Source organism: Anabrus simplex, chromosome 3, assembly GCF_040414725.1.
Source record: "Anabrus simplex isolate iqAnaSimp1 chromosome 3, ASM4041472v1, whole genome shotgun sequence".
NCBI lineage: Eukaryota > Metazoa > Arthropoda > Insecta > Orthoptera > Tettigoniidae > Anabrus > Anabrus simplex.
Window position 1 is genome coordinate 491,137,170 of NC_090267.1, and position 144,179 is coordinate 491,281,348.

The 144,179-nt window shown below is 38.5% G+C and overlaps 2 protein-coding genes across 2 annotated transcripts; one reads left to right on the plus strand and one right to left on the minus strand.

The window, feature by feature from the left end:
* Positions 1–1,632: 1,632 nt before the first annotated feature.
* Art3 (arginine methyltransferase 3) lies at positions 1,633–62,733 on the minus strand. Its single transcript, XM_067144672.2, has 8 exons — positions 62,714–62,733; positions 61,995–62,357; positions 59,913–60,058; positions 38,408–38,602; positions 30,053–30,240; positions 27,621–27,844; positions 18,191–18,550; positions 1,633–3,057 (listed from the first exon to the last, which is right to left on the minus strand). The coding sequence occupies exons 1-8, from the start codon at positions 62,727–62,729 to the stop codon at positions 2,948–2,950; spliced, it is 1,602 nt and encodes a 533-aa protein (XP_067000773.2). The 5' UTR covers positions 62,730–62,733; the 3' UTR covers positions 1,633–2,947.
* Positions 62,734–62,983: 250 nt separating this feature from the next.
* On the plus strand, positions 62,984–115,260 carry Vps2 (vacuolar protein sorting 2). Its single transcript, XM_067143631.2, has 5 exons — positions 62,984–63,129; positions 63,397–63,608; positions 72,629–72,804; positions 79,869–80,003; positions 111,375–115,260. Exons 2-5 carry the CDS (start codon positions 63,435–63,437, stop codon positions 111,598–111,600), a joined length of 711 nt encoding a protein of 236 aa, XP_066999732.2. The 5' UTR covers positions 62,984–63,129; positions 63,397–63,434; the 3' UTR covers positions 111,601–115,260.
* The last annotated feature ends 28,919 nt before the right edge of the window (positions 115,261–144,179 follow it).

Sequence of the window (144,179 nt, forward strand, 5' to 3'; positions counted from 1 at the left end):
TATGTTATAATTCTCAAATAACTGTCATGTTTTTAGACTCAAATATTAACACAAACATTGTTAAGCAAACAGTATACTACATGTCATATTGTAATAGTTATTTAACGAACTTTAATCCATTTTACAAGACGTAGTTACTTTTCAACAGTATTCATAAGTCATTTCCAATCAGGTACCTGATCTATTCCTAAGGTAAAAATATGGTTGATGATGCCTACTATTGATAGGTGAAACACGTACCACGCAATGTATTAATTTTATGCGAACAATTCTGATAAGGACAAAGTCCTTATTTTTAAGATTGTATTGTACTGAATAGGTGGGTAAACAATAAAAACATACTAGTGTTATTTAATACATACCACTTAGTCGAGCAGCTCGTCTTCTTTCTCCCAGTTCTTCCCAGCCCAAACTTTGCAGCATTTTTGTAAGGCTACTCTTTTGTCAGAAATCACCCAGAACAAATCGAGCTGCTTTTCATTGGATTTTTTCCAGTTCTTGAATTAAGCAATCCTGGTGAGGGTCCCATACACTGGAACCATACTCTAGTTGGGGGTCTTACCAGAAACTTATATGCCCTCTCCTTTACATCCTTACTACAACCCCTAAACACCCTCACAACCATGTACAGAGATCTGTACCATATATTTGCAATCCCATTTATGTGATTACCCCAATGAAGATCTTTCCTTATATTAAGACCTAGATACTTACAATGCTCCCCAAAAGGAACTTTCACACCATCAACGCAGTAATTAAAACTGAGAGGACTTTTCCTACTGTATTTGTGAAACTTACAACCTGACTTTTAACCCCGTTTATCATCATACCATTGCCTGCTGTCCATCTCACAACATTATCGAGGTCATGTTGCAGTTGCTCACAATCTTGTAACTTATTTATTACTCTATACAGAATAACATCATCCGCAAAAAGCCTTACCTCTGATTCCACTTCTTTATATCATTTATAAGAAAACATAAAGGTCCAACAAGTAAAGTTAAATTAAATTTAAATCCGTAAAATCATGTATTGAAATTTTCAGTAAGTGACCACGTTTTTGTTTTTTCAGCCAATAAAGTGTTGTCTATGAAAAAAATAAAGAAAATCATCTATTTATTACCTGAAACATGTTTCCATGGGTCTTTTCGTTTTCCTGAAAAATGGCTTGGAAATTGGCCACTTAAAATGTTGCTAGCTGAGGTCGTTAGGGTCACGCACGTCAGTGAAGGACACATTATCTACTTTCGGATTAAACATTAATCTGTATCAGTTTTACTAAAATATTTATATTTGTTTAAAGTCGACAATATGTCTTTAAATATTTTAACACTACACATTGGACTGCGCAATATAGAAAAGAATATGTGGACTTGGAGTGGACTTGCTTCCACTAGACAACACGGCACGGTCAGCGTTGCCAATCCGTGCTCAGAGGTAAGCAACTCTCGACCATCTGTCGCTTCACTGTTCCCATATCTGACAACAGTGCAGTTTTCCACACCCGCCTAATCCACTGGCCGCAACTTTAGATGTTAAAACAACAATCATCATCATCCTGTACACAAACAGGCAATTCAGTATGCATTTTATTAGATCTCTGAGTGGATAAGGAGAAAAGGACTTCAACTATTATGCTAAAAATTAATTTTAATACAAATCTCTTACAAAGCACTGACTTCCATTGTACACATTACGATTTTTCACATCAGTCGCAAGCAGGTGTATGCATAAGTCTTTACCGGTTTCACTAAGAGATGGTGCCTGCAAACATTACGCAGCGTATTAATTTGACACATACGCCAGTTTGTTCGTCTGATATTAACCTACCAACACACACAAGTTTAGTCCGCCAAACACAAGCGTCTGTGTTCTATCATTCAGTGATCATGTCTACGTTTGTGCCTGAAAAAGAACATTCGTGCCACAGATTGCTTTTCTTATTTAATCAAAAGAAAAAGCCTGTGAAAAGTCATTGCTGGTAGAAACATATGACGAACACGCTCTATTGATTAGAACATGTGAGACATGGTTTCGACAATTTAAACACGGTTCTTTGTGTCTGGTGGGACCAGAGTGGTATTGTGTATTATGAACTCCTGAAGCCTGCCGAAACCGTTAATGTACAACGCTATCACAACAAATGATTAATTTAAATCGCGCATGGATCGAAAGACGACTGGAATGGACCAGAAAACATGGCAAAGTGATTTTGTTACACGACAATGCGCCATCTCATACAGCAAACCCAGTGAAAGACACCTTGAAATCGCCTGGATGGGACAACCTTCTGCACCTGCTGTACTGCTCCAACCTGGCGCCATCTGATCTCTTTGCATCAACAGGGTACACACTCGCAGAGCAGAACTTCAGCAATTTCAAGGAAGTTAGAAAATGGCTCAATGAATGGTTTGCCGCAAAAGACAAGCAGTTTATCTGGCATGGTATTCATAGGTTACCTGAAAGATGGGCGAAGTGTGTAGAAGCCGATGGCCAATATTTTGAATAAACAAAAATGAATTTCCCTTGAAAATTGCGCGTTTTCTTTACCACAAAAACCGGCAAAAACTTATGCATACACCTGGTTGGTATGCATGTTCTTAGATCTATGAGTGTGTAAGGAGAAAAGAGCTTCAACTACTATGGTAAAAATTAATTTTAATACTCATCTCTTACAAAGGAAGTCACCTTTATACACCGCAAGCATTGACTTTCATTGTACACATCACATGATTTCTCACATCAGTCGCAAGCCAACACAACAAGTAATATTTACAGTCCTTCAACATTTCATTTACAGTTCTTGAGGAACTGTCCAAAAAGTGGATTAAAAAATTCATAAAAGCAACAATATTCATTCTGTGTTTTCATAGTAACAGCCATATATTTAAAATTACTTATCACCACATTTTATCACAACTTCTCCAAAAAAGGAACATATCGATTATCATGATAAAATATACTTGTACCGTTTGCCTGATAGTATAATAGTAACTGTCAGAGATCGTACATCTTTTATTTGGCGTTGGCAGATCAGTTTTCCACTGATGCTCTCCCCTGAAACAATACAAATGCATCAATTACATTATCAATTGTAAAGTCATTTAAAAGAAATACACTATGTACAAGCAATTCCCAGAAGCATGAGAACTGTGTTCAAATGTATTCTCCAACCTTCATTTTGTGTGTAGTCAGAAGTGGTGTTAGGGGGAGGGGGGCAGGCGGGGAGGCAGCAGAAGAAAAAATACATTTTTATTCCATTTTAGCCACCTGACATTTTTTAAGTTTTGGCACAATGATAAAGAAAGCAATTTGTACAATCCATATTCTTTTTTTCAGCTAATTCCTTTCTTTAATTTCTTCAAATATTAAGAAAAATGCTTAGTGGAAATACGCACAAAATGTCGTTCGCTGCGGCTAACCGATTCACACAGCGCCACAATAAGCAGTGGAGATTCGCGCAGTAGCGTGAAGTATGTGATGTGGGGAAGAGTAGCGGGGGTATATTTTTTGTCAAGGTCATGAACACTGAGGTATGATTCACCCTCTTGCCGTGCGCATTCGTCAGTCTGGTAGTCTCGCTCAGTAAATGTGTGTGTTCAGTTCTATCTAGTGTCCATTAGTTTTCTTAGTGTGTGTTCAAATACTAAATGACTTTTAAAATGTATAATCATGTTGAACTTCTATTTAATTGTAATTGTTCAGTTCTATCTAGTGTCCATTAGTTTTCTTAGTGTGTGTTCAAATACTAAATGACTTTTAAAATGTATAATCATGTTGAACTTATGCGTAATTATTGTCTAGTACTATTATTACCTCACTTAAGTTGGTAGACTCTCAACCTTTACGTCTCTATTGAGAGCATTAAAAAATTTACCCTTCTGTAGCTTTTTTTTTTTTTTTTTTTTTTTTCCTTTTCAATTTTAATGTCTTCCAAACCCCCATGTTATAGCCTTCAGACAAGAGCACTTTTTGCTGTCTATACTTTTGTGGCCCCCCCCCACTTCTAACTCCCAATCACCGCTACTGTGTATAGCTGTATTTGTGTTTCTTTCAGGATGATTTAACACATTGCAGGCCGGAGACAAGTTAACTCGTTTTCATGAGACTTGTACGTTCGGTGACATCTGTCAAAACTTCTGAAACTATCTGGCGGTCAAGGTTACTAGAATCTTAGTGTTGAAGCTTTGGTTTATTCCATGCTAACTTTGCTTTACGTTCTTCTTCTGTTTTATGATTCATCTGCTAAGTTTTCTGACCTCATGTTTACATCGCTCAAGGAACCATGTGGTGCTTCCCAGACTGAACACGAGCTTAGACGCACGCAAGATTTTTAATGAATTACATGCGGATACATATTCAGATGTTGACAATCACGAGTTCAATGTTGAAAGCTATTCTGACGAAAGTGTCTCGGGTGATAATAATGATGTAATGCCCTCCAAAACAACGTGAAGTAGTGGTGGGGTGGTCGAGAACAAGGCTGAAAGTGATGTTCTGAGTGTAAATGGAAGTGATGTCTATTTCTTCTGATGAATGGGTAGAAAATAACAGTTCGTCAACTTTAAAGGATTTCCCAGGTGTTCCTCGCATAACGGTAAGACTTAATGAACCTCAAAATATTGACGAGTAGTAGGGCTTATTTTTTTGTGATGATCTCTTTGAATTTCTGGCCGAGCAGACGAACTTGTATCACCAGCAAACTACTTCATCACACAAAATATCCCCTAAGGGCTTGAAGTGGACTGATGAAACTAGTAGTGAGATGCAAAAAATTTTTGCTTTCTTTATATTGATGGGACAGGTAGAAAAGGTCATGTTGGAAAGACTACTGGTCAACTGATCCCCTCAAAAGTTGCTGTGTGCCACTTCACAACCTCCCACACCAGGAAACATTATTAGAACTCTTACCAAAAGGTCTCCAATAAATTTCATCATAATCAGTGCAAGGTTTATGTGCATGCACTGTAGCAGTAAGTTACACAGAAAATGGCCATGCAGAGGCGTTGAGCACTGTGATGAGCACCCGGTCCGCAATGTTTAACTACATATACAAGTAATGTTGGAGAATACATTTGAAATTCAATGTATAACGTGATACTGAGATTATGAAGTATTTTTCTCCAGTTCTCAACAAACAATGCACTTGAGTTTTAACACACAGCTGTATTTGCGTACAATTTTGCCAAACAACAACAGATAACTCATCCATATCAAAAATGTTTTGAAATCATAATCATAATAATAATAATACTGTCTATTACAAAATCTTGGCTATCTGGAGTCAGTGTACTGACTTTGTAGTAAATTCCACCTCCATACTCAAAACCTTACTGAAAGTATACATTATGCATCTATTAGCTAAAAATCTTTCTCTAGCTCAAGAATCTGACCATAATTATACATCAAATAATCCCCTTTTCAACCAAATTATCCGTGAGTCAACAAAATTATTTGCCTTCATTTGAGACAGCCAAGCTGCCGGTTTTCTCTTCTGTCTTATCAAGACGATAATATTTATACTTTCAACACAAAAGTATTTCTTGAGAAAAACTTTTTTTAGCATTATTTTAGAGAGATACTGTTTTAACACGTGGATGGGTCTAGAGAAAACTTGTGTTTGCCTGACCGAGCGTTGTGTGCAGGTCCTGAGTTTCCTCATATTAGTGTTTGCTGAGAAATATTTCAAGCTTCAAAATTTAATGTGCGTTTAGTGTCTTAGATTTACCAATAATTCTTAACTGGAGCTAATACCTTAACACTCTATGTGATGTGATTTACTGTAATTGAATATATAAATGATTTTTAATGAATACTATTCTAAGCTTTTAAAATTCAAACATTGATCATTATTGCCTACCTGGCCATGGGAACGTATTGAAAAGCACAAGTATACTTGCTGGACTGTAGGTCTGTAATGGCTGTCCATCCAGTATTTTACCAGGTGAGTTGGCCGTGTGGTTAGGGGTGCACAACTGTGAGGTTGCATCCGGAAGATAGTGGGTTCAAGCCCTACTGTCGGCAGCCCTGAAGATGGTTTTGCGTGGTTTCCATTTTCACACCAGGAAAATGCTGGGGCTGTACCTTAATTAAGGCCACGGCCGCTTCCTTCCCACTCCTAGCCCTTTCCTATCCTATCGTCGCAATAAGACCTATCTGTGTTGGTGCGACGTAAAGCAAATTAACCCAAGAGCACTCGCGCTGCCGCACTGAGTGTGCCACGTTTAAACAAGCGGATGTCCACTGTCGCACCAACAATCTGCTGACCTGTGTTGTTAGGTATTCCTACAGTACAGTTTTAGCTATCTGTGTGAAAAGTCAAATAAATATTTCTCCAACAGAAGCTAATTAAAATGTGTTTTAAGTTCACCGTGTCACAACTGGCGTACTCAGTGTGCCACACGCACCATCATGTAAGTATATTTTTATTTACAAATTACTTCTGTATTCACTAGAATTGTCTTGCATTAGTTTTCTGTGGACTCTTTGTTGATTTCTACGTGAGTCTCCAATGATCGTTCCGTTTATTTAGGGCTGCAAGATATCTGTCAAGTCCACAGCTGAACTGGTTATTGAATGATGATCCTGATTTCGACAAAGCAGATGACTGTGAAAATGAGGAAGACAATTCTGAAATTGAAAATGAGAAAATAATTTTCAATGAGCATAACTCAGAAAGTGAACAGGATTATGACTCGGGGACAAGTGATGAAAGTTCTGGTGAAGTTGTGTTAGCCAAAAGTGATTGATTCATAGGAAGAGACAAAGTTTGTGTATGGAAGAAACAATGTTCTAGTGGATCCTCTAAGACTAAAGAAAAGAAGAATGTCAAAATATTTCCAGGACCAAAGGGTGAAGCTCGGGGTTTAACAAGTGAACTGTCTCCTTTTCACAAAATTATTGACGTAAATATGATAGACAATATTGTAAACTTCACGAATTTGTACATAGCTACCAGGTTGGGATAACAATATTATATTGTAATGTAATTAGGGAGGTAAAATAAAGACTAATATTATGAAAAATATTTCAAGAATTAATGAATGAACGATAAAACATAGAATATAGGCTCTGAATTTACTTAACTTCGATGAAAACATTAACATACTTAATGGAGCACTCAGTGCGCCACGCGAGTGCTCATGTGATGAAAAAGAACGCGAGCGCTCGAGGGTTAAAAAAAATCCAGTACTTTATGGGACAGTTTCATATTTTAGATTCGTCCCCTTTGTTTTTACATGTCCAAGCATTATTTTGCTAATGACATGGCGAAAATCAATTACCAAGTGAGTTGGCCATGCAGTTAGGGTCGCGCAGTTGAGCTTGCATTCAGAAGACAGTGGGTTCGAACCTCACTGTTGCACCGTTGGCAACCCTGAAGAGGGTTTTCCGTGGTTTTCCATTTTAACACTAGACAAAGGCTGGGGTTGTGCCTTAATTAAGGCCATGGCTGCTACCTTCCGAATCCTAGCCCTTTCCCATCCTTCCGTCGGCAAAAACCTTATATGTGTTTGTGCAACATTAAACAAGTAGCAAAAAAATTTGAAAATCAATTTTGGTATTGTATTTTAAAATATTCCTCTGTCCGAGTTTATCTCAAATGTTAAAATATACAAAGAGTGATACTATTTTTTCAGTTATTCAGTTTATTCAGTTTTTCAGCCCTGAGATTTGAATGTAAATGCCAAGCTTTAACAATACCTGAATTGAATCTCACTGGTGGCTGCGTGGACAGATTATGCATTCTACTAACAAAACGCGTAATGGTTGGCCAGTCTGACAAAAGATTTCAAATTGTTAACAACGCATGTGGTCATTGTGCAGAGTATTGTACTGAAGTGTTGTTGATACTGGTTGTTGTCAGAGGACACTGGTAGTTTGACTGTACGTTTCTGTGATAAAAATGCTGAAGAGGAACTGTGTGTTTAATAACGATTAATAATGGATAATGGAATAAAACTTATGGAGAAAATCTATATATATAAAATAAGAGTTTTGTCTGTACATTGCTCAGAATGTCCGACTCGTTGGCTGAATGGTCAACGTACTGGCCTTCGGTTCAGGGGGTCCCGGGTTCGATTCCCGGCCGGGTCGGGGATTTTAACCTTAATTGGTTAATTCCAGTGGCCCGGGGGCTGGGTGTTTGTGCTGTCCCCAACATCCCTGCAACTCACACACCACACATAACACTATCCTCCACCACAATAACACGCAGTTACCTACAAATGGCAGATGCCGCCCACCCTCATCGGAGGGTCTGCCTTACAAGGGCTGCGCTCGGCTAGAAATAGCCACACGAAATTAAATTATTGCTCAGAATTTGAAAAGAATGATATTTCGATATCGGTCATGTCCACAGTAACAAGGAAATGCACTTTTTACTTTTCCGTAATTTCTGTCTGTCTGTATGTATGTATGTACACGCATCACTAGAAAACGGCAAAAGAGAATTTAATGAAAATCGGTATGCACAGTCGGGGAATAAGTCGCTACAATCTAGGCCATAATTTTATTTAAGCTCATAGAAATGGTAGTTTAGGGGAAGGCCTATCATAATTAAAATTGGTATACAAAATCGAAGAATAACTCGCCACAATCTAGGTTATAAATAATTTTATTCACGCAGAGTGAAATGGTAGTTTAGGGGAAGGTCAAAAATTTAATTCTTAAATATTTACCTTATGAGTGAGTTTATCCCAATGAAAATTAGTATGCATAGTCGGAAAATAAGCCACTATAATCTAGGCTATGAATCATTTTATTCATGCTGAGTGAAATGGTAGTTTAGGGGAAGGCCTAAAATTTAATTCTCAAATATTTATACAATTAGTGGTCCTTTCGATAAATACTACATAACTAAAGTTATATAAAATTAAATTTCCGATCGTTTATGTCTTATACATTTTTACCGTACCGGCTATAACACGGATATTCATGAATTTGTAATTTTGTTGCTAAGTCCATATCAACGCCAAGCCACGAGAAAATGGCTTAACAGAATTTAATGAAAATCAGTATGTAGAGTCGGGGAATAAGAAACAACAGTCTAAGCTATAAACAAATTTATTCACCCTGGATGAAATTGTAGTTTAGGGGAAGGAGCGTAAACTGTAATTTCTAAATACCTATGTTATTGGTCTTATCGAAAAGTATTACATAACAAAAGTTATAGAGAATACAATTTCCGATCATTTATGTTTTATTCAGTATTACTGTACCGACTATGGTAAGAGTGGTATTTCAGAGTCTGAAGAAAACTAAATGTGAAGGCCTACAATATCGAAAGCGCATGACATTGATCAACAATAACATTACTTTGACCAGTGTTTGTTGTGATGTTCTTTGCCTCTTATGCTGCCTCTCAACTCCGATAGACGTGATTACTGCTGCATACCGATCTAACTGAACTGGCGGAAAATTGCTGGGAAGTTAGAAAACTATTCTTTACCGAGCTCGATAGCTGTAGTCGCTTAAGTGCGGCCAGTATCCAGTATTCAGGAGATAGTAGGTTCGAACCCCACTGTCGGCAGCCCTGAAGATGGTTTTCCGTGGTTTCCCATTTTCACACCAGGCAAATACTGGGGCTGTACCTTAATTAAGGCCACGGCCGCTTCCTCCCCACTCCTAGCCCTTCCCTGTCCCATCGTCGCCATAAGACCTATCTGTGTCGGTGCAACATAAAGCAATTAGTAGAAAACTATTCTTTAGCATTCCTCTGGTTCATACATTTTCTGATACCATACTGCTGGTACGCAACACATTGGTTCATCATAGTATTCCAGCTATTTGATCCCTACTCTGACTCGCTGTTTTGAATGAGCAGTGTGCATACTTAAGGCAGAGGGTGACTTAGTAGTAGTAGTAGGTAGTAGTAGTAGTAGTAGTAGTAGTAGTAGGTAGTGGTGGTGGTAGTAGTAGTAGTAGGTAGTGGTAGTGGTAGTAGTAGTAGTAGTAGTAGTAGTAGTAGTAGTAGTAGTAGTAGTAGTAGCAGTAGCAGCAGCAGCAGCAGCAGCAGTAATAGTACCCGGTCTAGAATAACAAAATAGGCCTATTCCAAATTATAGCACACGATTCACTAAACAACTCAAAATTCAACCCTGAAAAGAGCCGTTTCTCAAGAAAAGCTTCTTCTTCACTTTTGTTAAATTCTATATGCATTTTATTCCACATTAGCAGTGAAGAGGGGGTTTCTCCTCTGGCTTGGAGGAAAAATTTGCCTCCAATTCAGATAGATTTTTCCGCCGGCAGTGTAGTGAATTAAGATTTTCCGACTCATCGGGTACTCCCAGGAAACAGATTAGTAAAAGTTCATAGTTTTTACCCTGGGAGCCTCCACTATTCGACACCCCCACCCGGCCAAAATAAGACGAACTGTGTTCACCGATCACGGCTGTCTGCGGCTTGGTCATTCCACCTCTGGAACTTTGGACTCTTAGATCAGCAGCGTAGTACTGTTTGTTAAAAGTGAGAATGTGTGGATTTCCTTTGATCGAGTATTTCATACTAAAGCATTGCTTTTAATTGCGCCATTCCTACTGACGTCATTGTAATGACCTATGTTCATTTCAGTTGGGAAAACTACTAAGTCAGTCTTTCTGAGGATGTAAAATGGCAGGTGGAGAGTGTCTACCATTATAATGAATACTCCCCAACCTGATTGTGACTGATGGTAGGCAAGTGAGGCTACCATTACAATGAAAATTCCCTAACCCAGTATTCATATGAGAAAGTACGTTTGGTGACTCCCCCGTCGCGTTTCTAGGGTAATGTTAAGTGCTATGCAATTTAATACAATCTTGCTCACAATGTGTACACTACCAAACCTAGAATTCTGTATACAATGTAGAATTCCGTTGTGAAGCACGGGTACATCAGCTAGTTATTGATAAATGGCTCAGGAACATCATTGAATCTCAGCTAGCAGAAGAACAATGTGGATTTAGGGGTGATAGAATAACCACTGACCTCATCTTTGCTGTTAGGATGATTATAGAGAAATACTGAGAGAATTCTTGGATCTCGAAAAGGTGTGCCTAAGGACAAGATCTGGGATTGTCTATCAAGAAGACATGTTCCAGGCTCTCTTATCAGAAAAGTGAAAATGCTGTACACCCATTTTCAGAGCTGTGTTAAAATAGGGAGCATATATTCAGATTGGTTTGTTACTTCTAAGGGAGTGCAACAAGGCAGTGCATTGTCGCTACTGCTATTCATCTCTGTAATGGACGAAATCATAAAGAGGGTGAAACAACAGTGTGTCGTCACTGATTACAAGGGAGACGATGTGGTGATTGGGGTTGCACAGAGGATAAAGTACAGCAGAAACTAGATGTCTGGAACAACCAATTTACGGAGTTTGGCCTAAAAATTTACCCTATAAAGACGGTAGCCATGAAGGTTAGCAGGCAAAGAAGAAGTATGAATATTATGGTGGATGGAAAGAAGGTAGCAGAAATTGATCAGCATTTAAACTCGAGATGGTCGTTGCTCAGATGAAATCACCAATAGGATTCAGAAAGGAGCTGATTTGTACGATCAAGTCAGGAACAACCTAATTCCTTTAATATCTAAGAAAAGTTTGTATCAGGCCTAGTTTGTACCAATAACAACATACGGTCTGGAAACTTGCACCATCAACAGAAGGGATAACAACAGACTTCAGGCTGCGGAAATGAAATTCCTGAGGTCAATGCTACAGAAAACTAAACGACAAGATCTGGAATGAAAAGGTCCGCGAAGAGATCCAAGTGAAACCACTCAGCGAAATTCTAGTAACATCATGATTGTAATGGTTTGGTCATTTGAAGAGGATGGATCTGAAGAGGTTAGCATGAAAATGGTTTGACAAAGATCTGGAGGGAAAGTGACCTAGGGGCAGATCAAGGACACGATGGATCTCCCAAATAAACGATGATCTGCAAGGAAGAGGAGTGCAATTGTGTAAAGTTGAAGAAGAAGAAGATGAAGTGTACTTGTAGAGACATAAGTGGAGAGCGCTCTTGCACTGTACCCGGGAAACTGGAGACGGTTAACTAAAAATGATGATGATGGTGAATGGATGAAATAGTCTACATTTAACAAAATACAGTAGCACCGTGTACAAGAAAACAGTCACCTTACCTATGTCAGCATGTGTTTGTGCTTTGTAATACCTGTAGGAGTGTTCCCGTCTCTTTTCACCTCAGCTGCCTAACCAGCTCTTTAACTTGCAAGTCAAATCATGAGCTGCTATGAATTGGGCTCACTGGCTCAGACTGTAGAGCGCTGGCTCAGTCTGGTTGCATATAAACGTGCTCAAATATGATAGCCTTGTGTTAGTAGATTTACCAGCAAGTAAACGAACTCCTACAAGACAAAAGTGCGGTACCATGGCATCACCAAACATCATAAAGGTAGTTACTGGAATGCTAAACCAATAACACTGAGTAAGTATTTTTGATATTTGTGTACTTATGTACCGTGTCTAGTAAATGGTCGGCAAATACACATTACGCCTTATGTTTAAGCGTTTTGCTATGTTCTGAAATTAATAACACATTTTCAATTTTGATCAGTTAATCATCATCATCATTTACAGTTCCAGTTTCCCGGGTACTGCTGGTGAGCCTCTTCCATTCTGTCTTATTGAGATACGTTCTTTAGTTAATGACGTCCTCCAGCGTCCTTCCCCAATCTGCAATGTCCATCTTTACGATGTCCATCCAGTGGGTTCTTGGTCTTTCCACCATCCGTTTCCCTGCCACATGTCTCTCCAAGTTAACATACGCTATCCTTGTTGGCTCCATCCTCATTACATGCCCAAACCACCTCAGTCTGGACATGCTTATCCGATCCACCAATGATGTAACAATCCCAGCTTCCTTCCTAACCACATCATTCCTCAACTAGTCCAGTTTGGTTCTTTGAATTGTAGACCTAAGGAATTCCATCTCGGATGCCTGCAACCTTGATGAGTCTTTCTTAGTGAGTGTGCAAGTTTCAATACCATAGGTTAAGATTGGTATGAAGTACTGATTGAACATCACCAGCTTTGATTTTGATGGTATTTTGGAATCCCAGAGGAGTGTTTGTACTTGCTGGTAAAAGTGAGAGCTCTTCTGCACTCTACTTGCCACCTCCTTTGTGGCTAGTGTATCTTGAGATATTACACTGCCAAGGTATGTAAAGCTCTCCACACTTTCTAGTGGATGGTTTCCTAGCATGATGTTCGTGGTCGCCCCTCTCTGTTTATTGCCATCACTACTGTTTTGAGTTCGCTTATCTTGAGATTGAACTCCTGGAACTTAACCTTCCATTCATTGAGTCTCGGCTGTATTTGTTCCTCAGTTTCTCCCCAGATCATAACATCATCAGCAAAGGCCATTGCATTTAGTTCACCAGAGGTTTTCTTACTGTTCTTCATTATGTCATCCATGATGGTGATAAACATTAATGGGGATAGAGCACTGGACTCCACTTTCGGTCTTGAACCAGGATGAATGTCTATCACCCAATCACACACAGCTGGTACAGTTCTCATACAGCATCTGAACTTTCCTCACCAGTCCCTCTGGCACATTCCTTTTTCTTAGGGATTCCCATATCTCTCTTGCAATGTTGTCATATGCCTTCTCAATGTCAAGGAAAACCATAAACAGATTTTTGCCTTTTTCCCAATATTTTTTCCATTAACATATGGACACTGAAGATTAGGTCTGTTGTGGACCTGTTAGGCCTGAAGCCATACTGTTCCTCTTCAAACTGTGGCTCTAAGATGACTCACAATCTGCTCTCTAAGATGTTCTCATGAATCTTAAGCCCATGAGAAAAGTATTATTCCCCAATAGTTGGAGGATTTTCGGCGATTTTGTTTCTTAAACAGGGGAATAACGACACCCTTGCTCCAATCAGTAGGTATCTTGCCATATTCCCAAACTGCATTGAGCACTCTGTGTAGCCACTGTAAACTTTGGACTCCTGCTGCTTTAATCATGTCCGTGCTGACTTCATTGATTCCTGGGGATTTCCCTTGCAGCATCTTCTTAAGGGCTGCTTCTGTTTCTGCCCATGTAATGGGAGGTACCTCTGTGCAGGTTTCAACAGCTGGTTCTTTTGTTCTCTGATCTGCTTCTGTCCTGTTCAATAGGTGATCAAAATGATTCCTCAGAACCTCTCTGAAGTCCTCTTCTTTCGTGGCCAGGTTTCCGTTAGGATCCTCAATTGTTTTGATGGTTTCAACTGAATTCCTTTTGTTTTTGATCACTCTGAACAATAGTTTCATATTGCCTCTGCTGTTTCCTTCAGTTTTTGAGTAAATTTCTCCTAGCACTTTATCTTCTCCTCTTAATTTCTTGTCCCAGTAAACTTGCTCGTCTCTGATCTTCCCCTTGTACCTTACCTGTTCTGGCTTATGTAGAATCTTATGTAGAATTTGGGGGTGGGAGCAGTAGTATTCCATACCTGTCGTAAGAGGTGACTAGTAGGGGGAGAGAGGGTTCTTAATTTGGAAGCGTAGGTTAGCAACCACAGTTCCCCCATCCCTACCGATACCTATATCCTTCAAAGTGTCAGAAAAAAAAAAAAAAAAAAAAAAAAAAAAAAAACCATGGCGCAACAGCCCCGAAGGGCCAGGACCTACAAAGCGACTGCTGCTCAGCCTGAATGCCTGCAGATTATGAGAGCACGTGTGGTCAGCATGACAAATCCTCTCCGCAGTTATTCTTGACTTTCTAGACTGGGGCCGCTATCTAACGATCAGATAGCTTCTCAGTTGTAATCACGTAGGCTGAGTAGACCTCAAACCAGCCCTCAGATCCAGGTAAAAATCCCTGATGTGACCAGGAATCGAACCAGGGCCTCCGGATACGAGGCAGGCATGCTAACCCTACAACGCGGTGTAGACATTTAAAAAAAAAAAAAAAAAATCAAAAAATCGTCTGAGATATTGAACCAAGGAACACATTATAGAAAGAATTATGTAAAATACTTTTCTTCTATTCTTCAGCTCTGTTCTATTCTTTCTTCGTGTATTTTGTTTCATTTTATTATTTTCTATTTATCTCTTCTACCACATTCGTCTGATGTGTGCACTGATGATAATCAGTTATTTAAACTTGCAATCCAATATCCTAGAAAGAGAAAGAAACGGAAAGGGCAACAAGAACTCCCCTCTTATGCTGCAGACCCCTCCCACTCCACCCCTCCAGTCATTCAACTCACCAGCTAGTCAGTCTGCCAATTGAGCTCATAGTGCCCATACACCTGTAAGACCTCTGCATCTAAAGTAAGTTACTTTCAATTCCAACGATGGATTCTCAGCCTGTCATGCTGCCTTTAGAACCATTACATTTTAGTTCTTTTCTTTTTTCTTACACACAAATGGAAAAAGTCCAGTTTAACCTGGCAGGCTTGATCTTCAAATAATAGAATTACTTTCCATTAAGATGTTGTAATGGATAAGCAGACAGTCTCAATATCAAGCGGTGGGACTATGAAAGACCATTAATAATGCCACATTTAAATACAATGTATCAATAGTCAACCAACTGTACACATCACATGTACATACATTTTATAGAATTGGGACATAACATAAAAGATTTTCATGTTTGAATTTTTAATATTGTTGTATTGTCATTTTATCCGCAATCTGTTAGCACATAATTCATTTTAAATAAGGTCTTTGATGTATATGATTTTATCCACAAGATGAAGAAGAGAATTTAATTTTCTCAAAACATGTACGAGTGTGTGTGTGTGTGCGCGCGCGCGCGTGCGTGCATATAGAAGTAAATGATAGTTAAGATATATAATACATTCTGAATTATATTGACAAGGTGGAACCTGCACACAATTAACTGTAATAATAAAGTCAATATGGACCATTTGTGGCCATCACGGTCAAGTTAATAGATATGCAACAAATATTGGCAACCTTTCACTGTATCACTCAACAAGGAATAAATTTCAAACTTCTGACTGGAACGTGAAATACAAGCACAAACAGGCTCACTGAGTTACTCAGCAATCTCACAGCTAACTGGCGAGCAAAACTGAACTTTCCTGAGAATAAGAGCTTGCTCCCAGAAGGTACAACTTACCCTAATTAGCTCAGGAATTCAAGCCCTTTTCCCGTTATCCTGCAACTTTCCCTGACCTGTCTCCTGTGACAAAGGACTCTTATCTGTGTTGGAAATTACATTCCTTTCACAAGAGGTGACGAAGAATATTTCCAGAGCTACAAAAAATATGATTGTACAAAGCAGCAATAACAAAAATTTGTGAAGCGATAAGTGAGGTATTTTTATATAGATTTAATAGATGGACTCTGAACTGATGACATGTTAAGCGAGAAAATGTATTAATGTGGATCGCACTAATGAGATTACACTATATTGATTGCTGGTTTTCGTGCTGCTGTACCTATTTTATGATGATATTGTGTAACAAAAAAGAGGAACGTATTGAATGATAAGTCTGTGGAGTAAAATAAGACAGTTCATCTCCCATCAGTTTGTCTCTTCCATCGTCTCTTTGCTTCCCTTTCCTCCAACAAATTTTAATGATTCAGCATTAAAACCATATCCCGTGCCACACAACGTTAGTACCATGGGTCAACACTTTATCGCACACATCTGTGTGCAGAATGACTGTCGTTTGTTTCCTTCTCACAGACAATGTGATAATGGGCAGTGCACAAGGCTGCCAAACTGTCTACTTCGGAACTTGCCGTGCCTCTCAAAGGGAGTGTGACCCCTAAGGGACTATAGGTGAAAAGCTGAATTTACAAAGCCATTCCTGTGGATTGGTTACGTGCTCTGGGTAGGGAGCGCCTCGAGAGTGCAGTACATTCAATATTTCACGTCCCCACCAATAACATTTCATTGTTGATTGTTTGCTTTACACATTCCATTCACTTGTGCTTTTATTCTGCAGGGCTTGGTAACAGAATGTAATTCTCACTGTTCCTGGAAATGATGTGCCAATGCATTTGACGTTCGCCAACAGCAATGCGAATAGAAAATGGCGTGTGCTACTCTTCATTAGTTTATAAAATAGAAGCTGGTGGGTTTCTGGACATTGCAATGAACACACCTCTCCTCTGAAATGAATTACAGGTAAAATTTGCATTATTTCTACTTCTTTATAATGTTATAAAGCTTGCATGGCATGGGATATATTTTTACCGATGCAGCTCATTTTTGGACAAATACAGTCCTATAGCTCACCATTTGAGTGCCGTTATATACAGTCGAAACAGATTAAGACGTCACTCTTTAGTACGTTTGTAACTCCCACCATAAGGTATTTAAATTAGCATCCTTGGCCACGTTGCACGCACAAAGGGGCAGCAATAACTGGCCTGGATAAGGATTTGGCAGGGAAGAAGGAGAGCTTAATTTCATGGTTTCGGAGTGCAGTTGCGTGTCTGTCGGCCTACAACTGCAGAGAGCAACAATCCCAAGCCAGTCTTTGGTATGGTTGTTTGGATCGTGCAACAGTAGCTCATCTGACGTGTTGGTGCTGAATTTTACGTTTTTAAGTGAATTGTGGAACAAGGTACATAAATTAGACCAACTGTACTTACGCATAGTGGTTTGCAGGACATTCTGCTATGGAGAAGAAGAATGCTAGACAGTTTACAAATGACGAAAAATTAATGTTTATTGAGAAAGTGGATGCTAATCCACACATGAAATGTGTTCAAATTGCCCAAATGTTGGACATTCCTATGACAACTTAAAATATAATAGTAAGCAACGTGTATGGTTCACGTCTCTAAGAACATTTCTCCTTGATGTTTTACTATGTTGGTGTTCTTAAAATGTGTTCTTTATTTATATCACTAATTATAATTGTAAACTCTTGTTTCTTTATTTTCATCATAATTATTTTTATGTTCACACCTAACATTGAATTTAACAGCAAAATTATTTTTCATTTGTTAGCATGTTCCCTTCTTATGACTTTTTTCTTTTTCGGTGCCCACACAAACGTCCTAATCAGTTTTGACTGTACTAATCTCTGTTCGTAGAATCTGTGAGGTAGCAGTCAGAAATCAAGCCTTCTGTGCAGTGGGAGAAGGAGCACCATGCTGATGCTGACTGGTTGGGAGAGAGCAAAAGAAGCATGCGCAGCCAGGTTCCGTCCTCTCCTGAACGGCATCGTGTGTGACCTTACTTTACAGATCCTGTGAACAGAGTTTACTTACCCTTTTTAACAGGAACAGGTTGTGGAAGGAAGAAGACAGTCTGCTTCCAATGTGTAGGAGTCGCCTGAGGACCAGTAGAAAAGCTGACAGCATGTGGGAGATCAAAATGAACATCGAAGTAGCCAACAAGAGCAGTCAGAGTATCGTCTTCATTGATGTGGAGCGTGAATTCTGACGAGAAGTCTAGGCTTTCTGTGGTGCAGGTGTATAAGTCCAGTTCAAGAAGAGTGGATGTGCTAGTTATCACTTTATCTGACGGCACTACCTCCACAGTAGGTTCGTACACTACCTTCTGCCGCATGCAGTTCATGTTAAACCCATACACGTTCGACCAGAATCCAATCAGCTCCTGATACCTCTCTGCAAAGAAAACCAAAGATACATCTTCATTATACACTGTCATACGTGCCAACTTTCAAAAAGAGAAATCCGGAAGATCCTACAGCAGAAAATTATGAACAACACGCACATGCATCGCAAAGTCTTGAGACATAATGAAAAAGGACGACAAGGGGGTAGATTATAAAAAATACTAATACAAGTCAAATATATGTTATGATCACCTCTGAAATTAAATACACTAAGTTACATCTTGATGAGTGCTCATCTGTTTCCACTGAACACTGGGAACACTTTCCATGATGGTATAAAACAAGGAAATTAAGCAGAATATACCTCCCTACAAGACTGATAATATCGTTTCTTACTTGAATTTATTACGAACACCACTAAAAATACTGAATCCCAATAAATTCATCACACAATTCCACAAGTTTCAGAACTACCACCAATGTTACTCACACCCACACACAAACAAAGCCTTTCACAGCTGCTACGAAGCATGACGCAGTTACTAAAGTAGTTGTATTTAAATTCACAACCTGCTACTTTTCACGGATTTCTATTCTTCAAAATCACAGCCTGCTACTTGTTTGGGAACATCTCAGTCAATGAAGTAGCAGTTGAGCTTGAACAGGTGACAAAAGGACAGTGATAATCGATAATGTGATTAACGATACATTTACTGGTCGAATTTCAAACACTGCATCTCTTATTACCAGCTATTATCGAAAGTCAAACAAATCCAATTTGACCGCAGAAAGCGAAACCAAGCGCGGATATTCAAAATCCATACAATAACGTTGTTCATCCGCACAACCGTAAAACACATTCAAAATCCGTACATTTTACGGAAAAACAGGAGTTCTTGGCAGGTATGCAATGTTATACCTTTAAAAAAATATATAACTGTTAGGTTCTTCAGCTTGCCAAAACTAATTTTGAGTAATAAATGTACAATTACAGTTGAACCTGACTTGTGCGTATATCAAGGGGAAAAGAAAAAACTACTTGTAACTCAGAATTACTTAGAAGTCAGACTTACGCATACATCACAAATTTACTGAAAAACCAATGGAATAGACCTACATGTGTAAATCCTTGCAAATAATAAATACGTTAAGAAAGAAAATATTATTTTGAACTTGGCCCAGCCTTAAAGAAATTAGATGGTTCGGCTTGTTTCACTTTCTTGCATTAAGAGTATAAACCTCCTTTAGCAAACTTTGTAATGAATTCAGAGCATTTTCACTACAACTTTTCGCACTGATGTAACGCCTACGCACTTCAATTGCACTTAACACTTCACTCAGTTCAGGTGTCAAGATTCAAGTCGTTATCTCCATCTCCATTGTCACTATCGCTTGTAGCCGGTCCGGTGGCGTGCCAGATGCGACCGTGCCGCATGCGACCCGTGCCACTAGCGACCGCATAATCTGTAACCGTGCCGGATGCGACCGGCGTTGACAAGCAAATTGTCATTTGATAAGTTGTGTCATCACCCAAGATAAGGTAAGCTAAACGAAGTGCAATGTCATTTCAATAAGTCCTATAAGCAGCTACTGCCCCTACTTTACATAACACTTCTGGGCGAAACTCGTTTTACAATACGAAACATGGTGATGCGTTCACGTTCTTACCGGGCGAGTTGGCCATGCGGTTAGAGGCTTGCATCCGGGAGATAGTGGGTTCGAATCCCACTGTCGGCAGCCCTGAAGATGGTTTTCTGTGGTTTCCCATTTTCACACCAGGCAAATGCTGGGGCTGTACTTTAATTAAGACCAGGGCCACTTCCTTCCCATTCCTAGCCCTTTCCTATCCCATCGTCACCTTAAGACCTGTCTGTGTCGGTGTGACGTAATGCCACTAGCAATAAAAAAGATCCTAATTCTCTGAAATTATTTACGACTTAGGCCTACTTATTTATCGTGTCCTATTAATACCAGGAGTGTCCGAGGACGTGTTCGGCTTGCCTGGTGCAGGTCATTCTACCTGACACCCTTGGGCGGCCTGCGCGTCTGGATGTGGGATTATGATAATGAAGTAAGGAGAGATGAAACCAGGTTTCGGCACGTAGCCTACTCCTCTCGAATAATACCACGGGGTCTGCTCAATGCTTTACGTCTCCATCTGATGGCCGAATCACCCTCAACAGCATCATATCCTCTCACTCCATTTGAACACTGCGAAAAGGTTTGGATTTGAATTCCGGCTTTTGGCATGCAATCTAGTGATTAGAAACTGTCTACCACCAACTTTCCTACCCTGCCGGCCAACATTCTGATGGTGATTTTTTTTTTTCATCCAGGCTAAGTGGCTCAGACGGTTGAAATGCAGGTCTTCCGACTCCAACTTGGCAGGTTCGATCCTGGCTCAGTCCGGCGGTATTTTAACGTGCTCAAATACGTCAACTTTGTGTCGGTGGATTTACTGGCACGTAAAACAAGTCCTGCGGGACTAAATTCCGGCACCTCGGCGTCTCCTTAAACCATAAAAGTACTTACTGGGGCGTAAAGCCAGCAACATTATTATATTTTTCTTTCGACCAATAGCACTCGAACCTGCTAACAACGGTGTCAGACCTTTATTTTAGAAAAGACCAAGTTAGCTACTTATAAGCAATCTGCCACTTGGTGACAGCCCTTAATGCAGATCAATTGTAAGTGATTGATGGGTCGCATGCGGCACGGTGCTTATCCGCTTGGTCGCTATTGGCACGATAATGGCCAGGTCGCATCCGGCACGTAACCGCTGGTCCATCCGCGTTGTTGGCATACATCAGCATTAATCTCTTCATCCGGTAGTTCTCCACATACAGCCAGATTGTCATAGAAATGCACAAAAGTATCGAATTCTACACCCTCCGGTAGCGTTAGCTCATTGCCAGGCAAAACTTCGTCCCCATAATCATCACTAGAGGCAGCCTCTTCTAGTAAGACACCAGCTTTGCGGAAACAGTTGCTGATTGTGGAGGATGACACCTGCTTCCAGGCAGCCGAAATAAAGTCCATGGCTTGTAGCAAATTAATGGAGAGAGGTTCATTTCCTGCATCACTCAGAGTTATTAAATGTTGAACGAGCATTTTTTTATAATGCACTTTGAAATTTGCAATGATGCCCAAATCAAGCGGTTGTAGAACACTGGTACAGTTAGGAGAGAAAAATTCCATTCCACCTTTTTCAGCTAATGTTTTATTAGGAAGGAGATTGTAGAATAGGCCGGTCTCATCACAGTTGTAGATGTTTGGAGGCTGATAATCGCTTACGATATCCGGCAGAACCTCTTCTTTCCATCTCTTCTTTAAATCCTTGCAACCATCCTGATGAAGCTTTCAAAGCAGCAGTGATACTCATCATTTTAGCTAAATCTATCTCCTTTGCCTTCAGCATATCTCCACTAATTGGGAGCTGCGGCCCGCTTTTGCTGGAACAATGTGAAAAGTACTTTCTCCAAATCCACGTACCATCCTTCTTGTTGACGGCTGTGCTTTGCTGATTTTGAACCCAGTTTTAAGAACTCATCCAAAATAGCGTTTCTTTTACTGATGACTGTACATAGCGTGGTATAAGCAATCCCTAAGTCTGAAGCGATTTCAGTTTTTGTTTTGTGTGGATTAGCGTCCACTTCTCGTATAACGTTTCCTTTTTCATTTCTCTGTGGCTAATCAAAAGCAACTGAATGCCAAAACTACTTTTCAACAGTAAACACCAGATACCGGCACCATGGACATTTTACTTCTCCGTTGTTCCAACGAAAGACATTCTCATATTCAAACAAATTAACTGCATTTTCTTTTGTTTCCACACCGAAACCGCTCGCTTTGCTTGTAATGTAGAGGAGGAGCGAAGGGGACTCGCCTTAGTTAAGTCGTTAGTAAATAAGGGTCAACAATGTCACTCGGCGAAACTCTGTGTTCTGTTTCAGCACCGAAACCTGATCGCTCTACTTCCGCCTTCACCGACAAAGAGGAAACTTCGTAAATAAAGTAGTTTCTTTTTAAAAAGCACATTCTCATTACAATGACGCAAAACTCAGTTTTATTTCACTGACACTTAATACGTATAACAGCGAATTACATATAAACAGATTATGTATATAAATAAGGTTTAATTAACACGCTTTTAAATTATATTTTGCCGGGACCTGAAGGAAATTACGTACAAATACGAATTATGTAGAACAGAGTTACGTATAAAGCAGGTTCAACTGTATAAGCTATAAATTTCATTTCTGTTCTGTACTGAAGTGCAATTATAAGAAATAAATTGACAGTATGTCAAGTAAATAATATTACATCAGTCTTGGGACTAGTTTCAACCACTTAGTGGCCATCTTCAGCCAAATAAAAATTAAGCAGTTATTGTGATGACTGAAAGACAATGACAATGTTGCAGGAATAAATATTTTAACATTAAAATACATACAATAACAGAAATTATGGTTGTGATGATCTCGTCATAATATGATGTCTTTTAAGTTGAGTTAGGACCTCAAGCAATATAATACTTATAATAAATGTACAGTCAAACATGCCCTAATGGACACCTCCCTATATGGACATTTTTCCAAGGAACCAATTTTATTTTGCATAAGACATGCGTTACATAAGCCTCATTTAAGCGGACACCTCGAATTCCACACAGCGGACATCGCCATTAGTCTCGTCCACTTGTCTTAAGCGGACACTTCCTTTACACAAGGCTATGTTGTTCTTTCTCCTAATGTCATTCTGCAGACATTCGGGAATTCCTTTTGAATACTTGCACTATTTCGAGCCCCAAGGTAAAGAGAGATGAAACGTACATAGTGTAGGAATCCTGAAGTAGCCGTGAAGTTAACTGTTCTGTACAGGGATCTGTCCACACCTTTTGTTTGGGTTGTCTTGTGTTCTAATTAGTGTACATTCTGAGAATTCTAGTTGGCCAGGAATGTGACTGTTTATGTTTACTCACAAGTTACCAAGAAATTTTCCACCATATGTTGCATCAATTCATTCATAACTCAAGATTGTTGCTGATAGGGTCGAGGTCAGGTAGTTCAGTTAAACTAGACAAGGAAAAGATTTCCATATGCTGATTGTTGAGACAGAAATACCATAGCATTTCAATTGCCCAGTAAACATGAGTAGGAGGGACAAGCATTTTTAGATATCGATACAAGAAAAGATGAAATCAAAAGGACTTTGAGTGAGAAAACTTCCTTAAAAATTAAACTGCGGGACAACACAATTGTGAAGAATAAAAATTACATTTTAAGTGAGTGGGAGGAAAATAGGAATCGAAGAATGAAAAGAAACTGGGGTCAATTTTTGCAGAAGTGAAAATTGCAGTATATGAGTGGTTCAAATGTTTTCGAGCGAAGAAACAGAGAGTGAGTGGGCCAATGTTACACGAAAAAGCATGAGAAATCACAAATAACCTGAAAGTGGAGTTTATTGAATAAAAAGTGGATGTGTCACGCTGGGTCGTTATTCCCTACTGCAGTAAAGAAAAAATTTAGTAAATTTCACACCTAGCTGAATGATTACTTGCCGAAGCTGTAATGAATGTAAAGGCTGTAAAAATCACTTCTAATATCTCCCAGGCAAATATTTAGTTCGAAACTATTTAGAATAATCAAAATAAAGACATATGCTTATATTTAAGGTGGGTGTTCTTTGCCGTTCAAAATGTTCGATTACTTTTTACAACCTTGTTTTAACGGACATTTTTCCACGGAACTGACGGTGTCCACAGAAGAGAGGTTCAGCTGTATAAACTACTTTGAAAATGAAACATAAGGCAACAGAATTATACTTGAGAAAGAAACAACTTAATTATTTATTATTTTCTTTTTTTTTGCTAGGGGCTTTACGTCGCACTGACACCGTTAGGTCTTATGGCAACGATAGTATTGGAAAGGCCTAGGAGTTAGAAGGAAGTGGCCATGGCCTTAATTAAGGTACAGCCCCAGCATTTGCCTGGTAAGAAAATGGGAAACCACGGAAAACCATCTTCAAGGCTGCCGACAGTGGGATTCGAACTCACTATCTCCCGGATGCAAGCTCACAGCCGTGCGCCTCTACGTGCACGACCAACTCGCCCAGTTTAATTAAAATAGAATGATATTTTTTCTATCAAATCACACTCAAACATTTAGAAAAGTATACACATTTCTATTTAAATACTTATGAACTTAAATCTGGAACTGGAGTGGAGATGAAACAGGACTTCATTAAGATGAAATACTGCTTATATAAGGTTAATTTCATTTTCTTGGGAACTTTGTAATCCCATAAAAGCTCTCTGACTTGATGAAATGTTGCACCTTTACGTAGTCTGTTACTAATTTCAGGGTTGATTTCATTACTTCCATTAATAATACTACCCACATATGTAAAGTGTTCTACATTCTCTAACAGTTCTCTGTTATGTTCACTTGGCTTTTCTTTTTCTCTTTTCCACAGTGCATGACTACAGTTTTCTTTTTACTAATTACCATTCCAAACATTGATGATGATGATGATTTTGCAAAAAAAGGTCTCAAGCAAGGAAGTGCACTGTCGCTATTATTGTTTGTTATATTGATGGATGAAATCATAAAACGTGTGAAACAGAGTATCAGTAGTGATGAAGTGAAGCTTTGGTATTTACAGATGATGTGGTGATTTGGGGAAAGGGAGAAAAGGAAGTACAAAGGAGACTGGACGTTTGCATAAAATGTTTCAGAGTCACCACTCCCCACTTGTACACAGCTTTTACTCTCAGGATACAACATTTTTATCTTGTTAATTAATGAAATGAAATGGCGTATGGCTTTTAGTGCCGGGAGTGTCCGAAGACATGTTCGGCTCGTCAGGTGCAGGTCTTTCCTTCCCAATCTTTGTTAAAATATTTATTGTTCCAAACCGGGTTTTGTTCTCTGATCTAACACTTGCACGAACATCAGGATTACCATCATACTGTGCAACTGTAGTCAGAGACTTGTCAATTCCATTTCCATTTTTAAACTTCCATCTGAGGCTATAAGGTAAAATAAACATATATGATAATGTACAAAATGTACTATGTACCCATCATGGCTTATGCAGCTGAGACTTGGACTTGGTTGCCCAGTTGTACTTCCACTTAACAATAGTCACCACCACCTCTGATAGCGAGTGCTCTTTGGAGATTTATCAAGGAGAGAATCTGAAAGAAGCTATACCGTACAACTCAAGAGTTGTGAACAAGTGTGGAAGATGCCTTCACGGACGTGACCCCAGATTATCTCTGCGAAGTATCAGCCAGGACATGGTGGAGAATTCAGCTGTGCTATGAAAATGATGTTCATACTGATATTCTGAACTATTAAACTGTCAGGTAACCATAACCATTGTAGTATCAAAAAGTGTGCAGGCGGTGGTGGGGAGAAAGCAGGCCCATTCTGTCACAACCTTGTATAGTGGTGGTGGCAATTATTGTTTTAAGAGGAAGTACAACTGGGCAACCATACTCTATTAACACTAATCACAGAGGAAATTGAAGTAGTCTGACACTTCAAAGAAAGGGAAAGGTGTCAAAATGAAAGAAATTGCAAACCTAATGCCATTTCTTCCTGTGGGCAGGGGAGTAGAATAACACCCACGGTATCCCCGGCCTGTTGTAAGAGGCGAATAACGGGGTCCCAGGGGCTCTTAACTTCGGAGCGTGGGTTGGCGACCATGGGGCCTTTAGCTGAGTCCTGGCATTGCTTCCACTTACTTGTGTCAGGCTCCTCACTTTCATCTATCCTATCCGACCTTCCTTGGCCAAATCTTGTTCTTTTCTGACCCCGACAGTATTAGAGCATTCGAAGCCTAGGGAGTCTTTCATATCCAAGCCCTTCATGGCCCTTGCATTTGTTTGGCCAATACCTTGAATTTTTGAAGTGTCAGATCCCTTCCATTTTTTCTCTGAATAGTGTTAATTGAGGATGGTTGCCTAGTTGTACTTCCTCTTAAAACAATAATCACCACCACCACCTAATGTTATTGGGGTTGGAAGGGAACAAGAGCTGACCGAGGAAGGTCAGACATGAAAGATTATTAAAGTGAGCAGATGGCAAAAGTAAGCGGAAACAATGCCAGGCTCAGCCAAGGCCCTTAAGTCACCTCACACGATAGACGGAGGATCTACCGCTCCCACCCACGGGGGTGGAGGTGGATTGTATTCCTCTATATCACGTTCAACTGGCAAGAGGTTGTAAAATGTCTACACAAAATATACCAGGTGAATGCATAAGTCTTTTCCGGTTTCACTAAGAGACGGCACCAGCAAACAGTGTGCAGCGTATTAATTTGACACATACGTCAGTTTGTTCGTCTGACATTAACCTACCAACACGCACAATTTGATTCCGCCAAACACTAGCACCTGTGTTGTATCGTTCGGTGATTATGTCGATGTTTGTGCCTGAAAAAAGAACATTTGTGGCGTGCATTGCTTTTCTTATTTAATCAAAAGAAAAAGGCCGTGGAAAGTCATCGTTTGCTGGTAGAAACATATGGCGAACAAGCTCGGTGTTGTGTATTATGAACTCTTGAAGCCCGGCGAAACCGTTCATGCACAATGCTATTGCCAACAAATGATTAATTTAAATCACACATTGAACGAAAAACGACCGGAATGGGCCAGAAGACGTGGCAAAGTAATTTTGTTACATGACAATGAGCCGTCTCACACAGCAAAACCAGTGAAAAACAACTTGAAATTGCTTGGATGGGACATCCTTCCGCACCCGCCGTACCGCCCCGACCTGGCGCCATCTGACTATCACCTCTTTGTACCAACGGGGCACGCAGTCGCAGAGCAGCACTTCAGCAATTTTGACGAAGTTGGAAAATGGCTCGACGAATGTTTGCCGCAAAAGACAAGCAGTTTTCATGGCATTCATAACTTACCTGAGAGATGGGCAAAGTGTGTAGAAGCTGATGGCCAATATTTTGATTAAACAAAAAACTAATATCCCTTGAAAATTACGTGTTTTCTTTACCACAAAAACTTATGCATACACCTGGTAGATGGGAAAGCATAATAAAATATGTGAGTACATGAAATTCTCACGGCAAAAAGTAAATTAATTACACCTTACCTTTGTCTGCTAGACCCACAAGGCTTATGGAACATCGGTTGGGCAGCAACTTTCCATCCTTGACTAAATGCTTATCTCGGGCATAGATCACACTGTCCAGCATACCTTCAAATAAAAGAAAGTACCCCATCCACTCTGATACAATTACATCCACTTTGCTTTCTAATTCTGTGTCTTCTATCATTCCTCTCTTCAGGGTAATCTTATTGTGATAATTGTTCTCCCTGAAAACAAAACCAAAACCTTTGAAACATGATAATAAGCCTCAGGAGACTTGACTACTTTCTCTATTATAATTTCAAGCACATCATAAGATGGATAAAAATTCTGATTTCTACAAATTTGTTATTACAGAACAAGATTAGTAACTAAAGGTAGCATGTATTGCTGATGGTGGAAGCAACTGAAGAATACATTTATAGTAGAAGGGTTTTGGGACTTTTTATTGGACCAAGAGGAACAATTTCAAAATTTTTAGTGTTTTTTTTGTGTGTGTGGGCATTTCAAAGAATATATTTAGCTATTTTGCCCATCAAACCATCCATACAAATGATCAGAAATCACCCGTACTATCTTCAGTAATATTGTTAATATCACTTATAGATTCATCTTTGATGTAGTCCCTTCTTTTGTCATCAGCTAGTCAGAGATTGTATGTAAGGGGAGGAGATCAGGCATATTTTAGGCCACACACTTCATGAATGATGCTGGAAACCCTCCTGCCATGTGTTAAGAACTCTGGGAAACATTTCCACATAGATTACAATACCGGAGAAAATACTGTGTGATCGCAGCTAAACAAGATTTTCTTGGGGGGTCAATTATGGGCAAGCACTCGCCGCTTGTAAATTTATCACGTATGCCACCACAGAGGATTTTTTTCGTAGTGGTATAATGACATACTAACACTATAATGAAGGGTTCTGCCAATGCAAGGATAGGAAAGGGATAGGATTTGGAAGGAAACGGCCGTGTCCTTACTTAAGGTACAGCGACAGCACTTGCCATTTAAACCTAGGAATTTCATTTTTGTCCGTATTGAACTGAGAAAGGATGATAGGAAAAACTTAAAACGGTCCACCTTTTCAATACAAAAATGTTATATTTATTTATAACATGTATTTGCACTTGGAACTAGTTTCGACGCTGTGTTTGCGTCATCATCAGCCAAAATGTGGGAAATAGGCAAGATGTAGGCATTTATATTACACAAGGCGTTACATTAAACAATACACATCTTACAAGGAGATAAAAACAGGGACGAATATAGAAACAAATGAATCGTTGAGAAAACAAAAGTTATACATATTAAAAATAACCTTAACCACATATCTTGCAGTGCGAAAGTGTTCTTCTTGAATGATTCCTGAATATAAAAACACACGCGCACACATTTCTGAAGAGCCAGCAGGCAGGACAAAGTAAAGTGAAACCTTAAGAGTTCTTCTGAGAAGAGTTCCTCATTTTTTCTATGTTCCGACTAACTAATGAAGTCTCCCTTGAGTTCCTGATAAACATACACAACAGGAAATTCTACTTCACTCTCAACAATAGCTCTAAAGACCAACGGTAAAATTTTTATTTTAAATATTGTGCAGAGACGTGAAAGCATGATTTTGAAAATGATATAACTCCTTCATATAACCCAGTTTTTTAATACAAGGTGTTGCATTAAATAATACACATCTTACGAGGAGATAAAAACAGGGACGAATGTAGAAACACATGCATCGTTGAGAAAGCAAGTTATACATATTAAAAATAAGCTTAACCACATAACTTGCAGTGCGAAAATATTTGCCTTGAATGATTCCTGAATACAAAACGCGCGCGCACACACTTCCAAAGAGCCAGCAGGCAGGAAAAAGTAAGGTGAAACCTTAAGAGTTCTTCTGAGAAGAGTTCATCATTCTTTCTATGTTCCGACTAATTAATGAAGTCTCCCTTGAGTTCCTGATAAACATATACAACAGGAAATTCTCCTTAACTCTCAACAATAGCTATAAAAGACCAACGGTAAATTGTATTTTAAATACTGTGCAGAGATGTGGAAGCATGATCTTGAACATGATAGAACTTCTTCATTTAACCACCTTTGAAAGTTTCTCTCTATATTACATAGCTTCATTAACACACCATTCTGTAGATGCACAAAATAATCTTGTAATCTTCACAGGTCCGGTATTCAGCTCATGCAGTCATGCCAGGTATGAAAATTGGAAACCATGGAAAATTATCCTCAGGGCTGCCTACAGTGGAATTCAAGCATGATCTCCTGAATGCAAGCTGAAGAGATTAGGAGAGGATAGTTGCCTAGTTGCATTTCTCTTTAGAACCACCAGCACTTCCAAAGAACCAAAAAGGTTACAAACTTGTGCTAGCCCATTAAAGTGCACTGTAAACACTACAATACAGTAGAATATCGACTATACCTGACAATTTCCATTGCACTGTAGATGATATTTGACTTGTCGATACCGATGACATGACCGGCACCAACTGAGGCAGCAAAGAGCGAGAGTATGCCGGTTCCACAACCTAGATCGAGGACGGTCCGACCACTCAAACTCGCAGCGTTCTTTACTAAAGCCTCGTGATAACTTGAAGTGCGCACTTTATCCTGTACAAAGAAACATTCAAATGATAAATAGGAACTGAGCTAAGTTATAATCACGTTGGAAAAGGTATATAACAAATAACTGTGACAGTATCGACATGTGAAAATTATGGCTGCACATGAAAAGCAAACAAACCCCCAAAAAATCTGACAATAACATACAGTGTTGTCCCTTTACATAAACAAATGAGAAAGGTAAATAAACAAAGCCATATTTAAAGCTAAGGTTCACAAAAGATATGATTTATTATTAGAGCTCAATGTTAGGGCCTAAAAATCACCCACGTATGCACGCATATATGAGGCGGTCCGTTCCAAAACTAGTCTTAACCATTTTTTTAAAAAAAAATGAGTTAGAGGTAGCATTGCCTTCTTGGTGATGTTTGTGATAGTTCTAACACAAAATTAAGCACCAAAACTCGCCTTTTCCCATAAAAATCTGTCACCAAACTTAGGCTATTGTTCCATAACTCGCCTTATCCACGGCGCCTGTCGTTCCAAAACTCGCCATATACAATCAACCAATAGGAATGGATAATTTCAGCACGTGACTCACGCTACAATTTACCCGCGTTTTATGCCAGTCTTTCCACTCTTTGAGTTGTTCTTGAACTGTGTTAGTCTTTCATGCAGTTTTGTGCTGTGAATAGAGTGTATTAAGATGACCGAAAATATTGCTCTTGTTGTGGAAGGTACATAAAACTTGCTAATACAGAACAGTTTCACATTCAGGTCTGCCAAAAGACATTCTTGAATGTATTGCATGTCAGCAAAGATCGGGTTCAGAGAACTGCCAGAAATCACTTCACGACAGGGAAACTTCCAACAGAAAAGAGGGGAGAAGCTAGGATCAAACCAGAGTACACTGAAAAGAGGCACTCCGTGAAACGTTTCATTGAAAGTTTGCAGTGTTGTGAAAGTCACTATTGCCGCGGAAATTCACCGGTCAGACAGTATCTACCCGGAAATTTAAGCATCGCTAAGCTTTACAGAATGTATAACAAGAAATCACCTGAAGAAGTGAGGGTGAAGCGGTGGTTCTTCCATGAAATTTTTACGCGTTGCTACAACATAGGATTCGGAACACCAATTACTGACGCTTGCTCAAAGTGCATAGAGTTCAAGGAGAAAATTAAACTTGAAAGTTCGAACGTATCACTGAAGAATGATTTAATCTGGGAACTTAGAGTACACAAACTAAGGGCTGCAGCTTTTTTCAAAAAGCTCCAAGAAGAAAGGGACAGCATGGCAATATTTTCATTTGACTGCCAAAAGAATCTTGTGAATCCAGAAGTTCCAGATCAAATTGCCTATTACAGTCGCCAATTGTACACCTATAATTTTACCATTGTGAGGGGTACCTCACATGCCAAGTTGACAAAGGAGAATGTTTTTACATACACATGGATGGAGCATGAATTCAACAAGGGGTCTAATGACACGTCATCTGCAGTTTACCTTCGATTATCACAGACTGATTTGTCAAACTTCACTACTATATGAATTCATGCAGATGGCTGCGGAGGACAGAACCGCAAATCTACAATGATTGCAATGTGCTCATATTTCTTGACACACACAGCTCCGCCTAATATAGAAAGTGTTGAATTGGTCTTTCCTATGACAGGCCACTCATTTCTGCCCTATGACAGGGTATTTGCTCAAGTCGAGAGAGAGAGATACGGAAATGCCCTATAATCTGTAATCCAGCAGAATATGAAGACATCTTCAGCAAACATGCTGAAGTCTTCAAGTTTGGCAGAGACTGCTCGGTGAACAATTGGAAAATGGTTTCTGAAAATGTGATGAAAATGTCTGCATCTTGGCACTTTGAATTTTCTTCGGTGAAACGATTTGTTATTAGCAAAGACTCACTGGGAAATGTCACCCTTATGGGGAGAACCTCATTACAACTCAGGCATCGGTTTAGGAAAATCCGTAATGAAAAAGGGAAAACGCCTGCGAGATATGCTAATGCCACCTGAATTATTGCCAGGAGTAAACTTGAATCCCGCCAAAGTAAAGGACGTAAAAAGTTTGCTTGAAAAGCATTTTGGAATGGTTTGGGATAGGAATGAGTTGCTTTCTTTTTATAAGAATCTGTTCACCTCAATTTTTGTAGACGAAAACAATCTTGTTGAAGAAACAGAAGTTCTTTGTGATGGATCTCAAGAGGAGGGAACAGATTTGAGAGTTTGTTTAACAACAAAGTGATGTTTTACTGTTCAAGTTACTTCTATTGTGAGTGCAGTGTAGCCAATAAAGGAAGAATTCTCTCCAAATACTATGGATAGGATGTAAATATGATAAATCACACTGCTGTGTTTAATTTATTTGTGAATATCATTATACTGATAGCAAAAAGGTGCATGAGTGTACTGGTGGGTTTTATTACAACATTATATTCTCAATCCTTTCATTTTTCTTGTTTAAAAATAAGTTGTGTGGGGTAATATATTTTGAATTTTTTTGGGTGCTCCAAAACTCATCTTATCCAAAATACAAATGTAATTTATTGACGTTCTACTAATTATATTTATAATTCTTCAGTAAGACGACCCTATGACATTGGACTTGAACGCGTCGTAATACATTTAAACAAGTGAGACTTACATTACAAAAATTACAGGTTTTTTGCTTTTCCTGAAAAATCACTTATGATGGATAAGACGAGTTTTGGAACGGACCGCCTCATATGCTCTTAAAAATAGCTAAATATGACCCAGAAATGGAAAATATGACCACGCATATGTACTTCCAAATAACAATTTTTTCCACTAGTTCTTTTGTATTAACCATAGAACTGGCAATGTTAAATCTTGCGGTGGAAGCCATATTTGACAGCTTTTACTTGTCTATACAAAATATCTGCAAGATATGAAATAAATCTACAAAGTTTTATACATCTAAGTAAAACTAATACACTGAGGATTGTCGTGGTGACATGAAATAATTGTGTAAATGTTTTGACTAGAAAAATGTGCAGGCTACCCAAGAAGTGCAATTCCTAAATTCAAAATTTAATACAATTTTTGATCATATGTACACAAAACTGGAACATGTCACAAACAAACTGAGATATACAGATTGTCAATAATGTATCTGTAATGCTCTAGCAAACGTTACATCACTTTGAGAGGTATATTCTTGAAAATATTAGGGAAAATGAACTGGCATGCAATCTTTGGAGGTGTGACCTTAGACCATATTGTTATTATAGGTTGCTTTAGGGGAGGTTCGTCATCACTTTCACTTTCCAATATTTAATGTGAAGAAGTAGCTGATAAACACTCCAAATCTGACTCTGAACTTCTCGGTTCATTCTCAGTAACCACAAAGTCAGATGCGTCACTTTCATCTTCCAACAAATTTCGCACTGCTTCATTACTAATTTCCCGAAATGAAGTAAAGATACCATATTAGGCACACATTGTACTAAAAACATATTTAATCATTGAAATAAGAACATATATACAGAAGTAAATATCTTGCACTGAACAGAAAACTACAAAATAAAATAAAATAGAATAGCAAAGCAGAGCCTGTGAAGGTTTGTTTACAAATACTACAGAAATGGCGTTCAAACAGATCGCCAGAGAACTATACTCATTTATTTCTGTGACGTTGTAAATATGAATGAATGTGAAACTCACAGCTGTTGTCAACATCGAGAATGACATGAAGTAGACTGTCATGACATCTGTTGAAGAAATGAGCAAAATTATGAGAAGAAATACGAACATGCTGAATATCAACAGTTGCCAGTTCTAGGGTTAAGGGAGGATGAACGTTGCTCACATCCGCAGGATTTACCTTCTCACTGCCCTGCACGTATCCCCCGGGTGGTGTAAGCGAGCAACAGCAATAGGCAGCCAGTCTATCCTAGGATCTCCTGGATATCAAATTATGTCATAGACACCATATCGAAACAGTTCTTCTCAGAGCTCTTTAACAAGAAACATTGGCCCCACTATTTGTTTTTTCCAACTCAATATAGAAAGTATCAGCAGAGCAAAGTGTGATTATCTCTCAAAAGTACTCAGAGAGAACAACATAGATGTTGTTGTCTTTCAAAAGACGCATGTTGCTAATGAGGAACAACTCAGTACTAGAGGTCGTATTGCTGGGTACATGGCACTAGGAGCAACTTACCGTGAAGCATATGGAGTGGCCACATATGTCCGTAATAACATCAAAGAACCTGAGCTACTATCTCAAAGCACAGAAGAAAACGTTCATCAGGTTGTCATCTGACTGAATAATGTCTCAATCATTAATATCTACAAACCACCATGCATTTTATGGCCTCAGTATGTTGTACCAACTGCAGAACATCCTGCGATCTATGTGGGGGATTTCAATAGTCATCATGAACTCAGAAAGTATTCTAAAACAGATGTTTGTGGACTTAAATTAATGGACTGGTACGAAAGTAACAACCTCCATCTAGTATTTGACGCTAAAGATCAAGGAACTTTTCGATCAGCTGTTTGGAGTAGAGATTCAAATCCATATTTATGCTTTGTCAGCTCCAATATAAATGGAAATCCCTTGCACACTACAGGCAAAGTGATGGGAGAATTCCCTCATAGCCAGCATAGACCAGTAATACTCAAATTTGGTGTCACAATTCCCATTATATGTTCAACGCCACGTCCCCGATGGAATTTCCAGAAAGCCGATTGGTGTGCCTTCTCTGTAGAACTAGATAAATGCATTTGTTGGATTCCCCCAAATCATCAAAGTTATCAACGTCTTATTGGCGCAGTTATATCTACTGCTAAGAAATGTATGCCCAGGGGCTATCGGAAAGAATATGTTCCTGGCTGGAATGCCGAGAATGAGGAATTATTTACGAATTTCCAACAAAACAGGGATGCAGAAAGTGCTACAATAACAAACTTCTGGCTAGCTTGGATGATTGCTGAAGAGAAAAATGGGTTGAAACAGTCGAAAGCTTAGATTTTACTCATTCTAGCAGAAAGGCCTGGGGCCTTCTTAGAAGGCTAGGAGAAGGTGCACCAGTAGCGAAGGGTCAATCTCAGGTGACACCTGACCAAATAGCTTCCCATATTGCAACAATTTCCCGAGCTCCAGCTGATAAGAAGCATACAAAGTATGTTAAGTGCCAGCTTCGTGCTCTGAAATCATCAACACCTCGCATATCTAGCTATTCATGTCCCTTTACAGCCCTTGATGTTCAAGAGGCCCTCAAAGAACTAAAACCCAGTAAGGCACCTGGATTCGATGGAATTCATCCAGAATTCCTCATACATATGGTAGACAATGCAAAGAGATGGATGGCACAGTTCTACATGAACATTCTCCAGACTGGACAAATTCCACCTGACTTCAAGAAAGCTAAAATTATTTCCTTATTGAAGCCTGGAAAACCTGAAAATAGACCTGAAAGTTACAGACCAATAGTCCTCCTTAGTTGTTGCTACAAACTCTTTGAAAGGCTTATCTACAACAGAATTGGATCAACCATTTTAGAACTCATTCCTGTGGAACAGGCAGGCTTCAGACCTAACCGAAACTGCTACGGTCAAGTACTTTCATTAACATCTTACATAGTGGCCGGATACCAGCAAAAGCTTAAAACATCTGCTTTCTTTGTGGATCTCAGTGCTGCCTTTGATACCAAATGGAAGGAAAGATTGATTTTAATTTACTCAGATCTACCCTGCAGAACGATTGCACAGCTTATCAACAACATGATCAGCGACAGGAAATTCCAGGTCTGTTTAGATGAAAAGAAAAGCTCAGTGAGAAAACTGCATAATGGTTTGCCCCAAGGATCAGTTTTATCGCCACTACTGTTTAATCTGTACATCTCTGATCTTCCAGAAACAATATCCAGAAAGTTCTGCTATGCTGATGACTTGACCCTGGCCACACAACACAAGATCTTTGAGAAAACTGAAGACATTTTGTCTCAGGACTTATCCACATTGACAGAATATTTCAGGAAATGGAGACTCAGACCCAGTACAGCCAAAATGGAGGTTTCTTGCTTCCATTTGAGCAGCCGGCTTGCTAACTTAAAACTAAATATTACCTTCTCCAATTGAGTACTTAATCACAATAGGTATCCAAAATATCTTGGTGTTACCTTGGACCGGACTTTATCATTCAAGCAACATCTTTTTAACTTGTCGAAGAAACTGAAAACCCGAAACAATATTATTCAGAAGCTAACTGGTACTACTTGGGGATCTACTGCAAACACCCTGCACTCTTCAGCCTTAGCACTCGTTTTCTCTGCTGCTGACTATTGTGCTCTGGTGTAGATTAATAACCCTTAAACAAGGTATATTGACCCACAATTGAATACCAGCATGTGTCTTATATCTGGCATCATCAGATCAACTCCAGTTCACTGGCTCCCACTGTTGTCTGGAATAATGCCACCTAACTAATGAAGATTCAGTGCTCTTGTTCGAGAGTACAACAAGATCTGCAAGAATCCTCTGCTACCTGTTCTAAATGATATACCAGCACTTAGTCTCCAAAGACTGAAATCACGACATCCACCCTTTTGGGATGCTGCTCTGAAGACATCCACTAACTTCAATGCTTTGGAGGAGTGGAAAGGCTGCTGGAATAACTCTCCTGACTTGCCTCTGCATAACATCTTCAGAGAGGAAAAAATTGCAAATGGATCCCAACTGCCACGTGCAACATGGTCCAGAATGAACAGAATCAGAACAGGTCATAGAAGTAGGGATTCTCTCTACAAGTGGAATTTTATACCATCTCCAGAGTGTGACTGTGGAGCCCCTCGCCATACGATTCCCCACATTGCAAACGAGTGTCAAATTCGGGCTTATCCAGGTAGTTTGGAAGACTTCCTATCACCAACAGTGGAAGCACTACAGTGGATTGAAAAGTTGGACATTCAGATATAACAGATAACACTAATGCCTGAAGTGAATCAATGTTTTTGTTATTGTGTATATATTCTATATTATGTATAATTTCCTTGCCATATGCTAATAATAATAATAATAATAATAATAATAATAATAATCATCATCATCATCATCATCTAGGGATAAAGATACAATTCATCATATAACTTTACTGCACTACTGCAATTAATTTCGTTACAAGTTCTTTTAATTTCATTCTCTTTCATAAATTTGATATCAATCATTAACTTGTGATCAGTACTGAAGAATTTTTTAAAAATATTGCTGTCTTACACAATGGTGACACAGACCACACAGCAATGAAAAACGTATTAGTTATCAGAAATAAGAATCATCCGACTGTCGCAGTGATCACAAAATATTTAATTTAAAAAATAATATAAATTGTTTGAAATCAGCAGAATAACTTTGTGACAAGAAAAAAGAAACTCAATCCTTTCAATTTGAGTCATTAAAAAAAAATTATTTCATCAAAATGATCAAAAAATCGATTTTTATCTCCGGAGTGTCACCTTAAGTCGCGAAAATTGAAAATTGTTACCTCTACTTGGTCTGAAAATCTCAGCACTTTATCTTACATTGAACATTCTAATAGCACAGAAATTTTTAGGTAACAGGACACATGAGGGGCGTTCAATATACTGTACAATGCAACACATTTTATCTCTCGGCTAATTTCGGTTTAAAAAATTTTGTTTGGGACATCTTTGAATATTCCCACTTCATCTTGTAGATTTTCATTAATTTCTGATAGGTGGCAGCGTTATAACTAGCCTTCAAAATGGCATCTGTAACAGAGGTGCATACCAAACAAAGAGTAAATCTGCGCACCCGACAGGAGCTCACATAACTTTGGTGGACTGTTCTTCCTCATCTAACCTACTGCCCGGATCTCGCGTTTTCTGACTTCCATCTGTTTGGCCCAATGAAGGATGCACTCCGCGGGAAGCACTACGTGGATGATGAGGAAGTTATCGATGCAGCACCACGTTGGCTCCGACATCGACCAGTCGAGTGGTACCATGCAGGCCCCCAGATTACGGTGGCATAAGGCTGTAGCACTGAACGGAGATTATGTTGAAAAATAGGGTATTGTAACAAAAGTATTGGGGAATAACATGGCGTATTTGAATCCTCAATAAAACCACCCTGCTTTTAGAAAAGAAAAAAAAGTATTGCATTATAAATTGAACACCCTTCGTAAATGAATTTATATTGAATCACCATCAACTTACCGAGAGCATTTCATGATGAATACCAAAATGATCATAGGTGTTGAAATAACCCTCATCATCCTTGAGATAAATATTCTTAGCACTTTTCTCCACATCAGGCTCTCCTTGACCATCGTTAACCAAGTTCTGAGTAACTTGTCGCATCCGCTCCATATCTACCAACATGTTTTGTATTATACTGTCCTTCTCTTGTACCTGTCACAAATAAAAATATAACTTAACAGAACTAAATTAAATGTGCAAAATATTATGAGGATATAATGTTACCACAACTATTAAGGTAGGAAACATGTTCCTGGATTCAAACTACGAAAGAGGAAATAAGAAACTTACAATATGTAATCAACACATCTGTTTTCACTTATTCATTAGTAATAACTAGGGCTCGGAAGTTGAGGAAAAGTCAGGGTTTTTTTTCGAGTGTCCAACGAAGATGAGGCCCAACATAATATACGTTCATTCTGGGTCAATGTAGGCCAGAAAATGGTGGGTATTATTTGTCCTATTTTGCCCTTTTTGGCATTTATTGGCTTCATTTAGCCTTTAATTTTTGGATCTTAACGGCTTTATCGGCAACTTCATTGTCTTTAGACTACATTTGTACTGCCCATTCTCAATTCGAATCACCATTAGTTTAACCATCACCTGTTAAACACCTTTTCTGTAGTAAGAAAGAAAATGAAAATCAAATGAATAAATGAAACTAATGCTTGAAAAAAAACAGGGGTATCAAATTATGATGATAAGTGAAATATTGAAAGGAGAAAATTTTGATGTGAGTGTTTTTGACGAGGAAGATACCCTTAACATCTGTTGATGTGGAGAGAAATTTCTCGATGTTTCACAACGCACTGTATGAAAACCGACAATCCTTTACACCTAGGAACCTGGAGATGACTATTGTGATATACTGCAAAGCCAACTGAGGTAATGTTTCCAAATTCCTATTTCTGTAATCCTAGTCGGTAACATAGCCAGGATTTCAGTTTGGGGAGGGGGGAGGGCATTACGGTAGGTCTTCATCCAGAATTTTCTTTTGGTGGGTGTCCAAACTTCCGGAGAGTTTAGGCGGTAAGGAATACCTTATAAGGAAATGAATGTCCTTGGTTCCTAGTAAGAGTGGTGGATTTGCGCAGATTGCAGAAACTAATAACAGACATTCTTCTTCTTCTTCTTCTTGCGTTACGGCCTCTGTAGGACCACGGACAGCTCCTTCATGGATTGCATTTTCTTCTTCTCCTCCCAGAACCTCTTCATCATTTCTCTTCTTCTCTCCCGCTCTTCTTCCGAGATATTCAGTATCCTCTTCTCTTGTCTACTCCACTGGTGACTCTCAATCCTTTTCCTGTATCCATCCCTATCATTGATCTCTGGCATATTAGTCGGTATGTACTTGCTTTTCCAATTTTCCTTTTCTTCCACCTTGATCCCCAATTCTGACCAATCTTTCCGGAGTTCAACTACCCACTTGGTTCCTGTCTTTCCTCGTGTCCTCGCTGTTGTTTCCCATACTCTTTTCGTCATTCTATCCATATTCATCCTGATTACATGTCCCGCAAACCGTGCTCTTTTCAGTCTGATTTCTTCTGAGATTGTCCTCATGTTCCGGTATAGTTCTTCCCTGGGTCTCCTCATCCATCTCTCACCTCCTCTCTTAGGGGCTAGTATTTTCCTCAATATTTTTCTCTCTTCTTTCTCTAGTTGTTCCGCACCATTTCTTCCTAGTGCTATTGTCTCAGCAGCATATAATACAGCATTTCTCACCGTTGCCTTGTAATGTCTGATCTTTGCGTCTGTAGATATATTCTTTTTTATTGTATATATCTCTGGTCATACAGAAGGCTGATCGCATCTTCTTTATCCTCTCTGTTATTACCTCATTGCTCCTATTCCTTCCTGTTATAAATTCTCCTAGGTACTTGAATTTGTCCACCTTTTGCACGGTGCCTTCCGGTGTTGTCCAATCCTCAATGGTATTCAATGTCTTTGTCTTGTTGTAGGCGATCCTCAGTCCTACCCTTCCGGCTATATTGCTTAAGTTGTTGAGTTGTGTCTTTGCATCTTCTTCTGTCTCACTTACTATAGCTATGTCGTCCGCAAAGGCTAGACAATCTACTTGGGCCCTATTGTCCTTTTTATCCCCAACATGCGTCTTTGGTATTCCCATTGTCTCATTCATTGTTCTCCACTGTCTGATGACTTCATCCAGAGCTATGTTGAACAACATTGGTGATAATCTAATAACAGACATGCTTAGTAAAAGTACATTTGTTACAACTCCTGGGGTGTCTGGACTCTTTGGACACTCCCCTCCCCACCTGTGGATATGCCCTTGTCTTCATCAATTATTTCCTTCCCAACACAACTGCAGCATTTCATATACTCTGAATACAAGTGAAATGAATGCAAGAATAAACTGTCTGAGTAAAGATGCAATATTCTGGTCTAGAATAAATACGATAATTTTATTGTAATAATGGTCATGTGGTAAGCTATAAAGACGTAACATTTTATATAAAGAATGTGGCGAAGAAACACACACACACTATATATAAGTGTAGAATGTAAGGGGTATGAGTATAGATATTTTGTTAGCTGGTAAAGAAAAATCTATGTCACAACATATGCTAGGTAGGGTTTACCTCGTCCTATTACAGTACTTTCTCTCACAAGCCTGGGATATAGAATATAGTAGTATAAAGTTACAGTTTTGTGATGCTAAGATACATATGTGCAATTTTTATGCTTTGTCTTCTATAAATTATTTAGGCATGATCAATGGCTAACAGTGTCGATACTGCAGCTTCCGGGTACTCATTTATCAGGTATATAATTTCAAGTTATGAATATTATTATTATTATTTATTTTCCTTAAATTGTACATGTACAATTTAGGGGAGGTGGATGCAGAAAGGGCAAGCCCCACATACACGGAAGTGCCTCCTTCTCTACATGTGTACATAAACTCTACTGAATATTTACATATAAACTTATGTAGACAATTTTAAATTTACATATTTACACTCCAAACACTGTACCCTTAGAATAATAAGTATCATCTTTATTTATCCTGAAAATATTACAGTAAGAAGACATAGCCATTTATACTCTCACTCATACTCCTGTACACACACTCATTCACAACCACTCCCACACATGCACGCATACACATTCGCCCACATACACCTGTACTTGCACTAATCCTTCTTGCAATTCTACTTTATACAAGTTATATACATCGCATATGGGTTTAAATTTACATATACATTTTCTTTACTTCGCGGAGGAAGTGAGGAAGAGGAAGCACCTTTACCTCAGATGGTATAAGGTTCCAGGTACGAGCAGTCCTTGAGTAAAACCCATTTAAATATGATGTTGTTCTAGCGAAGGGAGGGACAAGAGTAACTCCTTGGCCTCTTTTAAGAGAGCAGTAATTGAGATGCAGGCGGTGGAAAGGGGAAAGGTGTGTGTTGTCTGTCAGGGATTTCCTAAGGAAGGCTACCATTTGTGCGCATAACGAGTTCACTGGTGGCAATGTCCTGGCTGTGTTTAAGGGGATGTGTTTGTTAATTAAAAGTTCTGCTCGTCGCTGGATACCCTACCCCCCACCTGATGACTTTCTCACTTTCTCCACCTTTTTTTTTTTTGAAGTTACGTGTTACAAAACAGAAGGGGAGCCCAGGTAGTGAGGGCACCGCGGTTAAGTCTGGCTTGGTTGGCCATATGTTAATGGATAACATTAGCAAACAAGAGCTATTGCCTACTCCCAAAATTGTATTCCTTTGCTCCCGAAAATAAGTTTTGCAGGTTACAAAAATATGATTGTATATTGGTTTGTAACATCGTTCTTGACTTCAACAAGAAATATTTATACTCATAGCCTTACACCCAGTATATCAGTACAGAACAAGCAGTTTTCCTCTAAGAAGTCTTTGAGCACTACGTCACAACCTCGCCAATATCCACATAGCAGAGATGAGTTATTTATAAGATTCAACCTATTCAGTACTAATTACGTGTTGTATAGATGTTATTTACAACATTTATTTAACATGGGACCAGTTTCAATATTTAAATATCATCATCAGCCATGAACAAATCACAAACAAATGAGCAAGAACATAATAATTAAAACTGGTGTAGAGACACATTTAAATATGTACATTCGAAGATTAAGAGAAGGCTTTGAAATGTTATCAAATCACAAAAGTCTCCATACACCCATTTATACATTCATAGCTTATGCAAGCTGTTTACACAATTTTTTTACAATCTGCTGTTATGTCACACCGACACAGATAGGTCTTGCGGTGACGGTGGGATAGGAAAGGCCAAGGAGCGGGAAGGAAGCAGTCATGGCCTAAATTAAGGTACAGCCTGGTGTGAAAATGGGAAACCACGGAAAACCATCTTCATGGCTGTCGACTATGGAGTTCGAATCCACTATCTCCTGGAGTTATTACTTAATCTCCCACTACGGCCAAGCGCCCCTAACAGCGCGGCCAACTCGCCCGATAAGCTGTTTACAGTATGGGGTGACATGTTAAGTTAGGAGTTCCTGACCTACCCAAGCACTGTTCAGAACAGTAACTTCAATACCACAGAGAAGAAACCTGTCCTGAAAACTGGTTTGAAAAATAGCAACTTTTAATACAATATCTTGTAATACTAAAATTGTAGATGGAGAAAGAAAATAATAGTATTGGTGATAAAAGTGAGGGACAGCCGATTTTTGTTTGTGGGTCTGAAGTAGTACACACTTTTTCTATACTCGAAAATTTGAATAACTCAAAAGTATGTTCAGTTCCTGCAAGCACTTCAAGACCGAGCTCGATAGCTGCAGTCGCTTAAGTGCGGCCAGTATCCAGTATTCAGGAGGTAGTGGGTTCGAACCCTAAAGATGGTTTTCCGTGGTTTCCCATTTTCACACCAGGCAAATGCTGGGGCTGTACCTTAATTAAGGCCACGGCCGCTTCCCTTCCCACTCCCAGCCCTTCCCTGTCCCATCGTCGCCATAAGACCTATCTGTGTCGGTGAGACGTAAAGCAACTAGCAAAAAAAAAAAAAGCACTTCAAGACATCAGAGTTCAACTGTGTATGCAGATATGTATACTGACTGGCAAAATTCATGGATCACTTGAATATTCAAAGGAAATACTGTAATAATGTTATTTACTTTAATGTCCCTCTTAACTACTTTTTTACATTTTTTGGAGGCGCCGAGGTGCCGGAATTTAGTCCCGCAGAAGTTCTTTTGCGTGTCAGTAAATCTACCCACACGAGGCTGACATATTTGAGCACTTTCAAATATCACCGGACTGAACCAGGATCAAACCTGCCAAGTTGGGGATCAGAAGGCCAGCACCTCAACCATCTGAGCCACTCAGCCCAGCTGAGTTGAAAGCATGTTAAATTGTGAAACATTTGTTTGATTATTTACATTGATTATTTCCATGAAAAAAATTATCTTAAGAAACTAAGGGTAGCAATAAGAGACAGAAAACATCACTTAGATTATTTTTTCATGAAAATAATCAATTTAACATGCTTTTTCCTTTGAAAATTCAACTGATCCATTAATTCGGTGGTCAGTATATACATGAAGGTTAAGAAGCCTTGAATGATTATCAGATTGAACTAAAACTTGTAAACAAACAGTTTGGAAAATCAAAAAATAAAAACATTTTGTGTGAAAATTACAACAGAGTTATTACTTTAATCATTATTACTTTAACAATTATACTGTACTGTACTATACAGCAAACACGTTTTTCTGGGCCTGTTCATGGTGACTAGATGGGTCACACCGCGTGGTGTAAATATCAAATATGTTTCAAATACGCTTTGTGCAAAATAAAAGAAATTTTCTGTATGTATGCGTTTTGTCTTTTCTTGATTTTCCCCAGTCAACCTGGATTTTCAATACCCCAGATCCACTCCAGTTCCAAATGATCCGACTTAATAATGTAAATGCCATGTTATTAGCTTTACGTTCCACTAACTACTTTTACAGTTTTCAGAGACGCCAAGGTGCTGGACGAGGCTGATGTATTTGAGCACCTTCAAATACCACCGGACTGAGCCAGGATCTAACCTGAATAGTTGGGGTCAGAAGGCCAGCACCTCAACTGTCTGAGCCACTCAGCCTGGCTACATAATAACGTTTTCAGCTCCCTGGTGATGCAAGGGTCTAAGGGACCAGTAGTGAACATTTTTTTTTTTTAAGGGTGATAAGTAGATATGTAGAACTTTAATTATTGAAGAATCGTGAAAGAATTCTAGAAAGGAGAATGAGAAGAAAGGTGAGTGGACAATTTTAAGAAATACAATATGTAATATGGGTTTAGAAATGGAAGAACAACACTAGATCCCATCTTCGTTATAAGAGAGATGAGGAAAAGCAATGGGAATGTGGAAGAGAAACAAGTGATGGTATTTTCAATTTAGAAAAGGCATACAATAGCATAGAGGCCGCCTGGCTGAGGCGGTAAAGGAGTGCTCAGGTCACCCGGAAGCACATGGGTTTGATTCCTCATCAGCAAGTCGACAAATTTAAGAAACGAGATTTCCACTTCCGGAAGTGCATATAGCCCTGGAGTACACTCAGCCTACACCAAAAAATAGCACCAGGTTAATTCCTGGGAACAAAAGTGGCCAAGCGTACAGCTAATCACTCTACACCACCAAGTGCGAGGTTCCAACCCTCCCAGGGCCTTCATAGCCTGTACGGAAGCGACTTCTTTTTTTATTATACAACTAGCAAGATACCCGTGCTTCGCTACGGTATTTTACTGAAATTTATAATTGAATGCTTATTGTTTTAGATATATAATCCGCCAAAATTCGCGATCTGACTCGTTTTCAGCGAGAATCCACCAAAATTCTTTATCTGACTCGTTTTCTATTAGAATACGGCACGTTTCCTCCCATTTTTCAATCTTTCTTCCCAGCAATCGATTTCGTACTACCCGGGCTACGCTCAGGTATTCCTCCCGGTCAGCTGGGTCCGTAAATCTTTGCCATCTTTTCCTATAATCATTTTTAATATGGATAAAATCCTTCAGGAGATCCGGCGTGGTGTCATATTGGGTGCCTTGGCGGCACTGAACCCGCGGCCGGACTGCATTCTTAGTCATTACCCGTCCAGGAGACGTTTCCAGCGCGGTCCGCACATTTGACGGCGGTCCGGAACATTATTATTATTATTATTATTATTATTATTATTATTACTATTATATGTTGCTGGGATGAATGATGACAGGGAAAACCGGAGTATCCGGAGAAAAACCTGTCCCGCTTCCGTTTTGTCCAGCACGAATGTCACATGGAGTGACCGGGATTTGAACCACGGAACCCAGCTGTGAGAGGCCGGCGCGCTGCCGCCTGAGCAACGGAGGATCCTTATAAGTACATTAAGTACAGTAAACTCAATTGGTCTCACCTCCTTCTACACCCCACCGCCGTTAAGTTTATATACCGCCACCCCCCCCCCCCCAAAAAATAATTAAAAGAAGGCGTATTTCTTTATGTTTAAAGGAGATTCCAAACACCAATGTTCACGTCTATTACCTTCAGTTTTGAGATATAAGTATCCCTATAAAAATAATTTACTTTTTTCACTTCATTTCACACTACTCCCCCCCCCCCCCCCAAGTGAATTTTCCCACACAAAAATACTTGTTTCTTTAATAGTAAAGGATCTTCTAAATACCAATTATCACGACTCTAACTTCTTCAATTTTCGATTTATGTGTCCTCATGAAAGGATTTCAACTCCTTTACACTCCCGCCCCCCAAGATGCCCCCCCCCCCCCAACAAAACGCGTTTTTCTTCGTTTTTAAAGGAGATCCAAATACGAATTTTCACATCTGTAACAACTTTAGTTTTTATTAGATGTATGTATTCTCATACAATTAAGTCAATTAATTTTTCAATTCTTTCACCCCCCCCCCCCTCATGGATTTTCCAAGAATATGTGTTTCTTTCCTTTTAAAGCAAATTGCAAATATCAAATTTCACGTCTGTAACACCTTCATTTTTGAGATATCAGTAGCCTAATTAAAATAATTCCACACCACTTTTAGAAACCTTTACACCCCCCCTCCACCCAAGTGGTATTTCCGAAAACTAAAAATACACGTTTCTTTATGTTTAATAGAGATAAAAAATCCATTTTTCACTCCTGTAACATGTTACGTTTTTTTAGACATACTGTAAAAATTCTCATTTTAAAATTTCACCCCTTTTGAGTTCCCCTTAAATGGAGTTTCCAAAAACAAATCACCTATGTTTCTTTACATTTACATGAGATTCCAACCACCCACTTTTTACATCTGTAACATTTTACGTTTCCAAGATATTCTGGAGATATAGTCTTTCAAAAAATTCACCCCAATTTGTCACTTCTGTTTAACCGCCAGTAATTGGATTTTCCAAAAACTAAAAAATACGTGTTTCTTTGTTTTTAAAGAAGACCCCATATACAAATTTTCAGTTCTGTAATATCTTCCGTTTCTGAGATATATGTATCCTCATTAAAGCCATTCAGCCCATTTTTCACCCTTTTACACCCCTCCTATTGGGATTTACAGGAAACAAAAAAATGCGTGTTCCTTTATTTTTAGAGGAGATTCTAACTACCAATTATTACATCTGTAAATTTTAAAGTTTTAAGATGTAGACACACTCATTTTAAAAAATTCACGCCTTCTTTTCACCCCCCAATAGTGGATTTTCCAAAAACAAAAAAATACGTGTTTCTTTACTTTTAAAGTAGATCCCAAATACCAATTTTCAGGTCTGTAATGTCTTCAGGTTCTGAAATATAAGTAGCCTCATTAAAGGCATTCAACCAATTATTCACCCTTTTACACCCTTCCTATTGGGATTTTCCGAAAACAAAAGAATACGTGTTCCTTTATTTTTAAAGGAGATTCTAAATACCAATTTTTACATCTATAAACTTTAACAGTTTTTAGATATAGATACACTCATTTTAAAAAATCACCCCCTTTTCACCCCCCCCCCATTAATTGGAGTTTCCAAAAACAAAAAAATACGTCTTTCTTTATTTTTAAAGGAGATCCTAAATACCAATTTTCAGGTCTGTAATATCTTCAGGCATTAAAGGCATTCGACCCATTCTTCAACCTTTTCCACCCTTCCTTCCTATTGGGATTTTCCAAAAACAAAATATACGTGTTTCTTTGTTTTTAAAGGAGATTCTAAATACCAATTTTCACATCTATAACCTTTAAAAGTTTTGAGATATAGATACACTCATTTTAAAATATTACCCCCTTTTCACCCCCCAGTTGATTGGATTTTCCAGAAACAAAAAAATACGTGTTTCTTTATTTTTAAAGGAGATCCCAAACACCAATTTTCAGGTCTGTAATATCTTCAGTTTCTGAAATATAAGTAGCCTCATTAAAGGCATTCAACCCTTTCTTCACCCCTTTTCACCCCTCCTATTGCGATTTTCCGAAAACAAAAAAATACATGTTTCTTTATTTTTAATGAAGATTCTAAATACCATTTTTTACACCTGCAAACTTTAAAATTTTGGTGATATAGATTCACTCATTTTAAAAATTCACCCCCTTTTCACCCTCGTATTAATTGGATTTTCCAAAAACAAAAAAATACGTGTTTCTTTATTTTTAAAGGAGATCCCAAACACCAATTTTCAGGTCTGTAATATCTTCAGTTTCTGAAATATAAGTAGCCTCATTAAAGGCATTCAAACCTTTCTTCACCCCTTTTCACCCCTCCTATTGCGATTTTCCGAAAACAAAAAAAATACGTGTTTCTTTATTTTTAATGAAGATTCTAAATACCATTTTTTACATCTGCAAACTTTAAAATTTTGGTGATATAGATTCACTCATTTTAAAAATTCACCCCCTTTTCACCCTCGTATTAATTGGATTTTCCAAAAACAAAAAAATACGTGTTTCTTTATTTTTAAAAGAGATCAAAAGTACCAATTTTCAGGTCTGTAATATCTTCAGTTTCTGAGATATAAGTACTGGTATCCTGATTAAAGGCATTCAACCCATTTTCCCACATTTTCACCCTTTTTCACCCCTCCTATTGGGATTTTCTGAAAACAAAAAAATACGTGTTTCCTTATTTTTAAAGAAGATTCTAAATACCAATTTTTACATCTGTAAACTTTTAAAGTTTTGAGATATAGATACACTCATTTTAAAATTTCACCCCTCTTTTCACCCCCTTAGCGAAGGAATATCCAAAAATCCTCTCTTAGCGAGCACCTACATCTTAATATGAATATATCCCCAAAATTTCATTTCTTTACGTCCAGTCTGACTGACTGACTGACTGACTGACTGACTGACTGATTCATCATCGCAGAGCCAAAACTACTGGACGTAAAGAAATGAAATTTTGGGGATATATTCATATTAAGATGTAGGTGCTCGCTAAGAGAGGATTTTTGGATATTCCTTCGCTAAGGGGGTGAAAAGAGGGGTGAAATTTTAAAATGAGTGTGTCTATATCTCAAAAGTTTAAAAGTTTACAGATGTAAAAATTGGTATTTAGAATCTTCTTTAAAAATAAGGAAACACATATTTTTTTGTTTTCAGAAAATCCCAATAGGAGGGGTGAAAAGGGGTGAAAATGGGGAAAATGGGTTGAATGCCCTTAATCAGGATACCAGTACTTATATCTCAGAAACTGAAGATATTACAGACCTGAACATTGGTACTTTTGATCTCTTTTAAAAATAAGGAAACACGTATTTTTTTGTTTTTGCAAAAACCAATTAATGGGAGGGTGAAAAGGGGGTGAATTTTTAAAAAGAGTGAATCTATATCTCCAAACTTTTAAAGTTTGCAGATGTAAAAATTGGTATTTAGAATCTCCATTAAACATAAAGAAACAAGTATTTTTTTTGTTTTCGGAAAATCGCAATAGGAGGGGTGAAAAGGGGTGAAGAAGGGGTTGTATGCCTTTGATGAGGCTACTTATATTTCAGAAACTGAAGATATTACAAACCTGAAAATTGGTGTTTAGGATCTCCTTTAAAAATAAAGAAACACGTATTTTTTTGTTTTTGGAAAATCCAGTTAATGGGGGGTGAAAAGGGGGAGACTTTAAAATGAGTGTATCTATATCTCAAAACTGTTACAATTTATAGATGTAAAAATTGGTATTTAGAATCTCCTTTAAAAATAAAGAAACACGTATTCTTTTGTTTTCGGAAAATCCCAATAGGAAGGGTGTAAAAGGGTGAATAATGGGTTGAATGCCTTTAATGAGGCTACTTATATTTCAGAACCTGAAGATATTACAGACCTAAAAATTGGTATTTGGGATCTACTTTAAATATAAAGAAACACGTATTTTTTCGTTTTTGGAAAATCCAAATATTGAGGGGTGAAAAGGGGGGTGAATTTTTTAAAATGAATGTGTCTACATCTTAAAACTTTAAAATTTACAGATGTAAAAATTGGTAGTTAGAATCTCCTCTAAAAATAAAGGAACACGTATTTTTTTGTTTCCTGTAAATCCCAATAGGATTCCCAAAAGGGTGAAAAATGGGTTGAATGCCTTTAATGAGGATACATATATCTCAGAAACGGAAGATATTACAGAACTGAAAATTTGTATATGGGATCTCCTTTAAAAATAAAGAAACACGTATTTTTTTAGTTTTTGGAAAATCCTATTAATGGCGGTTAAACATAAGTGACAAATTGGGGTGAATTTTTTGAAAGATTATCATGGAAACGTAAAATGTTACAGACGTAAAAAGTGGGTGTTTGGAATCTCCTGTAAATGTAAAGAAACATAGGTGATTTGTTTTTGGAAACTCCATTTAAGGGGAACCCAAAAAGGGTGAAATTTTAAAATGAGAATTTTTACAGTATATCTAAAAAAACTTAACATGTTACAGAAGTGAAAAATGGTATTTTTATCTCTATTAAACCTAAAGAAACGTGTATTTTTAATTTTCGGAAATACCACTTGGGTGGAGGGGGGGTGAAAGTGACTGAACATGGTGTTGAATTCTTTTAATTAGGCTACTGATATCTTAAAAATGAAGATGTTACAGACGTGAAATTTGATATTTGCAATCTGCTTTAAAAGTAAAGAAACACGTATTCTCGGAAAATCCAATGAAGCGGGGGGAGGGGGGTGAAAGAATTGAAAAATTAATTGACTTTAATTGTATGAGAATATATACATCTAATAAAAACTAAAGTTGTTACAGACGTGAAAATTCGTATTTTGATCTCCTTTAAAAACGAAGAAAAACGCGTTTTGGGGGGGGAAACCATCTTGGGGGGCGGGAGTGTAATGGAGTTGAATTCCTTTCATGAGGACACATAAATCAAAAAGTGAAGAAGTTAGAGTCGTGATAATTGGTATTTAGAAGATCCTTCACTATTAAAGAAACAAGTATTTTTTGCGGGAAAGTTCACTTAGGAGGGGGGGGGGGGAGTAGTTTGAAATGAAGTGACAAAAGTAAATTATGTTTATGGGGATACTTATATCTCAAAACTGAATGTAATAGACGTGAACATTGGTGTTTGGAATCTCCCTTAAACATAAAGAAACACGCGTTCTTTTAATTTGGGGGGGGGGGGGGGTTTGGCAGTAAAAACTAACGGCGGTGGGGTGTAAAAGGAGGTGAGACCAATTGATTTTACTGTTCTTAATGTACTTATAAGGATCCTCCGTTGCTCAGGCGGCAGCGCGCCGGCCTCTCACAGCTGGGTTCCGTGGTTCAAATCCCGGTCACTCCATGTGACATTCGTGCTGGACAAAACGGAGGCGGGACAGGTTTTTCTCCGGATACTCCGGTTTTCCCTGTCATCATTCATCCCAGCAACACATAATAGTAGTAATAATAATAATAAGAAGAAGAAGAACATTAATAATAATAATAATAATAATAATAATATTGTTCCGGACCGTCGTCAAATGTGCGGACCGCGCTGGAAACAGCTCCTGGACGGGTAATGACTAAGAATGCAGTCCGACCGCGGGTTCAGTGCCGCCAAGGCACCCAATATGACACCACGCCGGATCTCCTGAAGGATTTTATCCAGATTAAAAATGATTATAGGAAAATACGGTCTGGCAAAGATTTACGGACCCAACTGACCGGGATGAATACCTGAGCCTAGCCCGGGAAGTACGAAATCGATTGCTGGAAAGGAAGATTGAAAAATGGGAGGAAACGTGGCGTAATCTAATAGAAAACGAGTCAGATCGGGAATATTGGTGGATTCTCGCTGAAAACGTGTCAGATCGCGAATTTCGGCGGATTATATATCTAAAACAATAAGCATTCAATTACAAATTTCAGTATAATACCGTAGCGAAGCACGGGTACCTTGCTAGTTTTATATATATAGATAGATAGCGTCCCCAAAGAAAAGGTATGGAAAGTCATGAAGCAGAAACAATTTTGGAAAACGAATGAGCAAATACGTGCAAGAAATGTACAACAGTAGTTGCAGCAGTGTCTAAACCCTCCAGGTAAGACAGAACGGTTTTGAAATATTCCTGGAGTACGATAGGGAAGTGTGCTGTCACTATTATTGATTATAATGGTGAAAATCCACAGCTTGTTTCCAGTCCTTCGACCAGGTCACGACTGGAAAGAACGAAGCCCCCATCTAGTGGCACGGATAGGAATTGTCCCGGCTGCCGAAGCCTGTCGCATTCCCCTGAGGCAATGAATAAAGACTGACAGATGAAATGAAATGATACTGGAGAGTATTGCTGGAATGAAAGATGACAGGGAAAACCGGAACACCTGGAGAAAAACCTGTCCCGCCTTCGCTTTGTCCAGCGCAAATCTCATATGGAGAGACCGAGATTTGAACCACGGAACCCAGCAGTGAGAGAGCAACAAGCTGCCGCCTGTTCATAACAGCAGTGGATGAAACTGAAATTGAGACAAAACAAAAGTAGTATGGGGACAAGGAACTGAAGATGATGATGTTTGCAGATGGTACTGGCGTGTGGACTTCAAATGGACATGCTGAGAGAATATACTGGTAATTATGAAATGAAAATAAGTGTGAGAAAACGAAGACAATGAGAATGAGAATGGAAAGGCACAGAAACAAATGGGAACAAAACTTTAAAATTGAGGAAAGATTAAAGTATTTGTGAAGTGAACTGATACAAAGTGCAGAAAAAGATATGGAAATCAGAAGGATACAATGGAAATGAATTTTATCAGAGTGTGAGGAACTTGATCTGAAAGAAGAGAATACAAAGAAAGTGTAAAGAGGTGAGGTATAAAATGAATTATTGTGCCATACTGACATAAGCACCAGGGAACTGGACACTGGCAAAAGGACAGGGGAGTGACACTAAATTTTTAAGAAGTGTGAGAGGAAAGAGAAGGAAAGCCAGGGTAAGAAACAAGGATGTCAGGAAGTAGGAAAGCTTCCAGACACAATAGAGTGAAAAAGAAATGGTTTGGACATGTCAAAATGATGAAGGAGAGAAGGATACAGAAGAGGATGATGAAGGCTGAAAATGAAGAAAGGAAAACAAGAGAAAGGCCCACTCTAAAGGGGTTGAATTAAATCAAGACCAGCATTAAGTAACCTACAAAAATATACAGAAGTTGAAAGCTAAAAAATAGCTGGGATTGATAAGATATCTGGGGATATACTAAAGGCATTGGGTTAGGATATAGCAGGCTGTTCCATCTTGAGTGCTCGCCAATGAGCAGCGGAGTATTCACGCCTCGGAAGAGTCTGCCTACAGCAAGCAATGCATCTCGGCACTGGAGCAAGCTGTAGTCATGGCTCGGTGGATAATGAAAGAAGAAAGTGTAAAGAGGTGAGGAATGCCGGTGAAAGGGGGTGCTATGACTGAGGAGTTTGAAGTATAGCAGATATTGAACTCACAAGATGCAAAATACAGTATGTGTACTGGGTATCAGAAAGTACACGGTTTACTTTGGAAACAAGTGCTGATATATTAGGAGTCAATGCATTTGTTGACATGATACGCAGAGCACTCTTCTTTACTGGATCTCCAATCACTGATCTGTCTTTGCTTTTTATTTTGTTCATGGCCAGGGAAAGTTACTCCCAACATTATGCAGACCCAAATATACACATGATCTGTGCTGCATTCTTGTGCAGCCTGGGGAAGGTTTCTTGGTGTAATAAGTGATACCATCATGACAGGTCCAGAGTGCTGTAATATCTGTCTTTTGATAAGGTAGAATTCTGAAAGTCTATTATTTCCAACTGCATTGACGGCAGAAGTCATCAGGGGTAATTGTGAAAGGAGCGCTGAACAAATACATTTCTTTTTCCAAAAACATCGAGCTCTTGGATCCTTGCTTCAAAAGACTGGAGAAGATGAATGATCATCTTTAGGTAAATGTTCGAAGAGGTCTTAGGATTACAAGATATTAGAATCATTCTGTATTGACAGTTTTCACTTTACAAAGGTGAAAAAATGAGTGTATCCTCCTTATTCAATACATCATATAATCCATCATTAGACGGAGTAATCAAATCACCTTTTTTTTTTTCACCTTTGTAAAGTGAGGTCTTAGGAGGAAAATTTTGAAGAGGCAAGTTGATTAAAAAACATGAAATATCCATTTTGAATTTGCTGCTCAAACAAATTAAGCTTTACTGTGAACACTCTGAGTTTATCATACATATCTGCAAATATTTTATCTTTCCCTTGCAGTGACTTATTGAGGTGGTTTAGATGCATTGTTATATCCGTCGCATGAGTGAAACCAGGCTTCCTCGTCCACTCCTGTATGGTGAACTCTGCTCTAGCATAGGACTTCATGGAGCCCCTTTGAGGCATTTCAAGGACCAGCTAAAGCATACTATGAAAAGAGCTGCAATTAATACTCAATCCTGGGATACGCTTGCTGAGAATCGTACACTTCGGTGCCACACTGTTGCTACATCAATTACGGTGTGTGAAGAGGAATGACGACGAAGTGAAGAGGATAAACGACAAGCACAGAAGTTCCGTCGAGCTCAGCCCCGCCCTCTCCCAGCCATATGATCTGTGTGGACGTATGTTTCATGCCAAGATTGGGCTTGTAAGTCATATGAAACATATTCACAAAGCACTGTGAATGTGAAAATGTAAACTGATAAAGAATACGTTACCGGGCGAGTTGGCCGTGCGCGTAGAGGCGCACGGCTGTGAGCTTGCATCCGGGAGATAGTAGGTTCGAATCCCACTATCGGCAGCCCTGAAGATGGTTTTCCGTGGTTTCCCATTTTCACACCAGGCAAATGCTGGGGCTGTACCTTAATTAAGGCCACGGCCGCTTCCTTCCAACTCCTAGGCCTTTCCTATCCCATCGTCGCCATAAGACCTATCTGTGTCGGTGCGACGTAAAGCCCCTAGCGAAAAAAAAAAAAAAAAAGAATACGTTTATTCGGATATGAGTTGCGGCCGACAACGACTATATCTGCAAAAAATACCAACCCATTTTGGATCAGACACACATTGCTCTGCCTCTCCTTTCACTTCCAGAAAGAGGGTAATTTCTCTGCGAATGGCAGAAAACATATTGAGAACTTTTCCCCGACTTAGCCAGCGAACAGTGCTGTGGTAAGGTATATCACTGTAAGCCGTTTCAAAATCTTGTAAACACTCACTGAACTGACGACGATTAACACCATGATACCGGACAAAATTTACACATGTGACTACAACTTCCATAACAGATTCCAATTCCACTCTTATGATAAAATAGTGTCTCTTGGTGAACAACACAGTGAATACTCACCATGTACTTTCTGACTTCACATTTAACTTTATTTTTTAACCAAGAGACAAAGCCCTGACGTCACCCGACCATTTGCAGCATGCCGTCTGAAACCACAGATTCCCCAGGGCAAGTTCATGTTGTGCACGGATTCGCACACCACCTCAAGTATGTCTTCACCTGTAGCAGTGTAATCCAGCAGTACCACATCTTAGAGTTCCTCCATAACTTACAATTCCACGTCGATACCTCACACAAATATAACTAGCTGACCATAATCTACTACAATCACACTTGCAACAAGTGCAAGCGAAAAAGCCACAAAATTTTTAATTTTACACTTGAGCCATCTTTCTAAATCCCCTCCCATGCTGCAAATGCAATGAAACACTGTAAATTTGGAAAAAAAGACCATTTCAAATTCCTGCATTACACAATTTCACAATAGGGCCCACTGAGAACAGTTTCACATTCATCGCAATGATGTGAGCAACTCTGGAACTTGCTCAAATTGCTGCCTCGCTGGTATTTTCTTTGATATAATTCACCAGGAAAGGCTGGATAAGGACATCAGCACAAGGGTACAAGTGGGAAATATGTTCTACCAGAATGTAAGGAACTTTGAAATGTAAAGAGATAATGTACAAGATGTACTATATCCCTATATTAATGTACGCATCAGAGACTTGGACACTGACAACAAGAGATGAGAGTAAAACTCAGGCCAGTGAGATGAAGTTCCTGAGGAGTATGGCAGGGAAGACAAGGAGAGACAGAATAAGAAATGTAGAGGTCAGAAAAGAAATAGGGGTAGAAAAACAGAGTGATAGGATGGAGAAGAATAAATTGAGATGGTTTGGACATGTTACAAGGATGGACGAGGGAAGGATACCAAAACAAGTGTTGGGAGGCTAAGAAAGAGGGCAAGATCAACTAGGATAGACTCTTTCAAGGACAGTATAAGAAAAAGAAGACTGGACTGGAATACAGTTACTGAAGAGGAGTGGTGGAAGGAGAGGCAACGGTGGAGAAGTGCCATCAACACCCCGACCTAGCAGGAGCTGCACAAGGGGAAATGAAAACAATGATGAATAGGGTTCGGAAGTATATGACCTAAAGCAGTAGAAAAATGCAAGAAAATATGCCCTAAAAACTATCTAAATATAACCTAAAAAGAGGTAAATTATGAAAAGCATTTTAGAGTAATTCTAACACTTAAAACGTCTAAAGAGTCAAAAAGTAATCAGCGATAATACAGTAGAATCCTTTATGCATGCAAACTAACAGAGCTACAGTATGTTAAAACTTCATACGGTACTTTAATTATCAGTTTGAGGTGCAGTTCTCACTCAGTTTTCCTAAAACAATAATTTTTTAAATGAGATAGTAACATACTTTTAGTTATGCCGGCATATGTCTGCACAGCATCTCTTTCTCGGAATCTTGTCTTCTAAACCTGTTACCTATCTGTATAAGGAAATGAAGGAAAAATAGATCTACCCCTGTGTTCGAAACTCAACACAGATAACATGTACCTCATTAAAAACGACATCTCAAGATAAGTGAAAATGCTCATGTATGACCTTACATCACTAAAATGGGCAAAATATGACTAAACAGGTCAGGGACCTGTCATTCACTCTTATTTTTCAGATTTTGGGTGAAATGAGTTTCCTTAACAACCGAACCACAATGATGATCATTCACCTGGAAAAGAAAGTATGAATAAGTTTTGCCGGTAATCTGTAACAGTTTATGTCAAATGAATCTACAGTGATACTTTTCTTTAAAAATTAACATTCTGATGTATGTCACCTTTCAGTATAATTATGTGCTCTTATCGTGATTCATCTTCCCTCCATCCGTTTATTCAGAGCTGAACGAAGTGTTGCATAATGACACTGTATGTTTCATTTTCCATTTCGTTGTCGAATTCAGCACCTTTTGACATACAAGACACTGAGGGAGTCAGTCCTTTTCAGTTTATAGAAACTGTTCTTCCCATAGGATAGTTCAACGGTCTTCCCCAGCTTGACATAGAGACCTATGTTATGAGAAATGACACAGCCTCAAGACTGGCAGGAAGTACAAGGACTCTCCAGTAACATACTGGCCATCACGCTCCTCGCCGTGCTGGGCTCCGAGCACTGTTGCTGAGTACGTGTGTAAGTACTCGCTCTCAGTCAAGCAGTGTAACAGGCTGGTATATAGTGCCATAACTGAAATATTTGATTACTCTTTGCATGAAAGAGCCACACCAAATGAATGGAGAGTTGCTATAATAGCCCCAGTGTACAAGGGAAAGGGTGATGAAGCAGATAGTTACAGGCCAGTCGGCTTGACGTGTTGCAAGTAAGGTATGGAAAAGCAGTCTTTCTGATTATATCAGACATGTTTGTAAAATTACTAACAGGTTTGATAGAAGGCAGTTCATGTTTCAGGAAGGTTTTCCAGCGAGGCTCAACTTGTAGGATTCCAGCAAGATATAGCAGATATTTTAGATTCAGGATGTCAAATGGACTGTATCCCTGTTAACCTATCCAAGGCTTTTGATAGGGTAGATCAAGGGAGACTGCTGAAAAAAATGAGGGCTATTGGACTAGACAAAAGAGTGGCTGAATGGGTGGCTAAATTTCTACAAAACAGAACTCGAAGAATGATTATTTACCGAGGTCCTGATGACTTTGCAATTTTTCATGATGTCTTCCCTGGTGTTCAATTAATTCAGGTCACCTCTTGTTTCCTCCAGCCAATGTATTTTCCTGTTTTGGGAATTTAATACACTGAATAATCTCTTTATGAGTCTATTATTATCCATCCTAAAAAGTGTCCAAAAGATTTCAAACGTCTCCTCCATACAGTATAGATGAAACTATCTGTATAACTACAGAGGTCAGCAGTTCGCCTTTTGATCCAAATTACATTTTCTTGTATGGGGACAAAACTTTTCCTAAGAATGTTACATTCTTGTTTTTCAAAATCTGCAATTTTAGAATAATAATCTGAAGTTAAGATTTCTGATGAATATAGAACTTCCGGTAGAATAACTGTTTTGCAATGTTTCATTTTAGCATTACATGACATTGCTCATTTATTGTAGTGATCCCATGTTAATCTAAATGCTGTCCGACTCGTTGGCTGAAGAGTCAGCGTACTGGCCTTCACTTCAGAAGGTCCCGGGTTCGATTTCCAGCCGGGCCGGGGATTTTAACCTTAATTGGTTAATTCCAATGGCACAGGGGCTGGGTGTATGTGTTGTCTTCATCATCATTTCATCCTCATCACGATGCGCACGTCGCCTACGGGCGTCAAATAGAAAGACCTGCACCTGGCGAGCCGAACCCGTCCTGGGATATCCCGGCACTAAAAGCCATACGACATTTCATTTCAATCTAAATGCCCTCTGAAGGTCTGAGGCCCTTTATGTATTGGCTGAACTGTCTAATCCCAAAGGAAGAATTATTTCTCCAAGGTATTTAAAAAAAAATATACCTGTGAAATTGTCCCGTATGCTGTTTCAATTTTCCTTTGTTGCACTTTTGCAGGGAACAATTTATGTTTTCTTATGAGTAAAGAACTGGAATCGCAGATAAGACTTTTTGCAGACGATGTTATATCATATAGAGTAGTAAATAAGTTACAGGACTGTGAGCAACTGCAAAAAGACCTCCACAATGTTGTGAGATGGACAACAGGCAATGGTATGATGGTAAACGGGATGAAAAATCAGGTTGTAAATTCCACCAAAAGTGAAAGTCCTCTCAGTTTTACTTACTGTGTTGATACGGTGAATCACTGTAAGTACTCAGATGTTAATTTTTTTTTTTTGTTTTTTTTTTTGCTAGGGGCTTTATGTTGCACCGACACAGATAGGTCTTATGGCGACGATGGGATATGAAAGGCCTAGGAGTTAGAAGGAAGCGGCCGTGGCCTTAATTAAGGTACAGCCCCAGCATTTGCCTGGTGTGAAAATGGGAAACCACGGAAAACCATTTTCAGGGCTGCCGATAGTGGGATTCGAACCTACTATCTCCCGGATGCAAGCTCACAGCCGCACGCCTCTACACACACGGCCAACTCGCCCGGTGCACAGATGTTAATATAAGGAAAGATCTTCATTGAGATAATCACATTAAGGAGGCTTAAAATAAAGGTTACAGATCTCTACAGTTCTTTGAAATCACGTAAGAAAAGACTAGGTAAACAACTGATACGGAAGCTGCCACCTGGGCGACTGTCCTAAGTGAAGATCAATGACGATTGATTGAACGGTAATAAGAAGGAGCAGTAACGGTAGTTCGGTAGAGGAAAATTAACATAGGGGCTGCCTGGCCGAGACAGCAAAGCATGTTCGGTTCACCTGGAAGAACATAGATTCAATTTCCCATCAGGAATTCAAAAATTTAAGAAATGAGATTTCCACTTCCGGAGGTGCACACAGCCCAGAAGTTCACTCAGCCTACACTAAAAATGTGTACCAGGTTAATTCCCAGCGGTAAAGATGGCCGGGAATAGAGCTAATCACTCTAACCCACCAAGTACTGAGATTATGGAGAGTGGAAGCCTTGACCTTCCATCCCCCCAAGGATCATCATGGCCTGTACAGGATGACTTTTGCCTTGACTAAATAACATCCCGACCCAGCTAGAGCTGGAGAAGGTTGTGTGTTTCAGTTGTTGAGTAGTAACTTCAATATATTCATCATTAAAATCATTTACTCTCCAGACCTGATTATGGCTTGTACTTACTTGAGCAGATAAATCTTGGATAGTCCTCTGAAGTTCAGCAAAATGCCTTTCAGAAAGCGTCACACAACCATTTTCTGCATTTGCCACATGAAATCTTCCATCATCACTGGATCGAGCAGATGAAGGTAATTCCAACCCTTCAAAATCTACAACATAGAAAACAGCTGGCTTACTTGTACATCACATACTCAATATATTCACATTCAATTCCAAATTATGACAGACTCTAGCCTGCATATTATGCATGATTCTAATGCAGGAACACAATTAGCATGCACCGGGAGAGTTGGCCGTGTGGTTAGGGATGTGCAGCTGTGAGCTTGCACCCGGGAGATAGTGGGTTCGAATCCAACTGTCGGCAGCCCTGAAGATGGTTTTCCATGGTTTCCCATTTTCACACCAGGCAAATGCTGGGGCTTTAAATAAGGCCACGGCTGCATCCTTCCAACTCGAAGTCCTTTCCTATCCCATTGTCGCCATGAGACCTGTCTGTGTTGGTGCAAAGTAAGCCAATAGCAAAAAAAAAAAAAGAAAAAGAAAATGATTAGCATGTATTTGGTAGTGTAAAGTACTGAAGCCCTCTACTTCATCCTATCTTTTCTACCATTCGTCTTCAATCACTCTGCTGCTAACTACGCCTCTTGCTTCGATGCTTTCCACTGGAGTCCCTACATTTCATTTGAGGTCACCGTCTAGATCTCTTTCCACAGATTATCTTTTAGAAGGATTTCTTCAAAATCCTCCCATTTTGCAATCACATTATGGGTCCAAACCACCTCAGCTTCGTTCCGTTGGAGTTTGCCCTGATAATGGGCTCATTAACAAACCAATAAGTCAACCAACAAAGGTTTCCCAGGTTTTAAGCACTTTTAAATGCCAACTTACTACACCAAAATATGATCCCACAACCTTCACTAGGCCTACAGCCAGGGACTGCTATGCAGCTAGTCACAAATAATCTGTTATAAACTGGTTAAGGAGCTTAGTGTCCAGTATTGGACTTACTCAGGTATAATTCTTATAATCATTAGTCCAGCCCGGGGGCCACTCACGCGTAGCGACTGTCGTTTGTTTCCTCGCTCGCGGCCTACTCGGAAAGGATGTTCTCTATTATTTTTATTATTATGCTAGGGGCTTTACGTCGCACCGACACAGATAGGTCTTATGGCGACAATGGGATAGGAAAGGCCTAGGAGTTGGAAGGAAGCGGCCGTGGCCTTAATTAAGGTACAGCCCCAGCATTTGCCTGGTGTGAAAATGGGAAACCACGGAAAACCATCTTCAGGGCTGCCGATAGGATGTTCTCTAGCAGTGCTCGTGCTGCCAACCTCTGTACTTAAGAACTATGCTTGCTTCGCTAGCTGGTGGTGGTGATTATTAGATTCTTGCCTCTGGACAGAAGACGATTGGTCTGGACGGTTAGGATTCTTGCCGTGGACAAGACCATTCGTCTGGATAGTTAGGATTCTTGCCGTGGACAAGACCATTGGTCTGGATGATTAGAAGCCGAAAAGCAGCGTTAGACCCCTAGTTTTGTGAGGAAAGACGGTTGGTCTGGACAGTTAGGATTCTTGCCGCGGACAAGACCATTGGTCTGGATAGTTAGGATTCTTGCTGTGGACAAGACCATTGGTCTGGATAGTTAGGATTCTTGCCGTGGACAAGACCATTGGTCTGGACGGTTAGAAGCCGCGAAGCGGCCCTAGGCTTCTAGTTTCGTAAGCGCGGCCACTTGCGCTTTTATTGTACTGCGGTTGGTAACGCATTATGATTAACTTCCTTCACAGGAAGGAGATCACGTGCCACTTTACAATGGCCAATAGGAATACAAGAAGCTACTTGAGAAATGAATATGACCTGTAATAATCTTAATTAGCCTAGGTTATAAAAATAAATATACTTCTTAGGGTGGGTGGGTTCCTGGACATCACAATGAACACATCTCTCCTCTCAGACGCTCTCCAAGTAAGATTGCATTAATTTGCACTCACTTATAACATTACAAATGTAGTGGCCCCCCCGGGCTGGATTAATACCGGACAGGTACTAAGTTAATCATTCAACAAGGCATTCAAGACTTACCATACATTAACCACGGATCATCCACCACAACAGGTTTCATGTATTCATCTTTCTCCCACACTGGTTCATTAGAGTTCATCACAACAGAAGCATCAACATTGTGTGTTCGAATATAGTTCACTAATTTTATGAAATTATAGCAATCCATTTCAAAACGAGCTTTCAATACAGATAAATCAAAATTATGATCCACTTTGCAATGCTGTATTGCATCACCGATTCTCACAAAAGTTGTCGAGCAAAATAAACACAGTGCATGTTCGTCATCCTCTTCTACTTCATTCCAGTCAACTGAGTCATCATCGTCATCGTCGTCATCATCATTCAAATCACAGTTATCATTGGCACATAATGCAGGCATATCTGAAACAAAACAAGAAACAGAAGCAATACCACACTAACCTAACTTCAGATGCATAAACAGGAAACTAAACTGCTCTTATACAGTAAACTGTTATTTTTTAACCAACAAAATTCAGCATATCAAATATCAAAAGGTCTGAGGAGTACTCGGGGCAAATAATGATTAAAACAAGAAGATACAGACGAAAGTTAGGTTATGATACGTTCATCGGGATTTAATCGTGATATATAATACGCATTCCCACATATATAAGCACAACTTATTTGATTAACTGTTGAAACTTATACAATGATATTCCCTTGCTTCTAACAGACAGGTCTAAACCAAATTTTAAAAAATTTAAGCACGCCTTTACCTCCAATTTCCGCCATTTTTAAAAACAAACAACAACATAACAAACTTACAGGCAGAACAACTATATAAACTCATGTGCGAATATTTCATAACTTGTTTTTACAAAGGAATAACCACAGAGTAAGTTTTGAACAGAAATATCATGTACGTTTTAAGATTGTGTAAAATTTTTCAACACTGTTTCCTCATTCTGACTATTTTTTACAGGTTTAGTTGTACTGCAATATTTTTGTGCTGTTGGTACTTCTGAAGACAATTGGGGGACTGAAATGACATATCTCTTGCGTCATATTTCCTTAAAAACAGTCGTGTGATTCATTTTCGTTTGACAGGAATTGATGCAGTAAATATTTCATCGTGTTTGAGTTTTACTAATAAAATTCGATTTAAAAAAAAAAGGTATAATTGTCTTTCAGTGTAAGTGCGAAATTTCTAACGACTTGTACTACTATAAAATATTTCAGGTTCTCGAGCATCTGAGCTAGGTTAATGTAGGCAAAATTAGCTGTCACTGTCCACTGGATTATGTGCATGAAAAATTAGCAGAATTAAATTTAGTTGTATTAAGGGCAGTTGTGTTTTGTAATTAAATTATCTAGATATCATTGTTTTTATTAGGAAACTTGAGCAGGTTATTATTACTGTACCATAACTGTTCCACTGAAGGATCTGGTCCATTTTCAGTTTGATCGTCTCTCGTGTACTTACTTTCGTAAAAAAAAATGCCTCTAGAATGGCTGTTTGGAAAGAGAATGACTCCAGAGGAAATGCTTCGCAAAAATCAGCGGGCACTCAACAAGGCCATGAGAGATTTAGACCGTGAAAAAATGCGGATGGAGCAGCAAGAAAAGAAGATTATTCAGGATATAAAAAAGCTAGCCAAAGAAGGTCAAATGGTAAGTCGTCATTCTGAATTCATATTTGTTGTCAGATTTTATATCATAAAGTAGGCCTACATTTTTTAAACTATTCTAGTCGTGTTCATATAGAACTATAAATGTTTTATCATATCCTAATTGATTTAGCTGGAAATATTTTTTGTCTTGTTTTGCATTCTTCCTACAACAAATGTACGCAACATGAAGACAGAGAGTACCTTGTCAAGAGGTAATTATAACACATATATAGTATAGGCATTTCTTTTGGAATTCAGACAGTAAAGTGGTGTTGTAGCACACAGAAATGGTGCCTCAATATTCCAGTGGGGAGTCGCTCAGTACAGTGGTTGCAGTGTCCTTCGTGAAGGTCTTTGGTAACCCAAACAGTTTTCAGAAAGTCTCAGAGAGACGTGGAATGGTCCTTCTGGCACCATTCATTAATGGAAAATTCTAAATTCCCATAGAGGGAATTAGATATTTTTCACCAATAGAGCATGTCAAAAACATATCAGATGTAAGGCTTTTCAGGCGTTTGCTCTATTAACCAGCGTTTTGTCTTAGGTCTGACACTAGACTCGTCAGAATCCCACTCTGAATCAGAATCCACTCAGAATCCCACCATTCATTAAACCGTATATTGTGATGGTTTTCAGGTGGTATTTCTCTTTAAAATATTTGATTGTTGGCTCATATTTCTCTAGCCTACTTCTACTTCTTTAGGTTGACTCCCATGGGTTTCAAACCTGATGATAAGTTCTATAATGTATCCCTGAGATGAGTTGGTTTAAAGGCAATGATATCAATTCACCTATTAGAATCCTCATTGAAAGAGACCATATACCTCCTCATAGTTAGTGTGTCCCTTTTTATTCAAGACATTAGCAGTTGTTGACTTGGCTCTATGATGATGAGAGTTGCATAGAAGTTCACCCTGAGGACAAGGCTTCCAGGATGTGAGCAAGAGTTTCGAACTGCAGTGCTAGCAGAGGTTGTCGCCTTGGGATCTGACCGGCACATACATGTTCATGGTCATCTTAATGCCTTCTCTCCATTCCCTGCAAGTTAAACCCATGTGTTCCCAGACCCTCCTATTTGTTGGAGTGTACTGTTTGTAGATATTCACTCTCCCTCCTTTTTGTTCTTCCTTACCCCATGTATGAAAAGCTCCGAGTCTTGGTTGTTATCGTGCCTTGCGTATGTCAATGCAACCTCCTGTCAAAAATTGACTTGTTTTCTGTTAACTTCAGTTCTCGAATACTGGTAGAAATGTCCTCTGAGAATTGTCGCTTAGAACATAGAAAGGGATTTCCTGATTTCTGGAAGATCTTAACATCAGTTGATGTGCTGGAGACGCACCTCACATTCAATACAAAATAGACCCAAATTCTTTAATTTTATGCCTTATACACCATGTCATGTGTAATATCATTAGGAAGTTGCAGTAATCCTTTTATTAAATGGTGGTGGTGATTATTTTATTGTTTTAAGAGGAAGTACAACTGGGCAACCATCTTCTATTAACACTAATCTGAGGGGAAATTGGAAGGGGTCCCACACTTCGAAAAATGAAAAATATTGGCATAAGAAAGACAAGAGCCATGAAGAGCGTGATAATGAGACTCCCTGGGCTTCAAATGCTCTAATACTATTGTGGTTGGAAAAGAACAAAAGTTGACCAAGGAAGTTCCAATAGGATAGATGAAAGTAAGGAGCCTGGCACCCTCTAGTCATGATATCTGCATCAGTGACAAACTTATCCAATAACTGTCATGTCATACGAAACCTGGGAAGAAGAGGCTTGTTGAAGCTGTATTGCAGCCCTGTAAAGAATATACTGTATCTTGCAAGCAACTGATTGTATGATAATTGACACAATATCTCAATGAGACTAAACAGAAACACATCTTCTGTGCTTTTAATTACTATTTATGTTACGGGGATACCCGTGGAGCAACAAGAGGTTAAAGAAGGTGCCGGGGTGAATGGGTCCAACTCCAATATCAAAATTAATTTAAAACTTAAACTGAAGGTTATATTTTCAGAACTTGAAACTTAACAATTTTTTTGGACAATATTACAGGTACAAGTAACAATCATTAAACAAGATTGGGAAAAATCCAAGATTCAGAACATTAACAATTTTGGGCTTCAAGCCCCTATTTTACAATATCAGTGATACCTGATTCAGTTTACCAAAACTTTAATTCACACTAATGAATCATTTATCTAACGGCAGAAATCCCCTTGAATCAAGAGCACATGCTCCCTCAATTACAATATCTAGCCTTCCAGAGGCACTCTTTGATCTTACAAAAACTTTGAAAAAGAGCAACCAGGCTCTCAGTATCTTCCAGCCTATTCAAGGCAATATCAGAAAATTACAATCACTCGCCCATCAAGGCGCAACTTACAAATTGAAAGATAATGTTATACAGGGGTATCTAGTACCCAACCTACAGGGCCTTGACGAAAAAGAACAGGTTATATAATAATGAAACATTAAAACCTATGGGGCTCTCGGCCAATGAAGCAGGGGCTATTCCCAAACTACTTGAGGTGGCACGGATGGATATAACTTTAACACATTACGGAAGGAAAAAACAGTTGTAACGTAGTCACCTCAAACCAAGATGATGGGGAGCTTGAGAGGGAACATCCCCGATTTAAAGTCCAAGCTTTATGGAATTTTTACATTAGCCGAAGAAAATTTACATTTTAGAAAGGTTTGTTACATAACAAAAGAGACGGACGTTTCCCTCGGGGAAATAAAATACCTCTCCCAAACCAAACACACAACCCCCTGTGGGTGGGGGACGCCAACGAAGAATACACCCACGGTATCCCCTGCCTGTCGTAAGATGTGACTAAAAGGGGGCGACCAAGGGATGATTGTCTTGGAACCATGAAACTACTTGTGATTAGTACCACCACGCGGAGAGCATCATGGGTCGCTTTTACATGCGCGTAGTACCACTACATTAGGTACCAAATAGGTTTGTGATTAGTAGCACACAGGAGCACCGTGCGGTCGGCCTTTGCAGTACCTGTGATTAGTACCACCATATGAGCAGGACCATGAGATGATAGCAACCATGGTTCTGCCTTGCCTGTGATAAATAAAAATGTAATCACTACATTTCTTTCCTATGTATTGAATAGGTTGAACCTCTTTCAATTATTTAATTTTTAACGTTAATACTTTCAATACGGAACAATGAAATTTTTATCTTTAAATGTACAGGCAACGCAAACCTATGCTGTTCATCACATAAGAGTACTAACCACAGGGACCTTCCCCTATCCCGTGGTGTTCCTCATATAGACGAATAGATTTGTAGAAGCGACTTCAAGTTATTTATGATCTTCATATATTATTTGATAGTGTTGTGACTTTGTGCCTGACAGAGTGTGGAAACTGACCCTTTTGACTGTTCTCCAATATTCATAAACATTGTGAGACTTCGCCTATCATTGCGTGTGCCATACTACCATTCTTAATATTACGTACTGTTCATCTTATACCGATCCAGAGTTTAATTAATCTTTTTCTTTTTCTTTTTCATATGCATTGTTTTACATGTTTTTACGGCTGACGATGACCTGGACTAGGGTCGAAACCGGTCCCATTTATATTTACTATTAAATAAAAATGTAATCACTACATTTCTTTCCTATGTATTGAATAGGTTGAACCTCTTTCAATTATTTAATTTTTAACATTGCCTGTACATGGCGCTGCAAAGTGAGAAAAACATAGGTCTCTATTATGTCAAATTTCATAACCTCTGAGTAGCACAATAATATGTGGAATACCGCAAGTCTCTGCTACTTTTGATTAGTACCGCAACAGGACAAATACCATGGTTCTACTTTCCTAGCGATCAGTACCGTTATGAGGGGCCAATAACTTGGATTTTGGACCCCTTTTAGACTGCAAGCATCATCGTTTCAGTGTTATGCTATAGCAGCAGTCCCTTGGTCAGTAATCCTATTCTTTTACGTCAGTTTGTGTGAATGTAAAGCATTGCAGGTCGCATCCACTGATTGTTTTAAATTCATGTCCGTCCATTCATTCTTCATTCTCACGCTTTGAATTCTGGTCAGTGGAGGATTTTAGACTTTTAATTTGTCATTCCATTTCGTCTCATTTCGTACCATTAAAGGCCGATGACCTCAATGTTAGGCCCTTTAAACAACAATCATCATCATTACCTTTCCCTAGGCTTAAACTGCGGAGGTAGGAAGAAAGAAGTTATGTGGCCATTACCTTGTAGATTCTGTTGACCGATGACACACGCACTCAGTGAGATGACGATCAATTGGCCAAGAAACGAGAAAATCCGCAGTTTATAAACCCCCAGGGAAGGTTCGAGATCGTTCAAGACTAAACTAGCCACACCCTCTCAATATTATTGGATAAATTTCAAAGTTACACTTAGAATCGAACAAGAAGCCTGTGATAGGTTGAAGATTAAATACAGAAATTAGGGATTGGCTACATTCAAAACTGGAGGAAAGAAAAGGGGAATATTGCCAACCCAAAAATAAATGAACATCAATCAGTTACAAAAACCTAGAAATACAAAACTTTAAATTATAACTTCTTACACCTCACACCAGGGTGCATGATCATAGTTTTTGTAGAGTCATCTATGGGAGAATGTCCAAACTTCTTGATGAATGGCAAACAAAACAAGCATAAATTCACTCAGTTTAGGCAACTGCACAATAACAAAATTATAACACATTTCTGTGGTGACATCTGAGTAAAGTTATAAGTTGGTGTAGTTTCAGTTTCACTGTTTTACCAATACAGGAGTTCATTTAGGTGCTGAATTTGAATGCACGGCGTTGGGGTGTACCTCCCGGTACAATTTGATTATGTCATTTGACACTATAATCCAACACAGTTAGCTTCTACAGTGTGTTGAAAACTAATTTAGGTTAAAATATATTCAGAAATTAACTGAAAAAGAAAACATCAAGTAACAAATTATACCTGAAAAAATGCCATTAATTAGAAACAGAATAATATAACCTTTCTCATGTTCTTGTTATTGACTGTTTTAAAATAATGAGAATTTATTCTAGAAAGTCTGTATTTTATTGAAGATTTAGGAATTATACGATCTTCATATTATGTTGTTAATGGTCAAATGAATTATTTATAACCCTTTATGAGTCATGTTTGTCCTAGAATATGTAATGCTGCATTCGTCGGCTGTAACTCGATCCGATTATATCTAACTTCTTCCTGCATAAGGTAAGCAGTTTAACTCAGTTTATGGATGTGTTTGCAATGACTAAACAGACCAATCTTGGCATAAAACATACGCCCACACAAATCACACTGAATGGATGCAGGAGGGCGGGGTTGTTATTGACGGAGCTTTCTTGCTTGTCGCTTGGCCTCTTGATGTCTGCGGCGTTCTCTTTCGAATAAGTTGATACGTTCTCTTTCGAACAAGTTGACACGTTCTCTTTCGAACAAGTTGACAGCGATGGATGTAGTGTTCCGCCACAGTGAACGGTCCACAGCACTGTCTGTATATTTATACTAGTTGTCTTCATGATGTGTTTCAGCTGGTCCTTAAAACGCTTAAGAGGGGCTCCACGAGGTTTACTGCCAGAGCAAAGTTCACCATAAAGAATTTAGCAGGGAAGCCTGGTATCACTCATGCGGTGAACATGGCCTAACCATCTCAGATGATGAGCGATGATTGTTGCCTCAATGCTATTTAGCTGCGCTTTGTCGAGAACTGCAGTGTTGGTCACATAATCCTCCCACTTAATATTCAAGATGTATCTCATTTTCTTGTTGGTGGAAGCGCTCAATTTTTTTGATATCACAGCAGTAGAATCTCGAAGTTTCATAGCCGTACAGTAGCGTGGGAATAACAACAGCTTTGTACACCATGAGTTTGGTATGCATTTTTAGGTCATTATTCATGAAAACTGTGAATTAACCGTCCGGATGATGCATGAGCAGCCCCAATTCTTTTATCAACATCTTGTTCACAGGTGCACCGTTTAGACAAGATGCTTCCAAGATATGAAAAGTGATCAACCTGCTCCAGTGTTGTGTCTAAGATGGAGATACTGAGCTCAGGAAGAATTAATCCTGGGGCAGGTTTTGCAAGTACCTTCATTTTTCTCGTATTAATGGCAAGACCAAAGCAATCACATGCCATTTTAAAGCAGTTGACTGACTGTTATAGTTCTGCTGGTGTTTGAGCAGGAGATGCAGTGTCATTGGCATACTGCATTTCTGTCACCCGGGTAACCAGAGTACGTCTTTGTGAGCAAAGTCTTACCAGATTGAAAAGGCCTCCATCAAAACGAAATTTAATCTCCATGCCTAAGTTGTTTGCAGATGATTCATGCAGCATGGCAGCCATCTACAGCGCAAAGAGTGTAGGAACAAGCAGACAGCCTTGTTTCAATCCACGAGTGATCGGGAACAAATCTGATACTGAGTTACTATGAAGAACCTGTCCAGACATGTCATCATGAAGAGCTTGAACCAAATCCACATAACGTTCAGGACATCCAAAATGCCTCAATACTTTCCACATAGCAGATCTTGGTACTGAATCAAAGGCTTTTTCCAGATTATAGAAAACTAAATATAGAGGCTGCTGTTGCTCTCTGCATTTTTCCTGGAGTTGTCTAGCACAGAAGATCATATCTGTTGTGCCTCTGGAGGTTTTGAAACCACATTGAGACTCAGGCAAAATCCTCTCTGAGATAACTCGGAGCTGGCTTAATAGAATTCTTGCGAGAATTTTATGTGCACTGACACAAGCGATATACCACGGTAGTTCCCTCATACACTACAATCGCCTGTTTTTTGACAGTAGCGATGATGGTAGCATTCTTCAAGTCATCAGGTACTTCTTGAGTTTTCCAGATCAAGAGGATGAGTGTGAAAAGTCTACACTTCCATTTTGTATCAGTTCCAGAGGGATGTTATCAGGACCAGGAGCCTTTCTTGGTTTTAGTTGATTGAGTGCTTTGGTGAAATCTCTATGTAGGTGGAACTGCCATCCATGGTTGTTGGGGATGCTGAGGGACATTACGAAAAAAGTCCTCAGCGACATTGGAGGCACGATTTAGAAGCACAGAGAAATGTTCCTTCCAACGCTCTAAAATTTCTCCATTATCAGTTAAAATGATGGAGTTGTCAGGAGTCGTCAATGACCCTGATGAAGATCGAATTGGACGATATATCTCCTTTAAGCCAGCATAGAAGTTATGCAGGTCACAGGCATCAGTTGGTCTTTCCAATTCTTCAGCTTTTTATTTGCCACCAGATATTCTTGATTTCCCTAATTTGTGTCTGACACTTTCCTTTAAGTTCCAAGAAATGTGATTTCTTCACATTGGAAGACAGATCTTGAAGATAGGATAGTTGGGCTTCCCATTTGGTATTGATCAGACACTTAATTTCTTCATTTTTTTCTTGAAACCAGTCTTGTCTTTCTTTTCTCTCAAAACCAATTAATTGTTTTCCGAGCTGACTCAGTGATGACCTTCTGAAGTGTGGCCCACTCCTGATTTGTAACATCACTGCTGACTTGATGACTAGCCAGTTTGTTTGAGATTGCATTTCTGTAATCAACACTACATTACATCTAGGACAGAAATTAAAAAATGGGGGTAATATGGGGAATGGCTATAACTACTGGTAGGATTAAATATAATATTGCTGGGCTGAGTAGATCCAACTCGTTGGCTGAATGGTTCAGAGGAACTCTGGTTCGATTCCCAGCCGGGTCGGGGATTTTTATCACTTCTGATTAATTTTTCTGGCTCGGGGACTGGATGTTTGTGTATGTCCCAACACTCTCCTCGTTATATTCACACAACACAGCACAGTACCAACCATCACAGGATCACGCAATAGTGATTACATCACTCCATATAGGGTTGGCGTCGGGAAGGGCATCCGGCCGTAAAACAGGGCCAAGTCCACATGCTCGACGCAGTTCGCACCCGCAAGCCCACAGACGTGAGAAAAGCGGAAGAAGAATAAGAATGCCAGGCTGAGTGGCTCAGACGGTTGAGGCGCTGGCCATCTGACCCCAGTTTGGCAGGTTTGATTCTGGCTCAGTCCGGTGGTATCTGAAGGTGCTCAAATACGTCAGCCTCATGTCGGTAGATTTACTGGCACGTAAAAGAACTCCTGCAGGACTAAATTCTGGCACCTCAGCATCTCCGAAAACCGTAAAAGTAGTTAGTGGGACATAAAGCCAATGACATTATTAAATATAATATTAAATGTAGTAATAGATTATTATTAATTATTAAATTGCATGTGAATTGAATGGGAACATTCATTTATGAAATGCTCTTCCCATGACTGGGAGAGAGGATTTCTTTTTTCGTGCAGGAATTCAGTCTGTTCATTCATTTACTCAACCATTCATGCATTCATTCATTCAGAATGGAATGTTCTCTCCTTAGCTGCTGGGTTCCACAGCGGTAGGCTAGAGAGCATTCATTCAATTCAATCACTCGTTCATCATTGAATGCTCTCTCTCCAGTTGGTGGCTATCCGTAACTGGTTGAGAAGTGTGTTTATTTTTCATTCACTCATTCATGCATGAACACAATTCAGTGATGAAATCATTCATTCTCCAATTTATGCAGTTATTCATTTCATTCATAATGATTTTTTTTCATTGTATGATAACTCTATAAAGACTTATAACTCAAAAGTAAGCACTAGTTCAACTGTTAAAATCTAGTCCAAAAATAAATAAATAAATAAATAAATAAATAAATAAATAAATAAATTTTTTAAAACTTCAATTTAGAAATTGGGTGGAATTACTTAATAATTGTATTTGCAATGTTTAATGCAGTAATAGATAAACAAATAGTAATAAGGAAAAGAATGCATGTATGAAAACACATTTTGGATCACAATAAATGATTATTCCCTCCCCAATTTTACGTGATCTGAAACGGGGGGATGGGAGTATTCTGTTCTGTTCGATAATTCTCTTTGAGCCTTGTTATTTCTGCTGTTCCAGGATGCTGTAAAAATAATGGCAATGGACCTTGTGAGAACGCGTCGTTATGTAAAGAAATTCATGCTTATGAAGGCTAACATTCAGGCCGTGTCCTTGAAAATACAAACACTTAGGTCACAAAATGCTATGGCAGAAGCCATGAAGGGAGTCACTAAAGCAATGCAGAACATGAACAGGTAAGTTGTAGTGGAATAATGGAATACCGGAGGTAAATAAATAAGTACAAAAAATACTTTCGACATGAATATGTCTTCAGGCTGGGGATCATCCAAAAATGTGCCCGTTGTGACGCGACAAAATGTTTTACCTAGCGACACTGACCTTACACGGGTTGTAGATGTGTATAAATAGTGTGTGTTGCAATAGAAGGCACTGGTTTAAAATACGTAGCATAGTACCACGCCCAACTAGATCTACGCTGCCGCAAGTTGGCTCTGCTAGTACCGACATTCAGATCAATGGCCTCCCTCTTCTGTAGAACTAATATGTAACTCCGCAGCCTCCTGTTTAGGCTATATCTTAAGGCTGGCAGCCGTCTGAAATTAGCTGCCGTTGATGTTTTACTTAGTAACAGTGAACTCGAGAGGTTCACAGGCTGTAGATTTGTATAAATAGAGTGTGTTGAAGTAGAAGGCACTATATTTGGTCCCACGAGAGTCGAAGTCTGACGTTTGAGCGGCGAAAGCAGTAACTACAAAGTATGCTGCGTTGTCATAGTTACCTCAGTCTGCGGCATATCACCCTTTCCTACAGGCTGAACATTTAATCAGCTGTGTTGGCCTAATGCAATTCAGTAAACTTTGACCCGTTCCTAAGCTTGTGCTAATATTTCTGGCGTTTAAGACAGAACATGCCGTTGCCGATAAAGTGAAATTTCATATTCACTAAACTGACAATAACCCCAACAAATGCACATGCTAAATAAAGAATAGAACTGTACAACTAGCCACTGATTAACTTACAAAAAAATAGACTGACAACAAAAATAATGTTGCCATTGATGCTTTCATGGCCCGTACTTACAGACATGATACTATATAGGGTTTTGGTCTTATGCCGTGTCAAGAAAATAAGGCGAAATTCTTTACATTTTGCAAAGAACTGTGCTCTGCGTCATCAGAAGAAAATCTCGACTGTCCACGAGAAAGGCTTCTTAAACAGTGACATTTTGAAATGTAGATGTTATGATAGAAGTGGAAATGGTACGTTCATTCGCCACCAGATGGCTCTCCGAATGTGGCACAGCGCTAGCGTTCGAAGCAGAAGCTGACTGAACCATCAGAATCAGTCTAAGAGGGTCACATAACATGTGTACGTAACATATGACATTGACAGGTGTATGACATTGACACAAGCCTGGAATGGAACATCTGGCAATGAGGAACGTACAAATTTGGAAAACACAGAGATGAAATAACAGTAGTGAAGGGACAGGGAAGAGAACTACCTACATAAATCTTTAATGGCTGCAACCAGGTATTACTTAATTGATAGCCAGTGTCCCTGTTGGAATTGTTAGTATTTCTACGTATTTCCACAGCTTCCCGTAAAATCCTGGACCTGTAGTGTCTAGTGTGAGTAAGAGCTTGAGCATCTTGGAACATGACATCATGACCCAATAATACAGCGTGCTCAGCTGTTGCCGATTTGTCTGGCTGGTTGAGACTAATATTAGATTCATGTTCTTTGATACAGGTACCAGTGGACCAGCATGTTTGGCCGATGTGTACCTTACCGCAAGTACAGGGAATTTCGTATACCCCAGGGTGTAAAAGTGGGGACAATTTGTCCTTGGTGAGCAATTTTAGTGACGGTGCCAAACACGGTTTTTACATTGTGTTTGCGGAGGACCTTGGCAATTCGATCTGTGGTGTTGTGAATATAAGGCAAGTAGGCAGTTCCCTTCACTTCTATTTTTTGTGAGCTTCGCTTGGTTGTTTCTCTGGGATGCCGGGCTCTATGAATCTGCAAATCGCTGTAACCATTACCCTTGAACGTGACTTTGAGCATGTCCATCTCCACCTGGATATTTGATGGCTCGCAAATTCGTCTCGCCCTCTTGGCAAGTGTCGTGAGAATGCCGTGTTTTTGTGCTGGATGGTGGTGAGAATCTGCATGAAGATAGCGATTTGTGTGGGTAGGCTTACGATATACGGTATGTCCTAAGGAGCCGTCCGGTTTCTTTCTTACTAGAACATCCAAGAAAGGAAGGCATCCATCCGACTCCATCTCCATGGTGAATTTAATTGAAGGATGTTGCAGATTTAGGTGGTTTAGAAATAGATTAAGTTTCTCAGGACCTTCTGTCCAGATCACAAATGCATCATCAACATACCTCCACCATATCATAGGTTTGACGGGTGCCGAAGCAATAGCCTCCTCCTCAAAATGCTCCATAAAGAAATTAGCCACTACAGGCAAAAGAGGACTTTCAAGGGAAAAAGTTTGTAAAAATTCCCATCCCACAAGAAATAGCTGGAAGTCATGCAGTGGTAAAATAGCTTAGTAATGTCCTCAGGGAACAGGTGTTCAATAAGGGGCATGACAGAGTTAATCGGTACTTTAGTGAACAAGGACTCCACATCGAAACTCACCAAAAGTGCATTCGGTTGAAGGGTTATGGTTGACAGCTTGTTTATGAAATACGGAGAGTCCCTGACGTATGATTCAGTACGTCCTATGTGTGGCTGAAGCAATTTGCTTAGGTATTTCGCCAGAGCATACGTAGGAGAACCTATCGCACTAGCAATAAGTCTGAAGGGAACATCTATTTTGTGGACGAGTGACTGTTCTATGAATTTCCACTCCTGGTACACCCTCAGACCCCCAAAGGTGGTTTGCAAAATGCTGTTCTTCCTTGGTGCAAACAGAGAGTGGCGCAGCCATCTTTACGTTGCAACAGCGCAGGCTGTACTGATCTGATAACGCTGAAACTTACCACAGACGTAGACAACTGTACCTTCTAGCGGCTGGTGAGCACACAGCGCCATAGTGCCAACCTAAAGACAATTAGAGCAAAATTTACTTGCCCTCATACTCAATTACAGAGGGAGAAAACATTTATTGTAAAATGCTTGTGCTTGTTTTGCTACAAGATGCCAGGGACAGCTTACCAAATTCATCATAAAGAATGACATTTGTTTGTCAAATAATCACTACCAAGTCAGCGACAATATTTTCATCTAAGGAGCAAAGTTTTTCTTATTTTCCCTAAACTAACCAGTACATTTGCTCATCATTGTCTCCTTTCCCCTTATCCAGTTCCTGCCTGGTTGCGGCAATTATGGCACTTCTCCACCTTCCTCTCTCCTCCCACCATTCCTCTTCCAGTCCAGGCTTTTTCTTCTTGCACTCCTCTTTATCATATCGATCCATCTTGTTTTACATCTCCCTCTCACTCTCTTTCCATTCAACCTCATTTCCATCATCTGTTTGGTATTCCTTCTTCATCCTCTTTACATGTCCAGACCATCTTAATTGATTCCTATCAATTGTCTCATTTACATTTTCCATTCTGACCTCCTTTCTGACATCTTTATTTCTCAATCTGTCGCTGGCTTGAATTCTACTCTCAACTTGTCACTGTCCAGGTCTCAGCCACAAAAGTCAGTATGGGTGTGTAATACATTTTGTACATCTCTTTAGCCTTCCTTGGTACTTCCTTATTCCAGGTTTCTTACACTCTGGTAGAAATGCATTGTCATGTTGCACCCTTTTGCTAATCTCTCTGTCCACCCTTGTATTCAATTTGTTACCAATCAATAAATTGTTCTCCTCACACCGAACAGAAGGCCATGGATGACAAAGTCTCTGTTGTTGTAATTACCACAATATTTCTCCTTTTCTCATTTTGCCCTCATGAACATTTTCAGCTTGATCGATTGTGTTTATTTCATATTGTAATCATATTGATTAGTACAATAAAATGTGCTCTTTAAAAATGTTCAATTTAGACTTATGAGGTATCTGTAAACAAGTATCTCGATTCTTAAACATGCGTATACATTTTTTGAGACATTTCCTGTTGAGTATGTAAAGGAAATATTTCTTGTCCCTTAAATTCTACATAATTTAAAATTACTTCTTCATACATAGTTTCTGCCATCCAATCATTGTCATAGCAGCCCACCTGATTTAATATTCCCCACTTTTACCAACAATATCATCTTCGATGAAAACTTTGCTCACAGCTTGTTTGACATCATCTTGGAAATCTTATTAGCTGTAGAAAATGTGAAAATTATCTGATACTATGAAATAAAATAAGTAACTCATTGAAAGATAAGAATAGAATGAACACAGTGATAGGTAAGCAGTGAAGGAGGAAACAATAGAAAGGAGACAAGGACAGTCTTCATGTCTTCAAACACTACTCTCTCAAATAAACAGGCCCTCTCCTCATCAATCCCAGGTCTTTTACATCCATTTATTGTCAGCCTCTGACAAGCTAATTTCTGACCAGCTTCGACATTTTTTATTTAATAGTAGGCCGTCGTGAGATTTTATAATATGCCAACATGACAACCACACTTCAGTAGCTCTTGCCAAGATTGGCTGGAGGGTGCCTGTAGTTTAGGTGACAGTGCCGTCATTGACTTCGTTTTCTCCCAGGACCTGTGCAGTGTGACTCTGAAAGCTCCTTCTTCCCTCATCTAGCAGTTGTTACCAATCTGCAGGCACTCATCCTTCATGTAGTAGCCAGAACCGTAGTTTCCTCAAATTTCGTTTCTTGGTCAAGGAAAAAGGGAGCATGCTCTGCCACTGCAGATTTTTCTGGTTACAAGAGACAACCATGATCCTTTTTTTTCAGTTTATGTTACACGTTTGGTGGTCCCGATATAAACCTTCCTGTATCAACAAATTTAACCATATGCCATACCCTTGACTTAAGAGAATTTTGTTTCTGAAATCTTTTCCTGTGAAGTGGTCCGAGCAATCTACATAGCCTTTATTTAAAAGTTTTGGTCCTTTGGTCCTCAGAATTTCATCTAAATCTGCCCTTCTGCTCTTCACATAAATAGAAAGAGATAGACAGGCACGTAAACATTAACAGGTATACTCACAGCACTTTGTTTTTAGAATATCTGTAAAATGGCTAGCGATCACTTTTTCTTTTGTAAATAAAACATTGTAATTAGCATAAATATCTCCTTTCCCTGTCTTTTCCATAACATAACAAGCACAAAACTATCTGAATTACAAATGTGACACGCCTAACATACACAGCTGACTGCAGTAGCAAGTGTAGTTATCTCCTCGAAGCGCTAGATGGCATGTAGAAGCTGTGTCTCCAGTTTCTCGCAGGAATTTCCACTATTATCATATTACACTATTTGGTTCTACTCAACTTAGTATGAGGGGCTGCATAATCCAATGCGTCATGAGACTCAGTTAATTGTAAACGACGAAATGAAGGATAACCATATCAGGACTGCATTTTAATCTGAATAACTGGGAAGATTTTGAGGTTTCATCGATTGACGGTTTGTTTTATGATAATGACGATGTTTTACCATGAACTTTCAGTGTATAGCTAAGGATACAACAATTTAAGTGCTAACTATTACTTTACAACAGAACTTTTTAATATTATATGTGTAATGATTTCCTGTTTTTATATTATGTAATTAAGTTTAAGTGTTTCCTAGAATATGAGAAATTTGACTTGTGATGATTATTCACTGATGAAGAGAATGGCAGTTCTCGAAACATTTACGAAAATTACATATTGAATTAATGAAAGGTATTAAAGTATTAAATATTGACAGGGCGGACCTAACAACAACCCCTTGTGTTATTCTATAAAACTTCCTGAACATATTTCCTGCTATCGCCCATTTAGGCATTCGTAACTGCCAACCACCTGAGTTATGGAACTGAGAAGAAGAAGAAGAAGAAGAAGAAGAAGAAGAAGAAGAAAAAAAAAGAGTCTGGATGATGAGCATACTCAAGATGCTAAGAATTTAGAGCCTAATTTATTTTCAAATTTACTCATAATTTCATTCCAGTTTTTAATGTCAATTGTATATTTGTTCATTTGCTTTATGTCAATTGTGTGTTTGTACATTTGTTTAGTTATTAGATGTTTTACATTAAGGCTGAAGATGGCCAGCCCAGGTCAAAACTAGTCCCTAGTTAATGTAATTCAAAATATTGCATATTGTAGTATTGAAAGGGGACCATTACGACATTAATTTAATAATTATTATTGTAATCGATGCAGTTATGCTGACAATAATGAAGATTTATCATTTAAATGAACAGTTTTACAGTATTTATATTTTAATTTGGAGCACCCAATGACTCAAATATGTATTAGTATTATGTAACTAAAACTCGTATGTTAGCTGGGCGGTGTGTAAAAACAGCCCATTAGAAAGGTCCTGGAGAGAACACTGCTCTATGAGCAATATTTTCAAATCATTTATAAACAGGAACTGGATGCTTTAGGAATGGCATTACTAGTAAGTGGTTCTCATTATGTTTTGATAAGTGTCATCATCATCAATGTCCCACTCCAGTTGCCCGGGTGTGATTAACAAGCCTCCTCCACTCCTTTCTGTCCTTCCACTTTTCCTGCTCCATTATTTCCGTCACATCCAATCCAGCTTCTCTAATGTCCTTCCAAATCTGGTCCATCCACCTTCTCGGTCTTCCAACTGGTCTCTTTCCCTTAAATTCTCTTTCCGATTCTCTTCTTGCTACCCGTTCCTTTCCCATTCTGTCTGAACCATCTCAGTCTTGCTTTCTGTATATTCTGTACTAACGGTTCTATATTAGCTCTTCTCTGATTTTAATATTTTAAATTCTACCTCTTCTTGTCTTTTTAACCAATGTTCTTAAAAATTTCATTTCCTGTGCTTAGATCTTACTATCTTGTCTCCTATTAGTTACCAGCATTTCTAGTTTGTATGTTACAATTGGTATGAAATACTGTTTATATAATGTTAATTTCGTTCTCAAAATGGTTATTAACCATTTTTTAACTACTTTTTAACACAATAGTTATTATGCAAGTGTCTTTTCTGCCTGATTTTCATGTTGTTAAATTTTTCTAAAATAGTGCTTTTTCAGACTAATTTTTGGTAGTCCTGTGCCCACCCAACACACCTGCTGAAACTGCCACTGCATCTTCTCCTGTATATGCATTTAGGGCTCCTCTGTCTAATTTTACTGATATGTTAATACCTGTAATATTTTGACATTACATGACAAGTATTATTGTTCTTTTCTCTTAAAGGCAACTCAATTTACCACAGATCCAGAGGATATTACAGGAATTTGAGAAGCAGTCTGAAATTATGGATATGAAGGAAGAAATGATGAATGACGCTATTGACGATGCAATGGAGGATGATGCTGATGAAGAAGAAAGGTATGTTAACTTGTCATTTTCTTACTTTGTTGAGGTGACTGTAACGCGCTTTTCATCAAAGAGTCAGAAACACCGTATCATAAGGCTATTGGTATCAAAAAGTGCAACTTCCTGTCACCCAAAATTTTCATTGGGGGTATATTTTTGTTTTCTGTATTTTCTAAACGTTCAGCTAATACTTCGTATGAGAATAGCCAGTTATTTTACATTTACAAAGGTGGATCACATATAAACAGGAATTTAAATGTGCTGCTGCTGTTAGTAATAATTCTGAGGCGGGGCTTTGCCAGGATGTTGGTGGGGGTGTCTGAAGAAGGGGTTTGTGCGCGTGCAAACAACGTTGGAGAGCTAGGCTGCTTCAGTACGCCATGAGTGAGCAAGAGATGCATACGTCTGTTGCCCAACCCATCATTATCAAATTTCTCACAAAAGAGGGCATCAAACCTTCCTAAATTTTGAGACTGCTCCCCGCACAGTTTGGGGAAGAGGAACTTTTGCAGACCTCAGTGTATGAATGGGCTAAAAAAATTCGTGGCAGGAAGAGAAGCAGTGGAGAATGAACCTCATGAAAGGAGACCACGAACAAGCATCACTGCAGACAGCATTGTCGCCATTCGTGACATTATTGGTGAAGATTGGTGAATAAAAATTTTGCAGATTGTTTTAGCCATAGAAATAAGTTACGAAAGTGTTCAAACCATCACCCGAGATGAACTCCATTTCAGAAAATTGTCTGCCAGATGGGTTCCTCGTCTCCTCAACCAGGAACAAAAAACTTAACGTCAGGAAGTTTGTCAGACTCCTGCATCGCTACGGGGAGGAAGGAGAGGATTTCTTGCATTGTATTGTGACTTGTGATGAAACTTGGGTTCATCATTACACCCCAGAGCCAAACCAAGCAAGCATGGAGTGGCGGCGAAGAGACAAAGCAGTCTGGTCAAGTCCAAAACACGCCCTTCTGCTGGAAAGGTGTTTGCAACCGTTTTTTGGGACTCCACGAGCGTTTTGCTGGTGTATTTTCTTCACGAACAAAGGACAATTAATGCAGCCTATTACTGTCATTTTTTGGATGAAGAAAAAGCTGCGTATTCACTACAAGCGACACCAGCAACTGATTACATGTTATAAACCTCATTTTAGGTCCTTATTGAAAATTTAACAGTTCAACAATGATAAAGGTGTTTTAATTTATTCCACCTATTCAATACTTATATTATCACGTATAGTTGTTACATAATTAAATTCTTAGTTACATGGGACATGTTTCGCCCTCAATTAAGGGCATCTTCAGCCTAAATACAATAATCAAAAATACAACTAAATTAAAAGTGGACGTTAAATACAATCATCAAAAATACAACTAAAATAAAAAGTGGAAGTTAAAAGTTTAGTTTGTTCTTAAAATTCAGAACAATAAAATTGTGAAAAATGATAAAATAAAAAGATGCTAATGGAAAACTGTCTTATGATTAAACTATAATCTTGTCAGAGACTAAAACTTCTATTAAAATTCGAATTAAAACAGTTCATATAAAATATTGGAAAATCAAAGTGGTAGTAATAAAAAGCCAACGACATGAGGGCATGTACACAAGCATAAACTTGATTGTCATGAATACAATCTTTTCAAGGCCGTTGATGAAATTCGTAGTAAGTAAGGCAGAAGCATCTATTGAAAAATTGTAAGAGGCCGTTAGCACCGGTAGGTAATAAAATGGCTGAATCATTGCCAGAAAATGTCAACAGATGCAGAAATAAGTTTTCTGTAAGAAAAGGAAAAGAAGAAATAAGAAATTGAACGTAAGGAGAAAATTCAGTCTTACATAATTTTGAAACAGGTGAGGACTTACATGTAAGTGGAAGTTGTTATTTCTTAACTACTGTTGAGTTGGTTGCTGCCCGTCTGTTGGCTCTAAGTCTGGTGTTATAACTGTGCTGCAGAGGCGGTAGCGAACTCGGAGGGGAAGGAATAGGGGAGTGCGGAAGGGAGGAGAGGATGGGTGGAGTCAAATGTGACGAGGCTGACAAAGGGGCGGAGTCAACTGCATTGCTGGAAGTAGGCCTAATATCTGTAGGTATGGGAGGAGTATTAGGGTTTGAAGAATTAAATATATTAGGTATCCTAAATTTATTCGAACTAACTGACTTTAATAATTTCGGCATTAATTCATGTAACATACTTTTATTGTCCGTGGTTTCATTGAGATTCTTTTGCTTATTGTACGTCTGATCTAAATAGATGTATAAACTTTCTAATTCATTCAGCATTCTTCCTTTTTGTATGTTTCTAATTATCGTTAAGTCTTTCTCTATGGATTCAAATCTGTGGCCAGTCTCCCTCATATGCAAACTCATCGCTGAGTATTTCCTATGTTTTTCCGCGTTAACATGTTCCATGTATCTTGTCATAAAATTTCTCCCAGTCTGTCCAACATATGAAAAATTACACTGAGTACATTTAAGTCTGTATACTCCCGATCCTAAATAACGATTCTTATCATAATTAACTTTTTTATGATTAAAGAATATGGACTGGTTAGTATTAGTAGTTTTAAAAGCTATATTAAAGTTATGTTTCTTGAATACGCTAGTAATCTGGTGTATAGCTGGATTATTAAAAGTGAATGTAGCATACTCAGTTTTATTGGTCTTTTCTGGTATCAGATTCGTAGATAATTTGTTCTTAATTTTATTGATTAATTTGTTGATCATTTCTATTTTGAAACCATTTTGTTTAGCGAGGTATCTAATATAATTCAATTCTTTCTTCAAATTCATGGGAGATAGAGGGATTCTAAATGCTCTATAAATTAGACTGTGAAAAGATGCTTGTTTATGTGAACTCGGGTGTAAAGAGGAATTGTTTATAGTTGTAGATGATTGTGTCGGTTTTCTAAATATTTGGAAATCAAAAGTGTTAACCTTACGCGTAACTGTTATATCTAGAAAATTCAATGAGTTATCGACTTCGTCCTCTTTCGTGAAGATTTCTTGACTATTAGTGACATCTTTGTTTATGATTACAAATGTATCATCTACATATCTCAACCATAAATCTATTCCTTTAATTTTTGCTATTATTTCATTGTGTTCGATTGAATCCATAAATATGTCGGCAAGGATGCCCGATATTGGGTCACCCATTGCTAATCCATTCTGTTTATAAATATTATTGTTAAATGTGAAGTAGTTATTGTCTAATACGAACTTTAACAATCTAGTGAATTCTTCTACTTCCATTTTACTAAGATTACTGTGTTTACAAATATTATCATGAATGATATTAACAGTTTTATCTGTCGGAATATTCGGGAACATATTCACTACGTCATACGAACACATCATCTGGTTTGGAAGTACGCCAAATCCAAGCAAAATGTCACACAAGTCAATGGAATTTCTTAATGGTTGTTTATTATTAAAAGTGTAATGTCTTTTCAAAAAATTGTGAATGTATTTGGAGACTTTATACGTGGGAGAATTACGGCAATTGATAATCGGACGAATCGGAATATCTTTTTTATGTATTTTGGGCATAGCTCTAGTTTCCGGGAGCCTAGGATTCATATTGACAAGTTTTAATTGTTCTTGTTCAGTAAAGAGAGATGTGGATCTTTTAAGTAAGGCTTTTAAGTTGCGTTGAATTTTAGTTAGCGGATTTTTTGTTACTAATGTGTATTTATTATTATCAAAAAAATCTTCAGTTCTTTTGATGTATGTATCTTTATCCATCAAAACGATCGCACCCCCCTTGTCAGCCTTGGTTACTATAATATTGTTATCTTCAATTTTCGATTTCATGTTTTTTATTGTTTTCTGTTGTTTGGGATCAAAATTGGAATAAATTTCTTTAGCCAGTCTGGGTAATTTCTTCTTTAACTCCAATCTTACTTCATCTTGTACATCGCGTGGGAGTTTTGATATGTTCGCCTCCGCTTCTGCAACTGTGTTAATGATATCTATTTCTCTATCTTTATTAGGCCAATTGTATTTTGGACCCCTTTTAAGTAGGTCATTCTCTCCTTCCGTAAATTTTACCTTGGTCAAGTTAACTACCGTGGGAGTGACATTGTCCGATGGGCCCTTAATTTGTTCTTGTTTCGTTTGTTTACTACGACGTATTTGTGTGTTTATTAAATGATTCAATTTCTTATTCAATGTATCCTGTTTCTTACTAAGTGCGTATGTTAATTTGTGTTCCATGTGTTGATAAAAAGACTGCCATTCTAATGGGGCTAAATCCTGTGTCACCGCTAAGTGAACGTTATATAATTGCAAATTCAATTTGGACTTCTTCCTGTAATATGCCTTGATTTCATTTTTAAGCCATAATTCATTTACCTTATTTTGGGTTACATTATGGCTTGGATTGCTTATGTTCTTACGTTGTGTTGATTTTAGAAAAGTAGGTACAAGTTTTAGTCTCAGACATTAAGAAAAGCTAAATCTTTTCCTAACTTACAAATCTTCATTTTCAGATTGAGAAACTTATTTAATCTACATTTTGCCTGGTTGGCTGTCACATTACATGTTATAAACCTCATTTTAGGTCCGTATTGAAAATTTAACAGTTCAACAATGATAAAGGTGTTTTAATTTATTCCACCTATTCAATACTTATATTATCACGTATAGTTGTTACATAATTAAATTCTTAGTTACATGGGACATGTTTCGCCCTCAATTAAGGGCATCTTCAGCCTAAATACAATAATCAAAAATACAACTAAATTAAAAGTGGACGTTAAATACAATCATCAAAAATACAACTAAAATAAAAAGTGGAAGTTAAAAGTTTAGTTTGTTCTTAAAATTCAGAACAATAAAATTGTGAAAAATGATAAAATAAAAAGATGCTAATGGAAAACTGTCTTATGATTAAACTATAATCTTGTCAGAGACTAAAACTTCTATTAAAATTCGAATTAAAACAGTTCATATAAAATATTGGAAAATCAAAGTGGTAGTAATAAAAAGCCAACGACATGAGGGCATGTACACAAGCATAAACTTGATTGTCATGAATACAATCTTTTCAAGGCCGTTGATGAAATTCGTAGTAAGTAAGGCAGAAGCATCTATTGAAAAATTGTAAGAGGCCGTTAGCACCGGTAGGTAATAAAATGGCTGAATCATTGCCAGAAAATGTCAACAGATGCAGAAATAAGTTTTCTGTAAGAAAAGGAAAAGAAGAAATAAGAAATTGAACGTAAGGAGAGAATTCAGTCTTACATAATTTTGAAACAGGTGAGGACTTACATGTAAGTGGAAGTTGTTATTTCTTAACTACTGTTGAGTTGGTTGCTGCCCGTCTGTTGGCTCTAAGTCTGGTGTTATAACTGTGCTGCAGAGGCGGTAGCGAACTCGGAGGGGAAGGAATAGGGGAGTGCGGAAGGGAGGAGAGGATGGGTGGAGTCAAATGTGACGAGGCTGACAAAGGGGCGGAGTCAACTGCATTGCTGGAAGTAGGCCTAATATCTGTAGGTATGGGAGGAGTATTAGGGTTTGAAGAATTAAATATATTAGGTATCCTAAATTTATTCGAACTAACTGACTTTAATAATTTCGGCATTAATTCATGTAACATACTTTTATTGTCCGTGGTTTCATTGAGATTCTTTTGCTTATTGTACGTCTGATCTAAATAGATGTATAAACTTTCTAATTCATTCAGCATTCTTCCTTTTTGTATGTTTCTAATTATCGTTAAGTCTTTCTCTATGGATTCAAATCTGTGGCCAGTCTCCCTCATATGCAAACTCATCGCTGAGTATTTCCTATGTTTTTCCGCGTTAACATGTTCCATGTATCTTGTCATAAAATTTCTCCCAGTCTGTCCAACATATGAAAAATTACACTGAGTACATTTAAGTCTGTATACTCCCGATCCTAAATAACGATTCTTATCATAATTAACTTTTTTATGATTAAAGAATATGGACTGGTTAGTATTAGTAGTTTTAAAAGCTATATTAAAGTTATGTTTCTTGAATACGCTAGTAATCTGGTGTATAGCTGGATTATTAAAAGTGAATGTAGCATACTCAGTTTTATTGGTCTTTTCTGGTATCAGATTCGTAGATAATTTGTTCTTAATTTTATTGATTAATTTGTTGATCATTTCTATTTTGAAACCATTTTGTTTAGCGAGGTATCTAATATAATTCAATTCTTTCTTCAAATTCATGGGAGATAGAGGGATTCTAAATGCTCTATAAATTAGACTGTGAAAAGATGCTTGTTTATGTGAACTCGGGTGTAAAGAGGAATTGTTTATAGTTGTAGATGATTGTGTCGGTTTTCTAAATATTTGGAAATCAAAAGTGTTAACCTTACGCGTAACTGTTATATCTAGAAAATTCAATGAGTTATCGACTTCGTCCTCTTTCGTGAAGATTTCTTGACTATTAGTGACATCTTTGTTTATGATTACAAATGTATCATCTACATATCTCAACCATAAATCTATTCCTTTAATTTTTGCTATTATTTCATTGTGTTCGATTGAATCCATAAATATGTCGGCAAGGATGCCCGATATTGGGTCACCCATTGCTAATCCATTCTGTTTATAAATATTATTGTTAAATGTGAAGTAGTTATTGTCTAATACGAACTTTAACAATCTAGTGAATTCTTCTACTTCCATTTTACTAAGATTACTGTGTTTACAAATATTATCATGAATGATATTAACAGTTTTATCTGTCGGAATATTCGGGAACATATTCACTACGTCATACGAACACATCATCTGGTTTGGAAGTACGCCAAATCCAAGCAAAATGTCACACAAGTCAATGGAATTTCTTAATGGTTGTTTATTATTAAAAGTGTAATGTCTTTTCAAAAAATTGTGAATGTATTTGGAGACTTTATACGTGGGAGAATTACGGCAATTGATAATCGGACGAATCGGAATATCTTTTTTATGTATTTTGGGCATAGCTCTAGTTTCCGGGAGCCTAGGATTCATATTGACAAGTTTTAATTGTTCTTGTTCAGTAAAGAGAGATGTGGATCTTTTAAGTAAGGCTTTTAAGTTGCGTTGAATTTTAGTTAGCGGATTTTTTGTTACTAATGTGTATTTATTATTATCAAAAAAATCTTCAGTTCTTTTGATGTATGTATCTTTATCCATCAAAACGATCGCACCCCCCTTGTCAGCCTTGGTTACTATAATATTGTTATCTTCAATTTTCGATTTCATGTTTTTTATTGTTTTCTGTTGTTTGGGATCAAAATTGGAATAAATTTCTTTAGCCAGTCTGGGTAATTTCTTCTTTAACTCCAATCTTACTTCATCTTGTACATCGCGTGGGAGTTTTGATATGTTCGCCTCCGCTTCTGCAACTGTGTTAATGATATCTATTTCTCTATCTTTATTAGGCCAATTGTATTTTGGACCCCTTTTAAGTAGGTCATTCTCTCCTTCCGTAAATTTTACCTTGATCAAGTTAACTACCGTGGGAGTGACATTGTCCGATGGGCCCTTAATTTGTTCTTGTTTCGTTTGTTTACTACGACGTATTTGTGTGTTTATTAAATGATTCAATTTCTTATTCAATGTATCCTGTTTCTTACTAAGTGCGTATGTTAATTTGTGTTCCATGTGTTGATAAAAAGACTGCCATTCTAATGGGGCTAAATCCTGTGTCACCGCTAAGTGAACGTTATATAATTGCAAATTCAATTTGGACTTCTTCCTGTAATATGCCTTGATTTCATTTTTAAGCCATAATTCATTTACCTTATTTTGGGTTACATTATGGCTTGGATTGCTTATGTTCTTACGTTGTGTTGATTTTAGAAAAGTAGGTACAAGTTTTAGTCTCAGACATTAAGAAAAGCTAAATCTTTTCCTAACTTACAAATCTTCATTTTCAGATTGAGAAACTTATTTAATCTACATTTTGCCTGGTTGGCTGTCACATTACATGTTATAAACCTCATTTTAGGTCCGTATTGAAAATTTAACAGTTCAACAATGATAAAGGTGTTTTAATTTATTCCACCTATTCAATACTTATATTATCACGTATAGTTGTTACATAATTAAATTCTTAGTTACATGGGACATGTTTCGCCCTCAATTAAGGGCATCTTCAGCCTAAATACAATAATCAAAAATACAACTAAATTAAAAGTGGACGTTAAATACAATCATCAAAAATACAACTAAAATAAAAAGTGGAAGTTAAAAGTTTAGTTTGTTCTTAAAATTCAGAACAATAAAATTGTGAAAAATGATAAAATAAAAAGATGCTAATGGAAAACTGTCTTATGATTAAACTATAATCTTGTCAGAGACTAAAACTTCTATTAAAATTCGAATTAAAACAGTTCATATAAAATATTGGAAAATCAAAGTGGTAGTAATAAAAAGCCAACGACATGAGGGCATGTACACAAGCATAAACTTGATTGTCATGAATACAATCTTTTCAAGGCCGTTGATGAAATTCGTAGTAAGTAAGGCAGAAGCATCTATTGAAAAATTGTAAGAGGCCGTTAGCACCGGTAGGTAATAAAATGGCTGAATCCTTGCCAGAAAATGTCAACAGATGCAGAAATAAGTTTTCTGTAAGAAAAGGAAAAGAAGAAATAAGAAATTGAACGTAAGGAGAGAATTCAGTCTTACATAATTTTGAAACAGGTGAGGACTTACATGTAAGTGGAAGTTGTTATTTCTTAACTACTGTTGAGTTGGTTGCTGCCCGTCTGTTGGCTCTAAGTCTGGTGTTATAACTGTGCTGCAGAGGCGGTAGCGAACTCGGAAGGGAAGGAATAGGGGAGTGCGGAAGGGAGGAGAGGATGGGTGGAGTCAAATGTGACGAGGCTGACAAAGGGGCGGAGTCAACTGCATTGCTGGAAGTAGGCCTAATATCTGTAGGTATGGGAGGAGTATTAGGGTTTGAAGAATTAAATATATTAGGTATCCTAAATTTATTCGAACTAACTGACTTTAATAATTTCGGCATTAATTCATGTAACATACTTTTATTGTCCGTGGTTTCATTGAGATTCTTTTGCTTATTGTGCGTCTGATCTAAATTATTAAAGTCAGTTAGTTCAAATAAATTTAGGATACCTAATATATTTAATTCTTCAAACCCTAATACTCCTCCCATACCTACAGATATTAGGCCTACTTCCAGCAATGCAGTTGACTCCGCCCCTTTGTCAGCCTCGTCACATTTGACTCCACCCATCCTCTCCTCCCTTCCGCACTCCCCTATTCCTTCCCCTCCGAGTTCGCTACCGCCTCTGCAGCACAGTTATAACACCAGACTTAGAGCCAACAGACGGGCAGCAACCAACTCAACAGTAGTTAAGAAATAACAACTTCCACTTACATGTAAGTCCTCACCTGTTTCAAAATTATGTAAGACTGAATTCTCTCCTTACGTTCAATTTCTTATTTCTTCTTTTCCTTTTCTTACAGAAAACTTATTTCTGCATCTGTTGACATTTTCTGGCAATGATTCAGCCATTTTATTACCTACCGGTGCTAACGGCCTCTTACAATTTTTCAATAGATGCTTCTGCCTTACTTACTACGAATTTCATCAACGGCCTTGAAAAGATTGTATTCATGACAATCAAGTTTATGCTTGTGTACATGCCCTCATGTCGTTGGCTTTTTATTACTACCACTTTGATTTTCCAATATTTTATATGAACTGTTTTAATTCGAATTTTAATAGAAGTTTTAGTCTCTGACAAGATTATAGTTTAATCATAAGACAGTTTTCCATTAGCATCTTTTTATTTTATCATTTTTCACAATTTTATTGTTCTGAATTTTAAGAACAAACTAAACTTTTAACTTCCACTTTTTATTTTAGTTGTATTTTTGATGATTGTATTTAACGTCCACTTTTAATTTAGTTGTATTTTTGATTCTTGTATTTAGGCTGAAGATGCCCTTAATTGAGGGCGAAACATGTCCCATGTAACTAAGAATTTAATTATGTAACAACTATACGTGATAATATAAGTATTGAATAGGTGGAATAAATTAAAACACCTTTATCATTGTTGAACTGTTAAATTTTCAATACGGACCTAAAATGAGGTTTATAACATGTAATGTGACAGCCAACCAGGCAAAATGTAGATTAAATAAGTTTCTCAATCTGAAAATGAAGATTTGTAAGTTAGGAAAAGATTTAGCTTTTCTTAAACAATGTCTGAGACTAAAACTTGTACCTACTTTTCTAAAATCAACACAACGTAAGAACATAAGCAATCCAAGCCATAATGTAACCCAAAATAAGGTAAATGAATTATGGCTTAAAAATGAAATCAAGGCATATTACAGGAAGAAGTCCAAATTGAATTTGCAATTATATAACGTTCACTTAGCGGTGACACAGGATTTAGCCCCATTAGAATGGCAGTCTTTTTATCAACACATGGAACACAAATTAACATACGCACTTAGTAAGAAACAGGATACATTGAATAAGAAATTGAATCATTTAATAAACACACAAATACGTCGTAGTAAACAAACGAAACAAGAACAAATTAAGGGCCCATCGGACAATGTCACTCCCACGGTAGTTAACTTGACCAAGGTAAAATTTACGGAAGGAGAGAATGACCTACTTAAAAGGGGTCCAAAATACAATTGGCCTAATAAAGATAGAGAAATAGATATCATTAACACAGTTGCAGAAGCGGAGGCGAACATATCAAAACTCCCACGCGATGTACAAGATGAAGTAAGATTGGAGTTAAAGAAGAAATTACCCAGACTGGCTAAAGAAATTTATTCCAATTTTGATCCCAAACAACAGAAAACAATAAAAAACATGAAATCGAAAATTGAAGATAACAATATTATAGTAACCAAGGCTGACAAGGAGGGTGCGATCGTTTTGATGGATAAAGATACATATATCAAAAGAACTGAAGATTTTTTTAATAATAATAAATACACATTAGTAACAAAAAATCCGCTAACTAAAATTCAACGCAACTTAAAAGCCTTACTTAAAAGATCCACATCTCTCTTTACTGAACAAGAACAATTAAAACTTGTCAATATGAATCCTAGGCTCCCGGAAACTAGAGCTATGCCCAAAATACATAAAAAAGATATTCCGATTCGTCCGATTATCAATTGCCGTAATTCTCCCACGTATAAAGTCTCCAAATACATTCACAATTTTTTGAAAAGACATTACACTTTTAATAATAAACAACCATTAAGAAATTCCATTGACTTGTGTGACATTTTGCTTGGATTTGGCGTACTTCCAAACCAGATGATGTGTTCGTATGACGTAGTGAATATGTTCCCGAATATTCCGACAGATAAAACTGTTAATATCATTCATGATAATATTTGTAAACACAGTAATCTTAGTAAAATGGAAGTAGAAGAATTCACTAGATTGTTAAAGTTCGTATTAGACAATAACTACTTCACATTTAACAATAATATTTATAAACAGAATGGATTAGCAATGGGTGACCCAATATCGGGCATCCTTGCCGACATATTTATGGATTCAATCGAACACAATGAAATAATAGCAAAAATTAAAGGAATAGATTTATGGTTGAGATATGTAGATGATACATTTGTAATCATAAACAAAGATGTCACTAATAGTCAAGAAATCTTCACGAAAGAGGACGAAGTCGATAACTCATTGAATTTTCTAGATATAACAGTTACGCGTAAGGTTAACACTTTTGATTTCCAAATATTTAGAAAACCGACACAATCATCTACAACTATAAACAATTCCTCTTTACACCCGAGTTCACATAAACAAGCATCTTTTCACAGTCTAATTTATAGAGCATTTAGAATCCCTCTATCTCCCATGAATTTGAAGAAAGAATTGAATTATATTAGATACCTCGCTAAACAAAATGGTTTCAAAATAGAAATGATCAACAAATTAATCAATAAAATTAAGAACAAATTATCTACGAATCTGATACCAGAAAAGACCAATAAAACTGAGTATGCTACATTCACTTTTAATAATCCAGCTATACACCAGATTACTAGCGTATTCAAGAAACATAACTTTAATATAGCTTTTAAAACTACTAATACTAACCAGTCCATATTCTTTAATCATAAAAAAGTTAATTATGATAAGAATCGTTATTTAGGATCGGGAGTATACAGACTTAAATGTACTCAGTGTAATTTTTCATATGTTGGACAGACTGGGAGAAATTTTATGACAAGATACATGGAACATGTTAACGCGGAAAAACATAGGAAATACTCAGCGATGAGTTTGCATATGAGGGAGACTGGCCACAGATTTGAATCCATAGAGAAAGACTTAACGATAATTAGAAACATACAAAAAGGAAGAATGCTGAATGAATTAGAAAGTTTATACATCTATTTAGATCAGACGTACAATAAGCAAAAGAATCTCAATGAAACCACGGACAATAAAAGTATGTTACATGAATTAATGCCGAAATTATTAAAGTCAGTTAGTTCGAATAAATTTAGGATACCTAATATATTTAATTCTTCAAACCCTAATACTCCTCCCATACCTACAGATATTAGGCCTACTTCCAGCAATGCAGTTGACTCCGCCCCTTTGTCAGCCTCGTCACATTTGACTCCACCCATCCTCTCCTCCCTTCCGCACTCCCCTATTCCTTCCCCTCCGAGTTCGCTACCCCCTCTGCAGCACAGTTATAACACCAGACTTAGAGCCAACAGACGGGCAGCAACCAACTCAACAGTAGTTAAGAAATAACAACTTCCACTTACATGTAAGTCCTCACCTGTTTCAAAATTATGTAAGACTGAATTCTCTCCTTACGTTCAATTTCTTATTTCTTCTTTTCCTTTTCTTACAGAAAACTTATTTCTGCATCTGTTGACATTTTCTGGCAATGATTCAGCCATTTTATTACCTACCGGTGCTAACGGCCTCTTACAATTTTTCAATAGATGCTTCTGCCTTACTTACTACGAATTTCATCAACGGCCTTGAAAAGATTGTATTCATGACAATCAAGTTTATGCTTGTGTACATGCCCTCATGTCGTTGGCTTTTTATTACTACCACTTTGATTTTCCAATATTTTATATGAACTGTTTTAATTCAAATTTTAATAGAAGTTTTAGTCTCTGACAAGATTATAGTTTAATCATAAGACAGTTTTCCATTAGCATCTTTTTATTTTATCATTTTTCACAATTTTATTGTTCTGAATTTTAAGAACAAACTAAACTTTTAACTTCCACTTTTTATTTTAGTTGTATTTTTGATGATTGTATTTAACGTCCACTTTTAATTTAGTTGTATTTTTGATTATTGTATTTAGGCTGAAGATGCCCTTAATTGAGGGCGAAACATGTCCCATGTAACTAAGAATTTAATTATGTAACAACTATACGTGATAATATAAGTATTGAATAGGTGGAATAAATTAAAACACCTTTATCATTGTTGAACTGTTAAATTTTCAATACGGACCTAAAATGAGGTTTATAACATGTAATGTGACAGCCAACCAGGCAAAATGTAGATTAAATAAGTTTCTCAATCTGAAAATGAAGATTTGTAAGTTAGGAAAAGATTTAGCTTTTCTTAAACAATGTCTGAGACTAAAACTTGTACCTACTTTTCTAAAATCAACACAACGTAAGAACATAAGCAATCCAAGCCATAATGTAACCCAAAATAAGGTAAATGAATTATGGCTTAAAAATGAAATCAAGGCATATTACAGGAAGAAGTCCAAATTGAATTTGCAATTATATAACGTTCACTTAGCGGTGACACAGGATTTAGCCCCATTAGAATGGCAGTCTTTTTATCAACACATGGAACACAAATTAACATACGCACTTAGTAAGAAACAGGATACATTGAATAAGAAATTGAATCATTTAATAAACACACAAATACGTCGTAGTAAACAAACGAAACAAGAACAAATTAAGGGCCCATCGGACAATGTCACTCCCACGGTAGTTAACTTGACCAAGGTAAAATTTACGGAAGGAGAGAATGACCTACTTAAAAGGGGTCCAAAATACAATTGGCCTAATAAAGATAGAGAAATAGATATCATTAACACAGTTGCAGAAGCGGAGGCGAACATATCAAAACTCCCACGCGATGTACAAGATGAAGTAAGATTGGAGTTAAAGAAGAAATTACCCAGACTGGCTAAAGAAATTTATTCCAATTTTGATCCCAAACAACAGAAAACAATAAAAAACATGAAATCGAAAATTGAAGATAACAATATTATAGTAACCAAGGCTGACAAGGGGGGTGCGATCGTTTTGATGGATAAAGATACATATATCAAAAGAACTGAAGATTTTTTTAATAATAATAAATACACATTAGTAACAAAAAATCCGCTAACTAAAATTCAACGCAACTTAAAAGCCTTACTTAAAAGATCCACATCTCTCTTTACTGAACAAGAACAATTAAAACTTGTCAATATGAATCCTAGGCTCCCGGAAACTAGAGCTATGCCCAAAATACATAAAAAAGATATTCCGATTCGTCCGATTATCAATTGCCGTAATTCTCCCACGTATAAAGTCTCCAAATACATTCACAATTTTTTGAAAAGACATTACACTTTTAATAATAAACAACCATTAAGAAATTCCATTGACTTGTGTGACATTTTGCTTGGATTTGGCGTACTTCCAAACCAGATGATGTGTTCGTATGACGTAGTGAATATGTTCCCGAATATTCCGACAGATAAAACTGTTAATATCATTCATGATAATATTTGTAAACACAGTAATCTTAGTAAAATGGAAGTAGAAGAATTCACTAGATTGTTAAAGTTCGTATTAGACAATAACTACTTCACATTTAACAATAATATTTATAAACAGAATGGATTAGCAATGGGTGACCCAATATCGGGCATCCTTGCCGACATATTTATGGATTCAATCGAACACAATGAAATAATAGCAAAAATTAAAGGAATAGATTTATGGTTGAGATATGTAGATGATACATTTGTAATCATAAACAAAGATGTCACTAATAGTCAAGAAATCTTAAATAAATTAATGAAATAGAACCTAATTTGAAATTCACGAAAGAGGACGAAGTCGATAACTCATTGAATTTTCTAGATATAACAGTTACGCGTAAGGTTAACACTTTTGATTTCCAAATATTTAGAAAACCGACACAATCATCTACAACTATAAACAATTCCTCTTTACACCCGAGTTCACATAAACAAGCATCTTTTCACAGTCTAATTTATAGAGCATTTAGAATCCCTCTATCTCCCATGAATTTGAAGAAAGAATTGAATTATATTAGATACCTCGCTAAACAAAATGGTTTCAAAATAGAAATGATCAACAAATTAATCAATAAAATTAAGAACAAATTATCTACGAATCTGATACCAGAAAAGACCAATAAAACTGAGTATGCTACATTCACTTTTAATAATCCAGCTATACACCAGATTACTAGCGTATTCAAGAAACATAACTTTAATATAGCTTTTAAAACTACTAATACTAACCAGTCCATATTCTTTAATCATAAAAAAGTTAATTATGATAAGAATCGTTATTTAGGATCGGGAGTATACAGACTTAAATGTACTCAGTGTAATTTTTCATATGTTGGACAGACTGGGAGAAATTTTATGACAAGATACATGGAACATGTTAACGCGGAAAAACATAGGAAATACTCAGCGATGAGTTTGCATATGAGGGAGACTGGCCACAGATTTGAATCCATAGAGAAAGACTTAACGATAATTAGAAACATACAAAAAGGAAGAATGCTGAATGAATTAGAAAGTTTATACATCTATTTAGATCAGACGTACAATAAGCAAAAGAATCTCAATGAAACCACGGACAATAAAAGTATGTTACATGAATTAATGCCGAAATTATTAAAGTCAGTTAGTTCGAATAAATTTAGGATACCTAATATATTTAATTCTTCAAACCCTAATACTCCTCCCATACCTACAGATATTAGGCCTACTTCCAGCAATGCAGTTGACTCCGCCCCTTTGTCAGCCTCGTCACATTTGACTCCACCCATCCTCTCCTCCCTTCCGCACTCCCCTATTCCTTCCCCTCCGAGTTCGCTACCCCCTCTGCAGCACAGTTATAACACCAGACTTAGAGCCAACAGACGGGCAGCAACCAACTCAACAGTAGTTAAGAAATAACAACTTCCACTTACATGTAAGTCCTCACCTGTTTCAAAATTATGTAAGACTGAATTCTCTCCTTACGTTCAATTTCTTATTTCTTCTTTTCCTTTTCTTACAGAAAACTTATTTCTGCATCTGTTGACATTTTCTGGCAATGATTCAGCCATTTTATTACCTACCGGTGCTAACGGCCTCTTACAATTTTTCAATAGATGCTTCTGCCTTACTTACTACGAATTTCATCAACGGCCTTGAAAAGATTGTATTCATGACAATCAAGTTTATGCTTGTGTACATGCCCTCATGTCGTTGGCTTTTTATTACTACCACTTTGATTTTCCAATATTTTATATGAACTGTTTTAATTCAAATTTTAATAGAAGTTTTAGTCTCTGACAAGATTATAGTTTAATCATAAGACAGTTTTCCATTAGCATCTTTTTATTTTATCATTTTTCACAATTTTATTGTTCTGAATTTTAAGAACAAACTAAACTTTTAACTTCCACTTTTTATTTTAGTTGTATTTTTGATGATTGTATTTAACGTCCACTTTTAATTTAGTTGTATTTTTGATTATTGTATTTAGGCTGAAGATGCCCTTAATTGAGGGCGAAACATGTCCCATGTAACTAAGAATTTAATTATGTAACAACTATACGTGATAATATAAGTATTGAATAGGTGGAATAAATTAAAACACCTTTATCATTGTTGAACTGTTAAATTTTCAATACGGACCTAAAATGAGGTTTATAACATGTAATGTGACAGCCAACCAGGCAAAATGTAGATTAAATAAGTTTCTCAATCTGAAAATGAAGATTTGTAAGTTAGGAAAAGATTTAGCTTTTCTTAAACAATGTCTGAGACTAAAACTTGTACCTACTTTTCTAAAATCAACACAACGTAAGAACATAAGCAATCCAAGCCATAATGTAACCCAAAATAAGGTAAATGAATTATGGCTTAAAAATGAAATCAAGGCATATTACAGGAAGAAGTCCAAATTGAATTTGCAATTATATAACGTTCACTTAGCGGTGACACAGGATTTAGCCCCATTAGAATGGCAGTCTTTTTATCAACACATGGAACACAAATTAACATACGCACTTAGTAAGAAACAGGATACATTGAATAAGAAATTGAATCATTTAATAAACACACAAATACGTCGTAGTAAACAAACGAAACAAGAACAAATTAAGGGCCCATCGGACAATGTCACTCCCACGGTAGTTAACTTGACCAAGGTAAAATTTACGGAAGGAGAGAATGACCTACTTAAAAGGGGTCCAAAATACAATTGGCCTAATAAAGATAGAGAAATAGATATCATTAACACAGTTGCAGAAGCGGAGGCGAACATATCAAAACTCCCACGCGATGTACAAGATGAAGTAAGATTGGAGTTAAAGAAGAAATTACCCAGACTGGCTAAAGAAATTTATTCCAATTTTGATCCCAAACAACAGAAAACAATAAAAAACATGAAATCGAAAATTGAAGATAACAATATTATAGTAACCAAGGCTGACAAGGGGGGTGCGATCGTTTTGATGGATAAAGATACATATATCAAAAGAACTGAAGATTTTTTTGATAATAATAAATACACATTAGTAACAAAAAATCCGCTAACTAAAATTCAACGCAACTTAAAAGCCTTACTTAAAAGATCCACATCTCTCTTTACTGAACAAGAACAATTAAAACTTGTCAATATGAATCCTAGGCTCCCGGAAACTAGAGCTATGCCCAAAATACATAAAAAAGATATTCCGATTCGTCCGATTATCAATTGCCGTAATTCTCCCACGTATAAAGTCTCCAAATACATTCACAATTTTTTGAAAAGACATTACACTTTTAATAATAAACAACCATTAAGAAATTCCATTGACTTGTGTGACATTTTGCTTGGATTTGGCGTACTTCCAAACCAGATGATGTGTTCGTATGACGTAGTGAATATGTTCCCGAATATTCCGACAGATAAAACTGTTAATATCATTCATGATAATATTTGTAAACACAGTAATCTTAGTAAAATGGAAGTAGAAGAATTCACTAGATTGTTAAAGTTCGTATTAGACAATAACTACTTCACATTTAACAATAATATTTATAAACAGAATGGATTAGCAATGGGTGACCCAATATCGGGCATCCTTGCCGACATATTTATGGATTCAATCGAACACAATGAAATAATAGCAAAAATTAAAGGAATAGATTTATGGTTGAGATATGTAGATGATACATTTGTAATCATAAACAAAGATGTCACTAATAGTCAAGAAATCTTAAATAAATTAAATGAAATCGAACCTAATTTGAAATTCACGAAAGAGGACGAAGTCGATAACTCATTGAATTTTCTAGATATAACAGTTACGCGTAAGGTTAACACTTTTGATTTCCAAATATTTAGAAAACCGACACAATCATCTACAACTATAAACAATTCCTCTTTACACCCGAGTTCACATAAACAAGCATTCTTTTCACAGTCTAATTTATAGAGCATTTAGAATCCCTCTATCTCCCATGAATTTGAAGAAAGAATTGAATTATATTAGATACCTCGCTAAACAAAATGGTTTCAAAATAGAAATGATCAACAAATTAATCAATAAAATTAAGAACAAATTATCTACGAATCTGATACCAGAAAAGACCAATAAAACTGAGTATGCTACATTCACTTTTAATAATCCAGCTATACACCAGATTACTAGCGTATTCAAGAAACATAACTTTAATATAGCTTTTAAAACTACTAATACTAACCAGTCCATATTCTTTAATCATAAAAAAGTTAATTATGATAAGAATCGTTATTTAGGATCGGGAGTATACAGACTTAAATGTACTCAGTGTAATTTTTCATATGTTGGACAGACTGGGAGAAATTTTATGACAAGATACATGGAACATGTTAACGCGGAAAAACATAGGAAATACTCAGCGATGAGTTTGCATATGAGGGAGACTGGCCACAGATTTGAATCCATAGAGAAAGACTTAACGATAATTAGAAACATACAAAAAGGAAGAATGCTGAATGAATTAGAAAGTTTATACATCTATTTAGATCAGACGTACAATAAGCAAAAGAATCTCAATGAAACCACGGACAATAAAAGTATGTTACATGAATTAATGCCGAAATTATTAAAGTCAGTTAGTTCGAATAAATTTAGGATACCTAATATATTTAATTCTTCAAACCCTAATACTCCTCCCATACCTACAGATATTAGGCCTACTTCCAGCAATGCAGTTGACTCCGCCCCTTTGTCAGCCTCGTCACATTTGACTCCACCCATCCTCTCCTCCCTTCCGCACTCCCCTATTCCTTCCCCTCCGAGTTCGCTACCGCCTCTGCAGCACAGTTATAACACCAGACTTAGAGCCAACAGACGGGCAGCAACCAACTCAACAGTAGTTAAGAAATAACAACTTCCACTTACATGTAAGTCCTCACCTGTTTCAAAATTATGTAAGACTGAATTCTCTCCTTACGTTCAATTTCTTATTTCTTCTTTTCCTTTTCTTACAGAAAACTTATTTCTGCATCTGTTGACATTTTCTGGCAAGGATTCAGCCATTTTATTACCTACCGGTGCTAACGGCCTCTTACAATTTTTCAATAGATGCTTCTGCCTTACTTACTACGAATTTCATCAACGGCCTTGAAAAGATTGTATTCATGACAATCAAGTTTATGCTTGTGTACATGCCCTCATGTCGTTGGCTTTTTATTACTACCACTTTGATTTTCCAATATTTTATATGAACTGTTTTAATTCGAATTTTAATAGAAGTTTTAGTCTCTGACAAGATTATAGTTTAATCATAAGACAGTTTTCCATTAGCATCTTTTTATTTTATCATTTTTCACAATTTTATTGTTCTGAATTTTAAGAACAAACTAAACTTTTAACTTCCACTTTTTATTTTAGTTGTATTTTTGATGATTGTATTTAACGTCCACTTTTAATTTAGTTGTATTTTTGATTATTGTATTTAGGCTGAAGATGCCCTTAATTGAGGGTGAAACATGTCCCATGTAACTAAGAATTTAATTATGTAACAACTATACGTGATAATATAAGTATTGAATAGGTGGAATAAATTAAAACACCTTTATCATTGTTGAACCAGCAACTGATCCGAAATTTCATTCTTTTCCATTACAATGCAAGGCTGCATAGTGCCGTTTTAACACAGGAAAAACTGGAGGGAATTCACTAGACACCTCGGGAACACCCTCTTTACAGTAAAGATTTATCGTCCTGCAACTACCATTTGTTTGGACCACTCAAACAAAAGCTAGGGGGCCAGCGGTTCGATGATGATGCAAGTGTAGAAGAGTTTGTGCGCAACTGGCTCTGCACACATCCCTCTTCTTTTTGTCAGGATGGCATCAAAACCTTACCAATCTGATGGAGAAAATGTGTACCGAAGCCAGGACACTATGTAGAAAAGTTATCTCTATATGTGTATTTTTTGGTTGATACAATAAATTTAAAAAACAATTTCCATTTATATTTGATCTGCCCTCGTAACATTTATGGTTTTCTTGTTCATTGAGATTTTATGTTGGAGATACTAAGTACAGTGAAATCTCTGTACAATGATAATTCCCTCTGTAATGATAAAATATTCTGGTCCTGGCATTAATTTCTTAATTGTGTAAAGTTCCTCTCGGTTTAACAATATTCTCTTTAATAATAAATTTCTCCATAACGATTGCCCTTTTAGACCCCACTGATGTGCTGTCCTTCTGGTGCTATGATAATCCAAGCACGTTTGTTATTTGTTACTGCCATGCAAAGATTGAAACTTTCTTATTGTGTAAACTTGGTAAGCAAGAGTGCTTATAGCTGTGTACTTATCTGAGGGGGTTTCTTGAGCCAACTCTGTGAACTTGGCAGCAGGAAGAAGTTACTCGGATCAAGTTACAGCTGACAGCTATATGCAAAGTAGAAAGAAAGCTTTGGCCACTAGGGCATTTCTAGCTATGTGTCCTGGCAGTCAACGTATTAAAAATATGTTATGTATGTATTCATTTGTGTGTGGATGAGGGAGCACACATTGTTTAACAAAAGTCTGTGTTACCTCATAGTGAGCAACCCTCCTCCATTGCCATTTTTCTTAATGTTACATAAAAGGTAACATACTGTAGATATGTGTTTGCTGTTATGCTTGAAGAGTCTCTAAACTACCATGAATGTTTCTTCTGAATGTGTCAAGGAAATTAAACCTTTATAAATTAATGAAATTTAGCTTTAAAGAATGTATTCATTGAAGACCACAAAATGTTAATCGGTTCCAGTCCTCATTAGATTAATAAAATGGAATCCAATTTAATTAAATACTTCAAAGAAACACTAGGTAAAATCAATACAAGTTTGAAACATCCTTGTAGTACAATTAGAATGAAAAAGAAAATCCACCTCATCAGTATGCCATATTGATGTGACTATGTAAACATCACATGTTGTGGGACTAATTTCAATCAATCATTCACTTCTGATTTGCATTTAGGGCAATCACCCAGTTGGTGCCTTTTCTTAAATGTTTGCAAAGAAATTGGAAATTTATTGAACATCTCCCTTGGTAAGTTATTCCAATCCCTAAATCCCCTTCCTATAAATGAATATTTGCCCCAATTTGTCCTCGTGAATGCTAACTTTATCTTCATATTGTGATCTTTCCTGCTTTTAAAGACAGCATTCAAACTTATTTGTCTACTAATCTCACTGCACGCCGTCTGTCCACTGACAGCTCGAACATACTGTTTAGTCGAGCGGCTCGCCTTCTTTCTCCCGAGTCTTCCCAGCCCAAACTGTGAAACATTTTTTTAATGCTACTCTTTTTGTTGGAAATAACCTAAAACAAATCAAGCTGCATTTCTTTGGATTTTTTTTTCCTTGAATCAAGTAATCCTGGAGAGGGTGCCGTACACTGGAACCATACTCGACCTCGAACCTAAGTTATCTTCAGCCACATAATCTAAAATTGATAGTTATATTCACATATTGTGTTCTTTAAAACAATTATGAGACTCAATCTTCAAATCTTTTGGAACATGTATTAAAACATAATGGTTTACTGCATAAAGAACAGTATTTTTTTTTTTAATGCTATTTGTTCGGGGCGTCGACCCATGTGGATCTTTTGCCCCTACTGGCGCCATATTGTATGAACCTGCGTGAAATTGGAATGGCGGTAGTATGGAATGTTGTGTGTGAGGAAAGGAAGATTAAGCACATCACGAACACCCAGTCCCCGGGCCAGGGATATTAATCATTACATTTAAAAACCCTGACCTGGCCGGGAATCAAACCCAGGGCTGTCGGGTGACAGGCGGACGCGTTGCCCCCTACACAATGGGGCTGGACAAGAACGGTAGTTAAAATTCAATTCTTCCGTATTAAAATGACATCTATTTGACGTCTCATAATATGCTAGAAATGTAATAAAGTTTGTGATTTATCTTGTTAGGAAACATCTTATTGTTTGAATCATAAAATCAGTGTCGTAACATAAATCACAATGATCTAATTGTAATTGTTCATCAGTACGAATCAGTGTGAACATTATTTCATACGACATCCTTGCATTGTCACAAAATGGCAGCTTCCACCGGACTGGAGTAGGAACAGCCTTTTGATCTTCTCCGATTGTTCTGTTTGGTTCCAACAGTGTGGATATTGTTCTGTTTGAATTCAACTGCTATTTTAAAGCCTTCAGAACAGTGGGATTTTATCGTTTTTGAAGCCAGTAAACATAACTGTTCTATAGAGGGATATCTTATTTTGAAAACAATCTGTCCTTTTGAACAGTTCATTTTGTTTGTCATGTTACAGTGACCCTTTTGATACCAATAGCCTGTTATGTACTGTACTTTTAGCAGTAATTTTATGCCTCACATATTCACTGTCTAGAATTACATATACAGTGGAACTTCTCATAAACGATACGTCTGAATAGTGGACACCTCTAAATAACAGATTTTTAAAATTTCCCCTATTGAAGTACGCGGTTTCAGGTACCGGTAATACACTTTCTTCTAAATAACAGATATTCTCAATAATGTAGACACCAAAAACTATACTCCAGTATTAATGTAGAACTTCTAAATAACAGGCACTTGAAAGGTAATGCTTAAGATGCCTAGAATTTATTGGTGATGCTTTAATGCTATAATGGGCATTGTATTATTGTCGAGTACTAGTTATGATTTGGTGGCAATCAGATGTATTTATTGCATTCCAAGAGTACCTAACTTTTTGGTAATTTAGAAAGAAGTGTGAAAAATTCACATTCAGTGGTAAAAGGAGTGTATGTTACAGTTTCAAGTTGAGCCTGGAGATTTGCATCAGCATCAGTAATTATTACACCAGCACCAGCATCAGAGTGGAGTTATACAAAGAAAATGCACCTGCCAACAGGTTAATGAAACCTCACGAAGGTCTTTCCTACTATGAAAGGCACGCAGGTATTAAAATGACAACCAGTGTTACCGCAGTTCCAGGCAAATATTTGAACGTAACCTCCGAAAGCGATGCCACTGGGAAAGATAGACACTGGCTCACATCCTTGGATCTTGTCCATTCGGTGATGCACTAAGGAACTTCCATTACCATAAAATCGGGTCTTTTACCACTAAAGAACTTTGTAGGAAAGGTTTAAACGTGCATGAAAGGGTCCATGGCATATCATGTAATGGCAATTCTAGACAAATAGACATGATCACCTACATGAACAAGCAAGACCCATCTATCAGGTCTGAACAGTGGTGGTGATTATTGTTTTCAGAGGAAGTACAACTGGGCAAGTGTACTCTATTAACACTAATCAGAGAAGGAAAGAAAAGAGTCCAACACTTCAAAGAATGAAGTTCTTGGCGAAAGAAAGGGAAGAGTCATGAAGGAAGTGAAAATTAAAGGCCTCATGAACCTAATACCGTCGGGGTTGGAAAAGAACAAGAGTTGACCAAGGGAAGTTGGATAAGATAGATGAAAGTGAGGAGCCTGGCACAAGTAAGTGGAAGCAATGCCAGGACTCAGCCAAGGGTCATGTGGTCGTCAACTTACGCTCCCAAGTTGATAGTCCCTGGGGCCCGTTTTAGTCACCTCTTACAACAGACGCCGGGCTGAGTAGCTCAGATGGTTAAGGCGCTGGCCTTCTGACCCCAACTTGGCAGGTTCGATCCTGGCTCGGCTTGGTGGTATTTGAAGGTACTCAAATATATCAGCCTCAAGTCAGTAGATATATATATATATATATATATATACATTTTTGTTTTACAATTTGCTTTACGTCGCACCAACACAGATAGGTTTTATGGCGACAATGAGATAGGAAAGGCCTAGGAGTGGGAAGGAAGAGTCCATGGCCTTAATTAAGGTACAGCCCCAGCATTTGCTTGGTGTGAAAATGGAAACCACAGAAAACCATCTTCAGGGCTGCCTACAGTGGGGTTCGAACCCAGTATCTCCCGAATACCGGATACTGGCCGCACTTAAGTGACTGCAGCTATCGAGCTCGGTGTCAGTAGATTTACTGTCACGTAAAAGAACTCCTGCGGGACTAAATTCCAGCACCTCGCCGTCTCCGAAAACCGTAAAAGTAGTTAGTGGGACATAAAGCAAATAATATTACTATTCTTACGACAGGCAGGGGATACCTTGGGGGTTATTCTACCACCCCCACCCACAGGGGTTCAGGTCTGAACACTGAGAAAGGGGACATATATAATCCAACCATACCTTACTATAAAGGGAAATACCGTCTTGATGAGGTTGAGGTAAAGTCGCGCCTGTGCCAGCGTTCTTCATCAAGTTGTGGAAACTATTCAGTTTACCAAAGGATAGGATTTCGGACCTCGTCATGTCTGTAATACGCGTTTGAGTGGGAATACAGGGTCTCTCTTATAAACCCATTTTTACTCTCCGAGACCTACGCAGCAGTACGGGAGGCACGCGCAAAGTTCTTGACCTTGCAAGGAGCGCGAAGTAGCATCAGTCCCCAGTCTGAATCTCAGCTGTTAACATGGTGAGACACTCATAGTTGCAACACCGCATTTTCGTATGTAAAAGTTATTTTAAGTATGAGTCGGCTCGACGGGTACGCGATGTATTTGTTCAGCAATTTCCTGGTGAAATGCCACCTTCATGAGCACAGATTTATGTAATTGTAAATAAATTTGAAACTACTGGTTCAGTGCTCAGTAAAGAACATGTGCGCACACGGACAGTTTCAACAGAGGAAAAGCTAGGTGACATTGGTGCGAATCTTGAATGGTCACCGAATAAATCACTCACAAAATTAGCACAACAAGTAGGCGTTTCGGTTTCTTCTGCACACAGACATACAAAGCTGTTACACATGAAACCATACAGACTTACACGGGCCCATGGTTTAAAACCTGCTGATCCAGCCACAAGAGTGAGATATTGTGAGTGGTATCTTGCATCACTGAATGATCGTTTATTCGACCCGCAGCCTGTGTTATTTTCGGATGAGGCTTCATTTCATCTTAATGGTCGTGGAAACAGTCTTAACTCTCGCTATTGGTGTGCAGAAAATCCTAATGGTCTTTTATAATGTAAGATTTCACATAAGATTGTATCCACCCTGCGTGCGACATAAGTTGGGCTGAGGCAGCTGCCATAGTGCAGAGTACAAACACCGTACGCTCGGTCTGGGTTTATAAGGGAGGCCCTGTAGTGCGATCTCACGTCTACAGTCTGTGAACGTCATTTGTATCCACTTTTTTGTATTTTAGTCTGCCTTCAATCAGTTTACTTATAATCATCATCATCATCATTGTACAGTTCCAGTTTCCTGGGTACTGTTAACGAGCCTCTTCCACTTCTTCCTGTCCATATACAGCTTGTCATGGAGAACATTATCCACTGTCCATCCTCTGGCACTAGATCAACCTTGATCATGTCCATCCATCGGGTTTTAAGTCTTCCTGCAGGTCTTTTCCCCTTCACCTGTCTTTCCTAATTTATTCTGGCTGTTCTTGTAGGCTCCATCCTCATCAGCGTAGTCTGGATGTGCTGATTCGGTCTAATAGGATGTCTTTATTCCTACTTCTTTCCTCACCTCCTCATTTCTTAACTGGTCCATCTCGGTCATCTCGATGGTGGCTCTAAGAAATTTCATCTCTGATGCTTGCAGTCTTGATGAATCTCTTTTTATGAGGGTGCACGCTTCAATCCCATAGGTCAATATTGGTATGAAATAGCTGTTAAACATCATCAGTTTGGCCAGTTTTGGAATCATGTCATCCCATAAAAGTGTTCTTACTTGTTGGTAGAATTCTGATCCCTTTTGCAGTCTGTTTGTAATTTCCTTTCTGACCAACTTATAACTGGAGATTACACTTTCAAGGTAAGGAAAACTATCCACACACTCTAGCTGGTGGTCTCCTAGTTTTACACTTGCTGGACGCCCTTATCCGTTGAGTGCCATTACCACTGTCTTGGTCTTGCTGATGTTGAGGTTATGTTCCTCGAACTGGGATTTCCATACGTTGAGTCTGGTCTGTACTTCCTCTTCTGTTTCACCCCAAATCATGATATCTTCAGCAAAGGCCACTGCATTCAGTTCACCTAACTTTTCCTTGACGTTCTTCATTATATTGTCCATAACAATTATGAACAGTGGTGGGGACAGTGCACTTCCTTGCTGAACTCCACTCTTGGTCTCCAACCATGATGATCAACCTTCCCCAATTTGTACACAGCTAGTACAGTCTTTGTACAACATCTGAATTTTCCTCATGAGTCCTTCAGGCACATTTCTTATCCTCAGGTACTCCCAGATCTTATCTCTTATAACACTATCATAGGCCTTTTCTGTATCCAGGAATACAACGACCAGGTTCTTACCTTTCTCCCAATACTTTTCCATCAGCATGCGAGTGCTAAAAATTAGATCCATTGTTGATCTGTTACTTCTGAGTCCATACTGCTCCTTCTCTAACTGTGGTTCAGTTTTCAGTCTCTGTTCTATGATCTCTAGAACTTTTAGCCCATGAGACTGCAGTGTTATTCCTCTATAGTTGGTGGGTTTCTGTCTGCTGCCTTTCTTAAACAGGAGAATTATAATGCCCTTGCTCCAATCTGCAGGTATTTTTGTTGTCTGTCCATATGGCATTTAATATTCTGTGCAGCCATTGTACACCCTGGATGCCTGCTGCCTTTATCATGTCCGCATTCACTTCATCTGCACCTGAAGATTTTCCTTTAGGCATAGATTTTTAAGGCTGTCTCAGTTTCTGTCCAGGTAATGGGAGCTTCCTCATTGTAGGCTTAGATTTCTGGTTCTGCATTTTGTTCGTGAACTGGTCTATTCAGTAGATGGTCGAAATGGTTCTTCAGTACTTCTCTCATGCCTCTGCTGTCTTCCTCCAGTTTCAAAGTGAATATATTCCATGCCTTGGTCTTTTCTTCTGTAACTGTTTGAACGTCCAGTTTCTTGTTTCTGTATAATTGTTCGAGGTTTCTGATCTTTGCCTCATCTCTAGTAAGATCCGATTTACGTTTCTCTCGATCACTTTCTTTCCGCAAGAGATTTCTTTCCCCGATTGCTGCTCTCACTCTTTAATTCCACCACGGTGTTTCCTTCTCCCTTGTTTTCATACTCATCTTTCCGCAAACTTCAGTGCTTCCTTAACCAATGTGTCCCTTAGTCTGGTCCATTCTGCCTCTCCATTTTTCCTTTCATCTCTTGGTAACAGCATTTTTATGTGGTTCTGATACTTAGTTCTCTTTTCTGGAGTTCCCATACATTGATTTTTGGAATTTTCCTGTTCTGTACTTTTGGCACATAGAAGTTTCTCAGGTCTGCTACTAATAGACGTGGTCACTGTCAGGGTTCTCACTGGGTATTACTCTGACATCTGTTACCATTCTGCTCCTTTCTTCATCTGAGATGACATGATTACAGTCTTTTGCAGTCCATCCCAACTGTATCTGCCTCTTCTTGAACCCACTATTTTTCACCACCAACCCGTTACTCATACAGAAGTCAAGGAGATGTTCATCTTCTGTATTTCTTCTACCATATCCATGAGGTCCCATTACGTTCTCATATCCTGTTCTATCTGTTCCAATCTGTGCATTTTATTATTCTTCCACTAACATACTGAATGTCAGCGACTCCTTCTAGATCTCTACTCATGATGAAACCAACACGATTCCTCATCTCTTTGTCATTTCCATGCCAATACAGTGTACTGTATACTGTTTTCTTAATTTCTTCATTCCTTTCCCTCTCCATTTGGTTTCACTCAGCCACAGTATCATTAATTTCCTCCTTTCCATGAGATCCTCTAGTTCTTCACATTTTCCTGTGAGACTGAGTAAGTTGATGGTCGCAATCCCTGTTAATCTCCTCTGGGATTTTTGCATTTTTGCAAGACCCTGTCTATCATCAAGCGATAAACCATTATCCCTGGCATGAGTCTACTCAGGCTGGCATCTTAATTTAGTTCATAAATGCATTTCGAGGCTCTTATGAGTTTTGAAAGCAACTACAAATAAGCTCTTTCACAGGCTTGCTAGGCCTAACATAATTGAGGATTTTCTTTCGGGGTTTACTCCCTTAGCCTTTGAGGATCTCTCTTCATCCCACAAGGCAGTGGGTTCCATCGTACTACCCCCAGAGGAACGGATTGCCTCCTCCACCAACTTCATCGTACCAAATCATATTCTCCGCTTTTACTTCCGTTGAGGTCTTCACTCGTTACCCTTTACCAGATGTTACGCGCTGGATCAGTGTACTCTGGGACTGACATAGGCAGAGGCGCCATTCCCTGGGTAGGGCTGCCTCTAAGAGGATCCCTTCCTGTTTCCTACCAGTTTACTAAAAGCAGGTTAATTCTCAGCTTTATAACTCTGAATTTTTAATGTGACTGCTGTACACTTTATCCTTTATTGGCAGCCCGTACATACGGGAAGTTGATAGTAACTCATATTTCTCTCATCATCCTCCTTTCCCTTTGTGCAGCTCCTGGTGGGTCCTCTCCTTCCACCATTCCTGTTCCATCATTTTGTCCCAGTCCACGTTTCATCTTCTTGCACTCCTGTTTATTGAATCAATCCACCTTGTTCTCGGTCTCCCTTTTGCTCTCTTTCCCTCAAACTTCATCTCCATCATCTGTTTTGGTATTCTTTTTCTCCTTCACCCTCTTTACATGTCCAAAATATTTCTCATTTAGGTTTTCTAATGCTGGGGTTGTACCTTAATTAAGGCCATGGCCACTTCCTTCCCACATCTAGCCCTTCCCTATCCCATCGTCGCCATAAGACTTAACTGTGTCGGTGCGACGTAAAGCAACTTGCAAAAAAATTTAGGTTTTCTATTCCGATACATTAAATATATGGAATAATGTATCACCGGACAAGTTGGCCGCGCAGTTAAGGGCGTGCAGCCGTAAGCTTGCATCTGGGAGATAATGGGCTCAAACCTCACTGTTGGCAGCCCTGGGGATGGTTTTCCATGTTCACACCAAGCAAATGCTGGGGCTGTACCTTAATTAAGGCCATGGCCATTTCCTTCCCACTCGTAGGTCTTTCCTATCTGTGTCGGTGCGACGTAAACCAAATTGAAAAAAAAATGGAATAATGCATCATTATCATTGACCATCTCCGTTACCCGGGTGAGGTGTAAGAACCCCCTCCATCTTTATCTGTCCATGAACCACTGTTCTCTCATGATCTTCTCCCAATCTTGTTCTCTCTCCTGGACATCTTTCTTTACCAGATTGGTCCATTTTCCTCTTGGTCTGCCCACTGGTCTTTATCCTTTCACCTCTCTTTCATATCCTCTTCTTGCAGTCCTGATTGCACTCATCCTTCTTACATGGCCAAAACACTCCAGTCTTGCTTTCTGGATCCTCTGTAATAGGGAATCTTCTGCTCCCACCTCCTCTCAGACATTTCATTCCTCAACTTGTCCTTCCTGGTCTTCTGTATCATGGTGCATAGGAACTTCATTTCTGCAACTGGAGTTTTGAGTTGTCTTGCCTCGTTAACGTGGTAGTTTCCAAGTACATGAGGATGAGTGGTGCATAATATAATTTATATAATGCAACGGTACTTGTTTATCCCATAGCAGTTTTCTTACTTGCTGGTAAAATTGAGTTGTTTTGCTAATTTGATTGTCAACCTCATGTTCATAAAAGTAAAGTGCTTAGTCATGTGTTTTGTAAATTACTGTACAATGTCTAGATATACGAAGGGAGTTCAATATATATAATGCAACACTATTTTTTCCAAAAGCAGGTTGGTTTTATTGAGGATTCAAATACACCATGTTATTCCCCAATCCTTTTGCTACAATACCCTATTTTTCAACGTAATCTCCGTTCAATGCTACGGCCACCATGATGTCAGGGCCTGTATGCCTGCATGGTATCACTTGACTGGTCGATTTTCAGAGCCAATGTCTTGCTGCATCAATAACTTCCCCATCATTCACGTAATGCTTCCCGTGGAGTGCATCCTTCATTGGACCAAACAGATGGAAGTCAGAAGGCGCGAGATCCGGGCTGTAGGATGGATGAGGAAGAACAGTTCGCTGGTTTAGTGAGCTCCTATCAGTGATGTGATGTTGAAATACGCCTCGTCCAACAACTCGCTGTGCTTTTGTCCACTGCCAGGTCTCTGTAGACATTCTGCAAGTGCCTATGAATATCTGTGATGCCCTGGGTTTCCGCTAAAAGAAACTCAATAAGTGCTCTGTGTTTGGTACGCACCTCTGTTACAGACGCCATTTTGAAGGCTAGTTATAGTGCTGCTACCTATAGGAAATTAACAAAACTCTATGAGACGAAGTGGGAATATTAAAAGGTGTTCCAAACAAAATTCCAATTTTTTAAAACCAAAATTGGCCGAGAAATAAAATGTGTTGCATTATATATTGAAGACACCTCGTAATTACTGCAAAACACTGTATAATAACATTTTGTTGTACAAAACTAGTTTTTATAGCATTTTGAGCTTTTTCCAAAACAGCAAACACTTCTCATTAGTGTACATTCATTTATGTTTCCCATCAGTGTCTGTTATTGGAAAGTTCCACTGAACTATGAGGGTGTTAAAAATCTGTCCCTTGGAACTATTCATTTTGTTTGTCATATTACAGTGAAGCTGTGGTTTCCCAAGTCCTGGATGAACTGGGCTTGCAACTCACAGATCAGTTATCTGGCCTTCCACAAGCATCAGGTTCCTTAGCCGCATCTGGGGCAAAAGCTCCTCCAATGGCTGCAGCAGCTGGAGCCGCTGGCGGTACCGGTGCTGGAGCCGGTGGAATTATTTCTGATGCTGACGCAGATCTCCAGGCTCGACTTGACAACTTGCGAAGGGAATAGAGATAAGAATTCTTGAACTGGGCCCGTTACGTAGAGAAGCGTGCAGTGTTTGTTGTTGTCCTCATGTGGAAGTGTGGACAAACAATGGGCCGCAAGGAAATGAAAGACTCCTGTGGAAATGAATTGAAGGTGCTCATGTAGACTGGAAGTAAGAGAAGAGGAGAATTGTTAATAGAAAGCCTATAATTTATATTGTAAAAATATTTGATGCAGGTCTCACATTTTATGAAATTAAGTAAGATGGTTGATTAAAGAAAAGCTATTGTTGAAGAGTCTTGTTACAGGTGAATGTGCTATATCTCTATAGAAAGTAAACCATGAATAACATTTTCACTATCATTTTAGTTTTTTTAAGCTATAGCTTTTGATATTGAAACAGTTTGCAAGCTTTTATACATACTTTTCAGGGGAAAATCGAAACTAATATATATTTGTAGAGAACAATGCATAGACTGCAATGTGGACTTAATTCTTTTTAAAAAACATGCACCCTACTGGAGAATAGATGGTCTACTGTACAGTGTCCTATTTGGTATTGGCTGTTGATATACGGGATTGTCATTTTATTCGGGCCAGCTTGCAGGTACACCGTGGCCTCCAGTACACACCACTCGCCTGTCGACACTCCAGTTCCTTTGGCGGGTCCCTTCTCTGCTTCTTTGAACTTGGACGACCTTGCATTCCAAGCTTATTGCTGTTGGTTAGTGGGCGAGCGGTCTTTCTGTCACCCATGGGACTGCATCGCTCAACAGTGGGCTTGCAGTGCTGTGCAGTTGTGCATGTGTAAGAGAACAACATCTCAAAATGAATTGCAACAAATTCATGAAAATTCATTAAGGTACTAAATTGCTAAATGCCTATACTAAGGTAGGATTGTCCGTTCATCAACATTAATGCTGACTTGTGAAATTGATTGTACTTTAGCCCACCGAAAGGACTGGTGTGTTGGCAGGGGTGAGTGGTGCAATCGCGAGGCCAGGGGCCAGCGGCGAGCGGTCCCAAATAAAACTATGATCCTGTAGTAGGAAGGTTGTTCCAGCGGCTGTGGAACCTTGAATACTAAGTGCATTTGTTTACCTCCTCTGTATCAGTTCAGCAATTGAGGCATTCCTGGTAGTAAGGGCGAACGTTACAAAGGCTACTTTTGAGGAAACACAGTTAAGATTTCTGTGTTGAACGAGTGTAGCAACAGTTTTAATTTACTCTTCTGCCATTTGATAAAGTAAAATAGAAAGTCAAAATTGACACTCAGGGAGCGTAGATGACGTCAGATTAAAATGCCTGCACATGGTAGCCGAGATATTGTAACATGATCAATCATCTCCATCAGGTTAGTGAAGTTCTCATATCATGTTGTGTGTCCAGTACATGCTAGTGGTAGAGCTCCCTCTGTGGATCAGTGGTAGTTGGATTTTTGAAGGGTGGAAAGAAAGTCCATACTCCGTGTCATACAGTGCTGGTATGTAAACGATCTCTGGAAACACATTTGATGTCTACAGAGGTAAAATAGAGCTTTATTTCCTGAATAAATTTTTCAAAACATTTACAGAATAAGATACACTTCTTCCAACTCAAGGGCTAAGAGAGCTAAATCATCCACAAATCCCAGACAGTTTGTTCTTATTGAGGGCTTTGCTCCAATTTTGATTTTAGATGCATTTTCCTTTTGCCAAAGTTTCTTTAATTTCAAAAGCAGTAGTCACCTTGCCTGAGGCCAGTTGTTATTGTAATAGTTTTTGACAATTTTCCCCTGAACTTTACCTTGGAATTTGTGTTGGTTAACTTTAATATGATGATTTTTATTAATTTGGGATAGAGCCCATATTATCCAAAGATTTCTAAAAGTGTGGGTCTGATGGATACTCTCATATGATTTATTTTTAAATGTATATACATAGAGTAATATTTTTTTAAGTTGTACAGAAAATGTTCATTTTTATTTTTTATGCTTCCATGCTACAATGTTGTGATACAAATAAAGAAAGTTATTTTGTATTTGATATGGCGAGGTGAACTCCAAAAATATGTACCTGCAAGTATATATGTTGTTTCATATTAAAATTAGAAATTGACCGGATGTTGAGTTCACCCGTACTCTCCGGAATGCCATAGTTGTATTATAAGTAATATTCAACCATGACGAATATAAGACCAAGTGTGAGGACTCAGCCATTATAGCATGGTAGTTTGTGGTACCACCACTGCAAACACTGCAAGCGATTATATCCAACATGTGCTCCAGTAGTTCCGGTAAGCCGGGTATAGGGAAGTGCGAGAGACGTTACTGTGCGAGGTATTTCAGTGAATAAGTTGAATTTTCTTTGCTTTCAGTTCCTAAACTCAGTTGATGATATGCGATTTTTTTCATCACCGAAGGATAGAAATCAATTTGAAAAATGGGCCAGAGCTATTCCACAGAAATGTATTGTATTTGATATGGCGAGGAGGGTTGTGGTAGACTGTGGAGGTTGTGGAATTCACCCTTAATACTTGCACTCTCAGCGCTGAAATTGTTGTCTAATTTGCTTGAAACCTAATGTGTAATAGCAGAATTTATCATATTAATTTCTCTGATTTGATAGTGAAATCAGGTAATTTTATAGTGAATGGTGAAAAAGTGGATATGTCTCGTGTGAGATGGAAATTACGTCCAGGAGCAGTGCGTCACATTTTTCCCTAATTTGGCGAAATACATTTCAAGTGAGATTAGGATCCGTGAAACTCCCAACAAGACAATTTTCAGTTCTCACCGAAATAAAAGACTATGTTTCAAGCAACAATGAAATGTTTTATCACATTCTTCGAAAAGTGTATTTGACATTCTTTTCCAGGCCGAGAATGTAATTAATGGAAAACTGAACTCAAAATCGATGTGGGGCGAAATATTTTTTGATTGTATCGATTCCATAGAAAAAAATTTCAGTTGATGCTTCAGGTGCTGGCTGTTGTCTTCAACTGTATGGATATAATCCTCAGATTTATCATTATCTGAAGTGCCAATTTTTCTTCAGAACGAAGGAAATCTCGCAAGATTTACAATCTCGAAAATCCGCCAAATCTTCACGCAAGCTTTTGAAAGTCCAGTAAACAACAAACTGAGTTATTAAGTAAACTATTATCTTTAAATAGTTCTTGGGTTTTGCTGGGAATTGTGTTATTTGTCATCTGTATATGTACACTGCACTAACTTGTGTTTTCCACAACGTGTGATGAAGGCCGTACTCTTATTTCCCTGTATGATTTTTTCCATTGTACCCTGCCGTGGTATTACGAAGTAATACGTTTCCTTTAGCATCATTCCTAAGACGAGCTGATCAGTACTGCGGGACTTGCCCACTCTAGCGCTGCCTGGCGGGGCGTGCTTGAACTCAAGGAACACTCTCACTTGTTCTTATATTCGTCATGATTCAACATTAAAAAACTTGTTTCTGATAATCTGCAAAGATGAAAGTATTTAGTCAGAGTAGAAAAGACTGGATTGAAACATTTGTGTATACTTATTATACTCGTTATTTTCACAACATCCAATACAATGAAAGATAATCAAGGTTGAACTGTACTTCACTGGCAACTGTTCTGTTTGTTTAGCTAATACATACTTTTTGTTACATTGACATTATGTAATAACATATAAAAATAAATAAGTTAAGATTAAACTTACATGATACTAACTCTTACCCACAAATTCGCACACGTGAAATTTGTTTGTGCCCATTTGTACGAGGATTCTTTTTTTTCAACTTCCAGTGGGCTATAAAAAAGACGTTTACATAACAAAATTATTTAATTACTGAAAGTTTAGTAGTTTCATACTTATTATTCCACATAATCGCCAAACCGATTTTGGCATTTATCATATCGTAATACCAGCTTTTGATGCCCTCTGCAAAGAAGTCTGCTGCCAGTGGGGTGATGTGCATCTTGACAAACTCATGAAGTTCTTCATTTGTACGCCACAAACGGAGGTTTACGATCAGTGAATTTTCTACAGTAATCCCTGACATTTCAAAGTCTTCTCTGTACACAATTGTGACTTCACACTTAAGGTGCTGGAAACTTTGTGAATATTGGGTCCCAACAATGTTGACTGATGATCACAAAACTCATCGAATGGTGTCAGCTGTAATGTTTCTCATACATTGCCATTGTGGTGGGGGGAAGTTTCTAAAGTCTATCGTTACTGGTGTTGAAACATGGGTCCTATATGAAACTCCAGAAACCAAAGAACAGTCTAAGCAGTGGATGCATCCTTCTTCTCCAAACAACCCAAAAATGTTTAAACTGGCGCTGAGGAACAGGAAAACAATGGTTGCCTTTTTTTGGGACCATGGTGGACTTTATGGGGCAGGAGGCTGTCGGAACGCACGTTACCTCACTGGTGGCAGACTTCTTTGCAGAGGGCATCAGAAAGCTGGTGTCATGATACGACAAATGCATAAATCGTTTTGGCAATTGTGTGAAGAAATAAGTATGAAACAACTAAACTTTTAGTGATAAAATCATTTTTGTTATGTCCATGTTGTCTTTTTTTTAGCCCATCAGAGGTTGAGGTTGAAAAAAAACAGCCTTCGTAGAATTGGTGAACACTCGAAATTATATCATTATTTTTTTTTCAGTGGTTTTTTGAGAGAAAGTGAGACGGTTGAACTGCCCACTCTTCATCATTTCCCCTTTTACAGCTGACACCGGGTGGGAACAAATATAGTTCCTCTCCACTTCGTCCTGTCTCTCCACCATTCCTCATCCACCACCGTGTTCCAATCCAGGCTCCATTGTCCTATGCTGTTCTGCACAGAGTCCATCCATCATCATCATCTTTGTCTTCCTCATCCTCTCTTCTCTGTCATCTCTCTTTCCAGTGCTTGTCTTGGCAGTCTTTCTTCTTTCATACGCTTGACATGTCCAAACCGTTTCAATCTGTTCTGTTCCAGTTGGTCATTCAGTTTTCGTACATTAGCTCTTTTCGTATGCCTTTGTTTGTCACTCTGTCCCTTCTTGTCTTCTGTACCATACTCCTCAGGAATTTCATTTCAGCTATATGTACTCTGCTTTCATCTTCCTGAGTCATTTTCTGGGTTTCCGCAGCATATGTCATAGGCAAGTAATATCCCTTTAACATTGCTTTTTTTTTTTTACACTTCATTGGTACATTTTTATTCCATATTAATCTCCTTACCTGGTGGTATAAGGTAATCCCCAGTTGTATCCTCCTACAAATTTCCATTTTCTGTCAGTTCACTTCCCAAATATTTGAAATGTTCTATTTCCAGCTCCTTGTCTCCAGTTTTTATAGTTCCTTTTCCTTCCCTACTTCCTCTACTCATCACCATTGTCTTGTTCTTCTCCATGTTGATCCTCAGTCCCTATTCAATATATTCAGCTTGTTGCTGCTCCTGCTCATCTCCTCCCCAGATCACATCATCATCTGAAAACATCATTCATTACGTTCTGTCTTTTCCCTCTTTAACTTTCCCTTGCTGCCTGTACAATGCCATCCATCACCATTATGAACAGTAAAGGCGACAACACACTCCCTTGTCTTCCATTGTCAATTCCAAACCACTTTGTACCGAGCTTGATAGCTGCAGTCGCTTAAGTGCGGCCAGTATTCAGAAGATAGTGGTTTCAAACCCTACTGTCGACAGCCCTGAAGATGGTTTCCCATGGTTTCCCATTTTCACACCAGGCAAATGCTGGGGCTGTACCTTATTAAGGCCATGGCCACTTCCATCCCACTCGTAGCCCTTTCCTGTCTCACTGTCGTCATAAGACCTAAAGTGAAGTAACGTGTAAAAAAGCCATTCTGTTCTACCCACTGGTGTCTTCACACAGCTGTAACAGTTATCATATATTGCTTTTATCATTGTTTATCCCACTCTTCTTCCTTTAAAAAAAAAAAGCCAAATCTCACGGCACTACAGCCCTGACGGCCCTGCAGATTGTGAAGTTACGCGGGTCAACAAAACAAATCATCTCGGCTATTGTTTTTGGCTTTCTAGACCAGGGTCGCTATCTCTCAATCACTTAACTCCTCAATTATTTACACATAGGCTGAGTGGATCTCAAACCAGCCCTCTTCCAGGTAAAAATCCCTGACCTGGCTGATAATTAAACCCAGGGCTTCTGCGTAAGAGATAGGCACACCACGCCTAACTCATAGGCTGGTTATCCGTTTCTTAAAGGCACATGAATTTTTATTTCCTTGCCTTAGAATTATTTTGCTTAACAATTTTCTTTCCAGCATAGAAAAATACCAACAACGAACTTATTGAAGGAAACAGCACCTCATTCATCTTAGCAATAACATAACTGTAATGAGTTTCACCGCAGTGTAAATAAACATGATAAACAGTTACAGACATAAGGTTTCAGATTATAAAGAAGCATTCATATCAAGTTTATCTCCATAAAACAATCATAGAAACATTCTGTGAACACCTACATACAATTAATAAATTGTGTGCAAATATCAAATAGGTAATCTTTTAAGATTTTGCTTCACGTCAGGCAAGTACATATCTTTTGATGAAAGCAGGTAATTATATATCTATTGACAAAATGAACTCGCTTTTTCCCCCAGCTTGTATAATAAAACTCTCGGGTGTGTCTTCTAAGCAAGAAAAAATCTATAAGGAATTGTTTGATGGGTGTTCCATCGGTCAACACTCCAAACTGTAATTTATACAAATTTAATAAACAAGTACTGGTTTCGATTCACTCGGAACCATCCAAAACCGGTACTTATTTATTAAATTTTTATAACTTACCATTTGGAGTGTTGATTGGTGGAACATCTGTCGAACAATTCCTACACAAAAAGTAATTTGTCAATATGGAAATGAAAATAATTAATTATCAAAAACCTATAACGAAAAAAGTTACTATTTTCTCAGCTGAACAGAGAAACATTGAATCATCTAAATATTTTTAGGCTTAGAAGACGAAATAATTTCCCTAAATGCCATGTTGTTGAAAAATTGATGACTCTGATTTTAAGTTAAAATCTGCAAATTTTTTTACATGTTAATGTACAGGCATAGATCATTAATTATACTCGGTTATGGACAGTGATTGGAACATTATAAGGAGTCAAACAACACGTCCTTTGTGGAAAATGTATTGCATGGTCAGCACAACTGACTCTACATCTTTTAATCTTCATTTACCGGTTTTGTTGCATTTTGCAATCCATCCTATGATTTTAAATAATATTAAGATTATTTTTGTTGGAAGCTAAATGCATCCATTAAGCAAGGTTTTCTTTTCTCTGAAATGTGAAATAAATGACAGCATCAATAACAATATAGCAATTCATTTGCAACTACAAATGATGTAGAATCAACGCTGGAAAAGAATAGCTTCCTTCTTAACAACAGCAATAACAAAAAAGATATATTGATGGTCTTTTTACAAACGAGTTTTCAATCAATCAATCAACCGGCAGCATCAGCTGTTAATGTCTGTAGAAAAACACAGATAGCATACAGCGTATCATACCAGCTTAAAATTGGAAGCAGAAATTACTGGTAAAACAAAATATTACCAACATTTTACTGCCATAGCAAAAACACTGTTCAGCAACGTAACTTGAATATTGCAGGCTTCCAATAACACTGGGTTATTAGCCATATTTTTTGTTCGTTAAAAATGATTGGAGTTTTCTTAAACTTGAATTTGAACATGACTGCTCCACCCTGCACTTCTTGTCATTACCAATAAATACTACACACACTCGAAAAATACTGCACACTGTCAGTTAATTTACACACATGCCAAGGATATAACTGCTGTCCGCAGAATGTGTATTGCATGGTCAGCACAACTGACTCTGCATCTGTTAATCTTCATTTATTGGTTTGATTGCATTTTGCAATCCATCATAAGATTTTAAATCTTATTGAGATAATTTTTGTTGAAAACGAAATGCATCCATTGAGTAGGGCTTTTTTCTTCCAGAATTTTAAGGGGGCAATTTAGGTGTGTCCATTTATAAGGTGGCATCTATTATACGAATAAAGATGTTGGTTCCAGTGACAGACAAGAGACGTGCCAAGAGTTCAGTCTAAATCCAAATTCCAAACCTAGAGCTGGGTTGATTCCCCGAAGGAGATGTTTTTACTAATAGCTTTTGGTTTAAGTTCCCAGTCTCTTTTACTATCTGTACACAGGCTCTCTCTTAGAAACCCCATTCCCCTTGTGGATGGGGGACGCAGGCGAAGAATACACACACGGTATCTCCTGCCTGTCGTAAAAGGCGAGCAAAGGATGATCGAATTAGAACCATGACAAGATATTAGAATCAGTCCATATCGACGGTTTTCACTTTACGAAGGAAAATTTTTTAATGTATCCTCCTATTCAATACATAACATAATTCCATCATTACATGGAGTAATAACATTCAAACATGTTTCGACTCGTTTGAGCTGCCTTCAGTAAAATGGGGGGTGGGGGGGTAAAGTTATTTACATAATACAAGCTAAAAATGTGCTAAAAACATAATGAAGGAACAAATTAAAAACAAAAGAGACATGACAGAAATAAAAAACAGTGCAGGATACAACATTTTCATCGTTAGATGGAGCAATAAATAACTCGTTGAGACAAATTCAATGCTTTGGATTCTGGTCAGTGGATGATATTGGACTTTTAAATTATCATTACATTTCATACTATTAGGGGCCGATGACCTAGATGTTGGGCCCCTTTAAACAACAAGCATCATCATAATCATTCCGAGCCCTACTGACGATGTTCTTTCAGGAATGAAAGATGTCATTTTATTTTAATTAAGTTGTTTCCTTTTCAGCTATAATTCTGTTACCTATGTTTCCTCTTTCAGATAGTTTATGAATTAATTCATTTCAAAATTATTTCAGCAGACTGATAAATGATGATTAAAAGTAAAATATTTCAATGTATTATAGTACCACTACTCTGAAATGCATATAAACTGTAATCCTTATTTGTCTAGGAATCAGCAAGTGCCATGGCATGAACTACATGGTGTTTGCTGGCTTTGTAGGTTGCCTGTCAAATGGTTTGGGGTTTGCCCATACTTGTCTTTATAGGTACATTCAGTTGTCAGATTCAGAACACTGTTTTGCATATGAATTAATCATGTTAAATTAATTAATTATGGCAAAACCTGTTTTAAGGAACCACTGACTGTTCCACGAAGAAATGGTCTTTTAGAGGGGCTTAAAAAGGGCAGGCAATTTTCTATATCATTTTTTTAAACTTTGGAAGCAAAATGTGTGCAGCTTTAAGCATAGCTTCCTGCTGTTCATTAACAGTTTGACACTATAGTACTTAACTTCAGTATACAAAACAGTGCAAACTTTGTTCCTAGCCTTTTACTTCCCTCTTTAAAAAATACAAAAATTGAACCTCATAAGAAATTGTCTGAGCTACAGCACGCAGATCCGCCAATAAACCATAATTTGAATTAGAAGATCACCCCGCAATTATTACTGTATAAACTCCAATCAATCACTACCGATCTGCATTTAGGGCAGTCGCCCGGGTGGCAGATTCCCTCTCTGTTGTTTTCCTAGCCTTTTCTTCAATGATTGCAAAGAAATTGGAAATTTATTGAACATCTCTCTTGGTAAGTTATTCCAATCCCTAATTCCCCATCCTATAAACGAATATTTGCTCCAATTTGTCCTCTTGAATTCCAGCTTAATCTTCATATTGTGATCGTCCTACTTTTTAAGACACCGCACAAAACTCACTCGTCTACTGATGTCATTCCACGTCGTCTCTCCACTGACAGCTCAGAACATACCACTTAGTCGAGCAGCTCGTCCCCTTTCTACCAAGTCTTTCCGGCCCAAAAATTGCAACATTTTTGTAACGCTACTCTTTTGTTGGAATTCACCCGGAAGAAATCGAGCTGCCTTTCTTTGGATTTTTCCAGTTCTTGAATCAAGTGAGGTGCCTAGTATCAAACGTGGACAAAAGTCATTTTGTTAATTTTTCGGTAGAGCCACATTTTTGTTTTTCTATGTTAACCTCCCGATACGAGTGTGAAAATTCTTGTGTGCATAATTGCCAGTCCTATGAACAAGAAAACCATGGCCGACACTTAAGAATTTCATTCTAAGGCAATGTAAAACATGTTCAAATACGACAATGTCCATTTTTGAAACTAAGATTGGCTTTTGTCCGATTTTGATACAATCATCCATGTAACTGTCCACTTTTGAATCAAGCTATCCCAGTATTTTGAAAGAAAAAAAAAAGTTGCGGGATGACTCTGTAGTAAACTTATGTTTCAAAGAAACGTGATGAAAATATGAACGAAATAAGTTTATTCTTATACTTTGTTAACAATTGTAACATTCATTTCAGTTCTTGCTTCGCTGTATTTCTGGGCAAAAGACCTCTAGTTCGTCACACGGGTCTTCAAACCAATCACATTCATAATCATTAACAGCTTGTTCATTTTCACTACAATTGTTCTTATTAATGACCAGGGAACGGATTTATATGTACTAATAATTATTGAAATAAGTACATATATATATTTAGTTATTTTTATTGAAATATGGAATTATATATGGACTTACACATATAACATTAATTTCTATTTAATATCAAAATTCAAAGAAGCTAAACAAAGTAGATCTACATGCAACATAATGTTGCACTTCTCATTTTAATATATTTGAAGAACACACAATCTTTTATTCTCTGTTACCAAAACAATGGATTACAAAATGTTCTTTTAAGTGATGGAAAGTGAATTCTTTCCTATCATCTCTAAGTACAGATTTATATCGACTGTTACTGCGTTCAACATCGGAAGAGGTCATGGGGGCATAATTCAACTTCACAATATTTGCTGGGGTTAAATCCAATGTTAATTTTACGCTTAAATCTCCACACAGCATCACAGCAACCTTTGTAATTTCTTCATATCCAGGGTTGTTTAAAGGTACAGTGGCCATATTCATGTTTGCTACATCTGCAACTTTACCTGTACCACGATTTAGTTGTTCCAGAGTTTTATTCACAAATTCACAACTTTCAGAAAGTGAGAGATGCGAATTTCGGAGCCTTTTCAGTGTTTTTGTGATGCATGAAAAATTATGCTGAATGTAACATAAGTCATTTCTCACACTTGTATCGCAGACAATTGTTTTCGCGGCTTCAATTGAGGCTGCATCTTCGAAGTCCATGGCATGCAGAACGTTCTTAATACAGCCTATATATTCAACACAATATTCAACCGCTTGCAGCCACGTGCCCCACCTAGTTAGAATCGGTTTAGGCGGCAATGGACTCGCTTGGGTACATTTCTTTCAAAAGATGAACTCTTCTGTGGGCTTTGAGAAAAACTTTTTTCACTGAGGAAATCAATAAATCTACTATAGGGTAACTGTCTCTTATCACTTCTGCCACACGATGAATGGCATGTGCTACACATGTTAAATGAGTCATCTTAGGATATACAACACATAATGCTTCTCCGGCTTTTATCATATAAGGTGCGGCATCACTAATAAAAAGTAACACTTTATTATACTTAACGCCCTGTGGCCAGAGGATACCCACAGCTAGTGATGGGCAGTCTGAGACGAGGTCTCGAGATTTCTCGGGATTTATTTCTCGCGAGAAATTTCGAGAAATCTCGAGAGCGTTGTCCCCACATTGTGCGGCGAGCAGCGTGTCGTAGGCCTACAGGTAGTCGGAGCTGAATGTTGCTTGTTCCGAATATGCGAATAGCCAACCACGGGCCTTCTCATTTTCGTAAATACGTGTCAACAAGCGACTAGGGCGTTCATTTCTACCGAGGTCTATTTTGACGCAGTATAACAATTATAAAGGATACGCATTCGGGCATTGTATGCTCTGGTAGGTACACGAATGAGTGGTTTATGTGTATAACCTGACGGCTACTGTAGGTACACGTAACTGGATACTAGAGGCGTGCATTATTCGAATTCGAGACGAGGCAAGATGCGCCTTGCTGGATATGCAACCACCATTACGCATGAGTGGAATGTGCAATCTAAATTGCTTCAATTTGCTCCAATTCTTCCGACAGGCAGGTGTACATCGTTATCAGACCCCGCATTCAATAACATATGACCACTGCTTGTGTTTATCGATATTTTGGCGACGAAGGAAATAATTACTTACAATGTTATAGAGTACTGGCGTCATAATTAGGTAGGTACTTCTATATATGACGGTGCAATGTGAACTGTGTCTAATTGTACGCGACAACTTGAAGACGATGTCCGAAACGCAACGTAAGTCGTGGATATCGGTTATTTTTAAGAGATGTCATATAGCAGAGCCCACTGTGTTGCTTATTCGAAAGGTAAAATACATCGGCAGAAATACTTCTGGGGTGATCCGGCACTTACAAACGCATAATATCAATGAAGAGGAATCGTCACAGAACACCACCGGCCCGGTCTGAATCACAAGAAACTACCCTGCCGACAACGATTGTGAGGCATCCAGGTAGGTTTACATCCTAAGAACAATTATTAACAAATTACACGGGTTATTCAACTAAGAAATCCACCTGGCATAACTCGTGAACAGTTTAAGATACTGGCATTCTGTATTCAAGCTCGTTAATGGTAAAGAGCTCATAGTTCAACATGCAGTGCTTTCCTAGAATTTTGACAAAATTTATCGTCATACACGTTTCCATGTGAAAACTGCTGATGATAACTATCAAGCTTACACTCGTAGTTACTGGGACGTCGCACAGCTTGCAGCACGCGAGAATCGGTCTCGAGAGCGTTGCCCATCACCCCTTCTGAAAGAATTGGAGTAAAGTCGGGCATTTTAGATTACACGTTCCACTCACGTGTAATGGGGGTTGCGTATGTAGCAAAGCACATCTTCCCCGTCTCAGGTTCGAATAATGCACGCCTCTAGTATCCAAGTAGGTGTATGTCCTATCTACAGTTATTCACAAATTATGCATTGTTATTCATCTAAGATGTCCACCCCAAACAAGTCGTGAACAGTTTAAGATACTGACATTCTGTTTCGACTTTAGTTGATGGTATTAAGGGGTTCATGGTTGAATATGCAGTACTTTTCCAGGCTTTTGACAAAATGTGTTGGCTCTCACGTTTTCATATGAGAACGTTATTTTACGTAATAACTGCCAATGATATACTATCAAGATTACAGCCGTAGTTACTGGTACGTCGCACAGCTTGCGCTACAGAAGGATCGGTCTCGAGATTCTCGCGAGAGTCTCGAGATCTGCGACGTCAGTCTCGAGCGAGAGCGTTGCCCATCACTACCCATAGCCTCATTGAACAGTTTTGCTATAGTTTTGTTATCGCACTTTCGTAGAACATCAGAGTGTAAGAGAATCCGTTTACAATAATCATCGCTTAACAAACCAATGATTACGTTGCCTATTAGCCTGCCTTCTTTGTCTGATGTCTCGTCAATGGAAACCCAAATTGGACCGTCTTTAATCTCTTGCCTTATCTTCCGAACAGTTTCATCGTATATGGCTGAACAGTACGTTTTTCTGAACGTTGACTCATACGGGATGCGTTTAGTATATTTCTCGAGGAATTCCCCTGAAGCACTGATTATTCAGTTTGAAGAGAGGTATGTCAGCAGAGATGAGAGCACGGCAGAGATCGGTGGTGAGCTCGGACGTTACACTGGAAGTTGCTGATTGTGTCAGAAACAACTGTCTCTGCTTGGAATCTCGTTGTTTGTTAGCCTGCTGTTTACTGGTTGAAACGTGCTGTTGCACAATGAACCTTTGAGTAGATGTCACTGTACAATGACACAAATTACAAAATAATTTCTTACTGTCAGTCGATAAACCATCTTCTGTAAGTTCTGATACGTAACTTTTCAGTTTTAAACTGGTTGACTGAGCTACTTCAGGCATATCGTGAGAACGTTAATGTCTTCAATGAATATCGATATACAATTGCACACACTGAACGTATAAGAACACTATGATCCATCTTATTGTTAATTCAAACTGTGAATGACTATAAGAGCGTTCCAACCTTAAATTGCAGTACAGCAGTAATGGGATAATTCCGTCTCTTTCCTTCTCCCATGTTTTGCGGGTAGCGCTGTCCTACTCTAATGCAGCGGGTTTGCCAAATATCCGTAAATCAGAATGCTATCGGTTAAAATGGGTAAATATCGTGTTATGTGCAGAATTTCAAGGCGAATTCGATGCCATTAACAAAAAAAATGTAAAAAAATAATTTAGTGTGAAAATGGTAATATAATGGAAAGTTTCGCCAAATGCAAATTCTTCATCGCATAGAACTTATCATGTCATAACTCCTATTTTATATTCATGACTTTCCTAATTTTTTAACTGCTGGTAAAGAAACATTTCAGCTCGATGTAGATAAGTTTATTTTTAAATTTAAATGATAACAGAATGCAGTATATGCGTTTATTTTCAGCCATGTTCAGAGAATTTTATGTGCAGGCACGAAAAAGTCAGTCAAGGCCAGCGTCTTTTCTATTGAATTTGCATGGGGGGTCAAAGCGAGGCAAATGGTCTTCAGATGTGGAAGTTATTTTTAAAACAATCCCGAAGTTCTTATCTTGCTTAGTTCTTAATTTGTGACAGGAAGAATATCTCCTTGAATTTTGGTTTCGCGCGTGACTCGGCTGGCTGTCTGTCTGGCTGGCTGAAGTACCGGTAATGATCTCCCAAACATGCGCTTTTAACATTTCCAGACAGTCGCATGCAGTGCAGTGCTCATTTTGTCAGTAGTATGTATAATAGTGATTAAATACATATCAGTGACATATGTACAATTCTTGAGGGAAAGTGTATTTCGTTTATGCGGTTCGTGAGTTCGTGCTCGTGCGTGGGGATCTAATTTCGAAGAAAAAGTGCAGAAGGATCATGGCGTGGTTAAAGCAAAGCAAACGGTCGTCGGATATGGTAGTTATTATTAAATCATACCTCAAGTCCTTATCTCTTAATTTATGACAGGGAGAACGTCTCGTTTGTTTACGTTTCACGAGTGACTAGGCTGGCTGAGCTTTTAAATATACTGACAGCCGTGTGCAATGGTGTTCATTTAATCAGTATTATAAGATTGCTGAATGACTATTTAAGATCAGTGATATATATAATATTTAAAGGCGTTTGGCCTCCGAAGAGGATGAGTGCAGGTCTTTCGAGTTGACGTCGCATAGGCCCTACCTGTGATGAATTCTAATGCTGAAGACGGCACACACACCCAGCCCCCAAGCCATTGAAATTAACCAATGGAGGTTAAAATTCCCGACCCGGCCGGGAATCGAACCCAGGGCCCTCTGGACCAAATGCCAGCACGCTAACCATTTAGCTATGGAGCCGGGCAAGATCAGTGATATATGTATAGTACTTGAGGACAAGTGGATTGTATTTGTTGTGTTTGTGTAGTCTGTGTAGTTATCAGTTCTTGCTCGTGCTCGTGCGTTCTTAGTTCGAAGAAAAAGTGCAGAAGGCTGTGCAATGGATCGTCAAATTAAAAAGAAACGTTCCGTAGGTAAACTCAGGGGAAAAGAACGCAATATTTTGATGCTTGCTTGTTGTTTAAAGGGGCCTTACATCGAAGGTCATCGGCCCACGCAATATTTTAATGAGTGTCCTGCATTATTTTTAAAGAATATGAATGTGACTAGCACAGTCAGTGAAACAGCTAAAGCTACAGTTGTTCCGAAAGAACAATCTATGATATAAAGAAGGAACACACACATGGTCCTTTGCGTACTCCCGCCAAAAAAAAAAAAGCAAAAAAGAGAAGGACGGCAGAAAAATGCGAGGAAAATTAAATATGTTGAAATTGTGCGAAGTGGAGTGCGTCGGGTGGTTCACTCTCTTTTATTTGCTAACATACCACAGACATTGAACATGATTTTGAGTCGGGTATATGGAGTAGATTCTTTGCCACGATTTTCTAAAACTACGTTGTATCGCTTCTTACATGATATAGGCTTCCGTTATTTAAGACGGGGTAATAAAGCAGCTTTCATTGAAACCGATGAAATTATTAATCGGAGGCACAGATATCTCAGGGAGATAAAACGTTTGAGGGCACAAAATAAAGCTATAATTTACACAGATGAAATGAAATGAAATGGCGTATGGCTTTTAGTGCCGGGAGTGTCCGAGGACAAGTTCGGCTCGCCAGGTGCAGGTCTTTTGATTTGACACCCGTAGGGGCGACCTGCGCGTCGTGATGAGGATGAAGACCACACATACACCCAGCCCCCGTGTCAGCGAAATTAACCAATTATGTATGGTTAAAATTCCCGACCCCGCCGGGAATCGAACCCGGGACTCCTGTGGCCAAAGGCCAGCACGCTAACCATTTAGCCATGGAGCCGGACATTTACACAGATGAATCGTGGCTAAATATTGGGCAGACAGTGACAAAAGAATGGAAGGATACGACAGTGAATAGTGCACGGCAGGACGCCATTGAAGGGGTGAGTTCGGGACTTAGGCCACCGAAAAGCCGAGGACCGTGATTTGCCTTAGTCCACGCGGGTAATGAACGTGGTTTTGTTCCAAATGCTGAACTAACATTTTTATGCCATTAAAACATAAGACAATTGGGCAAATTACGTGAAGGAAATAAATTACAAACGAAAAATGTAGAACTGTGACGCCCTGTTTGAGTCACACTCGAGCGTGATCTTCACGAGTCGATTTCGCAACAGCGCGCTCCATCTACGCTGTACTGCAATTTAAGGTTGGAACGCTCTATAGTAGTGAATTAGATGGCCTTATAACGCAATCAGAGGGAATGCCCGAATTACGAACTATAATCCGGAAACCACTAGCACATCGTCGATGAATGAGATTTCCTTAGTTACGAAATTATGGCACAGACACAGTCTGTAATGCAGCTGATCAGTGCTGTAAATGTGATTCAGATAGTCACGGTACTGACCGGCTGATCTCCACCACTTCTGCGATCAATCTGTCTCTTTCTTCGCACCGCTTATCAGCTTATTTTATCAGCCCAGACGTGGACAGGCGTCCACTGAACATAGATTTTTGATTTATTTCTCCGTTATTGAAAGTTCTTGGCCGAAATATGGACTATATTGATTTTAATGACGAAGAATATGGAACATATGTGCTAAACTCCAAAATATGGAAAATGAATACTCCATTTTTCAACTCCACACATCATGATTCCTAAAGATAATGCAAAATATAATTAATTTTAGCTTCCTAAAGGGATATGTATTTACATATAAATCCGTTCCTTGTTAATGACTTTGACATGCCACTTAAGAGAGGCATTTAATTTCCACTCTTTTCCGAAGCGCCTAACTTGTAATTCTTCAAAATCTTAAAATTTCTGTGGGTTTACGTTCACGCCATTGTCAATAGGCAAGGGATTCATTAACTTTAGACTTGCCTGTCCTGCCTTTGTGATCTTGCGCTCAATACCTATTTCCAAATAATAGCCTACCTCACTTATAACTAAAAAATTGCGTCTTTTCGTGCAACTGAGTACAATTTTTTAAATTGTGAAATCTTGAAATGAAGTTCACTAGCAAATTTCAGATAAATCTGTGCTTGTTCTTTCCAATTCAAATTCTCAGGTTTGTCCAATCACTTTCACTGTGCCGTACCTTTTGAACACCTCATGATATTCATCTGGACTTATTGTGATTGTCATTTTCTTCAGGTCTTTCTCAGCGAGTTGAAAAATCCTATATGACGACAAATATGAGTGTCTAATAACTGGAAATACCAGTCCTCATTTCTTTGCCTCATTCTCCAGCCACGTATAAACATACACATTGTCAGGGCAGAGTTTGCTTTCAGATGTGCCTCTTACAACAGACAGTTTGTAACAGTAGAGTTGTCTGGAATAATAAGCCGACTGATCACTTAATTTTGGCAAAGCAAGGTTCTTTTGGCAATAATAGGACATTAAAAGACAGTCCTTCTCTTTTTTCTTCAGATGTTGATAAAAATTCTCTGCTTGTTTTTTTGTGGATAGTTCTCTTAAAAATTAAGGTTGATCTTTCCTCTTCACTCTTTTCAAACTTAATACATTGCTCTAGTTCCAAGCATGTAGTGCACTCATCTGTGCCTGGAGAAGAAAACCGTAAATTCAACCTGGTAATAAAAATGTGCATAAAGTAAGCTTCCTTTACTTGCATTTCCACATCTCCATCTTCGTTATACATATGCAATTTCAGGTGGACGCTCCGAAACATTGTCTTCCATATTAAACGGAAAAAATTCCCAAATACTTATATTATAAGTAAAACACTGAAAAAACATGAGCACTAAACTTCCAAGCACGCACCGTCAAGAGAATGTAAACAAATGGTCGCCATGACTGAAACGCCCATGTCCATTTTTGATAGAAACTTCGTTTGGAGGTGTCGGATTATGAAAGAAACTGCATATTTCTTTGTTAAAAATAAAGTACAAATATTCGTTTATGAAAGAGATGAGCCACTAATTCAGAGAGAGCATTAAAAATACTATAATGATCTATTCTTAACTCAATTTTGATATAGGAGGCGCATGCCCGTGTTTGATATTAGGCGCCTCAAGTAATCCTGGTAAGGATCCCATACACTGGAACCAAGACTTGTACACACTAGAATAAACAAAACACCCAAATTTTACTTCCAGATCCTTTGAGAATACAAAACAGTCCCCATTAATAACCAGATAATTTGTCCTGTCTTGTTAAGATTCTGAGTATTGTTAATAAAAGTAGCTTCAAACATTTAAGTGTGTTTGTCTTATGGGTAATATATTTTCTGTGGTTATTCTGATGTGGATATTATTAACTTGTGAATGAATTATTGTCATTAAATTTACACAACTGCTTCTCTTAAACAGAACTATTAAATCCTACCAGCTAATAATACACAAATGTGACTTACACACGTTGGTTTTTACTGGTCTACATAAGAAAATAATGCCTGGTCAGTATAGGACAAGTCAGTTTCATTCACGATCCAAACCAGATACTTCATTTTAATATTTTGATTTAAACAAACTGCAACCAGAAGCATTATTTAAAAATCCCTTTTCATATACCAGGTGTGCGCATAAGTCTTTTCCGGTTTCACTAAGAGATGGTGCCAGCGAACAGTAAGCACCATCTGAATTTGATACGTCAGTTTGTTCGTCTGATATTAATCTACCAACACACACAAGTTGAGTCCGTCTGTGTTGTATCATTCAGTGATCATGTCAACGTTTGTGCCTGAAAAAGAATATTTGCAGCATACATTGCTTTTCTTATTTAATCAGAAGAAAAAGGCTGTGGAAAGTCATTGTTTGCCGGTAGAAACATAATTATGGTGAACCCGCTTCATTGATTAGAACATGTGAGACGTGATTTCGACAATTGAAATGTGGTGATTTCAATGTGAAAGACAGTGCACGCCAGTGGCGTATACTGAGGACTACCAAGGCTATCGGTGAAGCCCAAACATCAAATGAGACAATGGAAATCTTAAAGCACATTATAATGTAAGCATCTGACTTTGTTCCATTTACAAAACTTGAAAGAAATGAGAAAAAAACATCGCTCGTAATTCTGAGTGCGAGGCATTGGAGACCGACATTGCAGCCCTGGCGGTACGTCCCTCTCCCCCCAACTCACCTCGAGCGGCATGCTGCTGTATATCAAAGGTATGCAAAGCTTCGGTCCTTTAGATCGCCACTGCTAACCAGGGAGAGAGAGCAACCATGCGCTCCTTATCACATATACTTCCTCACCTCAAATTCAGACTTAATAATATACACTGACTGACAGAGCAAATGCAACACCAAGAAGGAGTGGTCAGAACTTTATGCCAATTGCAGGGTAGACTGACGTCACTGAGGTATGCTCATGATGTGAAATGCGCCGCTGTGCTGCGCACGTAGCGAACGATAAATGGGACACGGCGTTGGCGAATGGCCCACTTCGTACCGTGATTTCTCAGCCGACAGTCATTGTAGAACGTGTTGTCGTGTGCCACAGGACACGTGTATAGCTAAGAATGCCAGGCCGCCGTCAACGGAGGCATTTCCAGCAGACAGACGACTTTACGAGGGGTATGGTGATCGGGCTGAGAAGGGCAGGTTGGTCGCTTCGTCAAATCGCAGCCGATACCCATAGGGATGTGTCCACGGTGCAGCGCCTGTGGCGAAGATGGTTGGCGCAGGGACATGTGGCACGTGCGAGGGGTCCAGGCGCAGCCCGAGTGACGTCAGCACGCGAGGATCGGCGCATCCGCCGCCAAGCGGTGGCAGCCCCGCACGCCACGTCAACCGCCATTCTTCAGCATGTGCAAGACACCCTGGCTGTTCCAATATCGACCAGAACAATTTCCCGTCGATTGGTTGAAGGAGGCCTGCACTCCCGGCGTCCGCTCAGAAGACTACCATTGACTTCACAGCATAGACGTGCACGCCTGGCATGGTGCCGGGCTAGAGCGACTTGGATGAGGGAATGGCGGAACGTCGTGTTCTCCGATGAGTCACGCTTCTGTTCTGTCAGTGATAGTCACCGCAGACGAGTGTGGCGTCGGCGTGGAGAAAGGTCAAATCCGGCAGTAACTGTGGAGCGCCCTACCGCTAGACAACGCGGCATCATGGTTTGGGGCGCTATTGCGTATGATTCCACGTCACCTCTAGTGCGTATTCAAGGCACGTTAAATGCCCACCGCTACGTGCAGCATGTGCTGCGGCCGGTGGCACTCCCGTACCTTCAGGGGCTGCCCAGTGCTCTGTTTCGGCAGGATAATGCCCGCCCACACACTGCTCGCATCTCCCAACAGGCTCTACGAGGTGTACAGATGCTTCCGTGGCCAGCGTACTCTCCGGATCTCTCACCAATCGAACACGTGTGGGATCTCATTGGACGCCGTTTGCAAACTCTGCCCCAGCCTCGTACGGACGACCAACTGTGGCAAATGGTTGACAGAGAATGGAGAACCATCCCTCAGGACACCATCCGCACTCTTATTGACTCTGTACCTCGACGTGTTTCTGCGTGCATCGCCGCTCGCGGTGGTCCTACATCCTACTGAGTCGATGCCGTGCACATTGTGTAACCTGCATATCGGTTTGAAATAAACATCAATTATTCTTCCGTGCCGACTCTGTTTTTTCCCCAACTTTCATCCCTTTCGAACCACTCCTCCTTGGTGTTGCATTTGCTCTGTCAGTCAGTGTAGATAACAGAGTGCTAGTATTTCATTTTTACTCCTGTCTTCCCGTATATTTCCACATCCTTGTAGCAAGACACTGCAATGTCTGCTGTTATAGGAGTAATATAATTTTCTTTTTATACGTAGATATGCTAAAATGAAATGTAATCTTTCAGGTTCAGTACTATCTTTTGTTGTTTGGAATCGAACCTGTGATCGTGGGTCGGACACCACAACTGACTTACCGTGAAAGCTAATAAACCAGTGAACGATGTGTAGGACCGCTTACAACGCTGTAAAATTCCACATGTTCAGTTGATGATAATAATAATTATAATAATAATAATAATACTCTCCGGCAAATGCAGATAATGCTCCGTTCATCTTGAGACCATCGACCATATCACTGCGGGCTGTCCAGTACTTGCTCCCATAGCATACACGAGACGACACAATCATGTCTCGGGAATTATACATGAGGCACTTGCTCAGGAAAACCAATTAATTCAGGAGCGTGTCCCTTATTACAAGTACCAGCCAACACCACTCCTGGAGAACGAGTCTATCAAGGTTTATTGGGACACTGCTGTAGTAACTGACATAACAGGCCAGACATCATACTGGTAAACAAGAAAACTGGGACAACTTTCATTATTGACATCGCTATCCCCAATGACACCAACATTGACAGGAAGTACCATGAAGAAATCTACAAGTACAAAGAACTTGCAGAAGAGATCAAGAGGATCTGGAAGATGAAACTGGTATGGATACTCCCTGTGATTCTGTCAGTCAACGGCCTCATTCCACACACACTTCACAAGAGTCTGCAATAAATGTGTCTTCCACCGAACATCTACAAAATTATGCAACATTCTGTCCTCCTGTCAACATACAACATTGTGCAATTGTTCCTCTCGCAATAATGAAGATCTCGTGATCTAGAATTTTGTATGTACCTGTGCATCAATATTTGTATTATAATGTGTAAATACTTCAATTATTGTAAGGCACTTGGTGCATCCCGTGCCCGGTTGCTACCCATATTTCTTGTTCCGAAGTGAGGGGAATTAAGATTACGAGGAGGTTGATTCCGAGAATTGAACCGGGGCCATCGGACCAAAGGCAAATATTCTCTCCATTTAGCCATAAAGAAGGACTTTGATTTGTTAAACCCGCAGCTACCATTTCCACTGATCAGGTGTTGAGTATTGGCAGTGGCAGAAGCCAGTGCAGTAAAATTGAAACAGCATCGACAACACAGCAAGCTACTCCCGTGGCTCCAAAACACTTTCGGCTTGACGTTCACTAAACCAACTATCGAAAGGGAGTAACCTAAGTCTAGCGGTAGCCCACGTCTTGATTGCAGCATACGCCACTGGTGCACGCTCTGGTACATCACAAAAGTGCAAAGACCCTTGAAGCCCGGCAAAACTGTTAATGTACAACACTATCACCAACAAATGATTAATTTAAATCACTCATTGATCGGAATGGGCCAGTAGACATTGCAAAGTGATTTTGTTACACGACAATGCGCCGTCTCACACAGCAAAACCAGTGAAAGACACCTTGAAATCGCTTGGATGGGACATCCTTCTGCACCCGTCGTACTCACCCCCGAACTGGCGCCATCCGACTATCATCTCGTCGCATCAATGAGGCACGCGCTCGCAGAGCAGCACTTCAGCAATTTTCAGGAAGTTGGAAAATGGCTCGACGAATTGTTTGCCACAAAAGACAAGCAGTTTTTCTGGCATGGTATGCATAACTCACCTGAAACATGGACGAAGTGTGTAGAAGACAATGGCCAATGTTCTGAATAAACAAAAATGAATTTTCCTTGAAAACTGAGTGTTTTCTTTACCACAAAAACCAGCAAAAACGTATGCATACACGTGGTAGATAACATTTGACGAATCGGTGATTTCGTGTTGTTTTAAAGAAATGCTTCTCCTGAGAATTATAATTTTTTGACTTATCTTGTTATTCCCTGGGATGAGTTGATTTTTAATCTTAAAAAAATATTTCAGATATATGCATGGGCGCCCGCAGGATCTTTTCCAGGGGGGGGCGGGCACATTAACAATTTTCTTGAATATAAAAACCAATATAACGTCAGCAACATTAAATTGTTTACAGAAACTTCCAGTTATAACATATGCTAGATGACTGTCAGTAATTTCAGTTTATGAAATAATCTGGTATGAGATTAAACAATTGAACATCAACATCTTTAGAATTCCAGGGGGGGCGAGTGCCCCCCCTTGCGGGCGCCCATGGATGTATGGTCCTTTCGTACTAAAACATCCTACAACTATAAAGATAGAAACCGGCCTAGCTTACGCCGGTGTGAACTCAGATCATGTAAGGATTTAAAAGTCAAACGGACTCATTAATTAAACTTCTACACCTAATCGTATTCCTTTCGTTTTTTTCCAAATTGTCCAATTATTTCAAATGCTCTTTTAATTTAAAAAATGGAATTGACCCAGTTCTGCTTCTTCTTCTTAAGCCGTCATCTCCAAACGGAGGTAGACGATCCACACGGCCAGCTCCGATCTTGACGTTGCAGCCATGTCATGTGGATTTATTGGAATATCTCTCAGAATCTTTAATGCAGTGGTTTCCCGTTGCCTTCTGCATCCTAATGCCGTTGACCAAACTGGTTCCTCCGCCTTTGGGAACAATTTCTTGTCCCCAGGACAATAGAGTAGCCTACCCTTACCCATACCCGCTCATCCACTCTCAAAGAGACTGTTGGCACTTGGTACAGGGGATCTCCTTATACCGGGAGATAATCGGTCCCTTCATTCGTTAGCCGCCTGCATATAAAATATTATTTTGATATGCAGTCGTTGCCCCCTCTCTACCGCGGGGAGGTGAATCTCAGGATTTCACCGCCATTGAAACAAGGACCAAATGGCATTTCCTTGTTTCTCTGGCTCTTTATAGAGGCTACATTAATACTTTTTGGCTAATTTTCTTTCCAATAATCCTCTTTCACTATCGAGGAACATTTTTATGCAGTCTTCATGAGATAACGCTTCTCACATTCTGAGACATCTCTACCGTCACAGCATGTCACAAGAAATGAATATTACGAAGCATGTTTTTAAAGTAGGCCTAAGTATAGTTTTTAAATATGGCCGCTGCAGCGCTTCGTTCGTCGTTCAGATCAGGGGCGTGAAAGTCTAATGGGGCTTATGGTTCCAATCTGTTGCTAGCTTCAGGTTGTTTTAGTCTCTCCTTTTAGCGCCGAGTGGCTTGGTACCGAAATTTATCATTGAGTTTCATCTCTAATCTATTCTATCCTCTTTGGTTCAGAACGTGCGCACTCAGTACCAAACGCCATTACGGAAGCATTCGCCCACTGTTATTTGTGCATATTGAAAATGACTCTGATGGTCCCGCGATTCAATTTTTAAAAGGAAAAGGCGTGAAAGCTGTTCAAATTCATTGGCAGATTAGTGAAGTGTCTGGAGAACACACTATGAGCAAAGGAATGGTAAGAAAATGGGTTAGAGCATTTAAAGAAGGCCATACTAATGTCCACGATGAGAAGCATAGTGGGCGACCGTCTCTCAGTACCTGTACTGAAGATATGGTGCAAAAACTTGATGCAAGGTTCGAGAAGACAGATGCTTTAAGATTTTGTCATTAAGTTATGAGTCGCCTGAAATTTCAAGGAGTGTTCTTTATGAAATTGTGTGAGGATGCTTAGATTATCGGAAGTTGTGCTCAAGCAATACAAAACAAGCGACTTGTCCTGCTCGCAAAGGGGAATCTTTTGCTTCGTGACAATGTGCGATCTCACACGGCTAATCGAACCCGAAACCTCATAGCTTCATTTGTTGGGGACAATTTCATCATCCTCCGTCTAGTCCTGACCTAGTGTCTAGTGATTACCACTTATTCCTGCGCCTGAAAAAGCATTTAGGAAGTCAACGCCACGAGATGATGATGACCTAAAAAGGACCGCGCGCGCGGCAGTGGCTGGCATATCAGGCGGCAGATTACTATGCGGATGGAATTCAGAAGCTGGCTTCTCGATATGACAAGTGCCTTAATATGCCTGGAATTTACGTTAAAAAAGGTAAATTCGTGTCCTCATCCCGAGGTGGTGCAGCCCTTTCCAGGCACAACCCCAATGGAGGTGAGTTTCATGTACCATTTCAACCACATACCAGACCTCCTGCCATTCTTAAACTTCTGACAGTACCGGGAATCGAACCCGGGCCCCCGAGGACGGCAGCTAATAACACTAACCATTATGTTACGGAGTCGGACGAATTTACGTTCAGAAGTAGTTTAAGGTGCAGGCTTACATGTAAAAAAAGAATGCTTTAAAAAATTACATTACCGAGTGAGTTGGCCGTGCAGTTAGGAGCGCGCAGCTGTGAGCTCGCATCCGGGAGATAGTGGGTTCGAATCCCACTGTCGGCAGCCCTGAAGATGGATTTCCGTGGTTCCCCATTTTCACACCAGGCAAATGCTGGGGCTGTACCTTATAATTAAGGCCACAGCCGCTTCCTTCCTATTCCTAGGCCTTTCCTGTCCCATCGTCGCCATAATACCTGTCTGTGTTTGTGCGGCATAAAGCAAATATAGCAAGCAAAAAAATTGCATTACTGTCCTTTTTATTCGTATGTTAAAACGGTACTCACTTAAAAAACACGCCTCGTAATTGTTGAAACACACCCTCATGCTGCTGCTTTTAAAAGCGCACTAACAGTTTACAAATACTTGTAACAAGAAAAAAAAAAGATCAGTAGGCTTACTTCCTAATGATAATGTGATTGAGTTTGTCCCATTAACTACTTTTACGGTTTTCGGAGATGTGCCGGAATTTTGTCCTGCCGACGATCTTTAACGTGCCAGTAAATCTACTGACATCTTCAAACAACACCGAACTGAGCCAGGAGACAAAGCTCAGGCACATCATGAAGGTCAATGATATGAACTTCTCCAACGAATCACTGAGGGGAAAATTGAAGGGAAATGATCTGTTGGAAGACGAAGAAATTCCTGGCTTAAAGACCTGCACCACGGGTAAGGACAAACTTCCATTGAACACTTTCGAGCTGTTGTTTCGCTAGTTATCATTATCGGTTGGATTGCCAACCTTCATAGAGAGACTGCGTCCTAAGAAGAAGAGCCAGGATCGAACCTGCCAAGTTGGTCTCAGAGTCAAGCTCTCTACTGACTGAGCCACTCACCCCGGTACTTCCTTCTTAATTGGGAATGGGAATTCCTGAATTCTTACGAAGGTCGATCAAATATAAACGGAATTTTTGTCCCTGAACATCAAGTTGGTAGGACTGGCCCCGCGCTTCTTCTATGCAGGACTGCTAGGAGTGAGGAGACCATGCTGATAGATATTTCCCGCCATTTTGTCAGTAACGTTCATGATGTCGGAGCAACAGGTGCATCCCTCCACTGCGCAACGCATAATTATAAAGTTTCTTGCTCGTAAAGGTGTTACAGCAGCAGAAATTTGCCAGAGATTGACTGCACAGTTCGGTGATCAAACATTTACAAGGACACGTGTGTTTGCCTGGCATAAAAGGTTCAAGGAAGGATGAGAACGTGTGGAATATCAGCAACATGATCGCCGTCCTTGGAGCAGCATTACAGACGAAAACATTCATGCGGTTAAAGACATTATCGACGGGTGAGAGTATCAGAAATTGCAGAACAAGTCGGAATCAGTTATCGGAGCTGTCAAGCAATCATCACAAATGACGTACAGTTCCGTAAAGTGTGTTCCTGATGGGTCCCTTGCCTTTTGATCGAAAATCTGAAGTTGAAACGTTTGGAGGTCTGTCAGAGGCTTACAGCAAAGTTTGCGGAAGAAGGTGATGCATTTTAGAGTCGGATCGTCACCTGCGACGAAACATGGGTCCACCACTACATTCCCGAACCAAAGAAGCCAGTAAGGAGTGGCGGAGGAAAGGGGAGGCAGCACCAGTGAGAGCCAATACTAGACTGTCAGCTGGCAAGGTTCTTCCAATATTGTTTTTTTTTTTTTCGATCAGTAAGGCATTTTGCTTATTGATGTTGAACAAGGCGAGGGTTGCATATCGTCGCAAAAGACGAGACCAACCGATTCGACAGGTCATCGTCCTCCACGACAATGCGCGGCCCCATAGTGCAGCTCTGTCTCCAAGCTACAGGAAATGCACTGGAATACACTTCATCATCGTCCTTACAGCCCGGACTTATCGCCCTGCGATTTCCATTTGTTCGGACTGCCTAAGGAGCTCTAGGAAGGCAACGATTTGAAGATGACGAGTGTGAAAGACTTCGTGCGCAACTGGCTGTTGACACGACCCTGTTCTTTTTACGACAAGGGCATCAAAAAGCTGCCCATACGCTGGGACAAATTAATTTCCAAAGTGGGAAACTATGTGGGGTAAAAAACTGTAAATGCTTTGTGTTTTCCAATAAATGAATTTAAATAAAAAATAAAATCCCATTTATATTTGATCCCCCCTCTTATAATCCTCCAAATTTCATTGAGAATTGGGGTAAAAAATAGCTTAGGCAAACAAAATGCCCGGTCACTTATTCTTTAAATACAGGTACAAAATATATTATCCTTATGGAGTTTTAACTTGGTTCCTTTAACCCTTTGAGGGCAGTGGTAATTCAGTCGTAGAGATAGGATAAGAATGGTAGGAGGGGGAGTATTCTTTCTGGTGAAAGAATAATTTGTAAGCTATAAGTTAAAGATGACAAACACGAAATTCTAGGGGTAAGGCTCATCTCTTTGATGTCTTTGGAGTGTACAGACTAGGAAAGGGTAACGCAGATGCTGATTCAGAATTATTTGATAAGATAATCAGCTATGTGGGAAACGATAAGGAAAGGAACGTGATGTAGCGGGTGATCTCAATTTACCAAATGTCAGTTGGGAAGGTAATGCAAACGACAGGAAGCATGACCAACAAATGGCAAATAAGTGAATATGGGAAGGGCACCTGATTCAGAAAGTGATGGAACCAACTACAGGGAAGAATATTCTGGATGTGGTGCTGGTAAAACCAGATGAGCTCTATAGAGAAACTGAAGTAATAGATGGTATTAGTGATCACAAAGCTGTTTTTGTGGTAATTAAAAATAAATGTGAAGGAAAGGAAGATATTAAAATTAGGACTATTAGGCAGCACCATATGGCTGATAAAACAGACTTGAGGGAGTTTTTAATAATTAACTATGATCGGTTGAAAACGGTAAATAAAAATGTAAACAGACTCTGGGATGGGTTTAAAGCAATTGTCGAGGAATGTGAAAATAGGTTTGTACCTTTAAAGGTGGCAAGGAATGGTAAAGATCCACTATATTATAACAGAGAAGTAAAGAGACTAAGAAAGAGGTGCAGGTTGGAAAGAAATAGAATTAGAAATGGCTGTGGAAGTAAGGAGAAATTGAAGGAACTTACTAGGAAATTGATTCTAGCAAAGAAGTCAGCAAAGGATAACATGATGGCAAGCATAATTGGTGGTCATACAAATTTTGGTGAAAAATGGAAGAGTAAGTATAAGTACTTTAACGCAGAAACAGGTTCCAAGAAAGACTTTCCAGGAATCATTAATGAACAAGGGGAGTGTGTATGCGAGGAACTTCAAATGGCAGAAGTATTCAGCCAGCAGTATGTAAAAATTGTTGGTTACAAGGATAATATCCAGATAGAGCAGGTGACTAAAACTAAAAAAGTATTAAAATTTACCTATGACAGCAATGACATTTACAGTAAGATACAAATGTTGAAAACTAGAAAAGCAGCTGGAATCGAGAAGGTCTCGGGGGATATACTGAAGACAATGGGTTGGGATATAGTACGATATCTGTAGTACTTGTTTGATTATTGTTTACATGAAAGAACTTTACCAAATGAATGGAGAGTTGCTATAGTAGCTCCCCTCCAAGTACTACAAACAAGCCCATAGTCACGCCTTCGCAAACAGTTCCACCTCCAACTCAAACGTACAGCTATAACACTCGGAGTAAGAAGCCGACAGTCGACAATAACGTTCAGTTAATAACGTAACAAATTACCCTCACCATCGTCTAATGGTAAGTGTACACAATTTCCACTTAAACATTTCTTTACGATTTTTCACTCAATTAACAACACGCTTCTGGTTTCCTTTTACAGATTCAACTGTCACACTTCCGTTTCGACTAGAATGTCAATCAACCCACATTCTTAACATCATTGTAGCATTGCATTAAATTGAGATGGTCCATTAAGGTCCTATTAAAACATCGTTCTTCAACTTCAACTTCGTATTTTTGATCAAACTGAACCACATCACCACATGCCATCGACTTATCTCTTATAAACCAATAATTGCTGGTCACTTGACCATATTTCATCATTATTTTATTCTACATCATTTATTAAATACGATTTTTATCGTCTTTTCGTTGTAACCGCTGGTCGGCCAACATAATTTTTTAGCAATCCTATCTCTCGTTCATAACAGACTGTTGCTTTGTTCATTTTAATTATAATAGAAGCCTTCTAATGTCAATATCACTACTACTTTCACCAACTGTATATTTCCCCACTCATTGTAATATATTTTAAACCAACTTCATTACAAGTCTCTTACCACATGTTAATTTTAGTTCAAGTCTCTCCAAGGTTTTTAAAACTTGTTTTATTTCATGTATGTGTAAATCATGTGCCTGATTCTATTTTAAGGTTAAGATCATGGCTGATGATGCCTAAATTCAAGGCGAAACATGTACCATTTTAGTTAACATGCCAAAGTAAATCAACTAAGACTAGACTTATTGTATTGATTAGGTGGTGAATTCTGTTACGGAGTTATCCGTGGAAGGCAGAGGTGAAAGAAGGTGCGGGCGGGAATAGGTCTCAATTTGCAAAATTAAAGTTAATTTAAAACTTTAACAAAGGTTATATTTTCTTTTCCAAAATCAACAAATGACAACAAATAACAAAGGTGTAACAGGTACCAAGTAGCAGATCAACAATTTAAGAATTTACAGGTTACAGTCGTTACAAGATTTGGGCTTCGATCCCGAAGTTTAATTCCTGAGCTCTCAGCTCACAACCACCATAGCTGAAGGGCAAAAAAACCCTAAGTACTAGGAGCACTTGCTCCTAATTACCAAGTTAAGAGGAAAAGAGCAGACCCGCTCTCAATTTTACAAGCCTATCAAAGGCTACAACAACCTTCATTCCTAACTGCCCTTAAGGCACACATACAGTGAAACAGGGGTATCTTGTACCCAACCTACAGGGCCTTCACATGAAGAAAACAACACTGGGTTAATTAAATGGCCCAAAAACCAAATTGGCTGGAGGCGTAACTTGCACTCCTACATGAAACTTCTTAAAACCTAGGTGGCACTCGGCCAGTTATACAGGGGCTAATCCCATACTAGGGAGGTGACTAGTAGAAAAATAATTTAGTACACTAAGAAGAGAAGAAAATCGGGTATGAAAACGTAGTCACCTCAAAACAACATGAGTGGGAGCTCGAGAGGGTTAAGCACTCTCTATCCCAAATTGCGGTTAATTTACATGAATATAGTAAGGTTTACATTAAAATGATTCGAACCTTCCCCCGCGGGTTAAAACTGCTGAGCTAGCAAGAAATAAAGATGTTAACAGGCCATTACCTTGTAGATGAACTGCTGCTTGGAGAAAGAGGCGCTTCCCGCCCCATGCTATATATATATTCACACACTGCGAAAGATGTTACTGAAGTGGCCCCGAGACAAGAAAATCAGCAGTTTATATACCCTCTTGGAACATTTGAGACCTTTCATGAATGATAACAACCCGCCCACAAACTTTTATTGGTCGGCTAAAGATTACAAGTCAAAACTGAAGAAGAAATCTAGGATTGGTGGAAAATTAATTGAGAAAATTTAGGATTGGCTGAATTTAAAACTGGCGGAAACAGAGATCAATATTGCCAACCCAAAAATGAAAGAAAGAAATTTAACAAAGAACAAACTTATAGATACAAAATTTCTTCGAAAACAGTTCGTTCACTTCGCACCAGGGTGCACAGTTATAGTTTTTAAGTAGTGACATCTAGAAGAGAATATCCACACTTCTTGCTAGATAGTAAACAAAAACACGTCGGAATAGACACAGTTCAGAAAATTTCAAAATTACACCATTTACCGTAGTGACATCTTTTAAGAAATAGTAGAATTAGTTCAGTTTTCAAGGTTCCAAACTTCTCCTATAGAGTAGTTTATATTGGCGCCATATTTGAACTAGCGGCGTGGAGGTGTACCGCCCGGTACAAATTCAATAAATTAACTTATTGTTCCAATCAAGTATCATCAATACGGATCAAGAATGATATTTATCACATGTAATAAGTAGTATGTTCCGAGCTGTCAGTGGAGAGATGGCGTGGGAGGACATCAGTAGACAAATAAGTTTGAGTGGTGTCTCTAAAAGAAGGATAAATCTGGAATTTAAAGGACAAATTGGGAAAAATATTCGTTTATAGCAAGGGGAGTTAGGGATTGGAATAACTTACCAAGGGAGATGTTCAATAAATGTCCGTTTCTTTGCCATCATTTAAGAAAAGGCTAGGAAAATAACAGATAGGGAATCTGCCACCTGGGCGACTGCCCTAAATGCCGATCAGTAGTGATTGATTGATCGAAGGCCTAGGTGGCAAAAATATTGAAAAATAAAAACTGTATGCAAAATCTTGAATAATTTATTACATCCATCAAAATATACACAGATTAACCCCATACCTTGTGAGTGGAAACCCAACTTTGAAGTGGTCTGAACATAAAATTTTGTCTCATTTTTTCACTGTAGTCAGAAATGGGCAAAGCATTTCAACTCATGTAAGTCAGTTGATTGTAGTTCAGAGTTATTAAAACTTGCAGAATATTTTTTCTATAGTCTCATAAACCTTAATTTTGATGTGTACGCATTACCAAATTATAATTTCTCTTACTTCTTCACTTGTTAGCGTATGGCATTTAATAGGAATAAGCTTGTAAGGCCGCAGTCTTGATATACTACTCATTACTATTTAACGTTTTTAGTTTGTTGAAGTTGGTAGCATGTACATACATAGCAACAAATACAGTAGAGACAATACGCGACACTCTAAGAGATATCGAGAGACAGCGATTAGCTATATCTAGCGGAGTGACCTGGAGTTAATGATTTTGTCATAAGAGCACGTGTATTTGTTTGTGAAGTTTTTGGCAATATTTATGCGTTTGCAGTAAGTTGACATAAGTAAATAGTTGTGTGTGTTATTCCTTTATATCTCCTCTCAGCATGAGTGGAAAGATGTGTGCTGTGTTTGGCTGCAATAACTATGAAGTGCAGAAGGATTCGCGATCTTTCTTTTGTTTCCCTCGTGACAAGAAAACGTAAGTAAATATTGTGTTTG

Bases quoted from the DNA above. Each gene is read 5' to 3' on its own strand.
- Vps2 (XM_067143631.2), top strand. From the start codon at position 63,435: ATGCCTCTAGAATGGCTGTTTGGAAAGAGAATGACTCCAGAGGAAATG. The intron at 72,805-79,868 runs GTAAGTTGTAGT...TTTCTCTTAAAG, and splicing joins GCAATGCAGAACATGAACAG to GCAACTCAATTTACCACAGA. The intron at 80,004-111,374 runs GTATGTTAACTT...GTCATATTACAG, and splicing joins GATGCTGATGAAGAAGAAAG to TGAAGCTGTGGTTTCCCAAG.
- Art3 (XM_067144672.2), bottom strand. The intron at 38,603-59,912 runs GTAAGTACAAGC...TATTTGTGACAG, and splicing joins TCCAAGATTTATCTGCTCAA to GTACAAGAGAAGGACAGTAT. The intron at 30,241-38,407 runs GTAAGTTGATGG...TTCTTTGTACAG, and splicing joins TTCATCATGAAATGCTCTCG to GATAAAGTGCGCACTTCAAG.